Raw genomic sequence first — 144,179 nt, 5'->3', positions numbered from 1 at the left:
TTTAAAGAATATTGTCGTATTTTGAAAAATTTTGTCTTATTTTGTATGTTACGTCAGAGTGCGTATTTAAGAAAAAGTGCGTATTTAAAAAAAAAGTGCGTACTCAAAACTTTCGTATACACGAGGAATATTACTGCATCAGTATGTTATTTTGTTGTGCATTTTATATTTAGGTCCAGTTAAAAACAGAAACGTAGCTTTAAGTTTTCATTTAATGAAATCAAAGCTGCAAAATCAGTAAGTGGTTGAGCGCTTTTTTTATTAGAAAAGATAATAACGTTAAACATTAGGTATAAAACATGCTACCTTTTTAAAAATTCACTTAAATAAAGAGTGTTCTTAATAAATAAGTATTATAAACGGGTAAGTATAATATTGACCAAATTAAAAAAAAAATATTACATATTAAACCAATGTAATACAATGTATTGCTCTTAAGTTTCTGTAAATAAGTTTATAATCAAAAAGTAAAGTTTATTTAAACTATAAAGAATTGTTTTTCAAGTTTAAAAAAAAACAAACTATTAAGTCATTACTTATATTGTGCTTATGTAAAAAAAAAAGTTAAATAAATATAAATAAATATAAAACAAAGAAGTATACGCAAAAAACTGTTAAAAGTGCGTAACAAAGCAGAAAAACCAAAACATTACTGCTTTACAGACTTATTGATGATAATCAGTGTTACACAAAATTTTTCAAAACAAAATTAATATATTTCATTAAGTCTTTTTAGAAAAATAAGTCTTGTTTCATAACTTATTCTTGAAATGTAAATACAAGTTTCATTTAGTTTTAGCATAGTGTCCTAGTGTTTGCTGGAAATTAACAAAAATGTTGGTAACCGCTAATTGTTATATTTAAAAAATGAGGTTTTAAATATCTAAAGTAGTTTGTATTTTTTGTAATAATTACAATATCAGATATTTTAAACTAGTTTTAAAAAAAACTGCTGTTTTAGAGAAAAAAAATAGTTTGCATAAAAAAAAATCAGTACAAGTCACTTTTTTATAAGTTTATGTAAAAATAATATCAGTTGTTACTGGTAAACATAAATTATTAATAATATTTTTGCAAAACATTAAAGCTAACGAATATTTCTTTATATTGTTATTTAATGCATATATTTTAGTCGTATTTATTACGACTTACAAAAATAAAAACTTGTACGATCTATGCAGTATACAAATAACATTATGTTTGTACTTCTAACAAGAAGCAGATCATTTTAGGTTTATTTAAATGACTTAAGTAGCTGTTGTTACTTAAACTTTCCTTAAATTTCATGACTGTCAACTTAATGAATTAAAACTATAAATTTTATAGGTATAGTTTGATATTTTTATTTTTCACTATGAAAAAGTTTTTAAGGTAAATTCTCTTTATTTTCTTTCTAATACTAAGACTCACTTATAACTCTAATTTACTAACAGTTGGTAATAAGAAAATTTTTTAAAATACCATTTAAAGTCTGATTTAAATTAAATAAATTTAAATTTAAATTAATCAGTTATGTCTTTTAGACTATAAATTGATTGTAAAATTCTTTTTTACAAGTTGCTATAAATTTAATCATGATGTGACTAGAGAAATTTCAAAACAACTTGCTAAAAAAGTTGATTATTTTCTAAACTTTATGGCAGATAGAATAAGAAAGTTTGATTTGTTTGTTATCTTAATAAAAAAAGAAACTACTTTTAATAAAAATTTAAATTTTTGATAATCAAAAAAATACTTTTTGTGTAGTGAGATTAAAACTGTAATCACAGTATGAACTGCTTGTTTATTATATAATTTTATTTATTTTTCTGTTTTTTGTTTTTTTTTAATTATTTTGTTAATATTTTTTATTCTTATTATCAATTTATTTTTATTTTATTAGCAGTTGTTTATTGCTATTTTTACAACAATTTGTTTATTCTTGAATCTTTATCACTATAAAACAGGTTTGTTAACAAAATAATAGCATTTGTCCTTTTGAAAAAATCTGTCATAAGTTTATACTACTGCGGTGCACTAACTAGTTGCGTACTGTTTGAGTATAAATTCTTATGAAGTTAATGAAGTTATAAAATTTAACTTTATGGAGTTTTTCATCAACATCGGTGCGCATTTGCAATTACGCATTGAATCAGTATACTGGGTAATTTCCCTAACTTGTCACTAATTGGTATTAGAAATTTTGTTTTACTTTTCGAATACTAGAAAAACATAGTTGTAAAAGGCAAATTAAGCAGAAAAATAAACAATAAAGGATAAAGGTATTGCATTTTTTTTTACTTCTTTTTTTTTGGGTGGCACGCATACGCCAGCGTCCCTCCCCACGCTACGCCCCTGCTACTTAGTGCTATATGTGACGTTAATTAGATCAGCAGAACAAAGTTTATTTATTATACAAACACTCTATGAAGCAATTTTTTTGCTTTTAATGTAGTTTTAGAGTTATTATATAGCTATTATCCAAGAAATTCCTCTATTTTCTGCGTGTAGTAAAAGACTAACAGTTTTTGTAAACCTTGTTCATTGCCAAAGCTAGTAAATAATATAAAGCATTTTAGCTTAAAATGTATTTAATATTTTGAGTGAAACATGATTCGCTAGGTTTTAATAATTTAGATAAAATTATCAAAGAGGGCTTCATAATTCTCAGCTTAAGTAGCTATACTAAATAAATGGAAAAATTAATTTATATTTTTTAATATTCATAACTAAGCAATTTGTATAACTCTTAAAATTATAACATATTTCTTAAAAATTAGTTAAATATAACTATTTGATTTATTTTAAGTAAATGAATTTTTTTCTTTTAATTTTATTTAGTTGTAAGCTTGTATGTAATTAACTTTTTATAACAGATCTTAATCTCCATAAAGTTTAATGAAACTAACATGTATGCCTAGAACTATAATTTAATCAATAAAATTTGAGTTGTTAATCAGTCGCAGTTATTGTGACTTTAAAATTTGTTATAGTAAAGTAGCTTTACATACATTGAAAGCACTAAATTTCAATGTATCTTGTAATTATACGTCAGTATAATAAGTAACAGAACAAAATTTTAGTAACATCTTTAGATTTTATGTAATAAGTTTTATCAATCTTTAAAAATATTGATGTTTTTTTACCTGTGACGTATGTATTCAAAAAAATTAATTTAACAAGTATGTATTGTTAGTTATAAATGTTATTATATGTCTATTGTTTTTATTAAATGTCTTAAAATAACCATAATTTAATAATAAACATTAACATGAAACTTTATTTAAAAAACACATAAAAATAAAAACAAAACGAGCCAGCACATCTGAAGAAATTATAAAAATCAAGCATTAATATATTTTATTCTAACGTCACAGTTAGACTCCTCATTTATTTAACACTTAGAATGACATATTTAAACTATTCCATCGATTTTGTATTATCACTACTTATAGAATACCTTAAGAAATTTTATTTGTCCAATGGAAGCTTGCCATTAGTACATCAAATATGTTATTTTATAGTTTTTCGACTATTATTTACCTTTGTGAAACATGACTTATTAAAGCAATGTCTGATTTTCTTATTCTGGTTTTTCAATTTGTGTTGCAGCAAAAAAATGTTGAGAATGATGGGTAAAACTTAACTTTATAGAGCAGGGATCGGCAGGTAGTTGGTGCTCGGAGGCCAAGTTTAAAGTTTCCAAAGTCTTCGCTAGCAACAGTTTTAGTTTTAGTGACCTTCAAATAATCTTTTGGTTTTAGTTTTAGTCACACTAAAGAAAGTTTTACTTTTATTTAGTTTGTTATTTTAAAAGACTTTTAGCTACAAATAAAACGTCTATTTAAGTTACACATATTTATCGAAAAAGAATTGACATTGACTAATATACTTAAGTCTTAACAAATTATGTACTGTCTTAAAAATAAATAAATAAAACTTAAAAATGTTCTTATTTTACTAACAATCTAGTTATCTATGAATAGCGAGCTTTAAAAAAAAATTTTGAAGCGGCTCTTTTATAAATTTTATAAACAATAAACCGTTTTATTACAATTTTTTAAATACTAATTTTTGAATACAATAACTGTGTTTTCAATAGTTTTCAATCTTTACAAATTCAGTAATTAGTTAAATTAATTAATTTATACCCATTTGTATAGTAAAAACTTTTGATTTTTTTTATTATACTAAAAACTCAACTACTTTAATAAAATAACTTATTATAAATAAATTAGACCCAGTTATATCAAACCACTCTAAATTTATTAAAAGTTGAAAAAAACGAAAAACTTGCTGTCATCAAAATTAATTTCCTAACTAAAACATCATCATTAAAAAAGGTACATAATAAGTAAGTCGGCTAGAATGAAAAAATAATAATTAACTACACTCCAGTCTTCATCATCAATTATCTTTAATCTGTATTTTTTATTTTGTAACAGAAAAAAAATGTTAAGTTCTTCTTGACTCACCACAAACATTCCAATAGTACAAGATCCTCTGTCACTATCACTTTTTTATTCTCTCACATCATTTAAACCAAAACTACGGCTTTTAAATGGAATTTTTTACAATAATTACAATTTTATACGTTTTGGTTTTGTTCTAATTTAATTGTTTAAATGTTATTTTCCATGACTATTTTTAGATTTATTTTAGCACTGACAAGATCTTTGACCAAAACTTAGTTTGTAAAATAAATTTTTGAATGAATAAATTCCTAACTTGCGACAAAAGTTCTAGAGAGTACAGTTAATGTAAAAATTATCTCTCAGGAGTGCAAAACTAAGTATAAACGAATACTAAAAGCTAAGGTAACAAGGTCTGAAAACCGCTGAATGATCGAATCAAAAGAGAGTTTTTTTTTTGCAAAAGTGTTTACGTTTCTATAGATTTGCAGAAACGTACCATGCTACGTGCCTGTTGTGCACTTATATAATTTAAAAATAGTGTGACTCTAAACCAGACTTTATTAATATGTAATTAATATAATTCATATTCTGTAAATAAGCGAATTATTGTGGGTTTTTCTATATTTGATTTTATTTATATTTTTGCATAAAGCGATCTTTAGTTTATTTTTCTAGTTTTTATTAAATTTTGTTAACTTTTTTAAATGTAGTGCGCAACTCAAACGTTCTTTAAAAATCATACAATTCATAAGTAATTTAGAAAACATACAAACTTTTTATTGATATACTAACAATAATGAAATATTTTTTCATCTAAAATGAAAACAAAAAGTAAGTTTTACTATTTTTGTTTAATAACAAATAGTTTATTTAGATATGAGTTAATATTAGCCCTAAATCATTTATTAAAGAAAAACTAATTGAATAACAAAATTTGGTATACTTAATTTTATCGAATTTATGTTAATATTTTTCGTAATTAACTGACATCACACACGTGTAGTTCCAAATTTTGTTAATTTCGAAACTAATTGACTTAAAACTCTTATATAAGATTTTTTGTATTTTGAGAAAATTTAATGTCGCACAACTGTAGCAGACTTATAATTTAAACTTTTACTAAGCGCTAAAAACACATGAGTTATTGATAAAATTTCTTTGCAGGTAAACGTTTGCAGGTTAATGTTTTAAAGTTACGCAAAATGTTCAACAGAAGTTTGTAACTATTAAAAAAAAATTAGGAATATTTAATTTAGCTATATTCTAGTTTGCGTGTTGATATACTAAAAACATGTTTTTGGTATTTAGTTTTCATAATTAAAAAGACTCTCGACATATCACTATTATTCAAAGTTTAAAGCTTTTTTGATTCTTTTTAAAAAGATTCAGCAAATTGACTCAGCAAATATTATAGTAAAAACCTTAATGTTTTCAAAACACTCTTTTGATCCTTGAATTATTTATTAATCAAAATAATTTTCATTTTGCTGATAAGTATCCTTAAAAAAAGTAATAAAGTAGAAATAGTTAAATGCTGTCTAATATTTTTTATACTTTTATACTTATAGAACAACTAAATCGAAAAATAATTTTAAATCTTCTAAAAACAATAATTAACGTGTGATGCAATTAATTTAACAAGCATGAATAGCAAAGTAGTTGGAATATTTTAGAGAAAATCTTACTTATAAACTGTATTAAAAAATAATTTAATTCAAATTTTAGCTTTTTTATTCTTGTTTATTAATACGTTTGATCGAAAGTTAATGTTTTACCAGTCGCAGTAACTACAACTTACAAACTTAATGCATTTTACCTGATCCATTAAGTAACAGTTTAAATAGTTATAACCTTTCACGAAATTCAAGCATTTGTTCTTAATAACAAGTTATTTCAATAAAATTGCAAAACGACCAAACTTTTTAAGGTAAAAATAAAGATGTATAACCTTAAAGTAGATTCAATAATTTAACTAACCTTCCAAAGATGTTTTAATAGTACAGTTACAAAGTAAATTATTTTACTTAGCAATCTTTTTTTTGTTTGACATACATAGTAAAAAAGATTTTTTTTAATAAATTTAATTTTTTTAACTTTCAATGTGATAGTAACAAAGGTGAAAAGTTGTTTTATTTTTTGATAAATTTAATCTAATAAAGAAAATCAATTTAACAAAACCAAAATTCTAGTTAACTTAAACCTACTTAAAGAAAAAACAGTGTTAAATTTTTAACGAGTATATTTTGTTTTCCTATTCACTAACTTCAATACAGTGTCAGTTAGACGCTTAGTATAAAATAAATATTATAAAGGTATAAGGTAATGGTTTTTACCGTGACTGAAAATAATTAGGTATTTTCTAAATAGATATATGTCTAATTATAACAAATTTTAGTTCTTGTATAAAAAAAGTATCATAGATTTAAAGGTATTTAATTTAAACTAACAAATTATATAAAAATAACTATTTAACAACATCTACTTTAGTCATTTTAAAAAACCCCATTACTATTTTTTATAAGTATAAACAAATTTTTAAGATTATCACTGCTTTAGCTGTTCAAGTATAACTTGTTATAAGCTGTAATAATTACGACTAAAAATTTATAACAGTTAAAACGTTTTTTAAAATGAATAGCTTTTTGCAAAAGTTTTGTAAATAATAAAGTTAAAAATTAGCTTTTACCATAACTCAAAAACATTTTTTTTAGCTTCTTTTGCATACAATAGAAGACTTTATAGTATTAGTAATTTTCAATTTTTCATATAAAGCCTACAATAAAGAGTAAATACTATTAAAATCTTCCAAGTTTTAATGTTCTAGTAGTTAAGCATCTTCATTGGAAATTTTATGTATTAAATAAAAGTTACACTTTTAAAATACAAATTTTAAAATTAAAAATGGAAAACAGATAATTATAGTGTATTGATATATGAGATAAAACTAGTGTTTTATTATTTTACAACACTAAAAATTATTAGAGTGACTAAATTTTATTTAACTTTGCCTAACATTCATTGAATCTAAATTTTATTCATTTTTAAAAAATTATATATGTATAATCAAAGTTTATTAAAATATATATTACTGTATGTTTAAGATAATGTAAAAATATTTATTGTAATGTTTTTAATACTTAATTTCGTTTTTATCCTAACTACAAAAAATATGTATATTTTAGTTAGAAAGTAGCAGCCAATTCACTAAAAAATTTGTTGCACAAGCAGTCAGAAATAATTTTAAACACAGTTTTTTATTTGATGTTAAAGCATGATCAAACGTTTGTAGATTTAAGGCTTTAAGTTTTGTGATTGTGAATGACTTATGAGTCCTAATAAGGACAAAACCGGTCTCAGTCTACCGAGGGCTTGTGGTCAGATGACCAAATTGGTATGATCAACCCTTTTGTTAAATTTGAGCTTTGACTTACAATATTCAAAAGTCAAAACTTCTGCTCTTTCAGACTTTCGTCGATGATTTTGTTGGTTGTATTTAATACGAGCGTACGAATTACCTAAATTTATTAAACTTAATTTCGTTTCACAGCAAAAGAAAATGCTGACGTTTATGATCGAGGCCTACAAATGGCTGCTTAAAGTTTAAAAAACATAAACTATTTTTAGATTAAAGTCTGTGAGTTTATCGGTACCGACTTCTGACGAATCGCAATAGGACGAAACCGGTCTCAATATACTGAGGATTGTGGTCTGATGACATATTTGGTGTGATAATCCTTTTGTTAAACAAGTATTCTACCAATTCAAATTTTTAAATCCTTAATGTTCTAAGCAGTATAAAAACAGAAGATATTCAATTTAAATAAGTACAAAATTTTCAATCGTTTTAGTGTTTTAAAAATCAATAAGCATATTTACAAAAGAACTTCTTTTTAGTTATTATTTGACTTAAACCAATACAGTTTAGAATTTGTTGATTTACCAGTTTGTTATAAACTACTAGGTTGTTTGTTTTATCAAACGTTTTTGATTTCAAAGGGTTGTTAATTTCATAATTCGTTGCTTATGCCTTTTTTTTAATTTTAAGTTAAGGTATTAAACAAATCTAAAAGGATTTAAAATGTTATTGCTGGAAATTTTTATGAATAATATAGCTCTATAGATTTACTCTAGGTATGTTTTATATATATTTAGATAATGCAGTTAATCTTATAATTATTTTTTATAGTACGTCTCTTCATTTAAAATATAATCCAATCTTTCATATAAGAATTCAAAAAATTGTTGGTTAAGTTTACATACTTTTTAAATTTTTTTATTTAAGAATAGAAAATTTAAACCGTTATTTGATAACATAGTAATAGATTTTACTGTTAATAATGTAAAAGTAAGCTTTTTTTACAAGTATTTTCAACGTTTTTTGTACAAAAATATTAAAGTTAGGGATTAAATAAGTTCAAACACTTCTTAATTGAAAATTATACACGTCATTTCTAACCGTAATAAAAAGTTAATTTAAATAAGTCAAGCCAATACACAAGCTAAGCCAAATAAGTGCATGTTGGTTCAATTCGTTAGAGCGCCACTATATGACTAAAAGTAAATATTTAAGAGAAAAAATTAAATTCAGTTAATAAAACAATTAAAAAGATAAGTAAAAAATTTAACTAAACCTTAAAACATAAAATAGATAATAAAAAAGATAACAAAAATTGCGGCTTTTTAGGTAAACTATATAAACAACTTGATTTTTTGAAAATCAAACCTTGTGTATAAAAAAAAAAAAAACTTTTAATAATTTTAGAAGTTTTTAAATTAAAGTTAATAACATTTGTAATAGTTAAATAAAGTAATTAAAAAAAAAAGAAATATAGTTGCGGTAAATAGCATTCCGAATAGTTTCCATTCTAATTCTAGTTTCCAGAAGCGATTCATAATTATAAAAAACCATGTTTATATGAAAAATAATAGTAAATTAAACAATTAAAAGTATAGAGACTAGTAAATTAGAAGAATATCTAATAACAGTTAAACAAAATAAATCAAAAAAATAATATACTCAAGTATGTAATTTTAAGAAAAACCTTATAAAAAGTTAAAAGAAGAAAATAAAAAAGTATAAACTTAAAGTTAAAGAATTTTTTTTCTAAATAAGTGTTGTGTTTTGTCTTTTGTACTTTACAAAACATTTTTTTAGATTTTATCATATTAAAAATTTTAACCAAAGTTTTTATGAAAAATAAAATAAAAATAAAAGAATGATAGTACAAGTTTAAAAGCTTAACAGTTTTTTTATCAATTCTAAAGTCTTTTACATAAAAATACTTCGTCTCTACAACTCATTGAAGCTGCTCTTTTATTATGTAAATTGTACAAAAAAGTTAGTAATTAGACTTTAGCTAGAGAAAATTTATACTTAAATTAAGCAGTTGTAAATAATTAAGTTAAGTTTTGTTAGATATTACACTGTACTTTTAAGAAAATACTATAAAAAACTGTTATAATTTCTCCTATTAGTTTTTAAAATGTCTTATTTGTATATATGTTAATTAATTAAAGTATGTACTACAGACAGACTACAGAGTTTAAACTTTTAATATAAATTATTTTCATAATAACTTTGTGCTAGGCTGTATCAACTTAAAAAGATTATTTCATTTATAGGCCAAATCCGGTATTAAAGCTGATGGTTTAAGTAATCTTATATAACTTTATTTTTATTAGTTGACGTTTAAAAATTTATTTCAAAATTTAGTAATTTAAAACCTTTTTTTACATGGGATAAATGTCTTTAACTTAATTTCCGACAATTTAAGTTAAAAAATCTTATTTTCATGTTTTCAATTAGTTAGTTAAAAACGTTTTGTCTTTTTTATAAATATTAAGTTGCATAGAAATTTCGTTTAAATAAGATAAAGTATCATATACTGTTCAATATAACATTGTTCATTAGAGAAAAACTGCTAAAACTACTATCTGTCTTTTTTTCGAAAAAGTCAATTTAAAATATAGTTTAGTTTAGCAGGCCACGTATACATGCTCGCGGGCCGCAGACTCACACTTCGAGGGCCGCAGTTTGCCGACCCCTGGATTAAATGGATTATCTTGTATTAAAAGTGGTAGCTTTCACTTGTAGCACAGAGATTTTTTTTTAAATTTTAACTTTTGACATAATTTTTTGAAAATTACTTTAAAATAATTATAAATTCTAAATGTTTATGAATAAAAAAACAGTAAAATATAATTGATTTTCGTATAATTGTGATTGAGATTGTACAAAATAATTTTTTAATGGACATCCATTAATTACTGAAAAGTTTAACATAATCATATTTGGATAGTAAATTTATATTTTATATAACCGGACGTTGTTTAGATTTGTAATTAAGTTTGTAAATGCAGTTATAATATTTTAGAATTTTCGCTCACGAACTAAAATTTAACTCCCAAATTGATAAAAAATATTAACTAAATGTTAAAATTATAATGAATGTGTATTTATTGTGACAGTAATGCAAAGTAGAAATTTAGTACAAAGTTTAAAGTTATTATTCACACACTTTAAATAATTGAAAAATAATTTTACATCTTTAAATGAAATATTTTTTTTTAAACCCTCAATTTCTCAAATACTAGTAAAATATTGAATTTATATTTATTCACCATTAACTTATAAGTAAAGTTTTTAGAAGGTATTGACTACATCTATAAAATATAATAGTTTTAAATCAATCTAAATAAAGATTAAAACTATAAAAACTACTATAAGAGATATAGTTCCCTATTGACTAATCTTTATCAGGCATGTTATATACAAGTTTTGCCTGTTTTCAGTCGTAATCGTTACAACCTTCAAACTAAAAAAATAGATACAAAAGGAATTAACGAAAACTAGCTCATAAAACAACTTTTAAATTTTTTGTTAACTTGTTTAGCACAAGAGATGACGTTAGTAAAAATTAAAAAAAAAAACTAAGTTTAATGATCATAAAATTTAAAGTTGTTACTTTTATTAGTTATAGTAAAACAAAATATTTAAATTCGATAATTTTCGTTATATTGATATTTTTTGTTAGATAATAAATTAGTTTGCAGGTTTATACCTGTTTAATACAAGAAAAACTGCAAATGTAAACATTGGTATGTTTTATTAGCCACAAACTATAGTATATTTTCAAACTAGTGGTTTTCTTAAAAAGCATGTAAGGAAACTTTATTTCGGTCTAAATGAATCAAATATTATTGATTTATTTTTAAAATAAACGTCTGTAATAAATTAGAAAAACTTGAACTTTTTTTTTCGATTCACTCAACACTCGATATTTTGCAATAAATATAGTAATAATAAGTTATGGATAAATGATTTTTCCTACAAAGTTCAATAAGTTTATTCTATTAAAAGTTGTCTATGATAAAAGTTCATGAATACTAAAAACATTGTCTAAATCTTACGTATATTGATTGTTATTATAAAAATGTCTCTCCAAAAAAATGCTTTAGTTTTTATCACAATACAGTTGTATAATAACTTACCTACTTTATTTTTACCAGAACATTTGTTGCAAATATTTATAAAGTATTGTTAACAATTAAGTTTTAAGTTAGCGTAAGATTTATAGGTTTGCAAGTTTTTTAGTATGAAAAATGATTGGTTTTGCTAAGACTAACTAGCCTTTTAACATTATAACAGCAATACAATTTGATTAAAGTCATTATAAAAATTTAACAATTGATAATATAAAAACAACTCAAACCTTTAATTTAATACAAATTAGAACAAATAAATACAAAAAGTAAATTAACACTTAAAAAAAGTTAAAAAATTATAAAGTTTAAATAAAATTAAGTATTAAGCATTTATTTTTATTTGAAAACAAAACTTAAATACATATAAACAATTAGTCATTAATATGAATTTTATTTAATTTATTTGAAGTTAAGTAAAATGTAACTATTTATGTTAAGTAAAAATTCGGTAAAACTTAAAATTAAAGTTATATGTTGTTTCTTTTGTCTAAATACGTTTTGAAATGATGCTTTTAAAGTTAATAAAAAATAATATATACTTTTTTATGGTAGAGTTAAAAAGTAAACTACCTTGTTAACACAAAATAAAAACTAAGAAGTTATATAGATTTGAGTCAAAACTAGTAGCTCTAACTTATACAATGATAAAAGTTATTTTAATATATATTTAAGCTAAAGCTTACCGAAACCAGGTAATAAACCAGAGCAGTGCATAAACATTTGTTTTATTATATTTAAGTTAAAAACTTATATTATTAATCGTATTGTTTGCATTTTATAAAATATTCTAATGATAAATTACGTTAAGTTTAATAAATTATATTTAGATGTTTCTAAAGCATTCAAACATTTGTTTTAAATTATAAGTAACGTAAGTAAAATATAAATGAGAATTATTATCAAAAGCATTCGTAAAAAATTAAGACTAGTGTAATCTAATTTTATTTATTATTTTAAACTTATCATGACTAACTAAGATTTAAAGTTGTCAACTAAATACCATAACAGTTATGTTAGATGTAACCAAGACAACTTTTACATTTTAAACCTTTAAACTGTAGAACTTGTAATTTTTTTGCTTGTCATTTAAAAATTTGTCCTATATTACTATCTACATCAGAAAAAATCTCAAAGTGTACTATTTAGTTTGAGTAAACCAAAACAACTTTACACTCGTCACAAAGTTGACTAAAGTAAACACGACAAAAAAAAGACTTTAACATTTTTAAAATAACATTTTAGCCTTGATGTTTATTTTTAATCGTACAAGATTTAAAAACCAAAAGTGTAAAACACCTTTATAAAACAAACACTAGAAAGTAATATATAATTTTAGTACACAATAGAACTTTATAACTTAATGATTATTTTATTCCGTTTAGCTTAAAATAAAAAATAGAATAATTCATACTTTTTTCTATACTTGCTAATTGTTAGACTATGAAAATAAAACAAAAATTTTCATATTGTTTTAGTTTTGCATTTATCAGCGAGAACAGTATACACAAAATAGACAAGGACTTATTAATAAAACACGATATCTATAACAATAAATTGTCAAAGTTGTTTTCAAAATCGCAAAAATAATGATAGTAGTTTTGTTATCTAAAAGTCTTAAGTTTATAACTTACTAATAAAAATGCGATAAAAGTTAAACAAACATATACAACTAAATGCTAAAGCTATAATTTAGTTTCATTCTTTTTTATTAGAAAAAAAGTTCTTTTAGAATATAATTTAGAGTATATCTATTAAGTACGTAAATGTTTGAAAGTTTAGTACAGTTCATTTATGAGTTTTTAGTTTAAAGAAAATAAATCTTACTATGTAGATCCTTAATAAAACTACTGATGTAAAAATTAAAACTAGTTTATTTAGTTTGATAAATACGATTACAAATACACCAATAAACTGAGCATTTATACACGAAAAAAAGTTAGTTTTTTATTGCTTCACACAACTAGTTTGCCTAATTAAAACTTAAACGACTTCATCTTTGTAACTCCACAAATACGTAATTTTTTAGTGAGTTTATATTAAGATAATTATTTTACTTTTAACGTTTTATTTCCATTTAGTAGTTTATAAGTTGTACATAGTGCGACTATTAATTTGTTCTAAAAGTCTAGCTTAAATTAAAGCTAACTAAACTTTATTTAAAACTTACAAACATTTTTACATAAACAGCTAACTGTTTACGTTTTTTTGTTCCAACTTAAAGTTATGAACAGTTTTAGAACATTACTGCCATAATAATTTTTTTATCTTGAAAAGCTTGGTTTATTAACTATTATGTGTGTAAAACAACCCGTAAGTGAATATGAATATCACTAATAAAAGTTTTACCTCAAATGTATATATAAGAGTTATATTACAAGTTATTTATTTTAAAATGAACATTTAAAATATCATAAACATTAACACACTATTAAAATATGAGTAGTTTTTAAGTTGTGAAAAGGTTCATATAGTTTAAAATAAAAATTGTAATAAAAGTATGAGTCATTGTAAGATAACTTTATTACTAAGATTGAACGGTAAACTATTGGTTAAATATTAACAACTATAAGTGTAAAATAAGTTTATACATTTGAATATTAGCTTATTGCAAAAAAGTAACTTAAGATTATCAGTATTATTAATAGTGTCTTATTAATCATATCAACTTGAATGGAAATAAAATTATTGAGTATTTACATATGACATCAGTTATAAAAATACTTGGGAAATACTTCAGATATATTGGTTCGTTTTCATTGAATGCTTTAATAGCTTTCTATTTTAATTTATAATAAACTTTAGATATCTAAGCTATTTAGTGGTGTATGGTTACTTATTAATTTTGTTTTTTTTTTTGATTACGAAAACCACAGAAAAATACAAATCACTTTAAAAATAGATGATACGTTGATCAACAGTAAATTGTTGAAATCGACTTTAAGATTTTTAAAGTTGTTGTTACACTTATTACATATATAATGATAAGTTTTTAATGTTTCAAAGTAGTTTTACTGGTTTAGAATATAGTACTAAGGATTAATAAAATTATCCGACTGGTATATATCTGAGTTAAAAGTATGAAATTAGAATGTAGAAACAAACTTTGTCTTCATTTTTAATCAACTTTTTTTCAAAATTTAAATTTAAAAGATTGTTATGTAACACTCAAAGACCACAAAGACAACTTCTTCTCAAAGCCAGAAACAAGACTAATAAATCCATCAAATTCAGACATTGGACAAATCAGCAAAATTATAGTCGAAAAAGTCAACAAATCAATCAGAAAAACAAAAGAATTTAACCAATGGACTAGTACAGAAGAAGAACTGAAGTGGTATAAAATTTGGATAAGAACAAATACAAATTAATGAAGTTTGATATTAAAGATTTCTATCCCAGCATAACCAAAGCACTTCTAAATAAAGCAATTGAATTTGCAAGCATACGAAACAATCACTGAACAAGATAAATCCATAATAGACAATGCTGCAAAATCTGTTTTAGTAGACAAAGAAGAAATTTGGACAAAACAAAGCATAAGTGAGAAAGATAATGAGCTGTTTGACATAACAATGGGGAGCAGACATGGAGCTGAAATAAGTGAACTAGTTGGACTTTATATACTCCAAGGCCTAAAGCAAACACTACCTGATAAAATAATAGGAACTTATAGAGATGATGGACTAATAGCTTTAGACAAATCAACAAGCAATGTTGAAATAGAAAAAATAAAAAAAGAACTACACAAATTTGCTAAATCAATAAAAATAAAAATAATCATCGAAAACCCAGCATTTCAAATAAACTTCCTGGACCTAAACTTAAATCTAAAAAAACACAGCTTCTTCCCATACAGAAAACTAAACAACAGAATCAATTATGTAAATGCAAATTCTAACCATCCACCAGCAATTATCAAACAAATCCCAAAGATGATAGAAAATAGATTAGCCAAAAATTCAAGCAGCAAAAAACTATTTGACAGTATAAAAAAAGAATATAATGAAGCGTTAAAACTAAATGGATACAGTCATGACATAAATTATACAAAAATAACCAATGAAACAACTGTGAAAAAGAAAAAAAGAAAAAGAAAATGTATATGGTTCAACCCACCGTTTTGCTGTTCAGTGAAAACAAATGTGGGAAACAAATTCTTAAAAATAATAAAGAAGCATTTTAGCAAAGAAAGCAAACTAAATAAATATGTCAACAGCAACTGCATTAAGCTAAGTTACAGCTGTATGCCAAATATCGAAATGACAATCAAAAGCCACAGCAAAAAACTGTTGAATAAAGAAAAAATCACAGATGAGACGTGCAATTGTAGGGACAAAAATAAATGCCCCCTGCATGGTGGCAATTGTAGAACTGAAAACGTCATATATGAAGCTTCAGTAAGCGCAAAAAACGAAACCAAAACATATATTGAAATAACAGCAAACCAATTAAAGAAAAGAATTTCAACGCACAATACAACAATCAATTGCAAACATGATAACAGAAACTACAATAAATACGTCAATTCAACAGAACTATCAAAACTAATTCACAAATTAAAAAACGAAGGAGAGGATTACAAATTAAATTAGAAGATCCTAGAAAAAGTAAACAAACAACAACCAGGAAAAACAACATGCAAGCTTTGCTTGAAAGAAGCCCTCAAGATATTACAAGCAAGTAACAACTGTATCAACAAAAAATCCGAACTTATGGGCAGTTGCAGACATAGGAACAAATTTCTGTTGATGAATTGGAAGCAAGCAATTAGCTAGTATAACAAATGTTCAAATTAGGGTTTTGAATTTTGAGTTTTATAAGTTGTTTTTTATTTGTTGTTTTTATTATTTTGTTAAATGTTAAATATTCCGTTTCAACTTAAATTCATGCATTGTGTTTAACCATTACTAGTTAATATGTTGCTTTTTAATGTTTTGTTTTATTTCGAATTATATTAAGAATTAAAGCCAATCCTTTTGCCAAAACCTTTAACTATAGTTCTGATATTATTATTATTATTATAATTACAATACAATATATTTTTCTAATTGCTAACTTAATCTAATCAAAATAATTAACAAAAAGCATTTCTACTTTCTCTCTCTTTTTTTCTCTCTCTTTTTACTTTCATTTACTTTCTTTTTACGCATGAATAGTTATTTTGTATTTATTAATAGTTGCCTTAAACGTGCTTATTCTTATTTTGTTGAAGCCTGAAGAAATTTACTATCTGTCTTTCGAAACAGCTGTTGTTAAACAAAATAAACTATAGCACTCTATTTGTATTCAAAATTTATTAAATATTTTTTTTTTAACTTCATTAGAAAAATTCTTTAGCTTAACATAAGTTGTATTCATTAAAGTTATATAATTTCGTATAAGTGATATGCTTAAAACTTATTTTGAAACTTGTTTGTTTTCAAAGTTAAACAGACTTACTCGTAACTTTTGTTAACATAACCTTAAAACGATTCAATGTAAAAATAAAAACTATTTTTGAATAGTTTGGTTTTAGTACTGGTTTTAACTAAAAAAAAATAAACATAAGTCACTCATATGAAATGTTATAAATTGATGTTATTTCAACGAAATTAATTAATAAACCTTTTTATGAGTGACTTATGTTTAACTTTTTTAATTATAACTATTTTGAAAGTTAACTTCATAACCAATTAAGTGAATCAATATTTTAAATTCATTTGCACTTAAAACAATGATAGTTATAAATGTTTAAATTATTTAGCTAAAATAAAAAACTTATACGAATTACTTTATATTTCTTTAGACTTATATTTTTATATATAATTTCAAAATATATTAGGCTGAAAACTACATTCTTTAGTTGTACTATATCTAACCTATTAATGAATACATTAATTACTTTGTGTCCATTACACTGTAAGTACCAACAAAATTTGGTGTAATTTAACATAGTCTATTTATACTACTATATTTTAAAGTAAAAAAAATTGACAATAATATATAAATTAATTATTTTTTGTTTAAACAAATTTCAAACTCTGACTGTCTATTGTTTTAAATTTGTACAGATATTTGACAGCTTTTTTTTCCAATAAGCTAAGTTTACTTATAAGTTTTTAACAAGTGAATCAAAACTTGTTCAGGGTAGTTTCAATTAGTTATTATTTTTTGTTATTCTTAAAGTTTTATGTTGAAATAAATAAAATAGATTTAATTTTGATCAAGTTATCAAGACATAGTTCAGCAATGATTGTTCTGTATATACTTAAGAATTGAATTATGGATCCATACTATTAACCTTGATTTTATTGAGCCAGTAAATAGAAGGTCATCACCACACATGAATATAAACATTTATAACGTAGATAATGACATAGGGGTTAAAAAACGAAGATTCCAATACTAATTTTATAAACATTTATCGGGTTACTTGTTTGATAAAAAAACTAACACTAAAAAATAATGTACTGTTTTAAATCCCAAGTTTGTATGATAACAAATTTATTGAAATATCATAAAATAAGTGTTTAAAATATCTTAAATAAATTGTAATTCATCAAGAATTAAATTTTTATTTTATTGAGCTGATAATTTTCTACTAACCAAATCAAAACAAAAAAGAGAAAAATTTTGGTAGTTGCGTTTTTAAACAGAAAATAAACTATAGCTGTTTAGGTAAACTCTAAAAAAGTATTAGTTTCTTATGAAACATGGTTAACATAATTTTTAGTTTATACATTGAAAATAGATTAAAAGCAAACTGTGAAGTCCTATTCATTACAACAAACCACCAAACAATCAACAATAAATAACTGTGATTCAAAATATTTAAAACTTTCCACCTACTTATATATAATTTTAGTTAATTAAGCTTACTGTTAAACGATTACAAGTTTAATTAAAAAAGTAAAGGTATAACTCTATTCAAATCATTTGTTTATTATAATGATAATTTCATGAATTACAAAAATTTCTTTCTACTATATAAAACAAAGTTCTATTTTGGTATATTTTGTAACTTTTAGAATTTTGATTCTGCGTTGATTATAAAGTGTGATAAAATAAAGCAAATAGTCAACCTGCAAGAACAAATTCTTTCATATAACACCTTTTTTAGGTTAGACATCTTCGATTTTATGATTCTGCTTATATAAGAATTTCGATAGACGAGTGTAGATTAGTTTTTAAAAACTTAAGTCGTACTGTGTATGACTAAAAATGTACTAGTTGCTAGACTATTTATTTCTTTTTAAAGCATTTAGGGAGTTGTGGTTAATTCCAAGTGACGTCAGTTACAAATGTTTTAACGACATTTTTGTTGAATAAATTGCAACAAAAAAAGCTATAAACTGTAGGTATTTTTTAAACAAAAATAAATTGACTAAACAGTACTTCAAAAACGTGTCTTCAGAAAATCTAAAAGTTAAAAAATAAAGAGTAAAACATTAAATATGGATATAACTTATTGTAGTCATTAAATTAAAAATCTGAAATTTTTAAAGTTTATTGACGTTTGTTTTAAAAGATAATTAATTCTAAAACAACTAATAGATTTTTATTAACATAAGACTATGTTGTCATAGCATCTGGATTCCAATTTTGTTTATAAGTTGTATACATTACGACTGACTAGAAATAAATAATTTTAATTGTGATAACAACAGCGGAGTACTTTCAACATTTTTTAAAATAAATTGTTCATAGTATAAAATTATACAACAGTTTAGGTAGAAAACTGTTATTAAACAATTTGAAACAAACAATGTATAATCATGTTCCCACATAACCATATTTCCACCAAAAGCCACGTTGATTAAGGCATATCAATTTAAGCATTAATACATTAATAATTTTCTGAAATCTCTTCTCTTATACAACTAAACTAGCAATAAAGCGTTCGCCATTGCTACAATAGTTTTTAACATGAACAGGTTTTTTTTATGTTTTTTTATTTTGTATGTTTTGACTAAAAATTGCACTGTTTAAAGGAAGATATAGAAGTAAAAAGTTTTGTAAAATTACAACTAGCTTTAGATACAATTCTTTTAAGTCATATTTTTTACAATTTATCAACTAATAAACTTATTTAGTTTCATACACATGAAATATTCTATCTATTAGTATTCTTACAAAGTATTCGAGCATATGTGTTCATGCACGTTCTTAGTTGTAATGTTTACAACTTAAAAAAATAACAGACTTAAAGCTTACTAATTTATCTGTAACTTATCTTTTTATATTTTTTCTCAATAACTGAACACTTCTTTGCATAAATAAGTGACGTAATTGGAAGTTCAACAATGCAAACATTTTTCTTAAGAAAAGATATCTAATAAATTAATATTCTCTAGCTGTTAAAGATAAAAATTTAAGCAAACTTACTGTGAAATAATAAATTATATCTTTTTAACTGTGTAATTACACATAATTTTTGAAAATACAATTTACTTGTTGAGACTATAACTTTGAGTTATTATTACAAAAAAGACAGAATAATTTTAAAGGACGGACTACAAACCTTTTCTATCAAATAAAACTAAATTTTATAACAAACAAAAGTTTACTATATTAACTGAATGTTGCATAATATTTTTTATTACTAAATATGATATTGAAAAAAACATAAGTTTATCCATGTAGTTATGATTAAAGACCAATAATTTTTAAAATAATAAGCAGAAAATAATACATAAAATAATTCTATAATGATTTAATTTAACTTTAAACTACTTCTATTGTGAAAATATAAAATATTTTAAAATAAAGAAAACATATATCTAATTAAATTTTCAAGGCTTAATGATATCTCAATAATTAAATTTTTAAAGCCGAATGTTTCAATAACAGTTTTTCGAGAGTTTTGATTCGAACAAGATTTCTATTAAAACTTTTTAAATTTACATTATGCAAATGATATTTTGGTCAAACTATGTGAATTACTTATGAGAATTTTGGAAACAATTTTTGATATAAAATTTCTTACAAAATGTATTAGATATTAAATGGTTATTAATGGTTTCATTTCAAATAATTATCGACACAGTATGACCTATGACCTATAACTTTCCAATAAAAGTTGATAAAGTTTTATTATTGCTAAAATTAAATTGTTTTGAATTGAGGAAGCCATACACTAGGAATAATAATTTTTACAATAAAACATATGTTTATAATTTAAGATAAATCCTAAGATAGTATATTCCATAAATAAAAAGTTTGTTATGAATAACAAATAAAAAAAAACTAATACTCACATAAATTATAAAAAATAATCATTTTTTCATTTAAACTTGAACGTTTAATGATTTTTTATAGTATATGTTAGAGTGTTGTGAAAAATTTAAGATGAAATTTTAAAAATTAAACTAAGCTTTTATAAATTGGTTATGTAGACTATTAAAGTATTTACTGTTTAAACAGCATTTAAAATCCAACAATATATTAACTTTTATTTTATATCTTAGTTGAACATTAAAAGAGAAAAACAAATCAACAATAAATTTTACATAAGTCAACAAAAATTACATATTTTGCTCATACTTAGAGGTTAATTTTGGTTTTATTTTCCAGAGTCAAATTAAAAAAAAGTGAGTCATGAGCTAAAAAGAAGTCAAAGGGGTGAGGGGGAGACAATATGGAGGTTTAAAGGCCATAATTTAAAATTGGACAAATGTTCAAATGATTTTCTGTATTCAAGGTAAAATAGACAGCGGCTACTTTTATTATAATAACAGTAGCCGCTGCTAAAGTTATTGAGTTATTCAAAAAGTCTCCAATAGACAGGGGCACAGAGTACCACTGAAATTTGCAGTTGTAGACATAAAAAACAATGAGCGCTTTTGATAATGCCTTTTAGAAGCATTAGTTCAGAATTAACATACAACACATTGTAGATTACCATAAAAAAAAGTACAGGACTATCTGACAAAAGTTTGTAGTTTTAAAAGTCAAAATATTATATTTAAATACGCATTTAAACCATTTTATCGCTAATAAAAAACAATTACTGAATAAATAAAAAAGTAAACTTTGTTACCACTTACTTTGTTTGTAAGTTTAACTAACGTTTACTTTATTTATTGTCTTTTAGTTATAACTTAATATAACTTAATACATTTCTTTCGTGCGATTTTAGTTTTTATTACATGAAAATTTTATTAATGACCAAAACAAGCTTAATGTTCTAACTTTAGCTTTAGATATAAACTTATTTTTGCTTAAAAAAAATATATTTAACCAAGAATTCATCTAAATGCTCAGAGGTGCTATATGTATGTTATCTTATTTAATTTTACTCAAAAAAGTTTATGTGTCTGTTTTTTTATAACTAAACTAAAACAAACTCAAATAAAAACAATACAAGAACAAGGTTATAAAAAGTTAAATAATTAATTAAAATCATTGAGAAAATAAAAATTTAAATATCTTCATTGCAAATACGTAATAAGTGTAAATTTAAATAATTTTATTTGCCTCAAAAACAACCACATCAATAGGCAGTCTATAGTTTCTTCAACCTAACAAAAATAATATAGATGCTAAATACAAACAAGTTCTAAATAAAATATATTCAATGACTTTTCTTCGTCTTTTAACAGTTTATTTGTAAATTTAAACACAAACGATAAAAAAGTTTTGAATCTGAAGATGATAACAAGTATAAAAACTGTCGAAATATACAGCTATAAAATAAATAAATGCATATTAAAACAATCAATAGAAGGTTTTTAAATTTTAAGATGAAAACTAAAGAAGTTAAATTGATTTGTTTAATCGTTTAATCCTAAAGATCATCTGTGCTTAATTTAACCTTAATGTTGAATTAAATCACTCGAATTAAACACTTAAAACTAAATAATTTAATCAGTATGCAAACGATATTAAAAGCTAAAAAAAGTTAAACTTTATATAAAAAGTATTATATTGTCAGATCTAAAGACATACGGAAGTGTTAAAAATGTCTGTTTGATTAAACAAAAAATTTCATGCTTGACTAGTTTTGTGGCAATTAGCTTAAACAATCTGGCAGTTATGTCAATTATCCCTACAAATTATAGAAACATTCATTTTACTAAATTTGCTTTGAAAACTATGGCTAAAAATCTAAAATTAAAAAAGCCAGTTTTGTAAACAATGAAGGTTGAAGGAAATTATTATTTTACTCTTTTAAAGGTTTTAAGGTGTTAAAGTTTTATACAGCCAAACTACACAAGGTAATTAATTTGTTTTAGTTTAAAACATATTGATTTATATACAGATTTTCCATTTACAGAGTGTAAAAATCAAGTAAAAATATACTGAGCTTAAACTATTTTAAATTGTATTTTAGTACTTTAGGTTTAGTTTTATCTTTTATCCAAGTTTTAATATTTATATTGAGATTAACTCCTGATGTTAAGTTTCAAGTTCAAACGAAATAAGTCAAAATAGAGAGCTTTAACCAAAAACATCAACTTAGAATATAACTTTATTGTGTCAGTTCAACATGCTCGTTGGCCATGGTTTTTCTTTGACGTCAGCAGTTGTTCGCGAACCACATGTTGCAGACTTCTCAACTAAAATATACTTTGTATCAAAAAATTAACAAACCAATATGAACTTTTAACTAAATATACAACCATATTTATTTGCTTTTTTATTACGTTTGTTTGAGTTTTCTCAGGTGTGGCACTGAAAACTTGAAAAATCATGACCCTGAAAAAGTGCTTAATCTAAAACATAATTATTTAAATAGTTTATTCTAAAATACAAACAACAATTTTAAAAAATATAATGTTAAATAATGTAGGTAAAGTTAGAGGCAAAGTTAAAAAACATAACTTATAAATTTGAACAGACAAACTTAGAATATATTTAAATTATTAATGTTAGAATATATTGTGCTAAATTTAAAAAAGTAAAAAGACATTCTGTTAATTTTAATATTTGTCCCTTAGCTTTATAAAGAGTTCAGGTTGGTAATTTTTTTTTCTAAATTCTAGGTATTTTGATTTTTTTTCAAAACATTTAGAAAACAGAGTTTTTATAAAAAAATAAACATTAGTAAAGTTTAATTTTTTCAAGTTAAAGGTTGGTCAAAATATAATGTTTTGCTATTTTTAATGCTTATAGTAAAGAAAACTTAAAGTCTACAAAAAAACACTGTACAGTCTTTAACTAAAACATTGTTATTTTTTTTTATATTTGTAATATATTATATATAAAAAATGTATAAAAAATAATTTTCCTAGATTTTTTTTTGATGTCTTATTCTTGGTTTATTCTTGTTTTTGTAATTTAGACTTTTGTTTGTTTTAAAAAAGTAGTAAATAAAGTTGTGCTATATTCAAGTAAGTTCCCAAAAAGAATAAAGTGTTTATTTTTTAGAACCTATTTTTTTCTATTGAGTTTTTGTCGTTTTGTTTTAACAGTTTAAAATAAGTTACCAAGTAATGAAACTTTAACTACTCAATCTTGACATAATGTTATTTACTTTTATTTTAGAATTGTAAAGAAGTTATATTGTATTATGTTAATTTAAGTTATAAAGTTGTTTTAATGTTACTAATGCTTAACTAAAATAAAAAATTTTTAGTTAAAATCAAAAGCTATCAAAAACTAATAATCTTAGTTTTCTAAGTGTATTAAAACTTTATTGTTAAATTTTTTAAAATGACTTAGTACTTTTTAAGTTCTTATTTTAAACTTATAATAAAACTCAATATATTTTAAATATTTGTTATATCATGCATCTTTTATTAGATATTCCATTGTTCAATTTTGAATATTGAGCTTTAGAAAAAGAGCCTAACCAATGAAGCATGAAAGTACTAATGTATTTTCACTAAAAATAGACCAAAGAAAGATTCATTGATGTCATAATATGTTGTGTTAAATTTATAAAAACTAGGAAAACATGCTGTTAATTTTAATATTTGTCTCTTAACTTTATAAAGAGTTCTAGTTGGTAAATGTGTTTTCAGAAATTTTTAGGTAATTTAATTTTTTTCAAAATTTTTTGAATACATAATTTTACTAAAAATAAAAGACATTAGTAAAGTTAAAAGTTTTAAAGTTATAAGGTTGGTGAAAATATAATATGTTGCTATTTTTAAATGTTTATAGTTAAGAAAACTTAATGTCTACAAAAAAAATTTATACAGTCTTCAACTAAAATATTGTAAAATTTTTTTTTATTTTTATTATATATTATTTATAAAAATTATCTAAAAAACAATTTCTAACATTTTTTTATTGTCATATTTTTGGTTTATTCTCGTTTTTGTAATGTATACTTATGTTTGTTTAAAAATGTAGTATATAAAATTAAGTTATGTTCAGAAAATTTCCAAAAAAGTCAAGAATGTTTATTTTCTAAAACATATTTTTTCTTTTCAATTCTTGTTATTATGTTCTAAAAGTTTATAACAACTTACCAAGTAATAAAATTTTAATTACTCAACCTTGCGGTATAATATTGATATTTACTTTTATATTAGAATTTTATTAAAGTGATAATGTATTATGTTAATTTATGTTTTAAGGATTTTCTTAATGTTACTATTGCTAAACTTAACTTAAATTTTTTTTTTACTTAAATCAAAATCAAAAGCTATTAAAAATTAATAAACCTATTTTTCAAAGTGAATTAAAAAGTTATTGTTAAATACTTTAAAATGGCTTATAATTTTTTTAGTTTTTTTTTTCAAACTTTTAATCAAACTCAACATATTTTGAAAATTTTGTTATAAAGTGCATCTTTCATTAGATATTCCATTGTATAATTTTGAATATTGAGCCTTAAAAAATGACCCTAACCAATGAAGCAAGAAAGTACTAATGTATTTTCACTAAAAATATATCAAAGAAAGATTCATTGATGTAGAATATATTGTGTTAAATTTAAAAATGTAGAAAAACATGCCGTAAATTTCAATTTTTGTCCCTTAGCTTTATAAAGAGTTTAAGTTGGTACTTGTTATTTGGAAATTTCTTGATAATTGATTTTTTCAAAAAAAATAGAATAAAGAATTTTAGTAAAAAAACATTAGCAAAGTTTATTGTTTTAAAGTTATAAGGTTGGTGATATAATAACTTCTTTCTATCTTTAAGTGTTTATAGAAAATAAAACTTAAGGTCTATAAAAAAATCTCTGTACAGTCTTTAACTAAAATATTGTAAAGTTTTTTTTATTATTACAATATATTATTTATAAAAATTGTCTAAAATATAATTTTCTATCAGTTTTTCTATTGTTATAATCTCGGTTTTTTCTTGTTTTTGTGTTGTAGACTTTTATAGTCTTAAAAATGTAGTAAATAAAATTGTGTTTTATTTAAGAACATTCCTAATAACAATTAAATGATTTTTTTTAGAACATATTTTTTTTAGTTTATGTGGTTTGGATCTAATAGTTAAAAATAACTTACCAAGTAATGAAATTTCAACTACTCAACCTTGACATTGTATTATTGTTATTAACTTTTATTTTAGAATTGTTTTAAAGTTATAATGATTATGTTAATTTGTATTTCAAAGTTTTTTTTAAGGTTACTAATGCTAAACTAAACTTCAATTTTTTTAGTTAAGTTTTTTTAGTTAATATCAAAATCAAAAGCTATCAAAAATTAGTAAACTTAGTTTTCAAAGAGTATTAAAAATTTATTTTTATTTACTTTGAAATGACTTAGAATTTTTTTTGTTTTTATTTTAACCTTATAATAAAACTCAATATATTTTCAAGATTATGTATATTGTGCATCTTTCATTAGATATTTTATTGTTTAATTTTAAATATTGAACTTTAGAAAATTAGCCTAACCAATGAAGCAAGAAAGTACTAATGTATTTTCACTAAAAATTTACCTAAGAAAGAAACTTGTATTATAGTAAAACAAAATTGATTAGATGCTTTAAAATTTGACTGAGGCATAGGTTGTTTTATAAAGTATTTTAATAAAAGCTTTCAAAGATAACACTCATTAACCTAACAAAAGCAATTTACTACCCCACTAAAAAAAGATTATATACATAACAGGTAGTAAGATAAATTAAAGTATCTCAACTCTTTTTTTTTGAGTGTTATTGTTTACATATTAACTTATCTTAAATATACGAAATTAAGCGTAGCCCTAATGAAATAAAAATTGTTAGCTATAAATATTATTTAACGTTATTTTTATAAGTAAAAAACGTTATTGTACCACATAAAGTTTTATATGTAGTAGAAAACAAGAGTACAACTGTATATAATTATATGTTAAGTTTGTAACTTTAAGAACAACTTTAATTTTTTCCAGCCTTATACAATAAATATGTCAACTTCAAATGAAGTAATACAAATATATAGGTATACTACTTCTGATGGTCAGTATAACCATTTGATACTGAGAACTAAAAAAAATAACAAAACTCATCAATATGATTCCATGAGATCATCAAGTTTAACGGAACAGGAAGCTGTTAGTAAAATAGCGAACGATTTTGTAGAAGTATATAAGTCTGAGTATTACAGAAAAAGTATAGTTCAAGGTTTTGAACAGTTGCGTTTACGATACGTTACAGGTACAAATTTTTACTTTATGTCAATTCCTGTGCTACCAGAACAACCTGAACCCCATTCCTCATGTAAAATGAGAAATGTTTACAATTCTACGACAGATCAAAATGAAAACGGAGTACCTCAGTGTAAATTGAAGCAAAAGTTGACACTAGTTGACAAGGACAGTAAAGTTATGAAGTTTTTTGAAGACAACAAATGTTCTGTTTGTCTCAGTAACTACAAAGAGATACTAGATGAAGACCTTCATATTGTAGTTCCATCCTGTAGACATCCATTGTGTTGTAAGTGTGCTGATAACATTCTGCTTAGTAACAAGAAAGCGTGTCCATGTTGTAGAGGAGATTTTACTGCTCAGTCGTTCGATCTCATAAAGTTCAATGAAGATTTGACGATAAAGCCTGATGACCGAAAATTATTTTTGTAATGTGTTACAATTATAATGTATTAAAAGTTAATTTTTCTATTTAAAAAATTTATTAGTCTAGAAATACTTAAAAATGATAGTTGTTTAAATGTAGTGTATTCCTATTTTGCGTTTCATTGAAATAAAGTAAAAGCTACTGCTACAACTGTTGTTTGTTATGTGATTTAATTAAAACAATATTAATTGCGTTTCTTTTTTTCAACTAAGCCTAATGGTTTACTTAGAAATAAATTGTCTGCTGAAAAAATACTTTTTTAGCCTCAATATTTTAATAAAATATTTAACTTAGGAAATTGTGATTATGTAACGGATTTAGCCCTAAACTTTAACTTATTCATACAGTAACCTTTCGGAGCTTTACGCTTTTGTGACGTTACATACTCTAGTTTAATTAAGCATTCGGAATTCTAAATAAATCATAAATAAACATTTTTTATTTTTTTTAATATTGCTCAAATTAGGTAGGTTTATTGTATATCTTTAATTTGAATTATGTTTTTTAAATGCTATCTCACCTCTCTTTATCTTTAGACTTTGTAAATTTATGTTCCTTAACTACAAACATTTAGTTATACCTCATTATATCAGAAATTTTTTAACAATGATAATTAAATTAAAATTTTGAAAGAAAAATGACTATGTTAAATAATGAAAGTATAATGAAATAATTAGAGTTTAAAACACAAATAAATAATACAGCATTCTTGCCCTATGTAAGAACAAGCATCTAAAAAAGAAAACTAATGAAAATTCTTAGCAAAAAGTAGTAGTGATACTTAAAAAAATAGAGCCCTACACTAAACACAAATCTTAATTGTTTTTTTTAGTAAACATATCACTAATTTAACTTGACGTTTTTTTGTTCTTCTTCTCTAACACTTGCTTTGCACAGCAAGCGTTGAAATTATTCGCACGTTGCCTTCAATTCTTTGTAATGCTCACCAGCACCAGTTACAGCTTTGGAAGAACACAAGTTTAGCTTTTTATCATAAAACTTATTTAGATAAAAATGAACCAATTGATAGTTTGGATAATTTTGGGTAATTTGAAAACATGCAATGTATAACAAAAAAAAATATTGTGTATATTTTTTACTAATAAATTTTTTAAGTTGTCAAATAATATTTATCAATATTGGTAGTTTCTCCGAGAGGTAAAACAAGGTACAAGATTTAAATAAAAGAAGGTGCTGAAAATAGAAAATATAAAAATATTATATTTCAAAAACCGTTTATGAACTTATTTAACTATAAAGTACTAATTTATCATTAGTTAAATAAGTTGTCTATACTTGAAATATTAAAGACGCTACAGATAAAATTATTTTCAATAAATTAAAATAGTTATCTGTTAACGTTATAAACATACTCAATTAGTTTTAGTTTTTAAAGTAATATTTTTTAGAACTAACAAAAAATTTATAGTTACTAAACTTAAAAAACTTTACAACTCTGTATTACACAATTACATGCAGTTTATATACTTATTTACTTTCTGAAAATATTAAAATTTTAATTTGCTTTTTCTCTGCAGTTTTGAAAGTTGTAACTACAAGTACAAAGATAATATGTTATACTAACATATATATAATTTTATTTTAATATTTGACTTTAATATGAATGTTGTATAGTAATTTTTAAAATCCTAAGCCTAAATTTTAAGTCAAGTCATCACACACTTTAGCAAACATATTTTTTAATATTAAGGTTAAAGTTTTTATTAAAAAGCTATATAATTTTATTAGTAGTATGTATCTTATAATTTATTGTCATATAAATGGTACTAATTAATTTTTACACTATAGTATTTAATAAGTATATTTTAACTTGCATAAACTTTAAAAATTAATTAGAAAGAAATATAACAGGTTTAATAATACTCGAAACACTTTTGTTTTTGAATACTAACAATTAAGAGAACTTATAACACAATTAAAATTAAAGTTAATATATATTCTTTTAGACGTAATCATAGAAGAATAGAACATACTTTAACCTTAATTTTTAAAACTAGATACCTGTTTCAGCAACTCACTTATTTTGTACTGCGATTAAGCAATTTTGTAAAAGTAATACAAACTCAAAATAATTGCTAATAACTTTTTATCTAAATTTAAATAATCTGTACTATTTAAAGTTTTTGATAAATATTTTATTGCTAAGTGTTTTGAAATCTTTATACAAACTAAACTTTTTATATACGACTTTTAAAATTTCAACACCAAATCTATAGGCAAAAATATTACCCTTTTATTTTTCATTAAAAAGTTTATTTAATTTACAGTCAATTAAATTAAAACAACTTGCACATACTTAAAGCTACAACATTATATGTTTATAATGTTAATTTGTTATCAATAAAATGTGTAAAATGTAGATATGAAAACTTTAATAGTTCTTACGAGTTGTAAAACTTCTACCGACCTTAAATTTATAAAACATAAAAATCTAAATACTTAATTTAATATCATTTTAATTTAAAACTGCTTATTCAGGTATTTGTTTTGTATGTATTTTGTCAGTCACGAGTATTGCTACTGAACAAAAATTGTTTTCGTACTTACAGCCATGTAACATTTTCCCTTTGACATATTGTTTTTCTAAAAATTCATTAAGGATTTTAATACCATATGTTTAAAAAGAATTTTTAAAGCTAGACTATTGAAAGTTGAACATCATTTTAAACAAACATATTTAAAAAAAAATTATTGAAAACTCTTAATGAATTTCTACCAGAAAAGTTGTGTCAAAAAAATACCAACAAGTTTAAAATCGGTAAGCAATTGTTGCATATTTTTATCTTTTAAGTCAAAACGTTGATATACAAGCTACATAACACACGTTGTATTAAAATAACACTTTTACGATAATTATTAAATAATTTATTACTTTCAATCGCTGTATGTACAACTTTTAGAGTTCAATCAACGGTTATAATAAGCCAATTCTGTTAATTTTAATTATACTGGCGTTTTTTGGTTTTTGCAACTTTATTTTATGCAGCAATACCTAAACTCAAAAATAATAAAATGAAAATAGCACGAAATATTAGCACGGATCAAAAGACAAACTGAAGCGGTTTTCAGCTATATTCAATATCACTAAGCATTTAATAAATTATTTAGTTCTACTTTCTAACCATATATATAATAGTGATTATTATATTATTGTAATATCTTTGTATAAACATCACAAGAACTTAAAATTCACTGACACTAAATTATGTTTTTACTTTAAAATTGGTATTTTAAGTAAAGTTTAGGCAAAAACACGTTATATAGTTAAGTAGCTTTTTGCAAAAAACAACGCATACAAAAACTAATAAAATTGTAAAAGTATGAGGTAAAAGAATTTATTACATATCAGTTAACTTATAACGCTAAACTTGTTTTAAACAGAATAAAAGAGAAAATGTTTTAAAAAAAAACATTCAGATTATAGGAAAACTAACTTTTTTCTGCTGTTTTTACCGACGTCAAACGTAGTATCAAGTAAAATACGTATTGTTCAATTTTATATATTCGAGTTCAATCTTTTAAATAAGACTTTTCACTTCTGAGGAATTTTGAAGTCGCATTAACTGCGGCTGACTGGTTATAATTGGTATTTTTTTTCAATCAGCTTTACACACATTAAATTAAAAAGCTAACTTTTTAAACAGAAAAATCTTAATTATATCTTTTTTAAAGCTCAGCTGAAGCTGACTATGAGCTATAAGTAGACCTTAAGATTTATATTATTACACTAATAAACTATACACCGTGATATAGTTTGACATTGTAAAAAGATTCAAACCTTTAAACTACATAAACTTTAAAAGGTAGTAACATAAAACATTTTTCGGATAATTACAATCTAACTTATATAGAAGTTCAATTTGTAATAATTTAGTTATTAATGATTCAATGTTGTCTTGAGACAATAATAAAAATATATAAATTCTAAAAGCATAATAGTACCTTTTATGTAATTTTTCTGTTAAGTATAGTAATATATAGTAATTTAAAATTTGTAAATTAATGTAGTATTTAAAAAAAAGTAATTCATACGTTTTTATGTAAATTTAATCATTTGTTTCAACATTTTTCAAGAAACTAAAATTCTTTTTAAAATTTAAATTTCCTAGAATAGTTTAAATGTCCTCCACTCCCAAAAGTTATAAATTACAAAGCTTGAGATAATTATGGAAAGATTTGCAACGCAAACTAGGTACCTTCCTTTCGCCCAAGGACTCAAACTGCAAGGTTGCAAGCCAATCATCGATAAAACACAGAAATAGTGTTTTTTCTCGCTTTCATCCTAATAATAAATATGGATTAAAAAAGATATTTTTTTGATGATGGAGTGTCTCCAAAGATTGAACTGCAACGTTCCGGTCGTGTAAGAACCCGGAGAAGGTTTTACGATGCCGAAAGTTGTACCTATAAACCTGTTTTTACTGAAGTTTATATTAATGATTTTATATAGCTTTAAACAATTTTAACTGTAACAACCCAGTGGTTTTTTTTTTTCATTTTGAGTTTCATTTTGTTGATTTTTGGGACTGAAAATTGTATTTAAGTTTACAACTTACTTTTAATGATTTTATTTTACTAGTTAAATGTATCGTTTCAATTTTTTGTAGATAAGGTCGTTGAGAGATATATATGTGTTTAACTAGCTTTCATTATGTTTTGTTGTACTGATTTTATCGTTCTTGTAATTAGTTCGTAAATAAACTCAACAAAAGAGGTATTTATTGAATTCAGTATTTTTCAGATTTCTAAAATGCACATTAGGAAAGACTATATCTAAATCACTGGCTGATAACATAACTTAAATATTGAAAATCTTAAAAAAATTAAAATTTAGTTTTAAACATATTTAAAACCAAACTTAAAGTTGTACTTATTATAACTTTTACAAGAGTTCATATCTAAAATAGTCAATACTTCTAAAATTCTATTTTGAAATATTTCGAACAGTTTCCTAAATCCATTAATTTTTAGTCAATTGATAGGTGCTGATCTCAATTTATTTAACTTTAGTTCCGAGTTATAGCAAATTAAAACGTTAAATATCAAGTGATGTAAATTTTATTTTTTGATATGAAATATAATTTTTAAAATTATATTTTAAAAATATAAAGTATATTGCTGATTTGTATATCGCAATTTATTGTGAAATTAAATTTTATAAAGATTTTTATATAAAATTTTTTTATATATAAGATTAGGCTTGAAGTAGTAAATATTATAAATGTAATATAATATAAAACTTCAATATTTTTTTTGTAATTTAGGAACAACGTAATATAATGGTTTGTAATAAGTTTTCTACAAAAAAAGTGAATCAAACAAAGTTATTTGGAATATCTCTTTAAGTTTTTGTTATTTAATTGTTACGTAATTACTTTAAAACCTGTATTTACGTCAAAAATAAAATACAACAATATTTTTAACAAGAAAAAAATATTTATACTTTATATATTTTAGATAATTACCACTAAATATCACATTTTATAGTTATCTTGATTACAACTGATAATAAATCGTGACAGTACAAATAACTTATTTTTATTCGGTTGACTTAGTTTTTTTGAAGATATTTCAAACTTTTTAATGTTAAATTTTAAGCTTTTAACTAATCAAAATATTACGTATACAGCTTTTCAATTTTTTATAATTTAAAACATCTTTTAAAATTATCATACATAAGCTAAATCAAAACGTCTATTTTTGTATAAATTAATGAAACAAAAGATTAGACAATGTAGTGTACAAAATATAAAAATATAATATAATTTATTTTCCACCTACTATACAAAACCATTTTCAGTTTTTATAGCAATTGTTATGCTAACATCATATGGTAAAGTCAGTAATATTTTACATCTAGTTAATGTTTAAGTATAAAGTGTTTCTGTTTTAACTTACGATTTTTAAGGTTCGAAGTCGTTTATATTACGGCTAACATATCATCAAAACTACCATCAAGTCTACAAATACTAAAATGTTTATTTGATTATATTAAATAACAGAAGTATATCAAAAATATTTAAAAAAATGCAAAATTTTTTCTTTGCTTCTTGGTTTTTAATGACGTTAAAATAGAACTAATTTTTGACCGATAAAATTATTAAATAAGTAACTGTTATGATGAACAAGTTTTTAAACTTTATTTCTAGATTTTATGGCGAGAATAACTAAAGGACTTTTACAAAAATAGTTATAATATTAAGCTTTAAATTATGAAGGAAATAAATATTTAACAAAACTGAATTTTTATTTATTTCTTGTTTGTCGCTTCCAAAAGGAATCTATTCAACTTTCTATCTTTGTTTTTGCACTTTTAGTGTTTTAGCCTTTTTTTCCTTTTTACTACATGGTACAACACCAGATTAATCAATATTTTTTTCCATTTAAATAACAAATCTATTCTTTTTAGCTAATTTGTTTCTTGCCTGTTTTACTACTGCGTTTTTTTTAACAAATTTAACACTTTTCATGTTGTCGTATGTAAAACATGATGAATGACAATTTACAAAGAAAATCATTTATATACTTTATAAATATCAGTCAACTACCATTCTTTTTAAGTACTTATTTCAGAGGTGATTTAGGACAATTAGTAATAAATTGTTAGCAACAGGAGTTTAGCTTTGTCTAAAAATATTAATAGATTTTAAAATCTCTGTTGTAACAATTTAAACATTTGGTTTATTGTATTTTATATTTATTCAGGTTACATAATTGTTAGCTTGTATAAATTAAAAGCAAACAACTAAACATTTACATTTATACAAATGGGCGTCAATAAAAACATTTCAGCTCAATTAGTTATCACAAAATAACTCGTATTGATTTTTTACGATAAAGTTGTGTTATTTTAATTGAATAAGAAAAATATTTAAAACCGTAAATAAATAAATATAAGACGACAAACTTATGCAAAATAAAACTTTAAATCATCAACTACAAAAAAAAAGTAATAGTTAAACTGGAATTTTATATGTTTAAAATTCTATATAAGCCTATGAAAAAGGTTGTGCTTAAAAAATGTTAAAAACGTTATGTTAGCCAATTTAAAAATATATGCTTTTAAACTCTGCAAATATTTGCTTTTAAACGCCTATCATAGTTTTGATAGTTAATCTTGTTTTGTTGTCATAAGTAAGACTTCCACAAAAAAATTATTTTATAATGATATATTTATATAATAGTCAATTAATAAGTTCACCAAGCGAGGAGAACTGACAAATATAAAATTGTTAATAATATGACTAAAATGACTTCTTATTTACTTTTAAGCAACTTAATTTAATTATTCTCTGTAAAGAATGTCAAGTACGGAAATAGCTATTTTATAAGCATAATATCTTATGTTTTTTTAGTAGGGCTATTTATTTTTTGTTAATTGATACTAAGTTATTTATTTTTTCACCCTTTGTTAATTTCCGGAAAAAAATATTTATTCAAGAAATAACAGATATAATTTTTCATCAAAGTCAACAGCTTAAAACTTATTTATTAGTTGTAAAGGGTTCGACTTTTAAATTTGAATTTTATAACCTGAAACGTTCTTATAAGAGTTAAGTTAATAAAATTTACAAAAAAGAACCAAACAACTCCAGTTTTATAATGATGACGTTAGTAGCAAATTATCAGCACATAAATGTGTAAAGTTTAGTTAGTTTTGAAGTTACGAAACATAATTGAATGTTTGCAACGCATACAGCATAAAACTAAAATTTATCTTTTTAAAACAGAGCTTTAATGTAAACTTATTCACTTTGTTCTTAACTGCAAGCATATGTATTTACAAAAGATAGAAAATTTAATTGTTTTCTTTTTTTTACTAACTTTTCTTTAAGAATTAAGTTTAGATTACAAGTTTGAAGCTCAAATAATATTTAAACATGTAGATTCATAAAAACTTACTTAATAATAAAGGTGTAATTTATGATTTTATAGTTAATTTATTAATCGATAGATGACAGTTTTTAGGTTGATATACAAAAAAATTCGAAATAATTATTTACTTAAAATAAGTACGAAACTAAACATTACAAATACCAGAATTTTTTTATTTAAATTGTTTTAGTTATATGATGAATAATGAGATATCAGGTAATTATAGCACAATATATTTTTTGAGATTTCAACTTCTAATATTTCGAAGTATTTTAAATAGAAAATGTTTTACACTTACTTTTAACAATGAATTCACATTTTTCTATTGTTGTTACTTACAGACGTCACATATATTAAGTCCCAAATATTGAACTCACTTAGCTTTTAATAAATTTATATATAGATTTTACTCAAGATTGTTTGTGGTTTGAGAAATTTTGAAGTTGCATCAGCTGCGGCTAACAAATTCTTCAATTTAAGTTTAAAGTGAAACGCTAGCAACAAAATTATTACTGTTCAAAGTTTACGGAAAACCACTATAAAGTTTTTTCAGATGCAGTATAAAAGAGCATAGCTTTAATATAATTTGTTTTTTTTTTGTAAAGTTTAATAAAATATTTTTATTTTTTAAACATTTGTACTAAATACGTGAGTCGTGAATCAAAAATAATATAATATTATTAAATATCAAATACTCGTTATACAAAGTTTGTAAAAGTAGAATTGACAATAAGTAGATAAAAAGATTTGACAGCCGTAATTTCAACAGCTTTAAAACTTGTATTTGATTGTTTTTAATAACTTATTGACTATTTTCTAAATCTAATACTATTAAGAATACAAGTATTTGTTGGATACTTATAGTGACGTCATTAAGAGCTTAAATAGATGTAAAGTCAAACCGTAGCTTGCATAAATCTTCTTTAATAAAAAAATCAACAAATAAAATTAAACAATTTTAAACTTTACTGGCGTCAAAGAAGTACTTTATAATTTGCAAATATTCATTAGTTTAAATATTTAAACCAATATATAAATAGTTATGCGAAGATAACGTTTGTTTAGCGTTTACTGCGCAAAACGTTTTTTTTTACGTGTCGTTTTCAAGGAAACAGTAATGTTAATAAAACTACTTCTAAAATACTTTAAAGAAAAGTAAAAAAAAGATTATTTAATTAATGTAAAAATTAAAGAGTTTTATATTTAAAAAAATTATCTCTAACAGAAGTTAGTCCATAAGTTATTTTAGTAAATTTAAACACAGTGTCTTTTATACGGAATTTGTACTGATGTAACTTTTAATAACCACAAATTTTAAATACTAAATAAAAATATATATAGATGTGCTCTCAATGCTATTACATGATCAATTTTTTTTTAGTTTATAAGTTGTACACAATGCGACTGAAAACATTTGATAATAATAATGTATGTTACTAACGGTAAAGATATAAGTCGTTAAAGTTTAAGTTGGTTTAATTTTTCAATTAACATTTAAATTAATTTTAAGTATTAAAAACTTATCAACTGAGTGGTCTGCTAATTAAAAAATATAACTACAATTATATCATGAATAATAAAGATCCTTAATATTAATAAAAGTCGGTGAACAACATGTTAACAACAGTTTAACCTATAATATTTATAATTTGGTCCTTTTTACAACTTGCATCATACAAATGTTTTTTGTACTTGTTTTTTAAAAGCCGTTTTTAATAATTGTAGTTGATTATTTTTAAAATTCTACGATAAAGCATACAATACTTTAACAAATATATAATAAAATTCACTATATAGATCTATATCTAACATTAAACCTTTATTTGAAAATCTGTTTGTATTTGCTAAAAACATCGGAGCTTTAACCATACTATTGTTTATATTTTTTTCAGGCTGTAAATTCTTTATATAAGTACTTGACTTAAGATAAATGCATGTCAAATAAATTGCGTTAATCAATTTTTCTAAGATTTAGAGTTGTAATATTTTTTCCTTTAAAATTTTATTTTTAAACAATGTTTTTTTTTTAAATCAGTTGTTAATTTAAATTTAAAATAGCTAAATTTAAAATAATTTTATACGTTTAATAAAGTAAACTCAGTGTATACATTAGATGTTGAAGATTCGGTAGTTTTATATTCGGTATCAAGTCCGATAAACCACTTAACAACTTTGTATTTAATGTATTCTCATACTAACAATAACTGTATACTATTTTTAAATGTTATTTGAAATCATGAGTAATTTCTAAACAAGACTGTATACTTATTTGCAGCATCAAAAAATAGTTATAATAAAGTATACTCAAATAAAGTCTGTTAGTTTTGCTCGTTTTATCTGTAAAAACAAAATACCAAAGAAAAACAAAAAAAAAAAGCAAAAACGAATCAAAAAAGCTTACAGGTATAAAATCTATTAAAAGACATTTTGATGAAAATAAAATTTTATGAAGTCTGTAAATTATGTTTTTTTTTTCTGTTAAGGTCATGCATGATTTATCTACAATTATTAAATAATAATTAGATATCTATATAGAAGACAAAAAACAATAAGATGATATGATAAGAAGCAATTTAAATTTCTATATCATTAACTATATAATTTTTTTTTCAAACAAAACTGTTAGTAAGAAAGCATTCCTAAACAAACAGGTTATAATAACTATAATTTTTCATTAAAGTCAGTGTTTTAAATTTAGATGTTTAATAGTCCTAATTAATTTACTATAATCATCAAATTTTCATATTTAACAATCAAACTTAAGTAAATTGAACCTAAAATAAATCAAAAATATTTACGTACAAAAAAATTATATAACACAAAACTGTTTGAAATATTTTTGATATACAATAAATTTTATTTCTTAATAAAAAAGTATTTAAATTTGAGCTTTTTTATTATAAGTAATACTATCATAATTTGCAGGCACAAGAATTAAAAAAAAACATATATAGTTTAGCAATAACATTTTAAAACTTATAAACATCAAGTCATTTACTTGGTAGTTTGCATTAAAATTTAACCTTTAAATATTATATAAATTTAGAATTAATTTAAAAACTCGCAATATGTAAAAAATGTATACAAAAAACCTAATGTGGTTATCATTGTGGAAAAGAACATTGTGGAAAACTTCATAGTATTTAAAGTTTATATATAAAAAAGTTGAAAAAATATTTTTTTTATATATTTTAAAAAGTAATAAACATACAAAAAAAACAGAGTAATATTTTTATTTTTTAAAATAATAAATACTTTATATTGGTTGATAAAGCTAAAACTTGTTGAAAAAAAAATAGTTTAAAAAAATAATTGTAACACTAAACTTACGTTTTTTTTTTGTTGTAACACCCAAGTAGTCATTAAAAACAATTCTTTAGTTCAAGTTAAGAATATTTTTTAATATAATTGATAGCGTTTTGTTAAATTATAAAGTTCTGCGGCCGACTATTATATCAAGCTTTAGGTAAAAATATTGAAACATATAAACTTTATTAATAGATAAATAAAAATCTCTACATTTAAACTTTTAATTAAGTTACGTAAATACAACTTTAAAATAAGATTATATTTATTATATGTAGTTATATTGATTTAACAAACTTTTAAATAACAGTTTATAATGTTTAAAATTTAAATAGTTCAAACGTCAAATTTAGTAGTTTTAAATGTTTTAGAATATGCTTAAGTTAATAATTCAGGTTGTTTACTATGTAAACTTATAAATTATTTTTTAACAAAATTTACTAGTAAGTCCAAAACTTATTTAAAATTTGTTATTACTGAAATTTCAGACATTTGAGCAATATTTAAAATGACGTCAGTAAATATTAACAGTTTGTATGGTTAAGAAATATAAATGTTTACTGCTTAGTTTTATTGAATTATTATTAAAATAATAGATAGTGTTAATATAAAACTTTTAGTTCCTTATTTTAAGAACAAAACCCTGGATTAAAACGTGCATAAATTTCGATATTTCACTTATAAATATAGACGTAAGACATAAAAATATACTAGTTTTTATAAGTCTTATTAGTTGAAATAAATTAAGTTTTGAGGCATTTATATATATATTTAATAATACAAGTTTTTGGTAAAATGACACTTTAACTAAGTATTAACTTTTTACAAATTCGTAAAATGCACAACAAAAGTTATAAAGCTAAATTAAAAAAAAAGTGTGTAAAATTTCAATAAAATATTTATAAGTAAATATATAAAAAAGTATTAAATTATGTTTTAAAAAGTGTCTTTATTAAATTAAAAAGTCTTTATTGTTTTTTATGTCTTACATAAAAACGTTGATAAAATATATGTAACAACCATCAATTAAGAATATGTAAAACATGTCTAATTATTGATTTTTGGATTATCATATTTGCAATATAACTCTTTTACATACATATTTAGTAGAATTTCAAAGCTGACAAAATAAAAACTGTTATCATAATGATATTTTGTAATTAATATTCAGAACCTGGGCATAAAATCTATAATTCCAAATATACTTCAATATAAAAAGACAAGGATAAATTAAATATTAAGTGTTGGTACATATCTAACAGTCAAATAATTTTTAATGTATGTTTAGTTTTATTTTTTTTTTCTTTTTATTTAAAAAACTTAAATTCTAATTTCTATCAGAAAACAATACAAACTTTTAGTTTGTCTTTTAGAAAGATTTAACAAGATTGAAAAAAAGTTTCACATACTAAAAACGAGCAAATTAGATGTTTAAAATATTAATTTTGAATATCGCTGACTTGGTTGCTTAAATTTGTTGTAAGTTTTTTACTGACGTAATATATAAAATACAGCAAAATTTTTATTGTTACTTTTGTATAGAATAAGTTTAAAAAATAGATTATACAAAAACTTTACAAAACTTAAGTTTGTGAGTAACAATTACTGCGACTTAATTTAAACTATTTTTTAAAGCAGTTAATTGTTTTCTCATTTACATATTATTTTACTAAAAACAGCAGCAACATAGTTTAAACCAGTTGTTTTGCGAGAACTTTTAAACTTTATCCTGTTGACATGTTCAATTTAGCTTTAGAAATTAGATGTACAAACAAAATAATGGAAACTTAATCGGACTGTCTATTAAAATACTTTCCAAAACTTTGGTTGGTTTTCATAAGCAACAAATCTTTAAAGATACTTGGATTTAGTAAGTTAGTTATATAATACCAATTTAATAAATAGACTAAAAGTAGTTGTTTTCAATTGTTTACAAAAGTAATGCACAGTAAATAGCTAAAATGTCGTTTCTTTACAGTTTAGGTATTCTTTTTCAACGTTTTTTATAAGTGAGTTTATTTTAGAGACATTTTATTACTAAATATTATATTTGAACGTGCACAAAAACATTTAAAATAACATGATATTAAGAAATAAGGTTTACTTCATTTTGGTTTTGACACATTTGATTTTTTATTAGTTTTTTTTTGCACTTTAAATTAACTCCTTTGCACACCAATGTACAAAGATGCTCAACTTTTAAACCTCTTTTTTAAACTTAAGTTAGATTAAGACAAACTTATGCAAAATTTTCTAACGTTATTTATTCTTCATGTAATATCGCAGTGTGTACAGACTTATTTAAAACAAAATACATGACATAAATTAAAATACTTTTTGTTAGGTATACATTTTAATTTTTTTAACAGTGTTTTTTTGCAAATTAAGTTAATTTTCATGCGTTGAATACTTATATACACAATTGATGTTTTTAAGAACCACCTATTTAATACGAACTAAATTTAGGGATGATACATTTTTTAAGTTTATACAGATGATTTAAGTTTTGAACAAAACAATTAAAATTCAAGCAATTAAACAAATAAACATTGTCACACACTCAAACTAGGCTAGTTTTTTGTCATTCAAGCTGACTTTTTTGCTTCAAAGAGTGGCAAATTAAATTTATGATGTATGTATTGTTCAATTCACAGTGTTGATTTGAATTTTAATATAACGTCACCAGAATATTTATGATATTAAATTAGTAATTATTAATAAAAAAATAAAATAAATAGTTTAGAATTGTATGCGTATTGCTTATAAAATACACGTTAAAAATGTGCGAGCAAAAGTTTAAACTTTTGTCATTTTTTCTCTTGATTTTCAAATAAGCAACTTTGTTTCGATTGTAGAAGTACTAATCAGTTTACCACTAAAAAATAAGAATTTTAGAAATTTTAACATATATCAAAAATAAAAATCGTTTGACAGCTTGTTTTTTTATTTTAACTATTAAAATAAAAGGCAAAAACAACTCCATTTTTGTTTAAGTTTTAGCTGTAAATAAGTTTAAGATAACTTTTATTTTTGTTTTGGTTATGTTATTCATAATTAGCTTAAAGGTGGTATTTTAAAGAAAGCTTACGGTTTTTGAAAATTTTTTGTAGATTATTTTTTTACTAAAATAAACCCAATTATATTTAAAAAAAAACATGAAACAAATACATAAGCTTAATTCTAATCTACAATTAGATTACAAGTTTATGAAACTATCTGATTTAAATATATAAAATTGGAAAACTTATTTGTATATTAAACGTATCCCCTAACATTAAAAAGTTATAATAGTCGTTATACTGACGACTTTTAAAAAAATTTGTACTGATGTTTTTTCACTAGTTGCCACTTAATTTTAATATTCTTTTTGTTGTTATTCATAGTGAGTGTGCGAGTGTTTGCAGGTTTAATCTGTGACGTCACTTGAAGTTTAGATAATAATGCCAAATATTTTGCGATAATTGTAATTTAAAAAAAATATGTAAAATGTATTTTCACTCCTGATAATTATAATTAAACTTATAATCTTAGAATTAATTAAAATGAAGTTTACACATTTTTAATATTTTTTTAACCTATTACTTTTATATAAGTTATTGTCTAATATACTTTTATTAGTAATAGAATATTATTAAGTACTAGAAAAAAGTCTTAAAACATTTTTGTACTACCTCAGATCATTAAAAAAAGAATTAAATAGTTTTGAAATGTTATACAATGTCTTTTTTTTTTACTTAAGTTTAAACTTTATTTTAAAACCTATATTTTAAAAGTTTGTTTGTAATCATATCTAGTTTAGCATTATAACTTATAAAATAAATCGTTAATCATTAACAATATTTGCAATAATAATTTTAAGCTGTACTAACTACAGCTGATTAATATTAAGGCATTTAAAGTTTTCAATTTTAGTAAAAAGCGTCTATTTAACTTTATTTATTAAACAATATTATTGTTCTTTATAACGCTCTTACACAAAATAATTAAAACCAAGTAAGAAGTATCCAGTGAAGGTGATTGTGCAAAATACTTTTATTTTGCAACTACTTTCCAAAAAAGGGGTAAAACTTGGTAATACATTTTCATAAAGTATAAAACATGGAAAAAGGTTAAGAACTGCTGATCTAGAATCAAGTTCAGTTATACTTTCAAACTAGTAGTAAATGTAAAACTATATGGTTTGTAAAAATAATTAATACACATCCACTAACTTAAGTTTAGATTGTTAGTTTAGAAATACTTAAAAATGATAGTCGTTTAAATGTAGTGTGTTCCTATTTTGCGCTTCATTGAAATAAAGTAAATCTACTGCTACAACTGCTGTTTGTTATGTGATCAAAACAATACTTAATTAAGTTTCTTTTTTTTTTCAACTAAGCCTAATGTTTACTTGGAAATAAATTATTTGCTGAAAAAATACTTTTTTTGCCTCAATATTTCAGTAAAATATTTAACTCAGGAAATTGTGATTATGTTACAGATTTAGCCCTGAACTTTAACTTATGCATAGAGTAACCTCTCATATCTTTACACACTTTTGACGTTACGAACTCTCGTTTAATTACGCATCTGGAATTCTGAAAAAATCAAAAGTAAAAGTTTTATATATTTTTGATAATGCTCAAATTAGGTTTATTGTATATTTTTAATTTAAAATATGTTTTTAAATGCTAACTCACCACTAAATATCTTTAGACTTTGTAAACTTATGTTCTTTGACTATAAACATTTAGTTATACCTAATTATATCAGAAATTTTCTAACAATAACAGATTAAATTAAAATTTTAAAAGAAAAATGACTGTGTTAAATAATGAAAGTATAATGAAATAATGAGAGTTTAAAACACAAATAAATAATACAGCACTCTTGCCCTTTGTATGAATAAACAATTAAAAAAGAAAACTAATGAAAATTCTTAGCAAAAAGTAGCAGTGATACTTAATTAATATAAAGCTTACACTAAACACAAACCTTAATTGTTTTTTTTAGTAAACATACCAATAATTTTAATTTGACGTTTGTTTAATTTAAGTTCTTCTTCTCTAACACTTGCTTTGCACAGCAAGCGTTGAAATTTTTCGCACCTTGCCTTCAATTCTTTGTAATGCTCAACAGCACCAGTTACAGCTTTGGAAGAACACAACTGCGCGTTAAAACTGATGATTTTCATTTATAACACTCGAATTGTTAGAATATATGTATAGTTTTATCTTTTGTTTTCATATTTATAAATGAAGTAAACAAACTGCTAAAAGTTGGGAAGTCCTTAGTCTACTTTTAACTAGAAGCATATCACAAAAATAAAAAAGTGCCATTATAGTAAGTATACTTAGTACCTCTCGTATCTTTACGATCTCTCTTATATTTACGCACTTTTTCTGTTGACATTATGTGCGTAAATAAGCGAGAGGTTATTGTATATATATTTTTATTTTATCTTAATAGACTTAATGTTTTTAAATGTAAAATACTTTTCTCACTTTATAAGAAATTGTAAATTATTCGGATCCGGCCAAATACTAAATTTAAAACTATACTCGGGTCCGGCTGGATTCTGATATAAAAAAGAATAGAATTTGGCCGGGTATTAAATTTATCGATCCCATTAATCACTATTTTTAATTCATTTATCTCTCAAAAATTTTCAAAGTATGACATTTTTAGTGTTTTTTAAGTAATCACATTAATGTATCTACCATAATATTGGATCGAATTTACACTAGTTTTATGAATACAACAAATTGTTAAGTAAAAGTTACTCGAGAATAAAAGTTCAAGCTAAAGCATACAACTCTTCAATTAATTATTTGGACTCATCTACTTCTTGCAACCCTGGGCTGGAGTAATAAATTAGCATTATTAAAATTAGTAAAAAAATAATTGTGATATATATCTTGGCGGACCAGATTCCACTTAATTTAAAAATCGTCAAGGAGCCGGTCTTTTTCACTCCGCGCACTGCGTTCGGCCTGCAGGCTGTTCAATTGCCTCAGCTCTTTGCAATACCTTTTCACTCGAACATTTAAAATTTGAAAAGTTACTTGTTGTAAGATTATCAATTTATAATAGTTCAACAGCTTATTAAAAAAAAAAGAAATCATGCTACAAACATAGTTGTGTAAATTAGTTTTAAATTAGTATAAATCTGATAAAGATCATAGATTAAACTTATTTTAGGTTTATAAACTAATAACTTGTATAATTTAATGTTAAATTATTTAAAAAATTGTCTTGAGTAACTTTTTCGTCGTAAAGACTTTGATGTAATAGTAGCTTATTTTATTAAATCTTCTAATTATTATCAATGTATTAGATAATTACTTAAAATACTTTTATTAAAATAGTTTTTACTTTCTCATACATTATTTTAAACAAAAAGTTAAAAACTGGTTTATAAATAACAAAACTAATAACATTAAACTGTAAAATTTAAATTTTTCTTGTTACTTTATTTAATTTGCAAAACAGCTTTTTTGTTTTTCAGTATACCATTTACAATAAATTCTGGAAATGTTTTACTTTATTGAATAAACTAATATAAGACAATTTGAGTATAGGTTTACCTTAAAACAAATATTCTAGAAACATATGTAAATTACTTTTTAGTTTGTGATGTGTTTTTTTTTATAATTCTCATCAAACTATAACGCATAACTATAAATTAAAAAATAAATAACTTTATCGTTTAACTTACTAGGATCAACTGAAGTAGTTGTACAAACTCTATTTCAGCATTATTTTAATTATAAATAAGTATATACTATTTGATATCCGATTTAACTATGAAATGTTAATTATAGTAAATAGAAAGTTTAATCAGCTATAGTATAAAATAAGGAAATTTCATTAGCTTAGTTTAGTTGTTGGTTAGTTTCAAAAGCATATAATTTTTAGTCGTATCTAGTACAACTTAAAAATTGTTATGTTGTAGCATTTTAAAACGAATAAAGCTCATTTATTTAAATTCTTACTAATCATTAAATAGTGGAAAGTAATTATGATATCATTTTGATCTCAATAAAAGTTTCACATAACAAATAGAGTATTGAAAAAAATTGAGAAATTAAAAAAATATAATCAAAAGAACTAGAATATTACAATAAAACATTATCATCTAACAAAAGTTTAAGTATAAAAGTAAATTCTAAACACTACAGTGACCCTATAAAACTTATCAGTATATATCATGTATATATATATCTTATATTTCATTTAGTATTTAAGTATAATTTACTTATGTTAGTTTTAATGTAGCTTCAAATATTAAACCTTGAAAAAATATTTAGATAATCAAAAATTCATTTTAAGTAACTATTTTTAAATAAAAATAACGTCAAATTAAGTAAAACAGTGGTTTTCAGTGTATTGATATTTAAACTAATTTAATTTAATCAAAAATGAAAATGTTTGTAGTGAAATACACTTACACCTCTTTTAATTTTACCAATGAAAAAAAAAACTTGTTTTTTATATTTACAGGTTTAATTTAAAATCATTAGATATAGAAAGAAAACTTTTGCAACTAAAAATTAGAGTTTTTTTCGTGCAAAAAAGATCCTTCGTGCAAAAGTATCTTCGTGCAATTTTGTCACTTGTGTAATTTTGTACGCTTGAGCAATTTAGACAGCTGCCCATATAAAATATCGTCTCAAACAATCGTATTAACTTATTTAACTTTTATTGACGTCGTTGGAAATGGCAAACAAATGCTTAAGTATTTAGTAAGAATCTGTACATTTAAATTTATAAGGTTAGAATAACAACATTTTTTACAAGTTTGTAAGTTGTATTCACGACAACTAAATGTAACTGGTTGAAACCGAGTTAAATTCGTTAAACCTTTTTACTAGTGATCTACCGAGTCCAAAAATTTTGGATTCGGCCGAATCCGAGTCTGAGTCTTAATTTCAAATTGGGGTTCGACCAAATCCAAATCTTATTTTCTAATTAGGCTTCGGCCGAGTCCGGAACCGAATCTCAATTTTTAAATTTGGGTTCGGCTAAGTCCAGATCAGAATCTAAATTTTGAAATTTTTATTTGGCCGTTTGGCATTGGATTGTGGTACACTTAATTTATTAGTACTACCCATCATAATTAAATCCTACCTTATTTAATTACTATCTAATAAATACTATATTCTAATTAAGACTACTTTATATAAATCATACAAGATAGTTTGGAGTAATGAATCTTTTATATCAAGAAGAACCACAAAACAACACAAACAAAACATTAAAAATATAAATTAATATGATAAACACTTTAAAAAACTGGAAGCTGTTTAAATATATTTCAAAAGGCTTAAAACAATAAACTAAAAGTTAAATAATACTTTCAGTAACCAATAAACATTTAAACTATATATCTGGCTTAAATATTTAAGCAGTTAAACACAAATTGAAATATTCACTATAGCACAAAACAATACTTACAATACACTTTCACAAAAAGTTCAAGATATCTGTAGTTGCTTCAAACCGCACACCAAAACTAAACTAACTGCTTACATGAAACTGCCTATCACGACTTGACGCCCCGTTGCATCAGTATTTAGTTTCAACATTACATCAGATGATTCTCATTGGATCGTGCATTGAAGAGTATCTAACTCTAAACGTTCTCTAAAAGAATGAAAATGCAAGGAATTTTGCACTGTCATTACAGCCGAATCCGAGTCCAAATCCGAGTCCGAATTCGAGTCCGATTATTTTTACAATTGTAATCCGAAAGATATAATCTGCATTTTATGTAAATACAATATAAGCTTATAAACAACATTTACATATTATTTTATCACTTAATTCGTAGAAAAATTTAGAACAACATTTATAACGTTTTAATGAATAAATATACTTTTATTTTAGAATTTTTTTTTTTTAAACGAACAAAAAAACGAATATATTGCTGGAAAAATTAAGCTTTATGCAGAAAACTTAGTTTCAATATTTTGATGTCAATGCAAGCAACTAACTTAAGTTATACATTTTTTATACAAAACAATTTAATTATAGACTTTTTTAAATGCTTGAAGTAGAAAACAAATCACAAAAAAGATAAAGCTTTTTTACGTTTAACTTAAGAGTCAGTTTATATTTTGACCATAAACGATCTAGAACATAAACTTTTGCAAGTGTTCATAATTATAAAACTAAGTGCGATCGAAAAAAACATTGATTAGTAATAAATGAAATTTTATACCAATTGCAGTTAAAGCTTTACTTAAAAAAGAATAGGAATTGTAATGCTAATTTGAAGTTTTAAATTCCACTTAATATTACATTTATACCATAACACAAAACAAAAACAAAGATTAACTTACGCAACTGTTTAAAAATTTAAAACGAACTACAATCACCAAAGATGTCTCTGTTTAAGTACAAAAGACTATTCTTGTTTATTTAAGTTGTGTTGGAGAAATAAAAATTTTCGTCGGTCTTTTCAAGCAATCGATTGCGTATTTGCTCGTAAAAATTCCAAGCTTCAGGAAAAAAAAATCGAAAATACAAAAAAGATGATAGTGCAGCAAGATGTATCCTTGCAAAGCTAGCAAGGTGTTGGTATTTTGTCTTGTTCAAGTTCCGCCAGTTTAAAACTTTACTTTATTTGGTTTTTGCTTTAAAATTTTCTGTAGCAAAAAAGGCCTCTTTATTTGTTCTTCAATTTCTTTATCAATAGAATCCTGTTGCTAACCCTCCTTTGTAGTTGTGTTTGATTCTACTTTAAACAAAGAACACCTCTTTAGATCTAGGTTTACAGGGTGTTGTGCTTTTGGTATCTCTGGTGGCAATATAGGAGAATCACTAAATGATTAGCCTCGAAACAGATATGCTTTTTATCACTTAATTTTAGTTTTTGTGAAATTTAAAAATACCCTGCCTTTACTTAATTACTATGAGTGATTGGAAACACTTAGTTGCTATTATTATTAAAAGCTAACAAACAAATTAAAAAAAAGTATATAGTTTTTTAAACTCTACTTACGCACTAAAAACAGTATACTATTAGCCAAATATTTTTTTAAAGCTGTTGTGTTTAAAAAATATAGAACAAATAAAGGTCTCTAGTTATCATTTATTGCTAACGCCAGAATTGCCAAATGTTTTTGCAAATTTTCTCAAGGTTATTAAAAATTCCTCCAGGTTTTAAAAAGTACACGTTTTAGGGTCTATTATTTGTTTAAAGTTTAGTTTATGATTTAAAACTGTGTTAACCTGTATAAAAATATTGAAAAGATGATGCAAATTCATTTTAAAAGTGTATTTTAATAATAAAATTTTATAATGATGCCAAAGAAAAAGTAAACTTATTATTTTAGATCTTTAGATTTTAGATTTTTTGTGTCAAATCAAAATTTTATTACTAAACATGTTTAAAATTCTAGGTTTTTTAGTGATTTATGTTTGAAATTTAAGGTTTTATATATATTTTTTTTATTTTTAAATTCCTAATTTTTCTAGGATTTTTAGTGTAAATTTTCAGGGTTCCAAGTATTTTGGCAACCCTAAAAAGAGAATAGTATAGTTTTAATTAATTTAAGATTTTGTTTCATAACATCCTTCATTCCAACTAGTAGAGCTTCAAATAAAATAGAAATTCTTTAAAAAAATGTGAGCTATGAATGTTGGTGATCCAAAGTCTCAATTTAGTCTGGTTGACTGTCTGTGGATTAATTGTCAACCTGACCTTTAAACCCATACTTTTCTTTAGGAGGGATGACTATCTAACAAGTTTGTGCATAGGACCCTCTGCGGGTAGCTTGGTATTTGTATTTCCTAAATTTGACATAGTAAATACTAGGCAAAGTTTTTTTGATGAAATGTTGCATCATGGATTTTGAGTCTTATTTCTCATAATTGCAGCAAGCTCTAAATATTAACTTATTATTCTAAGTTTAACAAGGAATAATGCAAGGAGTTACAATAGTTGATTTAAAATTAATAAAGGTTTTGTTGCTAACAGATTTTTTTCTTTGTAACATTCTTTTCAAAATATAATACTAAAATCTTGGAAGTTATAACATATACGTCATAAATTAAAGATATCATCTAAAAAAGTAATAAAACATTATCAAAAGTATATAGCTAAAACTATGTAAGCATCTGCTTTAATGTTACATTTTTAAGTTGCATTTTTTTCTTTGTATAAAAAATGCAGCAGTTTACTACAACAAGCAAACAAAAAATTAAATATCTGATGAATAAATAATAACAGTTATCTAAAATGCTTAGATTAAACGTCTTAACTACGTTCTTAGTTTGATTTGAGAGTCTAACAAAAATAGTATTTCATAATTTTCATACTCTGCGCAAAAATTTTAATCAAAAATGATAATACTTTTTTAAGTGTGAAAAATAATCTTAATCCACTAAATCGTGAAATCGTCAACTAGTTTTACATTTCATTTAACTTTTGACGAACAGTTAAGTAAAATTCAAAAGGTTTAAGTGGTCACCAAATTTATAATTTCGGATTCGGCCGAATCCGAATCTTATTTTGAAGTTTAGGATTCGGCCGAATCCAAATCCGAGTCTAATTCTGAAATTAGGATTCGTCCGAGTCCGAATTTTGAATTCGGTAGATCACTACTTTTTACCGATGTTTCTAGCTTCTTTAAAATTTAAACTAAATAGAAGAATTAAAGCTATCCTAATAAACAGTTTTTTAGCAATACTACTTTACGAAAGTTGCAAGAGGTATTTTAACTAAGTTAATATTTAAATTTAAAAAAACTTTTATGTTATATTACGACGAACAAAATTGAAGCTAGAATTTGTTTAAGTTATTACTTTTTGACTTGTGATTGGTCAAATTTATTTTACATTTTTTTAATAGCTTTTTTTATATGTAATGTGTATATCAACTTATTATTATTAAATAGATGAGAAATTGATACCGTTAATGTTTGTAATACATAAATAATTGTTTTACTGTTGTTTGTTGTATTTTTTAGTTGAAATGTTTAATAAACTTCTCATAAAAACTTATAGAACACTGGAAGCCATCATTTAGAACTTATAAAACAATAATGTTTTAATATGTTACTGTTACAATGTTAAGTTGTTTTAAGTTAGTAATACGTAAAGTAAAATACATAACTAATAACTATTTTTTAATATTAATTTACAGATAGCCATGGATCAGAATTATGAAAAAAACATTTGCGATTGTAAATCACAACCGAATCGGTAAAGTAAAATTCGACTGTAGATTAGCTTAATAAAAAGATAATGTTAAAAAAGCTACTTAAGTTTTTCTAAGTTTTTTATAAAAATTTAATGTTTTTTTTGTTCAACTTAGTTATATTAGTATCTTTCAGTCGTATAAATACGACTTTTAAATCAGAAATGGAACACAATACATTAAACTACACAAACTACTAAGTTTCTATATAGCATTAAAATTTGAGTACTCGTTGGATTTTGTATGTGACGTCAGTACAAGTATCTTGTTAGATAAGCACAGTAAACAAATACATTAGAGCTGGAAACTTATACAGTTTAACCTATCTGTAGAAAAATTTTAACAATGCAAAACTAATAAATGTATTTAAGTGGTACTTGTTTCGTAAAGTCTGTGGATGGTAATGTGGCTCCCTATAAAGTCTCGATATAACTGATGTTTACCCAAGCACCTTAGAAAAAGTTCTAGAAAATTCCGCTAATTTGTCACTCATAGTATTTAACAAAGTTTTTTAAAAATAAGAAAATTTTTAAATTAAAAATCTTAACACATATTAGCTGTACTGCGTACAACTTACAAACTAAATGTTAATTGTAAAACAAAACGTCAAAATTGTATCTTAATAAATTTTAATTAAGCATTATTGTGTTTGTGAGATACTTTAAATGACGACAATAAAATTTCACAAACTGTTTGAGTTGAAAGTTTAACGGTAGTTTAACTTTAAAAACTAAATTCTTAGATTATTTTATTACAGAATTTTGGTTGTCGTGTTACGTGTTTGAGCCTTAAAAGTGTTTTAAGCTATTAACTGTATCTAAACTAAACAATTATTATTTAAAAGTAATTTATAAAAATTTTACCGAGATGCAATTAAAATGTACAAAAAATATCGAAAATCCAAAATAGTTATGTATAATTAAACATGATTACTTCGAATTTCTTAAGGAAAACTTTTGCTAGTTTTGTATGTTTATAAATTTATGATATAGCTTTTTATCATTATATCTAAAATTTTTTGTAATTTACTTTTTAGTATGTTAGACTATTATATTTTTTTAACTTCGTCTACAAATCCCACGAACTTCGTTTATTATTTTCTTTTAAATTTATAATCGTGGTACTTGTTGTGTACTAGTTGTACTTATTGCAACTAAATAGATGTCATAGAAACTAAAATCAAAACACGTATGTTAACTTTAAAACTGAGTTTTAGTTCTACTCCAGATATTATATTTTATTTTACTGATAACATGAAAATCTAAAAATAAACTATGTTGAAACTTACAAAGTTAGTAATTAAAACCTTTTTGTCACTAAATATTTATGTTTTCGTTTTACTCTGTAACTGTTAAGCATTATATTTTTTTTTTTAGAGATTGAATAAAAACGATTTTTTAAAAGAAAACATCAGTTTATATAAAACCAATTTAAAATGAAACAAACTGTTTTCAAAATGCTTAAATTAACAACTATAAAAATGCAGCCAATTTAAAGCTGAAAAATAATGCCTAATTATTAAAATACCTTAATATATTTAAACATGCTTGGCAAAAATGTTTTATTTTCTAAAATAAAATATTTAATACAAATACTGTAATGATTTAATCAATAAAAATTAGTTTCTAAAAAATAAATTATTACATAAAAATATCCATAATTAGTTATTAAACATGCATTATTTAGCATTTTAATAAATCGTTAATTCTTTGATTAAATATACTAACTATTTTGTTTGTTTGATTTTTAGTTTAAGTTTACTTATGGGATGCATTTAAACTAGCAAATGCTCAAATATTTAAAATGTTTTTATTAAGATGAATTCTTAAGTCTTTACATTTGTCTAAAAGTTCAAAATTTAAAAGTTGTATGTACTACAACTAATAAACATTCTTTTATTAAAATATAACTAAAGTTTATAAAAAGTAGATACTCATACTTTACAGTTTATTTCTTAGCACTTACAAAAACTTGAAATTGTTTTATCAAATTTTATTAAAATACAGATCACACAACTAATTGAATAGATATAAAGTTTTTGTTTAGATCTGTATTTGTCAAGTTTATAAACGTACATATACTATAACTAAAAATCGATCATTTTTCACTTTAATTATTTTAATTCAAGTAGTTTTTAGAACAACGTAAAACAACAGACTTTTAAAGTTAATGATTTATAAGTTTTTGAATATTTAATTAATGTTTTTGTTTATAGTTGAATTGTTTTTTTATAAATAAATTTATAAATAAATTTATAAATATGACATAACATAGAAAATAAAGATATCTAAGTTAATTTAAAAATATGCAATTTTATAAACAAGTTCTACTGAATTAATTTAAATAATACTGCAAGTATATAATAAATAAAAAATTATACTTTATTCTTTTTAAATCCTAGGAATTCGAGCTATTTTCAGGTCGTTTCTATTTGATATAACTCCTGTCCTAGTTTTATTAAAGCATTTTTACAGCTAGTAATGTGGTATATGATATAGTACGTATAGGAATACATAAAAAAAATTTTAATTTAAAATTAAACTTCATACAGTGCAAATAATAGTTATACAACTAATCAAAAATATTGAGTTAATCAACAACTTTATAATTTTTTTTTCAAAAACGTAAAATTTAAAATATATATACTCATTTTCTGTATCAGATGAGCTTAACTTCACGTAGAACTACGTATAACTTGCAAAAGACTTAACTAGTTTTACTTTAAAACGAACAAAAGTTAACAAGATAGAACAAAAAAAGTTTTTAATATTTTTTAACGAAGTATGAAAAATAATGCTTTTTTAGACCCGTGAAAACAGAATAAAATTTGAATAAGTATTCTGTGTAGACGTCATATAATAAATGATACAATCATTTAACTAACTTTTGTATATAAATGTATAAAATAAATACAAAGTTTACAAATCGGATATCTAGGCAAATTTTAAGTCGTAAATAAAACGACTATTACAATTTATGTCATACTTTAAATTAATTTATATTTTTTTCATTATAAAGCACGTTAAAAGCAAAAAAGGTATTTAATATAAAAAATTTGAAACTCTGCTTTTTCAGCAAGGTAATTTTCACACTTTGTTAATTTTAGGAAACATCTCTAAACTAGTTTAAAAATAATTTTAATAATTTGATCAATAAATTAATTAATTAATAACTAGATTAATAAAGAACAATTTTTATAAAATTTATTGTTTAAAATAATTTTTTTAACCTTAAATATACGTAGAAGTGTAAGTTAATAATATTTACACACAAAAATCAAACAGTTTTATTTTTATGTAAGTTAGCTAAGTAACAGAAATTCAGCACATTCTAAAGTTTAGTCATAAATTGACAACACATAACTGATTGTTTGCAATATTTTTAATGAAATACTAACTAATGATCCCTTCGAATAAGTTTCCAAGTTTTAATAAGGCATATTGTATACATAAAATTTAGCCACCGGTATTTATAAAAAACTAAGTTAACTAAAAAAAAATTATAATTATTAGGTCAGATTTTGGTAGTTATTATTTGAAAATATTTTTTTCTTAATGCATTAAGTTAAACTTTTAGTTAAAAACAAAAAATAACTTTCTTACTGAAAACGATTATCATCTAAAATTTCATAAGTAATTTAATTATCATGCATATACTTTTTTTAATTTAGTACAAAAAGAACTAAAAAAAAAAGTTTCACAAGTATTTTAATAATCACATATACACTTTTTGTAGATGAATATACAAAAAAACAAAAATATTTTTTTTATTCGAAATAAAAGAAAAATTAAACATTTCAAACAATAAAAAATTATTTATATTTTAAAAAATGTAAATGTAAATTCTTGAATATCGGTTAAGATAACGATAATTTTTTTTCAAACCATAACTAATCTAAAAACTTGGTTATCCATACAATTTAATTAATAAGTCTGTTTTTTTTTTGTTTTAACATCACATACATACAGTTATAAATATTAAAACTCTTAAATTAGGAACTAATTAAGTTAAAAATTAATTTCATATGTAGAAATTTAACTTTTCACAAACTGCATCTTGCTAGTGTTTCTTGCTTTTAGTAAACCTTGGATAAACTTTTATATAAAAACCAAATAAAAATATCTACAGTTTAAACTTGTAATTTAGTTACGTAAGTATAATCTTAAACTTTATAAAATACTCTCTAATCAAATAGTTAGATTCTTTAATTTAAATTAAAATTAAACGCAGATGATATACAAAGCTAAACTAGCACAAATTTTAAGTTCTAGCTGTTTTGATTAATAAATTAAAACTAACTAAAAACATGATGGTTTGTAGTCGTACAACTTATAAGTTATTTTATAAAATCATGTTAATTTAAAATCTCATCTATATTTATTCTAACTAAAATTTTATGCAATTGTGGCATAAATATGATAAGTTTTTTTTAAACATTGTGATATATCTAAACGATGAGTATAAAATTTTCAAAAGTTTCTAAATTAGTATAAAATAGTTGTTCAACTTTTTTTAAATCAATACTTATTAGTTTTCTACTCTTGCATATGTTAAATAACGTCAATGAAGCTAAATGAAGACTAGGTGTCTGCTTTAGTATATTACTAACTGTGTATACACTACGTTTTTTAAAACAAAAAATCTAATATTAATAGGAAATTTTGTTAAAAAATTTTGATATTACTTTAAATAAAAAAAAGGCATTAAAAAAATCTATATTTTAAAGACGAGTTTAATGTATTTTTTAAATCTGTGTATGAATTAAAATTTTGCTTATATCTTAAAATACGTGTATTTCTTACCATCACACTAAAACTTATTTACCAATTGTCTGAATATCTGGTCATCTAATGTTAAAATTAAGTTAAAATTTTAACTTTTCTTTTGCTTAAAGTTATTCGATTTGAAAAATATATCAGCACAAATTTATTAATAATATCTAAAATAAACTAAGTTTTATATATTAAAGTATAATACTATTTTCTAAAACATATTTACTTATTAAAAAAATAAACAAAAAGAATACTTAACTACATTAGCCCAGTATTTTTGAATCACTTTGATACTTTTGCTTGCATAACAGACTATATTATTTTTTTAATATTTTTGATTTCAAACTTTGATCTAGTTAATTAACTAATGTAAACAGCAAAGATTTATCATAAATTTTTAAAGTGATATACAAATAAAATTAAATTTAAGACAAATTAATTTTGCTAAAAAGCTAAAAAAAATTAATATGTAAGTAGTACTTAGATATTTTACTTAACATTTATATAACTCGACACTTTATACTTATTTATAACAAGTAGTAGAGCAATGTTTAGTAAAATAACTTGATTAGCTGTTGTTAATTAGAAACATTTTTTATTTTATCAATATTATTTCAATAAACTTAAAATAATTTTTTACACATACCCATTTAAGAAGTATTCTTTTTTTTCTTTCTTTGCCTTACGAGTTAAAGCATTTAACGGTATAACAGCTACTTTAAACTAAACCTTTACTAATTTGCCAAGGAAAAGTTTTAGTTGATCGTTTCAATACTAAATTTACAACTTTCCGTTTTAAAGTAATTTAGTTTTATAAAAACTTTAAATGAATGCTTCAACAACATGTATTGTGCTAATTAACTTTATCAAATAACAAAACAATTATTAAATTTTTCTACTATCGCAACTAAAAATTAATATTTATTAACACTACAGAAAAAAACTTGTTTTGAATTATTATATACGTTGATAAAAAAAGATTGCGAAATTAATTAAATAATCTTAAAACAATTAAAAAAAAAATTTTGGAAAGTTATTCAACTTACTAAATCAATGTAATTTTTTTTATCTAGAACTTTAATTGACATCACTTGTATTGGAAATCAAGAGATTTAAATTCTTGTAAGTTTTAAAATATGGTGAAAATTTGTAAAATTAGTTTGTAAGGTGACTAGAAATATATTTTTATGCAAACCCAACAGTTTTTAGTTTACTTTATAGTCGAATTAATTATCAAGAATAAGTTTGTTTTACTTTTGTTTTAAACAGTATGGTCTATAAAGTAAAAAACCTTACTTAAAGTTTTTAAATAATAATTTTTTTGTAAATATTTTAAACACTTTTTTACCCATTTAGATTTTAAAATTCTTACACTTTCTGGTTGAAAATTGTAGTGATAAGTTTAAAGACATCAGACAAAAAAAACAAACTATATTACATTTAAATTTTTCTTCTACATTAAAAGCTTAAAAACTTATCATCGAAAAGCTCGTGCTGAGTACTTCATGTTAAACTAAATTGTTTTGTGAAATTATACATGTTTTACTATAATGAAAAAAACTTAAGCACAACTTAAAAAACATAAACATTACGATTTAATAGTTTTAATTAAATTAAAACTTTTACCTACAAAAATTTTGTTAAAATGTAATAAAGTAGAAATATACCAAAAGACTTGCCATGTAGCCTAAAGTTAAAGCATTAAAAGATAGCTGAATCAACTTTTTTTTTAATTTTCATGCGGCCCGGTAATCAAATGTAGTTTTAGTAATTTGTTTTAGGTTCTGCATCATATTCTATTTGCTTTAAATAGATGTAGGCCAAGTGCGCCCCGCAAGTTTTTTTTTTGTTGTTAAAGAAAGAAAAAAAAAACTGGGATATCAAAGGTTTTAATATTGTAACTAGGTAATGTAGTGCTATAAAACAAAATTCAAATTAGTTTTAAGCATAATTTACAAGAATTTTAAAACTTAAATTATGTTTTTCTGAGTTTTTTATGAACAATAGAAACTAAAATAACGGACTTTCGATAAAACTGATTTAGAATTAGTTAGAAAATCCTTACCCTAATCCATCTATATATTTTCAAATGCAGACAACTTAATCATTTTACAAAAATACATTAAAATAGCATCTGCTTGATAAGTAAATAACATTTTTCTCAACCTTTGCTGAAGTTAGCTGAAAAAAAAACCTACAGACAAGTTAAGACATAAAAAAATGCTGATTTATGATAAGTTCCTTATTAAAGCACCCACGTTTTTATTAGATGACGTTTAATTTATACCATAACATATATAAGCTAAAAAAAGTTACTGAAATTTAAAACAAATTTAAGATAAATATAAATATTAAACATAGAAGAAAAAATCCTTAGTAATGAGAACTGTTGTTAAAAAATTAATTAAATTGCTTTTGAAATTTTTTTGGTAGAAAGAGCTTTGAAATTGTATTGACACATAATTTAGAGACTTTTTATTTTATAAAAACATACTCATGCTATTATTGACTTTAAAAACCAGAGGAGATCATACCAATATATATTTTAAAAAAATTAGCCTACTCTAAAACGTAAAAAAATAATATCATTTTGTTAGAAAGGAAACTTAGAAATACTGTACACCCTTTAATTACAAAATGATAGGAAGCGTATAGTCTGTTCATTTTTTGTTATAAAAAGGAAGCTAATAATTATATTTTTCAAAACTGTTATAAAACTTTTACAGCATTAGTAATAAACTGTGATAGAATAAAACGATGAATAAACTTAATCGGAAATGGTTTAATTACTTGTGTAAGGGTTTAAACAGCTTTAATTTTTTAACATGCTACACAACACTTTTTATTTCAAAATGGTTATAGTTGCACAACGTACAACTTATTAATTACTTTAGTTTGAAACACTTGGTAGTACTTAGTTTTTGTAAATCTATACTTTATAAAACTTTAATGCAACTGTTGTGTTTTCCTAGTTATGTAAGTGACAACTTTTACTTTTTTATATTATTTTCATACACAGACATATGAGACTGAGCTGGAATTTTATTTTTAATAAACTTTACTCAAATTTTAACGAAAAGATAATTATGTATAAAATTAATGTATAAAAGTATCGAAAAAATGTATTGGTAAAACGTATTTTCATAATAAAAAAGACTTAAATCTCAGTCATAGCTTACTTATTTTAATCGTAACATAAATTTATCATTTATTAAGTTATTTTAATATATGTATAAAAAAACGTTTTATTCTAGTAACTTTAATGAATAAAAAAACTACAATCTAACAGCTGGTTTTTTTGAAAGTTTTACAAATAAAAAAATAATACTCACATAAACTATAAAAAACAAACATTTTGCTATTTAAACTTGAACGTTAAATGATTTTTTACAATATGTGTTAGAGTGTTGTGAAAAATTTAAGATGAAATCTTAAAGATTAAACAAAGCTTTTAAAAATTGGTTATGTAGACTATTCAAGTAGTTACTGTTTAAACAGCATTTAAATTCCAACAATAGAATAACTTTTCTTTTTTATATCTTAGTTGAACATTAAAATGGAAAAATAAATCTTACTACCCCTATTGAATATCTTAATAAATATATTTTTTAATAAAAGTATAAGTCTAAAACATGATTATTTAAGTTTAAAATGTTTTAGTAATATTTTTAGTCATATTTAGTAATAAAAAAGTTTATGCAATATTCAGTTATTATAATAAACTTTTCTTTGTTATAAAATTTAGTTTTATTTAATAGAATAGATTTGTAGTCCGTCCTTTGAAATTTTGCTGTCTTTTTTGTAATGATAACTTAAAGTTATAGACTCAACAAGTAAATTCTATTTTCAAAAAATATGTGTAATTACACAGTTAAATAGTTATAATTTATTATTTCACAATAAGTTTGCTTAAATTTTTATGTTTGACAGCTAGGGAACATTAATTTATTAATAATCTTTTCTAAAGAAAAATGTTTGCTATCTTGAACTTCAAATTACGTCACTTATTAATGCAAAGAAGTGTTCAGTTATTGAGAAAAAATATAAAAATATAAGTTACAGACAAATTAGTAAGCTTTAAGTCTGTAATTTTTTTAAGTTGTAAATATTACAACTAAGAACGTGCATAAACGCATATGCTCGAATACTTAGTATGAATACTGATAGATAGATTATAACTTGTGTATAAAACTAAATAAGTGTATTAGTTGATAAGCTGTAAAAAGTATGACTTAAAAGAAATATATGTAAAGCTAGTTGTAATTGTACAAAACGTTTTACTTTTATTTTAGCTATCTTCCTTTGAACAGTGCAATTTTTTTTTCATAACTAACAATTTTTACAGATTGAGTTGCAAAAGAGAACTCAATCGATTACAAAACATTTTCTTTTAATTCTATAAAATTAAGACTTTAAAGCTTACTGATTTCTAAAATTAAAATGTTAGATATTCTAAAAATTTATACCGACCAATTTGTTATATTGACTTGTTCTAAGAAATTTAAGATTATCTTTACACCTTAAAAACAGAATCATTTTACAGGTTTGTTTGAATAAACTGGTAATTAAGCAAAACTACTTTAAAACTTAAGAAAGTGTACTATCTACTGACGTCTTATGTGAAATCCAACAACATTAATAGTTTTTTAATAAAATTTTTAAATTAATAAATAATAGCAACTGTTCAGATTTTTAACCTATGTTTTTATTTTCAGTTTTTGAATATATATAAACGTTATAATATCTATTTTTACCAGTTAAGCCTAAAAAAGAAGTTCATTGTACATCCATTTTTTAATTTTATTATAACGATTATTACAACATACACAATGATTTATTTTAATATAAATTTATACAGCCCAACTTGTTATAAAATCTGTTTTGATAAATTACTTTTTAGGTAATCGCTTTAAAAAACTAAAATCTGTTTTATGAGTAAAATCTTTTATAAAATACACCTTAAAATTAATTAAAAAAAATAGCAAAAGAATCAAATATAATTAAAAAAAATGTTTCAGTAAACCTTAATTATTCTCTTTAGTTTTGTACTTTAAATGTTTATAAACGCTAATCACATATACTTAACAATTTAAAGTAAATTTTACTCTTTTGATTTATAGGGTTTTACAATTGTGATCAAACTACTATAAAAAGCATTTAATTAGTACGTAGAACTTAAGTAAATCAATTCTATTTAAAGTTTTTCTGAATTTCTTACTCACATTATAATGTCAACACACTCAAAATAAATAGTTAGTATTTAAAATTACCAAGTTTGATTTTTTTTGTTTGTATTACCTTATTTGTTTTTTTTTTAAACCGAAAATGACTCTTGCTAATTGCTAGCTTAAACTTGTTTTGTATGACTTATAAAAAGGTTCCGTCAATAAATAATTTGATACCTAAATTGATGTTTCTTGAAAAAAAAGATTTTATTGTTTATTTAGAAAAAATAAAATAAATTATTCACTTTTTTCATAAATTTGTGATGTGTAACTCAAGTTTCTGTCATTAAAATCATGTTATAATTACTTAAATTCGAAATAAAATCAAAACTTAATTTATCTATGATCTTTTTTTATTAAAACAGTTTAGTAAATAATCAATTTTATTTTAACGTTAATAGAAGGAATTTTTCGTTTGAGATTTTACAATTCAAAATTTCTTTTTAATTTTTAATTGTTTATTGTTACAAATTAGCAAGTAGTTTTAAAAATACTTTTTAAACACACCTTTTAGTCTATGCTTCCCTATTAAATTAACACACTTTTTTATTTAAAGTAATAATCTTAAAGTAAAAGCTCACAATGCATAAATTTATACTAATAACATTTGACCGATGTGGTTATTTCCGAAACGGGTAATACGGAATATAATTTAAGCAGTTAGTTGCATAAAACTTTAATAATAAATTCTACAAATCAACAGAATGAAAAAAAACATAGTAATTTACATACATAGTAAATACATAATAGTATTAGTTTTATTCATGCCGTATTATCAAAAAAGCATATTAAACAAACAAAATAGGTTTATTATATTGTAAAACTTGTTTATTTTAACATTATTTCAAAATCATTTTTTATATAAAATATTTTATTTAAACACTCTTATTATAGCTTAACTTTTGTAAATTTTGATTTCATATATACAGCACTCTAATTACTTAGTGCAGGGTTTCCCAAAGTGGGCGATATCGCCCCCCTGGGGGCGATTTTAGTAAGTTGGGGGGCGATAATTAGTAAGGGGGCGAAAGGGTGGGCGATAACTAGTAAGGGGGCGAAAAGGGGGCGATTTTAAAATTTTGGGCTGTCATAAGATTTTTACTTTTTATATTGCTATTTTACTAAATTAATTTTGCTATTAAATATTTGACCCTGAGGTAAAACTTAAACAAAAAAAAAGTTTTTGTTTATGTAAAATATAAAGAAAAAATCAAGTACTTATGACTCCTACTTTCAAGTAAATTACATATTTTCATTCATATATTTTCTTTTTTAACAATTACATGGATCATAGACGATCGGAATCCCTTTAACCATTTTATAACCTGACATATATGTTATTTGGGATCATAAATGGTTTGTAAAAATCTATGTTGTATGTTATTAAATTTCTAGGTAAACTGGCAACCCTGTATACTTTTATTTTTATTGGAAATATCATGAGCTGATAGCTATATCACCTCATGATATTTCCAATTGATTTTTGAAAAGTCACTAAGTTAGACTAAGAAATGAAACTATACAGGGTTGCCAATTTACCTAGAAACCTGAAAAAATATGGAATTTGACACTTAGACAAAAAAAAACTAAAAATCTGGAATTTTTAACAATTTCAACATGTTAAGTAGTAAAATTTCTATTTTCCACAAAAAAGCTATCATATAGATAAAAATATGGATCCTTTCGAGGCAGATCTTTTTGAAGTAAACGACTAACAGGAAACCTTTTTAGACTTACAAACTGACCTTGAACTTAAAGTAAATTTTTTCAAAGAACGATATGAAAGCTTTTGGACTCAACAAAAATTAAGGCAAAAGTATCCGATCATATGAGAGGAATTTAGATTGTTGTTTATAGTTTTTTCTTCTAGTTATGTTGTTGAGAAAGCTTTCAGTTCAGTTATCAACATCTTGAGCAAAAGATCTAATCTAGTTATTTGTAAAGGAGCCTTTATTTTACTGATTAAGAATCAGATTAGAATAACTTGCAAGCAGTCATGAACCTCATCCTTTACATTGTATTAGACTTCAGTAGGAGACATTATTTTATGAAAGTTTTTTTATTTTATTTGATCTTTTAAAATACTTCTTATTTAACCTGGTTTGTATTGTATTTAAGTAGTATTTTTATAATAAAAACTTTATTAAGTTATTTATTCTACAACAGGTTTGCATCTAAAAAATATTAACTACGGTAGACTTTCTCTTGAGTTCGCACATTTTACCCAAAAAAAAAGTGCAAATTTATATTTTCTAAAATTTAACTCAAATAAAGTCTATTACTAACTAAGTATTAATACAACAAAAAATAAATAATATTTAATAGCTTATATAGATCTTTTTTTAATGAATGTTTGTTTTATGTTTTAGTTGATTTCATGTTTATACATAAAACATATTAAAATTTATCATTTTGTAAAAAAATGGCAATAGTTTTTGAGTTTTCATTTTTTTATTTTGTTCAAAAAGCGAACTCAAGCGGAAGTCTACTGTATTTATTAAACGGTTTATGTTTTAAATCTGATAATAGTTTTATATTGACCTGGTTTATTTTGTAGTATATATTTGTCGTTTTACATTACACTAAAAGTTTTTATAGCATAGTCATTAAAGTATTTGTTTGATAGAAATTTATTTGACATACTTCTGTTATTACTTGTTTAGTCTGTATAAATAAAAAAATCTTGAAAACCATTAAAGTTTTTATTTCAAAAGTGTTTTTTAGGTTTTAAAAGAATATAGATTTGAGGTCTCTGTTTAAAATGACTTTAAATTTCTCATTTGAAAGATTCTTAAACTCAATTTTATTTTCTAACTTGATTTATTATTGTTAAAAAATCTATATATTAAGGTATTTTAAACTATAAATAAAACTTTTTTTTTGTTTTGTCTTAATTTTTAATATATTTGCAATTAGATTGTGTTGTTTATTTTAATAATTTAACACTAGCTTTTAGTTTTCACTATTTTATTCTGGTAAATTATTATAGGCTAATAAATAGAGATAAATTAAATTTAAACAGTATTATATAATCCATCAAAAAGACTACGACCGTTACAAAACAAAATTTTAATCTAATTAAATAAATTGTTTAATTGGTTACTTTCTGTTTACAGAATTAACTGTAAAAATTTGATTTTATTATTTTGAATTTAAATTAAGAAAAAAGAAATTGTTAAAATTAAGGTTTAGTTTCCTAAAGGTTATTCCAAGTCAAATACTATTTAATGGTATTGTAATAAAAAACATATAGTTAAAAAAGTTTAAAATTAAGTTTTTAATTTTACAACTAACTGCTTTTTATATATCTTAGTATTGAAATTAATAATTTTACTGCATTAACTGAAGCTGTTTTTGAAACCACTTTTTCATGTGAGATAATCAACCAGTCGGTCAAACTTCCTCAAACTAGATCAGAAATTGTGTTTTAATATTTTTTTTATTATATGTAAAATAAACTGTTCATTCTTTTATAGTTTTTTAATCTCTGGTATAGTAATTTTAGAATATGCCTATCTATAAAATAATTCAAGTATTTTTTGCGGCTTAATTAAGTTACTTAGTATTAACTTCTAAATGTCCGAAATTCGTTATTTAAGAGATTATTTTAATGTCAGGTTTAAGTTAAGATTTCAGATGGGTAACGTACGGTTAAGATCCAGTCAAATTTCGACCCGCTAAGTAACTTGAAAACTACTTGTGCAAAATAAACTAAACTTAGTCTTTTGATACTTGATATTTTGAAATACACTTTCAATTTGGTTTTCAGTTCACAATAGTATTTCCTAGATAACAATAATACTAAATAATTTTATTACGATTTTGCTCGAGTTTTTTAATTTTCATATACGTTACTTCTTTAAAATATGCAGCCCACAATTACATTTTTTAACGAGTTGAAACTAGAAAAGATTTTTTAGTAAATATATATTGCTGACTACAAAAGTTGTCCAACACTACCCTAAAAGTTATATTAGTTTCAAAATAATTCATATCTAAACAGGATTGATTACAGATTACACAAGGCTTTTTAATAATTAAGTATTTTAATACACTTTACTGGGCTTATAAGAAAATAAATGTAACTTATGTTCTCAAGCCCTGTTAACTACTTTGAACACAGCCCGAAAGTGCGTGCATAAGAAGTACCAGACTAAATTACATTTCGAACACAACTTCTTCTGCTCAAAAGTTTGTACTCAAGGAAAAACTACTTTGTAAAATCGTGGGGGCGACGATTGTTTTTTAAATTTCTGAAAAGGGGGCGATTTAGAAAATGAGTTTGGGAAACCCTGATTTAGTGTGTGATATACTCGTTCGATGATTTTTATTTGCATTAAAAGATATCATGTTATTTGATATCTAGGAAGTACCAGTCACAGAATTTATTTTTAAGTTAGAAATTTTAAAGTTGAATAACCTAAAATGATACTTTAGTTTTTATGTTTAAATAAATAAGTTCAAATCATACAAAATATCGTGAATAGTTTTTTTTAAGTAATGGTATTTTTACTATTGGCTTGAATTTTAATTCGTTCAATACTTTTAATGTCGTATTATTCGCGAAATCCCATTAGTAGATCTTTAATTTCACTTCTTTTCGATAAAGGATCTAATTTTGTTGGAAAGCATTTTAAAACTATTGAATTAAAAAAAGAGATATTTTTTATCTAATCAGAGGGTAAGAATTCCTCTTGATAACTTTGCAATAAATAAAATCTAGGAAGCATTACTTTAAAAAACAAAAAAATCCTAAAATGTTAAGCACATTTCAAAACATTTTTCCTTAGGTTTTGATTTTAACAAATTTAAATATACACCAAAGCCATAAAACTTGTTTAGCGGGCCAGATTAGGCTTTTTGGGATTAGTTTACTAACCGTAATTTGAGTAATAGTTAACTAAAGATAACTTACATGATATTAAAAAGGAAATAAAATTTTACATAATAAAACCTATTAGCTACACTTTTAATAAATGTTTTTTTAACAGCACCTTTTGAAGTTATAAAAAAAAACTTACACATGTTGTACTCTTTCATATCAATTAGGTTTTTAAAAGCTTTTTATTAAGAAATTTATCAGTATGCAACATTTTTACAGCTCAGCTAAGCTTTTAGAAAGCTAGGTTTTTCTTATAAATCTGACATATATTCAAATTAAACCACTAATTATTATTTATAAACTTATTCTATCCAATGAACGCATAATTGTTGTTTTTAATTATTTGATAAAAGTTTTACGATGTGACTGTTTATAACAAGTTTTAGTAAAGTAAATTTTTATTGTTAAAATAGCACATTACAGTTATATATACATCTAATTTTAAACTAGATGAGGTAATTTAATAAAGTTTTAAAAACCATTAGTCTTTACACTTGTTTTAATTGAGCAAAAAAAAACTTTATTATAATAATGTTGTATTAAAACATTAAGTTATAGACTTAAAAAATATTATTATTTGTTAGCTTTATTTTTTTTTAATTTGTAAGGTTTAACACAATTTTTGTTTACATTGTGAAGTTGAGACTAATATATGACATTTTTTTTCATTTATAAAGACATTAGATTTTTAACCCTGATTGGTACTACTGAAATACTCTTTTAAAAATGCTAAGTACAAGAATAAAATCCAGTTAAGCCTTATTTTTGAATACATTAACACAATATAAAACAATGAAATTGTATTTCTGTAAATTGAATTCATTAAAATAGTTTAGTTAGAGAAACAGCAGAGATATTTTATTTCTATTTTTTAACAGTGTTTTAAAAAAATATGTAAACGTTAAAAACGTTAAAAAAAACTTTCAATTGTTCTTAGAAAGTCAGTGGCAGTAAATAAACTTTAAAGTTTCTTTCGAATTTTTAAAATATGATTTAAAAAAGTATTTTAATTAAATAAAAAGTTTAAAATTACTTTTACTGTAGTCTACAACTTCTTACGACTAAACATTGTTTTTAGAAATTAGTTATTTTTTGTAATTTTTTTATTAATTTAGGTCTAGTTGGCAAGTTAATTTTTTCAAAATTTTTGTTTACATAAACTTTTTTATCAGATGAAAGTAGTATTAACATATCAAAAATCTTTGATATGTTATTAATAATAAATTAAGATATAAAACAAAAATTCTTTTACAAAAACTTCTACAAGGTTTAGCTCAAGGATTTGTTGTTTTTATCCAATAGGTTTTAGTTTTTAAACCTATGAAATTTCATATTTATTTATTTAGAATAAGGTATAATTTAGTCATACTGTGTACAACTTTTAAATTCTAAAATTAAATTTATTAGTTTAATAAAAACTTTCATAGATATAATCTTAATAAAGACTCAATCATTTGCAGTATAATAGTTGTGACGTCAACAACATAAAGTTTAATAAATGAAACTGATTAAATTGAGCATTTTTATAAAAATAAAAATAAAAATAACTTTGAAATAAACTATCCTCGGTTGTTCACTGGAACATACGTTTTTCATTGTTAATAAAAACTTATAACGTTTAGCTTCAATTTAAAAGTTGAAAAAAATTTTTATTAGTTGTGTTTATTTGTAAGTATATTAGATTGAACTTATACTTTTGTTGTTATGACGCATAATTCTGCTCAAGACTTTATAAACAACTTTTTACTATAGTTATATACCGTTTTTAACTACAAAGTAGGAATACGAACAATAATTTTTATAATTTAACGTTATTAAATCAAAATATATACTATTGTAATAAGCTGCTGCAAAATTCTTTTTATTTTTAAATAGTTTAAATTTGAAATTTAAACATAAATTTAAAAACAAGAAATAACATATCAAAACACCAATAGATACTGATTAAATATATTTTATTGTTGCAAGAGATTGTAAATACAAACAATAACTACGTCACAATAGTACGCTCATGTTTATAACATTAAAGCATCTTAAATAAGATAACTTATTCAAAATGATAACAGTAAAACAATAAACATTAATTACCCCACTTATAAATTAATTAGTATTTAAGGCAATTAAAGTCGTAGAAACTTTGGTTAATTTATATTTATAAGATACTCATAATACGTAAACCTAAATTGTATATACTTTTGTAGCGATTTGTTTTTTTTAAATTAGTTTATTATACAGTTTGATTTTTTTGTTTCATGATTTTGACCTTTCAAATCTGATCAAAACATTTTAACTATTTCTATGTTGAGATGATTAAAAAGTAGATACTTTTAGTGAGTTTTTTTTGATTTAAGTACAAAATGTAAGTAAAATGTAAATATTTTAAGTTAGAAAAATATTAAAATAAACTTTAGGATCTTCTAAAAACTATATAAATATAACTACAATTATAACTTTTCAATAAACAAAAAAAAGTCGCTTTAAGTATTAAGTCTTTGAACAAGAAGTAGGACAAACCTTCCGATTAGATTAGATTGTTTTATTTGGCCTTACGAACACTATAAATATGTTTAGAGTTGTTAAAATAATAACTATTTTTTTGGGTTAAATAAACTAAAAGAAAAGAAAAATGTTAGTTAAAGTTTTTTGTTTTTTAAAGCTGTTTAAAATTCGTTTTACTTTAAATGTTAAAATAATAACAGTTTGCATTTAACTTATATATTTTTAATCGTACTGTAAACATTTAAACTATTACAAAATAAAGTTTAAAGATTAATAGTTTTTTTTTTAATTTATTGTTTAAAAAAATACTTAGGGTTTGTAGACAACACTTAATTCACTATAGTTTGTTTTTTAAAACTAACAATGACGCCAATAGTTGAACCAAATAAATGCTAAAATGTTTTGTAAGAATATATTTATCATCCTACAGCTTTCATTTAGTTTAAGTTTTTAACATTTTTAAAGTTGAATGTTCTACAACTATTAAAAATCAGCAAATTTAACCTTAATCTTAAATATAAACTAAAAAAAAAAGTTTGTTTATGAATGTAAAACTATCTATTAGCTTTAGAAATGCATGAGGCATTTAATGTCGTTTTAAATCAGAAAAATTTATGAAGTTTTTACATATTTTTATTTCAATTTTATTTAAATCTTTTTACCTATAAAACAGTACTTCAAATATTTACTTCTATAAGTTCTCAACTAATAATAATTATTTTTACTAAGTAAATTATAAGTTTTTATACCTTAACACTGCTTATAATAAAAAAATATGTTTTAACCTTTGCTTCATTTTTAGTTTAATATTATAAATTTATAAATTCTTTGAATACCTTACTGTAGGTAATTAATGCAATCATTTAGTTTTTAATAAGTTTTCATGAAATTCATTATTTAGTTCAATTGCATTACAGTTAAATTGAAAGCTTCTATTACCGTCGTTTTAGAATTAGACTAAATTTTTAAATGCTAGTAAGAACATAATATTATCGCAAAAACAAATACCATATAAAATTAAGGAAGATGTATATGCAAGGAATAACTAGAAAGTCGAATTTAACCTTGTCTATTCCCATAACAAAAATAATTACATAGAAAAAACTCTTTTAGATAATATGCAGCCTGCGGATTTTAAACGACTAGCTAACAACAAAAAAATTGTTAAATTAGTTTTCTAATAAAAACGAACCGGTTTATCTAAAGAATGTAAGCTGTATTTTTGTACTGATATTACATGTTGAATACTGGAAGTACTCGATAATTAATTGTCAATTTAAGTTGATAAGTAAGGCTCTTTTATAATATTGACAATCTTAAGTCTTTTTTTTTCAACAAACTAAAAATAAAGTATTTAAACTTATATTTATAAATAATAAATTAATAGTTTATAGTTTACGTTTAGTAAGAAAGTTTTCAAATCAATGACTCGGATTTTTATCCTAAAGTATATTGCACTTTTTACAACTAAAAATCCATACTAATTTTTATTATGTGTAATATGATTCTATTTTCATGAAAAGTATTTTTAGAAATGATTTTTATAACAACAAATATTGTCAAAAGTTAACAATGATTATTACATATATTAAAATAAACAAGAGAATTAAAGTTTGAAGGAAATTCTAACAAGACGGTTTAGTAAAACTAAATTTATTTAATATTTTAATAAGTTTTATGTACCATTTACAACAAAAAGCTAACGATCGGTTTTTTATTCTTATTCCTAAAGCTTTTATTGGTTTACAATAAGTTGTTTTTTTAATTCGTAATAAAGCTTGCACAATCAAAAATATCATTCATGACATATGATTTACATAAAGAAGTACATGTATTAATTAGAATTCTAAATTTTTTTAATTTTCAGTAAATAAAAATGAAAATCTTGCATTAACTTAAGATAAGATTAAATTATTCCGCAAAAGTCCAAACACTTATATGATTTTTAACAAAAAAAAACACCCAAAACATTCTCAAGTTAAAAAAGTTTTAACTGATATATAAAACGTGATAAAATAAAGATTATAAGAAATTATTTTACTAATACTAACATTTTTTCAAAACGTTATTGCAGCTTTTAATCCGGGCTTTTAAAGAAACTAGTCTAATTAATCAAATTAGAAAATGTTAAATATTGTAGTCGTACTGCGTACAACATAGAAGTTAAAATAAATTCAGTCTTTATATGTAATTGTCAGATTTAAAATCGCTTTAAACTTATTTGTAATTCAAGCATTTGTGGGATATTAAGAGTGACGTCAAGAATAAATTAACAAAATAAAATAACTCATAATGCTTAAAATTTTTTTTTTATAATAAAATTATCATTGTACAAAAAAAAAAAATTCAAGTACACGTGTTAAATCAGCTTCAATAGTTTTAATAGCGTGAACATTTTACATTTAGAACGCTAAACATTCCAACACGTGTTAAATTAAACCAAAACTTTTTATTAAAAACTTGATAAACATAAAAAAAAAGTGCAATTAAAAGTTGTTTTTTGTGCTAATTATTAAACTTACATTAAGTTTAGTCAGTTATATTTCATATAGTTTTTTTTAAAACTAATCTTGTTAAGTTCAAAACTTATACAATAACAGCACACTATTAAATTAAGAAGTTTAAAAAATATAATATACACCTAAAGTCCTAATATGAGCTAAATTGAATTATAATAGTAGCAAAGATATTCTAATTAAAAGCTTTTTAACAAACCTACTCAAAATAAAATATATATAAATCAAAAGTTTTGATTGTTACTTGACATTAAATGTGGCTTCAAAAGCGACAACAAAGAAAAAAAAATTAAATATTAATTAATAGCACAAAACGTTTACAACAAACTTTCAGCTTTTTATCTTAACTAATTGACTTTGTTTAAAAAGTTTTAAGTATGTTTATTTTAAATTTGATGTTCACCTGTTTTTAAATATTCTATAAAGTTAATTATAGAACAAAATACTTTTGATTTTAAAGCTTATAGAAAATATACCTTCATCCCAACATACAACAATAAACCAAATAAAAAATGTGTGTTAAACGAACACAATGCTTAACTAAAAGTAAAATACATGAACATTATCTAATCATAGTTAAAGAGCTCCTCCATTAGACTTCATTAAAGGGGCAAACAAAAAGGTAAATATAGAATGTTTAACTAATATCCATACTCTACTTAAAGTTTTGAGGGAATTTTCCAATTTTTTTAAGTCTAATCTAAAATAAATGTTTATAGCAAGTATTTAAAAAAAATATCACTACATATGAAGAATTTGGTAAAATTAAGCAAGTTTAGTTTGCTGACTTCATATGTTAATACTCGCAATAATTCGATTATTTAAACTTATAATAGTAATTTAGTTTGATTATCAATCAACACATTTTTATTCAAAAAACGGATGTTTTCCAAACTTTTAAATAAAAACATAATAATCCACAGTGTTGAGATCTAATAATAAATAAATTATAAAAACTTAGTAAAAAAATAATAATAAAACATTTAAAACTTGTTTTTGAAACAAAGTACAAGATGTAAACCGAAAATAACTAAGCTTTTTAGTTAGAGTTAATTAAGTTGACGTTCGTCTAATTTTTGTTTAACGAACAGTTACAATTGTATTATTATTAATATAAATTTTAGAAATTCTTAAACTTGAAATATTAACATTTTAGTTACAATTAGAACTAAAGTCAAAAAAACTCACAAAAAATATTTACTTATTAATCATAATAATAATAATATAATAAGGCCCGCTATCAGCCGAGATCGGCTATGCGTGTTGTGAACAGAGAAGAAAGAAAAAAAAATAAAAAAATTACATGTTTAAAAAAAAAAACAATTAAATTCATTCTGGTTCTTATTTCTTCATCTTCTTCTCCGTTTTTCTAAAATATTCCTTTTCTTTTTCTTGCAGTCTTTTGTGTATAGTTGATCTCCATTTGGCACGGTCATTTGCAAGCAACTCCCAATCATCAGTTCCAATGTTCAAGCTTTTTAGGTCGCGCTTGCATACATCCTTAAAACGTAATTTTGGACGTCCTCTGCCAACGACCAACTCGCCATACAATAGAAACTTTGGGATCCGCTCAGTATTCATTCTCAGGATATGACCGAGCCAGCGAAGCCTGCGCTGACTGAGGGTAAAGTACATAGTGGTAAGACCAGTACATCTCAATACTTCCTCATTGGTGATTTTTTGCTGCCATGTAATTCCAAGGATGCGACGAAGGCATCGTAGGTGGAAGGTATTGATTTTCTTCTCCTGTACGCTAGGTAACGTCCATGTCTCGCTACCGTAAAGCAGAGTACTGCAGACACAGGAACGGTAAACGTTAGCCTTTGTTCGAATGCTTAGCTTTTGGTTATCCCAAACTCTTGCAGTCAAGCGAGCGAAAGTGCCTGATGCTTTGCCAATGCGACTATTTATTTCTTTGTCCAATGATGCGTTTGACGCAACATTTGAGCCAAGGTATACAAAGTTATCTACATTCTCGGTATCCTTACAATTGATGTTAATTGATGGTAAAATATTTGTTCCTTGCCTTAGAATTTTAGTCTTCTTAAGGCTTATAGTAAGGCCGAAATCCGAGCATGCCGAAGAAAACTGATTCTGCAGTGTCTGCAGGTCTTGGGCAGTCATGGTACTAACGTTCCAGCTTCCCAGTTTAAGAGTGGGTCTCTTTTTACGTTTATGTTTGTCAGGTGACATAGTTTCAGTTTACTTTTCACTTAAAGCTATCCCAATTCACCCAATGAGGAAGGTAAACTGTGGCGGAACAACACCTTATTGGCTGAGGGCTGCTTAGCTTAAGGCAGGCGGTGGTTGTTCAGTGGAACTAAAAAATTCCTCCTACCGACGAATACGACCCCTGGCGCCCATCCTTTCGCTAAACAGGATTAGGCTTATCAGCGGTAACTGCCGTATACCGTTTTGTGTCTTCGCGAAAAACCTGCGAAGCTGGAGTAAACCTCTCCAAGCACAAAGCCAGGGCATAACATTGAGATTCCAGCTGTTGCACATGCAGCAGGATCTCACTCTCTACAGTGAGAAGAGCTCAGCGAAACAGCAAAGCTGATACAGCCAAGATTCATCATTGTCGCAGGAGTTGCCGGAATGACATTGAATACAAAGTCAGACCGCCTACGTGGCTCCGACTACGGCTTTTTGATCAGAGTTTTGCATCTCCTAGAGTAATAGAAGTAAAGTTTTTCCGAGTTTCCTCTACCCCCGTGTTTAATACTTTACCATGTCTGATTTTTCCTCCGGGTTTACTCCCGAAGCCTTTGCTTAGCCAAAAGCAACCACAAGAACTAATCGTAAAAACATAGAAAAATAAAAGCGTTTTGGTCAGGTTGAAAGATCATAATAATGAAACAAGAAACAAGAACAAATTTAAACAGTATAATAAACTTTTAAAAAACAAACAAATTACTACGAAAACTTAGAAAATTTAGATCTAACTATTATATACAAATATTTTTTAAAGTTTCTATGACTTTAACTGCCTTAAATATTGATTAATCTTTTAATCCAGTAACTAATGTTTATTGTTTTACTCTTTTCATTTTGAATTGGTTATTTAGTTAAACTTGTTTTAATGTTATAAACATAAGCGTAATATTGTGACGTAGTTAATGTATGGACTTCCAATCTTTAGCAACGATTAAATATAGATAAACAGTATTTCTTTATCTTTAACAATTCGTAAAAAAAAAAAAATGAAATTCTTAGTATTTTTAAATTTTGAAAACTAGCCACCTTATCATATCAACTGTAAAACATAAATTTAGTTCTAATCCTTTAACAATTAAAGTATTTATCTAAATTAATTCTCAAGGTTTTGCTGTGCTTCTTTTTTCTGTAAACACTCCAATATAATTTGGTTAAACTTACATTCATTAATCGAAAAGGAAAAAAAAAATCATTTAGCAAAAGCAAATGCTTATAAAGTCTTCAAAATATACCGTCAAATGTAATAAAAAAGCTTTATTTTAGAGTTTCCATGTTTAAAATTTATTTATAATGAAATTCCTTGGTTATACATGTGTTATAATAAAGAAACAAACCTAAAATAATTTATAGTAGTAAGATATAAAAACGTTTAAATTTCTTTTTACTTAACTATTCATAGTTATAAAACGTAAATATTTAGCTCAAACTAAGTGTAGTACACATATCATACTTAAAAACAATTGTTGCAGTAATTGTGTGTATGCTTAGTCAGCTATTATATCAAATAAAACTATGAACTCTTTTTTTTTTTTGAAAAAAGTTAAATACTGATCAGTTTATTTTTTAAAACCCTACTGACACTAAGACGGGTAAAATTACTAAACAATATAACAATAATGCTTATGTATAAAGTTACATTACTTGCAATCTTTTTTATAATAACTTCAAATCACATAGGTTAGATAAAAGAAAATTACCTGTTAAAGTTATATAATTTGAAAGTAAAAAATGTAAACAAGGCTGGTAATATAACTGTAAACAAGTGAACCAAATAAAATTTTTTTATAACAAAGCTAAAATAAACAAAATATTAATTTTTGAAAATTATTTTTTAGTATTCAGCTTAATTAAATCTCAAGGTTTTGATGTGCTTTTTTCCTGTAAATTTAAAATCATTAATATACGACTGTCAAAATTTAATACTAATTTTAAAAAGTTTAATTTTTTTTATAAAGGAAGTCTAGTACAAAAGTAGTAATTAAATTAACAATGTTAAAACTGTGTTATTTTTATTTTAATTAGGGTTACAGCGTTAAAGAACCATTCATATTTTGTTATTAAAAAAAAACACTAGGAATATTTTTTTTGTATCTAAGTCAATCGTTTAGTATAAATTCTTTAGTCGTAAAGGTTATGACTTTTAAATTTTTGATTTTAGTTAAAATACGTTCCTAGAAGAGTTATGTGAATAATATTTACACACAAAAAAGTATTTTGCAATGTTTGCAACGGCTCAATTTTACATTTATTTAGTAACTTATTTCTTTTCTTAAACGATTTTTAACTCAAAATATATTACCTAGTCTCAATTATTTCATAATGATATTTTTAATGTTTAGTTTTAAATATTTAATTTGGCAACATTCTATAAGTGACGTTGGTAAGATTTCATAATGTAAAGTGAGTAAAGCACTATAAACCAAATATTTTTTATACTGATTTAAGTTCAACTATTTAAAAACTTATTTTAACGAACACAATATTAGATTTAATTTTTTGTCCGATCAATCAACATACTGTTGTTAGGTTTTACAGTAACATATATTTATTCAAAACTAGTAAACGTTTGTTTTAATTCTCGCAACATTTTATGTTAGGATAAAACCGTAGTTTTATCAAAATTTTAAAATTTGCAAAATATCTTAATCTTAATTTTTATAAAAGATGAAATCAATAACAAACAACAAGTTTTTAAAGCTAAATTTTGCTTTTTAAGATTTGTATTTGTTTTACAAGTTAGAAAACAGCCAGGTTTAAAAACAGCCGTATAAATTTTAAAACAAACTAAAATTTAGACTTTTATATGCAGATAAAAAACTACTAAGGTTACAATATAACACTGAAACTGTTTAAATTTTGTGTGCGAATATTTCTTTAGATTAACAAAAATACAATTTAAAAAGTTTGTTTTTAAAAGTCGTATTGTTTAAAACAAAAAAAACATCTACAAAACAAATATGGGTTTAAGGTTTTTTTTTTTTGTTATTATACAATTAATAAAGTTATTATTGCAAAATATATCAAATTAAGTGTTTTTTTTTATTAGTTTTACCAACTACTTATTTTAGGCGCTTTAACTTTAAAGTGTCAATTAACAGTTCAAAAAAACATTTTAGAGCAATTTTTAAGTTTAGTAATACTTAAAAAATTTAAACTTTTTAGTAAATATAATTATATACAAATCAAAAGAGTAAATCTAGTTATTAGAATTTACTTTAAGGCTGTAGATAAATGTGATCGGCGTTTTAAAAACTTGTTGAAACATTAAAGTAGTAAAAAAAAATTAAGACTGTTGAAATATAGTTATTTAGTTATTTTTTATTTATTTTGCAATTATTGATTTTTTGTACTACTATATAACAATCAATATAAGTTTGAATACAAAACAAAAAGTTTTTAATGAAGTTCATGCAGCAAGTTAACTAAGCTTGTTCCAAAAATTAGCTTTCAAATTATCTATACAAGTCTAAAATAGTAGGCAATTAACAAATTTAAAACTTGTTTCAACACATTGTAAAACTGACTTCACTTTTATGTGAATTTGCTTAATTAGCTCACAAGTCTTAACGAAATTTTAATTAACAATATATAATTTAGCTATTTAACCAACCAGCAAATTCGCTAGCAATAAATATTAACAAATTGTAAAGCTTCTCATTGCTTTAGTTGTATAAGTATAAATGTTTATAAGTTGTAATAACTACGACTAAAAATATACATCAATCAAAACTTCTTTTCCATTAAAATCTTTTTGTTTCAACTTCTTTTCTAAAAATGTATGAATAAAAGTGTTTTAGACTTGCTTTTAACATGACTCAAAGCGTTTTTTGTACAAGTTTCGTTTTCATTTAATCGAAGACTTCATAATATTACTGATTTTCCAATTTTCATGTAAAACCTACAACAGCGAGTTAACGATATAAAAAACTTTAAATTATTATATTTTATTAAGTGTACATTTACTTAGGAGATTTATTTTATAGAATAAAATTTAAACTTTTAAAATACAATATTTCAGATTAAAAATGGAAAACAGATAGATATAGTGTATTAATGGATGAATCAAAACAAGTAGTTTGCTATTTTACACCATAAAAAATTAATAGACTAACTAAATGTTGTTTTAGATTTGCCTAAAATTCATCAAATGTAAATTTTACTCAATTATTTTTTAATTTTATGTTTAGAAACAAAGTCTAAAAAAATGTACATTATTGTATGTTTTTAAAAAGTGTAAAAATATTTATATTACTGTATTGTAATGCTTTGTTTAGTTTTTTACTCGAATAAAAAAAGTATCTTAAGCTTTTTAATACATTATCTTTGAAAAGGTCTAAAAACCATTATTAAAATTTTTGTAACATGCTTCATGATGTCTTATTCAGTAAGTAGGTTTTTATTTGCGTGGATTTTGAAATATTGTAGTTAACTCGATTTTAAAAATACTGTATTATGAAAGATTAATTTTTTAACTAAAAATACCAAATACCAGACCTAATATTTATTAGTATTATTTTTTCTTATTTAAGATTTTTATATCATACAATCTATGATAACAGTTTGCGCAACAAATAAGTTTTATTTCAAATACTTATTAAAAATAGAGATATATTTAACCTTTTTATAGGTATTGCAAGCAGCCAGTTATGTATTGTAAATAATTTTATGACTTTGTTGGTCTGATATTTTTTATTAGTTTCAGATGATGACGTATCTTAAGTATTTCTCAACAAAACAATATTTTATAAATATTTAAATTAAAAGCCAACTGCAGTAAAATCTCACTATTCTCATTATAATTATTTTTTTTACCTTATGCATTTTATAGCAGCAAGTTAAAACTCATTTTTGATATAAGAAAAGTCAATAAAATAAAGAAACTAAATACATAGTAATTTGCCTCACTAACAGTAAAAAATTTACAAATTTTAAACATATTTCAGATATACAGTAACCTATCGCTTATTTGCGCACACTGTGTTCACATAAAAAATGCGTAAAGATATGAGAGATCGTAAAGATACGAGAGGTTCCAAGTATACTTACTATAATTGAAAGTATTTTAAAGGAAGTTGAAGCGGCAAACAGTGAAGTTGATTCCACAAAAATGACTTGAACTTCAAAGGATCATCTTAAAAACTTATGAAGAAAGTATTTTTCAGAGAAAGAAGAGGAATTTGAATTCGAGGGTTTTAAACCAATAGTAATGAAGAACATCAGTTTTAACGCGTAGTTGTGTTCTTCAAAAGCTGTAACTGGTGCTGGTGAGCATTACTAAGAATTAAAGGCAACAAGCGAAAAAAATCAACGCTTGCTGCGCAAAGCAAGTGTTACAGAAGAAGAAATTAAACTAAACCAAAACGTGAAGTTAAAATTAGTAATATGTTTAGTAAAAAAACCATTGAGGTTTGTGTTAAGTGTAAGCTCTATATTTATTAAGTACCACTGCTATTTTTTCTCGGAAGTTTCATTAAATTTCCTTTTTAGATGATTAACAATATGTAGGGCAAGAGTGCTGTATTATTTATTTGTGTTTTAAACTCTCATTATTTTATTATACTTCAATTATTTAACACAGTCATGTTTTTTTCAGAGTTTTAATTTTATATTTTGTTGTTAACAAAATATCTGATATGCTGATGTATAACTAAATCTTTATCAAATAGTCAAGGAAAATAAATTTACAAAGTTTAAAGATATAGAGAGGTGAGTTAGCGTTTAAAAACATATTTTTAATAAAAAATTTTACAATAAAACTACTATGCCCAATATTAAAGTAAACAGTTTAAAAATTTCTCTTAAAGTTCAAAAATGGAAGAGTGACACTAAAACGCGATACTTGATTGTTAGCCAGTCGAAGTAACTCAGACTTCAAAATACTATTTTCAATAGTTGTTGCTCACTATAACTAAAACTTATATATATTTAGATCGAATATTTGAGTTTTTGTGGGAAGTCACACGTTATGATAGTGTAATATCTAGAGCTATTTAACATTCAAGCTTTATCATTAAAACATTTAAAGTAGTTTATCGAATATCAATTTGTAAAAATTAATCAGTTTGTTACAGTTTAGCGTTAATATTAGGAATTAAGTTAAAAATATTTTTAAAATCTTAAACACTCAATTTAGAACATTGTTAATTATTTTTTCTAACTAATTACAAACTTGTTCTGAACTTTTTTCGTTAAACTTTACTTCAAAATATTTAAAAAATAATTAGTATGTTTCTAGTGTTTTACTTGCGGCTTATCTGCAGTAGCAATTGAGGCAAATTTGAAACTTCTGAATTTGCAAACAGTCTCATACATAAATATTTACTTAAGTTAATACGATCTAAACAGCTTTAATATTAAGGACTATATGTTCGTTACGTCAGTAAGTTACAAAAAAAACAAACGTAAGTAGTTAAATAAAATTAAGTGAAATAAAACTTTTGATTTTACATTACTTGTATAAAACTGCAACTTTTTGACATTTATGTGTGAGTAATATAAACTTTTTCTATTAAATACAATTTAGGTATTAAAGTAAATAATAATTTTTTTTAACACTTTCAAAAACAAAGGTATTCAAAAAAAAAAGAACTCTAATTAATCCTAATAATGATATATTTTCTATATTTATCATATAAAATAATGTTGAAAGTTAAAATTTTGTACATTTCAACAAAAGCGAACAAGTTTTGTAAATGAATTAACTTGATATTATTTTTGTATAAAATACTGCTGACTTTTTTTAATTTATAGCTTAACTAACTTAAGTTGTTTTAGTCGTTTTATTTACAACTTACAAAATAATGCCCAAAAAATTCTCACGTAGTATTATTAAATTATCTAAATTTATTCTTATTTTACATTCAAGTGTTTGTGGGAAATGCTAATTTTTATCAGTTTGTTTTTTGAAACACATTCTAAGGTTACATGGCTTACAAAATAATTTTGTAAAATATTCAGTGAGAATAAGTTTGCGTGATACTTTACAATTTTAATAAATGTATCATTTTTTTATTTTAAAGGTTGTATCTACTACAACTGACAAAAATAATTAACTTGTTAGCTGAATATTTTTTAGACTATCAATTTTAAAGATATTACAAAATTTAAATATTTTTAGTCATGCATTATAAAACATACCTGTAAATTAAAATGCGGAATTAGAGTTATATAAGTGCAAAATTACAACAAAAATATCTATACTATATAGATTCTTGATCAGCGGCTAATGCAGCTTTAAAATTATTCTACAAAAATATACTTTTTATGTGGAATTTAATTTTAGTATGTATATAGTAGACAATTTTGTTATTGGCTGACATTACATGTGAAGTCAGTAAAATTACAAGAAATAATAACGAAATTAATTAATAACAATTAGTCTGACAACAACTTTGAAGCTTTCTATTTTAATTTATCAAAGTCTTAACTAGCTGAAAAAGTTTAAAGAATATTTATTGTAATTCTTATTTATATAGAATTCATGTATTCTATTGAACTAGTTTTAAAAATAAATACTTTTAATCACAATGTAATGAATACTTGCGTTATTCATTGTTAAAAGTTGAGCTCAGAGAATATTTTGATATGCTTCATTGCACGAGCCAACGAGAATCATCTGACGTGTTTCAAACTTGTGGGCTACCGATGTTGGTGACCCAACATCTAAAGCCTCAGTTTGGTCAGAGTGACTTACTGTGGGCAGATAGTCAACCTGACCTTTTTGTTCAGACTTTTCCTGCAAGCGGGGTGACCTTCTAACAGGCTTATTTTCAGGACCCGCTGCAGGCAACTTATCATTAATATTCTCTAAGTGGAACATAGTACTATAACTTATTTATAAGTGCTAATTTGTAATTATCAGTGGAAAATATATATAAAACACTTAAAGCTACTCTAGACTATTTTATATAAATCAGACAGACAGTTTTAAGTGATGACTCTTTATATAAAACAAAACAAGAAATAATAGCATATACAAAACTATAAATTACTATGACAAACTTTTTAGAAACTACAATCTATTTAAATCTCTTTAAAAGACTTTAAACAATAAACTAAAAATTTAATAAAACTTTTAGTAAAGAAGAAACTGTAAAAGAATAAACTATTAACTATAAACCTGGCTTAAATATTAAAACAATTAAATACCAGTTAAAATATTTACTTTTAACACAAAACAATACTTACAATACACAATCACAAATCAATACAAGGTAGTTCCAGCTGCACCCCAACTCACCAACTGCTTACAAATACCTGACTGTCATTTTCTGATATTTAGTTGCATCAGAATTAGTTTGAAACACGTCAGATGATTCTCATTGGCTAGTGCAATGAAGCGTGTCAAACTCAAAATATTCTCTGAGCTCAACTTTGAATAATGAATAATGCACGTATTCATTACACTATCTTCTGTAGTCCTTTTTTCTGCTGAAGTCCTTTTTTTTGCCTTTTTAATGCTGAAGCAACTAAACATCAGAACATGACAGGCAGTTTATATGTAAGCAGTTAGTCAGAGTTTTGTGTGCAGCTGGAAGCAACAACTATCTTGAACTGATTTGTGAATGTTTATTGATAGTATTGTTAAAAAGTTAATATTTGAACTGGTGTTTAATTGTTTGATCATTTAAGCCAGGTTTATATTTTAATAGTTTATTAAACCTTTTATAGTTTATTGTTTACTAAAATTTTTATTTAATTTTTAGTTTATTGTTTTATGTCTTTTGATATAGATTCAAATAGCTTCCAGTTTTTAAAGTGTTATAATAGTAATTTTTAATTTAGTGTATGCTTGTATTTCTTGTTGTGTTTTATATAAAAGATTCATCACTCAAAACTGTCTGTCTATTTTATATAAAGTAGTCTACATTAGAAGTTGGTATTTTTTGATAGAAATTAAATAAGGTAGGATTTAGTTATGCTGGGTAGTAACTAATAACTTAAGTGTACCAAAATCCGGAGCCCACAATGGCGTCCTTTAAGTAGTGAGAACTACCAATCTTTTGACCAACAGTTAAATATGTCAGAATTTGAGAAAAATAAGATACATAGCACCTGTAATAAAAGTGGGCCTTATAGCATTGACAATGAAAGTAGAGTAAACACCAATAGACAGAAGCAGTCTTTAGATTATGAAAGTGCACTAGAAGTGGAAGACTTGGAAATAGAGAAACTTACAAAACTAGTAGCACAAGCTAGAATTTTAGAAAAGAAGGCCATCTTAAAAAAGGAATTAAATTCTATTTATAATAGATTAGATGAAGGTCAAAGCAAATCCCAAAGTAAGATAAGTTATAGTGGAACAGTCCTGTATATAATTCTTCCCACACTGTAGGGGCTACATATAACAGAAGTTTGAAACAGTAACTATTTAGTAATATTAAATCTAAGTAATAAACAAACAAACAACAGAGTAACGAATTTAGTTCTTAAAATAATAAATACTTACCATCGGTCGATTACGCTAAAACTTGTTGAAACAAAAACTAGTTTAAAAAATAATAATAACACTAAACTTAAAACAAATAATATAAAAATAAATAATATAAATTTTAATTCAAATCATATCAGCTGCATGACTAAAAATTTAATGTATATTAAAATTCAAATTAACGCTGTGAATTAAACAAAACATACATTATAAGTTTAATTTGCCACTCTTTTAAGCAAAAAAGCCAGCCTGAATGACACAAAACTAGCCTAGTTTGAATGTGTGGCAATGTTTAGTTGTTTATTTGCTTGAATTTGAACTATTTTGATTAAATATGTACAAACTTAAAACATTTATCATCCTTAAACTTAGCTCGTATTAAACAGGTGTTAAAAAAAAAACATCAATTGTGTGTACAGTTATTCAACGCATGAAAATTAACTTAATTTGCCAAAAAAAACACTATTTAAAGCATGAATATGTTTACCTAACAAATAGTATTTTAATTTATGTCATATATATTGTTTTAAATGTGTCTGTACACACTTAGATATTACATGTAGAAACAACAGCGTTTAAAAATTTTGCATAAACTAATTGTAATCTAACTTAAGTTTAAAAAAAGTGTTTTAAAATATGAGTATCTTTGTACATTGTTGTGCAAAGGAGTTAATTTAAAAAGTAAAAGAAAACTTCTAAAAAATCAAATGTGTCAAAACCAAAATCTAATAAGCCTTATTTCTTATTATCATCTTAAATAAATGTATTTGTGCACACTAAAATATAATATTTAATAACAAAACGTCTCTAAAAGAAACTTAGATATAAAAAACATTAAAAAAGAATACCCGAATTGTGAAGAAACTACATTTTAATTATTTACTGTGCATTACCTTTGCAACCAATGGAAAACATTTAAATTTAGACTATTTATTAAATTGGTATTATAAAACTAACTTACTGAATGCAAGTCGTCTTTACACTTTTTTTTTATAATATTTACTTACTGTTGTAAAAAGAAAATTGTTCTAAAATTGATAAAAAACCTGTCAGAATGATAATCTGTCATTTCCACATTTTTAATCTAAGCAATAAAGTCTTTAATTTATAAAAAAATTATACTGGGACAATGTGCTCGCGGGCCGCAGTTTTACGCTTTGCAGACCGCATTTTTCTTACCCCTGGACTATCCAGTAAATTAAAGTTGCAGAAATTTTTAAAGTCCGAATATTAATATATAACATATATATTTAGTTTTTAAAGTTGTAGACTAAATAATGTCGAGTTGATACCATAAAGCTTTAAATTTTTTTTCAACTTGTTATACTGCTTTTTAATATCTGTCAAAATAATAATTCATACGCAAGGTAAGTAATTGCTGTTTACGCAAGGTAAATAACAAGACTGAATTGAATTAAAAAAAAAAACAAGATTGATTGTAGTACAGATGAAGAAGTATGAGTTGTATGGCGCATAGTAACCCTTTAAGATAGCTTTGTATAAACGTTTTTTTCTAGAAATACTTATTGTCCCAGCGAACAATAACATCTTAAAATTAGTTAATACTTTTTGAATTTTATTACTGTACTTTAATTTAGGTGAATTTTTGTAAGTTTCGATAAAATTAATGACTATGTTTATAATCTTGAAAGATAGCAAATGTATCATTTACATGCATTTCTAACATATAAAATTGGTATCTTTAAAGAGTTGCTGCTTATGATAACCAACCAAAGTTTTGGAAAGAAGTTGTCAAAAGACAGTCCCAATTTAGTTTCCATTATTTTGTTTGTTTATCTAATTGTTAAAGCTAAATTGAACATCTCAACCGGCTAAAGTTTAAAAGTTCTAGCAAAAAACCTAGTTTAAACTATGTTGGTGCTGTTTTTAGAAAAATAATATTTAAATGAGAAAAGACTTAACTGCTTTAAAAAATAGTTTAATTTAAGTCGCAGTAATTGTGACATAAAAACTTAAGTTTTGTAAAGTGTTAGTAAATTCTATTTTTAAAACTTATTTAATACAAAAGTAACAATAACAATTTTGCTGTAAATAATATTTTACGTTAGTAAAAAACTTAAAACAGATTTAAACAATCAAATCAGCATTATTAAAAATTAACATTTTGAATATCTAATTTTCTCGTTTTATGTATGTGAATTTTTTTTTAAATCTTGTTAAACCTTTTCGAAAGACATACTAAAAACTTATTTTGTTTTCTGATAGAATTTAGAATTTAAGTTTTTTAAATAAAAAACAGTTAAGAAAAAAAAACTGTACACACATTAAAAACTATTTGACTGTTTTATATGTACCAACATACAATATTTAATTTATGCTTGTCTTTTTTATACTGAAGTATATTTTGAATTATAGATTTTAAGCCCATCTTCTGAATGGTAATTACAAAATATCATTATAATTATAGTTTTTATTTTATCAGCTTTGAAATTCCACTAAAGATGTATGTAAAATGTTATATTTGAAATTTGATAATCCTAAAATCAATAATTAGACATGTTTTACATATTCTTAATTGATGGTTGTTACATATATTTTATCAACGTTTTTATGTAAGACATTAAAAACAATAAAGACTTTTTAATAAAATAAAGATACTTTTTTATATCTTTACTTTATAATATTTTATTGAAATTTTACACACTTTTTTTTAATTTTAGCTATAAATTATATTTAATATTTTATTCTATTTTTATTTTTAAATATTTTATTGAAACTTTACACACTTTTTTTTTATTTTTAGCTCAATAACTTTTATTGTGCATATCACGAATTTGTGAAAGGTTAATACTTTGTTAAAATTTTTTTTTACCAAAAACTTATATAATGAAAATATATATAAATGCCTCAAAACTCAATTAATTTTCAGTGAAAAAGACTTATAAAAACTAGCATATTTTTATGTCTTACGTCTAGATTTATAAGTGAAATATCGAAATTTATGCTTTTTTTAATCCAGAGTTTTGTTCTTAAAATAAGGAACTTAAAGTTTCATATTAAAACTATCTATTATTTTAATAATAATTGATTAAAACTAAGCAGTAAATATTCATTTTCCTTAACCATACAAACTGTTAATTTTTACTGACGTCATTTTAAATATGGCACAAATGCCTGAATTTTCAGTAATAAAAATTTTCAAATAAGTTTTAAACTTTCTAGTAAATTTGGTAAAAAATAATTTATATGTTGTACATAAAACGACTAAAAACAACCTGAATTATTAACTTAAGCATATTCTAAAACATTTAAGAGTACAAAAATGTGACGTTATTTATTTACATATTAATTACTATTAACTGTTATTAAAAAGTTTTTTTAATCAATATAACTATATAATATTTTCATAATCATATTTTAAAATTGTATTTACGTAACTTTATTAAAAGTTTAGATAAAGACATTTTTATTTATTTCTTAAGTTTATCTGTTTCAATAATTTTACCTAAAGCTGAATATAATAGTCGGCCGCAGAACTTTATAATTGCATCAAACGCTATCAATTATATTAAAAAATATTCTTAATCTGAACTAAAGAATTGTTTTTAATAACTACTTGGGTGTTACAACAAAAAAAAAACGTAAGTTTGTGTTTTTATTATTTTCTTAAACTAGTTTTTTACCACAAATTTTAGCGTAATCGACCGATAATAAATGTTCATTTTTTTAAAAAGTAATTATTTTACTCTGCTGTTTGTATGTTAATTTCTTTTTAAAATTTAATAAATGTATACATTTTCAACTTTTTTATATATAAACTTTAAATACTATAAAGTTTTCTACAATGTTCTTTTTAACAATCAAGTTTTTTTTTATTTACATTTTTTATAATTTGCGAGTTTTCAAATATATTCTAAATTATTGAATATTTAAAGGTTAAATGTTAATGCAAATTACAAAAGTAAATGACTTTATGTTTATAAGTTTTAAAATTTTATTGCTAAATTATACATGTTTTTTTTTATTCTTGTGCCTGCAAATTACGATAGTATTACTTATAATGAAAATCCTGAAATTAAAATACTTTTTTATTAAGAAATGAAATTTATTTTATATCAAAAATATTTCAAACAGTTTTGTGTTATCATAATTTGTTGTCCGTAAATATTTTTAATTTATATTAGGTTTAAATGACTTAAGTTTGAAAGTTAAATATGAAAATTTGAAGAATATAGTAAATTGAATAACACTATTAAACATCTAACTTTAAAAAGCTGACTTTGATGAAAAATTATAGGTATTATAACCTGTTTGTTAAGGAATGCTTTCTTACTAACAGTTTTGTTTGAAAAAAAAAACTTAAAAAATAGTTATATTGTAAACTATATATAATTTTAAATTGCTTCTTATCATATTATCTAATTGTTTTTGTTCTTTATATAGATATCTAAACTTAATTCAATATTTGTCGGTAAATCATATATGAACTTAGCAAAAAAAAATATACATAATTTACAGAATTCATAAAATTTCATTTTCATCAAAATGTCTTCTAAAACTTTGCACATTAAATGCCTGTAAACTCTTTTGTTTCGTTTTTTTTTTGGTGTTTTGTTTTTACAGATAAAACGAGCAAAACTAACACATTTTACTTAAATTTACTTTTTATTAACCATTTTTTTGATAATGCAAATAAGTATATAGTCTTGTTTAAAAATTACTCATTATTTCAAATAACATTTAAACCAAAGTATAAACTTATTGTTAGTTTCAGATTAAATTAAATATAAAGTTAATAAGTGGTTTATTTGGCTTGATACCGAATATAAAACTACCGAACTTTCATCATCTAATATATACACTGAGTTTACTTTATTAAACTATTTTACATCTATCTGATGTAAATTTAAATTAACCACTGTTTATGAGGAAAAAAAAACTTTGTTTAGAAAATAACTTTAAAAAAAAAAATATTAGTAGTTTTTATGTTTCATAAAAATTGATTAACGCAATTTGTTTGACATGCACTTAGCTAAAGTTCAGTATTTATATAATGAAATTACAGTCTGAAAAGATTATAAACAATAGTATAGTTAAAACTCAGAAGTTTTTAGCAGCTTGAAACAGTTTTTAAAATAAAGATTTAATGTTAGATGTTGGTTTATATAGTGAGTTTTACTACATATTAGTTGAAGTATTGTTTGCTTTATTGTAAAAGTTTTAACATATCAACTAGAATTATTAAAAAAGGCTTTTGACCAACAAGTACTAAAAAACATTCGTATGATGCAAATTGTAAAAATGACCAAATCATAGAAATTGTAGGTTAAACTGTTGTTTACTGACTTTTATTTATATTAGGGGTATATATTATTCATGATATAATTGTAGTTATAGTTTTTAAATAGCAGACCACGCAGTTGATAAGTTATTAATACTTAAAATAAATTTTAATGTTAATTGAAACATTAAATCAATTTTAACTTTAACGATTATAGCTTTACCGTTAGTAACACACATTATTATTCAAAAATCTTACATTTTCAGTCGCATTGTGTACGACTTATAAACTAAAAAAAGTGGATCATGTAGCTGTATTGAAAGCACATCTATATATATTCTTATTTAATATCAATATTTTGTGGTTATTATAAGTTACATCAGTATAAATTACTATAACAGACAATGTATTCAAAATCACGAAACTAACTAATGGATTAACTTCTTTTAATAATAACTTTTTAAGTATAAAAGTCTTTAATATATATTTTTATTAGATAACCTTTTTTTAATTTTTCTTTAAGTGCAATAAAACTAGTTTTATTTACATTATTGTTTACTTGAACACGAAACGTAAAAAAACGTTTTTCGCAGTAAACACTGAACAAACGTTATCTTCGTATAATGATAATAGTTTAAATATTTAAAATAATGAGTAGTTGCAATTTATAAAGTACTACTTTTACGCCAGTAAAATTTATTATTTTTTTACTTTAATTGTTTATTTTTTGATAAAGAAGATTTACGGTTTAGTTACGGTTTGACTTGTCATCTATTTAAAATCTTAATGACGTCACTATAATTAGCCAACAAATACTTGTTTTCTTAATAGTATTATATATGGACAATAACTAGTAAAATACCAAAACATTGTCAATTCTACTTTTACAAACTTTATAAAACGAGTATTTGAATTAAATATCATATTATTTTTGATCCGCGACTCACGTACTTAATACAAATTTTTTTAAACTAAGTATATTTTATTAAACTTTATAAAAAAACAAACAAATACGTTTAAAACAATTCGTGAAAATTATATTAAAGCTATGCTCTTTTCTAATGCATCTAAAAAAACCTTATAATGATTTTCCGTAAACTTTGCACAATAATAACTATGTTTCTAGCGTTTCATTTCTAGCTTAAGTTGAAGAATTTGTTAGCCGCAGCTGATGCAACTTTAAAATTTCTCTAGCCACAAACAAAAATGAGTAAAATCTATTAATAAATTTATTCATAACTAAGCGAGTTCAATATTTTGGGCTAAATTTATGTGACGTCAGTAAGTAACAACAAAAGAAAAATGTCAATTAATTATAAAAATAAAGTGTAAAAAGTTTTCTAATTAAAATACTTCAAAATATTAGAAATTGAAATATCAGAAAATATTTAGTGCTTTAATAACTTGATATCTAATTATTCATTCTATAACTAAAATAATTTAAACAAAATCTGATATTTTTAATGTTTAGTTTCCTATTTATTTTAAGTAAAGAACTATTTTGTCTTTTTTTATATATCAACTTAAAAAAGTTCTTTTATCGATTAGTAAATTAACTATAAATGTTTTCCATATCAATTAAGTCCTTATTATTAAATTAATAAGTAAGTTTTTGTAAAAGTACATGTTTTAATATTATTTGAGTTTCCAACTTTTAATCTAAACTTAATCCATGAACAAAGTTTAGTAAAAAAAATGAAACAATCAAAATCTGACATAAAATATATCTTCTGACTTTTGTAAATACATATGCTTGCAGTTAACAACAAAGTTAAGTAACTAATAATTTTACATTAAAACTATGACTTGAAAAATATTATTTTAAATCATGGTAATATGGCTTTGAAAATGTAATTATTGAGACTTAGTTTAACAGACATAAAATAATTAGTTTTTTAAAGCTACACACGAATTTGAGTAATAACGATTTTCAAACATTGACGTCATTAAGAGATATAAGTACTTAAAAAAAAGCTTTAAAAAAACTAGTGACTTATTCAAAGTGATTTGTGTAAAATACAATCAATTCTTTTTGGGATAATTATAACTTTACGTTAACTTGTGTTTTTCTACATCTACTGTACGTTTTAATTATTTCGTAACCTTTACATGAGACTTTATTGTGCACTTTATTTTAAATTAAAGAATACCAAGTTAAACTTTTTAAGTTTTTTGGCAAGACTAGCGTGCTCGTGAGCCACATTTTCTTTTGTTGAGGACCGAATTTCTAAACACTGGCGGGCCGGTCGTTTTAAAATTGCAAGCCTCATTTTAAGTAAAATAGTTTTTATCATATATGATTTTATTTGTTTAGAAAATAAGTTAAGATTAATTTCGGTTTAGTAGTTAGTGGTATCAGATACGACTTCAAAACACTTTCAATTTTACGGGCCGGTCATTTATCCGGAGCATAAAAGTGTATTTATAAATTTATTTAATAGTTACGGAACAACTAAAGACAAATATCGATTTTCTACGTATTAGTATCATATACAGTTTCCAAACTTTGATATGATGCTTGTTTAAGTGAGTCAACAAACTGCCTTAAGTATAATTTTACGAACTATCAAAGCATTTGTAACTTTATAATAACTATGTTACTAGAATTTAAAAAAAACTTGCTTAGTGTGTTTAAAAACTTTAAATCACCTTTAATTACAACTTTGTCTAGGTTAATTCAATACGTAATTTTTGCATTAGTTATCTTTAACTTAAAAAAAAATAATAACATGTTAAATAAGCAATTCATCTCATTGTTATTTGTATTTACTATAACTCAACTTAAAAAGACTTATTTAAGCTAGCATCTGCTAGTTATTGCAAAAATACCAAAAATTTTAAATGAAAGTTTTATTTGATTGTTGCACAAAAATAAATTTGAGGTTTTTAACTAATAGTTACAAGTAAGTAAAAGCTCTAAAAGCAAATCTTTTGCTAAGAGCTTTAAAAGATTTAGAATATAGTTAACAATTTTTTATTCTCTACCTCTACGTTATAAAATAAATGCTTAGTTTTGCAATTACACAAAAATATTAATATTCATTTTGATTTACATTATAAACTGACAAATAACAATTTTTAAACTGAAAACAGAGTTTAACATGTTCTCATTTTTCTCCTCAAGTCTTACTACTGGTTACTTTTAATATTAGTTTATACATCGAGATACAATAGTAAGATGTTGTTAGTCGTACTGTGTACAAACTACAGACTAAATTTTATCAAAATCGTCTAACTTAAAAATTATATCATGATATTCAATTTATTACATATTTAAGCTTTGGTAAAATATTAAAACAGATGTCATCATTATAAAAAACAAGATGCTTTTGTTAAAGCAATTTGAAACTAATGAGTACCATTTAACTACAAGACAAACAAATTTTTTCATTATAAACTTTTTTAAAAACTTAAGCGCTTTCGAAATGTCCAAATTCCCTTATCAAAATGCTAAACACTCCCTAGTTAAACTAACACAAAATAAATTGAATGAAATTATATCATTTGTAAAAAACACAACTAATTAAAACGACAAGTAATTAACAAATTAAATTTTTTACAAATGATATAATTTCACTCAATTTATTTTGTGTTAGTTTAACTAGGGAGTGTTTAGCATTTTGATAAGGGATTTTGGACATTCCGAAAGCGCTTAAGTTTTTAATAAAGTTTTTAATGAAAAAAATTGTTTGTCTTGTAGTTAAATGGTACTTAATTGCATTAAAAGGTCTAAATATATCTGAAACTAATAAATTGTGTCATTACGTATTACGTAATTACTTATTTATGTTTTTTTTTAATTTATTTATTTTAAAGTAATACGAATAACGATCAACTTAAGTTTGTAATGTAAAAAAAAAACAGATAGACTGCTTCAGTACATTAATTTCTTAAGTTAATAGTTGTATTAATTAGTTTTTGGAGTCGTATACTTAATTAAAAAATAAAAATGAATTATTTGTTAGTGTTTTTATCTATTAAAAAAAAAATAACAAGCTAAGGTTAAGATCAAACAAAAGTAATTTAATTTTAGTAACATTTCTTTTTTTAATTTTTTAACAATGAAATTTATTTAACTGCTCAAAAGTAGTTATTCTTCCTTAAATTTTTCCTCAAACAAATGTCTTGAATAAATTATTTTTATACAGATTTGTATTTTATGCTAATCTAGGACTAAACGATTTAAAAGTTATCTTCAGTCTTCAAGTCGAACTTGCCAGCAATTAAAATGTTAAATTTTTGTCTAATAACTTAAACCATAACCTTTAGCAATTGTAAAATAGTTTATACTAGTTTATAAAAAAAACAGAATGTTTAATCTTCACCTTAAAAAGCGATTATGAAATTATTTTCAACTGTAAAAAATCTAATGTTAAAATAACTGTATTTACTATCTTTTGATCAAAAACTTCACAGATAAGAATAAAAATTCTATATTCTATTAGTTTTTGTAGTAAATTAAAACTCTATGTGATCTGTTTTCTACTATGTCTAGTGTAAGTTTCAAACGTCCTCAAAATTCTACCGGGAACATTTTCTCTGCAGTTTGTTTGTAATCCTTCAACTCTAATTTAATCCTCAAAATTGGTAAGCACGCCTGACTTTTGCTCATTAGTCTTATTTTTTGCGGGCCGGATACAACATAAAATTTGTGAACATTAGCGACCAATTGATTGTTAATCCAAAAGCTGCATATTAACTAAAAAAGTTTTCTTACTTTTCTTATTTTTGTTAAGGGAATAAATAAGATTAAATTCGATATTCCAGTTAGTCGTATCATATACAACTTTTAAACTCTTTATGTTCCTCCTTTGGTTAACCAAAACTGCCCTAAACATATTTTTACTAACTATATGATTTTTTTTAGACTTTATTGATGACGTTAATAAAAGTTTTAAATAAAATTCCGCTTACTATGAGGAATAAAAGATAAATTGATTTTAGCTTAACTTGTTATCAACTTTATTAAAACTAACTGAAAACTTAATTTTGCGCTAATTAATAAAAAGTACTATCTAAATAGTAATTTGTTGTCTTAAAAACATTCTTATAAACATTTAGAATTAAAAATTTACTATCTATTACTATCTATTAGCAGTATTAAAAAATCCTAGTAAAATCATTTTAGTAGAAAATTACTTTTAATTTTATTTTCTAAAAATCAATAACTTGCTATTTAAAGTTTTGGTTTTTTCAAAATAAATAATTTGCTACTAAACTTTGTTTTTAGAGTAGTATGACTTTTAAATTATTTACAGAATAGCTTTAATTTTTCTATGTAGAAAATAATTTTAAAAGCTAGAAAAATCGGTAAAAAGGTTTAACAGCTCCAAGTAGATTTCAACCAATTAATTTTAGTTTTCGTGAATACAAATTAGAAACTTGTAAAAAAGGCTCAGAATACAAATTTAATTGCTTATATTCTTTACAAATACTCAAGCATTTGTTTTCAATTTCCAATGACGTCAAACGTTAAATAAGTTTTTAAGATTTTTTAGACGATATTTTATTTTACTTGTTTATCTAAATAAACTAGCTATTACTGCTCAGCCGAGAAGTGAAAATATAAGTTTTTCAAGTAAGCAAACTTTTAATACATTTCAATCCGTTATATATATATATCAATTTGCACAAAATAAGTTAAATTAAAAGTTCTAAAACAAATGTTTAAATACTTAGCATTATTACATTCTTAATTGTTACTAAATCATAACAAAACATGTAAACTTAGCGAAACTCATATACTACTATGGTTTTAATACCTGTTGGTTCCTTTTGAAGTAAAACCTTTTTAATTTTTGACTCTTTTAAAGTTATACAGATTTTTTTTTTTACATAAAAATGTACAATCGTAAATGTGATTTTATAGATTTTCATTCCTTACTTTCTGATAAATTATAAAATTTAAATTAAATTTTAAGAAAAAGTTTCTTATGTATTTAACTTTACCTGTTATTAACTTGAAACCTCATAGCATGATACTGATTAACAATTTAAAATAAAGAATTCCGGTTTTAAAGTAATATCTAACAAAAAAATATTTATACAAAAAAGTAGTTTTTATAACGAAAAATTAAAAAATAGAGAGTTTCAAATAAAATAAATTTATAGTTTATTCTTAAACTCATTTAAAAACTAACATAGATAATCTTTTTCAACTTCAATATTTAAAGTTAATTTAATTTAAATACTCAAGGTAACTGTCGTAAGATAGTATGGATTCTAAGCTATTTATTAAAACAGCCTTAAAGCCTTTGTTAAAATTTCCATCTTCCCAAGTTTTAAAGTAACTTGAAACATTGTTATAAACGTTTTACGACTCCTTCTAGGTTAAAACAAAAATTTTTAGTTGTAGGAATACAACTTAGAAACTATTAAGAAAATTTGATGAAGCAAAATTAAAAATTTATCTATTTATATCCTTACTAATTATTTAAGCATTTGTTAGCTAACACAAATGACGTCAATAAAAGTTCAATTAATTAAAGGTTTAATGAAAAACCAAAATCGTTGTTTTCTAGCTTTTAAATATACATAATGAACTAAAGAGTTTTGCTACTATCTTATCATTACCAATTTTTTCTTGTGTCTAAATCAATACCAGAATTATTTGGTTATACTTATAACTATTTTATGAGTAGAAACAAAAAAAAAATTGTTAAAGTCTATTAACAAAATACTTTTTTAATTTTAGTTATAAAAAGTTAATAATTATACAATTGTTTATTAATAGTTGGTTAATATAGTATTTTATATTTAAAATTTGTTTACATGTATGTACTTTAAAAGAAAATGTTACAAAAAATAAGTTTCAAAGAAGAATAAGAACAATTTGGTTTAAAACTAAGTATAAAATGTTAAGTAAACTTTAACATTTATATTGTAATATTTTATAATAGTAAGGCAACGTAAAGTTAAATCTGTATTTAAACATTTTTAAAACAATTAAAAATAGGTCATATAATAACATTTCTATGTTTATAAAACTGAAATTATATAAAACACTTATTTTTAGTGTAAATTTCACTATAAACCGACAAAACAATGAAATTATGAGGTACAACTACATTAATCACATTCATAAAACTAAAAACCAAAATAAAATTTAATTATATCATTCGAAATCCCAAAAAACGCACTTACAAAGATAAAAAATAAAATTAAAAATTTAAGTTTAGTAAAACTGAACTACTAAAAGCTTTCTAAACTGCGATAACGATGACCTTCTAAATTGTTAATAATTAATTTTTTTTTTGCTCTTAAATCATAAGATTAAAATCTAAAAAAAAAAACGACTTTGTTCTTGATTATTTGTATGAGTTCCAAAATAGTCTAAACGCTTTTAAATATTATAGTTCTAGATGTAATGTATACAACTAACAAAAAAAAGATAATACCGCTGTTTCAAAAAAAAGTTATTTTATACATTTATAGTCTTATTATAAATTTAGGCATTTGTTTTTTATTAAAAGTGACGTGAATAGAAGTTCAACAAGAAGTATGGAAAGCTCAAGAATTTTTATGTTGTTTTAAGTAGCTAGTTAACTTTAATAACATCTTTTTTATAAAAAAAGGTTGAAATTAATTATCTATATCTAGTCTGTTTTCGTTTAACAAATAAAGAAAATTAAATAAAGCTTATTTAATTGAACATTTATTTTTCGACGTTATAAAAAGAAAAGCAAACAAATGTTTTTGATATTATATAAAATTTATTTAAGCATATATTTAAATTTGTAGTTAAAATAGTTACACTTACAGAAAGAATACTCCAAAATAATGTTGAAACAAATAACGAGAATTTTAATTTGCTATTTAGTCACTTCTATATCACCTATACAAGTATAACTTAATTTTTCTAAATGGGTATGTTAAATTACTATAATAAATATGAATAATAGTAAATATTAATAATATAAAGCTAAAGAAAATGGTCAAATTGTTGACAATTTACCTTAAAAACTATTTCATGTCAAAAAATAAAAATACTAAACTTTAATTATAAAGTTATTAGTTCTAAATTTTTAAGTTGACGATCATAAAATTTAAGGAAAATTTAAGTAACAACAGCTACTTAAGTATTTTGAATAAACTTATAATGATCTATTACTTGATAGAATTATAAACAGAGTGTTATTTGTATACTGCATAAACTGTACAAGTATTTATTTTTGTAAGTCGTAAAAAATACGTCAAAAATATATACATTGAACAAAAAAATAAAGAAAAAGTTTTCAGATTTATTTATTTTCAAAAATTCTATAAATAGTTTATGTTTACCAGTAAAAACTGATGTTATTTTTACATTAACTTATATAAAAATGACTTGTACTGATTTTTTTTATTAAACTTTCTTTTTTTCTCTAAAACAGCAATTTTTTTAAAAACTAGTTTAAAATATCTGATATTGTTATTATTACAAAAAGTATAAACCTACTTTATATATTAGAAACTTCATTTTTTAAATGTAACAATAAGCGGTTATTAACATTGTTGTTAACTTCAAGCAAAGGACACTTTGTAGAACATATTTTGCTATACCTAAATGAAACTTGTATTTACAGTTCAATAAGAAGTTCTGAAAGAAGATTAATTTTTCTGTAAACATTTGATGAAATATGTAAATTCTATTTTGAAAGATTTTGTGTAACACTGAATATCAATTTGTTTTATAATTACTTATTTAGAACTATTTTTTTTTAATACATAAGTACACTGTCAGTATTGACCTAAAAGTTTGTTTTTTGAAGCCTGAAAAACAATCCTATTTAGAATAAGTAAAGATTACTTACTACTTATAAACTTATTTAAAGAAACTTAAGTGCATTACAATGTATTACGTTGGTATATTTTTTAGTAACAATTATTTAATTTGCACAATACTATACTTACCCGTTTATAATACTTATTTAATCAAGAACACTGTTTAATATATTTAAAAAAACTTTTAATTAATTAGCATGTTTTATATCTTTTGTTGTAACGTTATTGTCTTATATGACAAAAAAAGTACTTAACCACTTATTGATTTTGCAGATTTAATAAGGATTTGATTAAATGAAAACTTAAAGCTACGTTTCTGGTTTTAACTGGGCCTGAATATAAAATGCACAATAAAAATAACATACTGATGCAGTAATATTCCTCTTGTATTCGAAACTTTTGGCACTTTTTATTTAAATACACACTTTTTTTAAATACGCAATATTTTTAAAAACGCACTTGACGTCACATGCAAATACGACAATATTTTACTTATTATAAACAAATCATTAAGTATTCAGGCTGTAATATCGAATTATAACTACAATGTACAAGTCATTAGTCATGGTAGAAATAAATCCATTATTCGATCATTAATGTATGTTAACAAATTTTAAAGCATATTTGTAAAAAAGAAAGCTTTACAGCAGGGGTCGGCAAACTGCGGCAAGAGAAAATCTGCGCCCTATGCCACGTTTTAATTCTGAATAGAATTTTTGAAGTCGAGTTTTTTTTTTTCGGTTAAATGACGTAAATAATCATTTTATATTTGAAAGACACTGGAAAACGTTTTAGACCTAATAAAAAATTAAACTGCTTAGACTTAAAAATATAAAAAAAAGGAAAATAATGATAAATAAATATAAGATTTTTGCTATAAAATTTAGTTCATTATGTCTATTTTAAAACTAGATATCATAATTTTGTTTTTTCATTGAAGTTTTATCTAATTGAACTTTTATTGACGTCGTTGGAGCTGGTAAACAAATGATAGAGTTTTTAGTAAGAAAATATATAGTTGAATACTTAAGTTAGCCTACTAAACGTTTAAAATGGTTCATAAGTTGTTTTATTTTATAAGTATTTAGTGAGCTATTGAATCTGCAAAATCAGTAGTGGTTGAGTACTTTGTTTTATCATATAAGACAATAACGTTACAACGAAAGGTATAAATCATGCTAACTAATAAAAAATTCTGTTAAATATATTAAAGAGTGTTCTTTAATAAATAAGTATTATAGACGGGTAAGTATAGTATTGTGCAAATTAAAATAATTGTTACTAAAAAGTATACCAATGTTATACATTGTATTGCACTTAAGTTTCTGTAAATAAGTTTATGATTAATAAATAATGTTTACTTATTCTAAATAGGATTGCTTTTCAGGTTTCAAAAAACAAACTCTTAAGTGAACACTGACAGTGTACTCATGTATTAAAAAATAGTTCTTAATATGTAAATATGTAAATAAAAAAGAAAGTAGTAAACGAAAAAAAAAACTACTAAAAGTGCGTAACAAAGCAAAAAAACCTAAACATTATTGCTTTACAGACTTTTTGATGATATTCAGTGTTACACAAAATCTTTTACAATAGAATTTACAAATTTCATTAAATGTTTTCAGAAAAATAAGTTTTCTTTCAGAACTTCTTATTCAAATGTAAATACAAATTTCATTTAGGTGTAGCAAAATATGTTCTACATAGTGTCCTAGCGTTTGCTGGAAATTAACAAAAATGTTGGTAACTGCTAGTTGTTACATTTAAAAAATGAAGTTTCTAATATATAAAATAGGTTTATACTTTTTGTAATAATAACAATATCAGATATTTAAACTAATTAAAAAAAAAATTGCTGTTTTAGAAAAAGAAAGAAAGTTTTAATAAAAATAAATCAGTTCTAGTAATTTTATATAAGTTAATGTAAAAATAACATCAGTTTTTACTGGTGAACATAAATTATTTATAGTATTTTTGCAAAAAAATAAAGCTAAATACTATTTCTTCACTTTTTTCTTTAATGTATATATTTTTGACGTATTTATTACGACTTAAAATAATAAATACTTGTACAGCTTATGCAGTATACAAATAACACTCTGTTTATACTTCTAACAAGTAGAAGATTATTTTAGGTTTTTTTAAATAACTTAAGTAGCTGTTGTTATTTAAACTTTCCTTAAATTTTATGAGTGTCAACTTAATGATTTAAAACTATAAATTTTATAATTATAGTTTAATATTTTTACTTTTCACCATGAAATAGTTTTTAAGGTAAATTGTCTACAATTTGACCATTTTCTCTAGCTTTATATTATTAATATTTACTATTATTCTTATTTATTATAGAAATTAAAGATATCCATTTAGAAAAAATTAAGTTTTACTTGTATAGGTGATATAGAAGTGACTAAAAAGCAAATTAAAATTCTCGTTATTTGTTTCAACATTATTTTGGGTTATTCTTTCTATAAGTGTATATTTTTACTTCGACAAAACTTGAAAGTTAATTTAATTTTGTACTGTAATACAATTAAGGTATTAAATAATTACAATCAATTGTAGCTTCAATTTTAAACATACTATTTATTTAAAAAAACTTGTTATTGTGCAAAATTCAAATAATCACAGCTAGTTATAATTGTCAATTCAATGACTTTTTATTATTTTCTTTCAAATAAATTTAATAATAACTCTAAATTTGTTTATAGTTAAAAATATATGTTAAATATGCATTCATTAATAGTTTATACATGCACCAATCAATTGTAAATACCATTAGTTGACCACTGTAATATTTTACAACCAATGTTTAATATTTCTTTACTAAATATATTTAGCTAATTTAGGTTGAGTTACTTTAAAACTAGTTAAATAAAAAATCATAACATTGTTTCGTTTTTGAAAAGAAGTAATAAAAAACTGTTGATGCTGTATTATGACTTTTTTTCATCTAAATTAAAATATGCCTATTTTTTTTTTTCATAATTTAATTTACTTAAGTCAACTAAAGCTTAAATAATGACAAAAAGTTTGCTTAACTATCATATGTCTATTATTAGATGTAATAAATACAACTTAAAGTTATTTTAAACCACAAGACCTGCTACATACCTAACAATTTGTCTAAATTTATTATTCACAATGTTTAAGCGAAAGTTTGACTTCCCAAATGACGTCATTGAAAGTTTAAAACAGATTATTTTTTAATTAGTTATAAGCAACACAAAAACTTTATTTAATTTTTTTAAATATTATTATGGATATGCACTGTTATGGTAATCCAGTCTAATTGCCTTACACTTAACTTATACTTAATGATAGTTAAATCTACTATATACTTATTTAAACTAGGAATGGCAATAATTGCTTAAATTTTAAACTAAGAACATAAAAATATACACATAAAAACAACATAAAGGATCATGCACAATAAAAAAAAATATTTAAAATGTACTCTAAATATAATCAGGGCTTATAAATACGAATTAAATATATTAGAAGTGTACTTTGCGAATGTATGTAAAGTAAAATGATGATTAAATACTTGCAATACAACTTAAAAGAAACATTGGCTTGATTATTGCTGATCTACTTTTACAGGTGGCAAATTCAACTTAACAGTATTTTCATTTCACAATTTGCTCAATATTTTGTGTTTGATCAAAATATATTCTTTGTTATTTCTTAAGCGTTTATGTGGTTTCTCAAATGACGTCATTGAAAAATTAAAAATGTAAAATTTCAAAATTTTAATATATTACTTTTATCTTTTTTAATAAAAGAAAATAAAAGCAAATAAAAGAATTATTTTAACTAATATAATAGTCATTTTTATTCCCACACTTATAGCCATAACTGAATATAAATTAACTAATACTAAATGATACTTAAAATTACTATATATGATATTTATATAAACTAGGCATGACAATAAATGGTTATATTTTATATTGATAACATAAAGATTTACACATAAAAACAACATAAATGACTTTGCAAAATATATTATTCAGGCGCACTGATGACTTTCTATTGCCTTGCTAAGTAATATCAAGGATAGGTGGTGGTACATAGGAAAGACTTATAATTCAAGGTTTAAATATCTATATATATATATATATATATAATAAGCAATGCAAAAGTTTATTTATTAATTCTAATATAACTAAAATGGTTACAACTTTTTAACTTTTAAACTATAAACTTTCAAAATAAAACGGTAATTAATCTATTACATCAAAAAGCTTTATAAATTTCAGTCAACAAAAACAACCGGAAATAATACTAAACGAGTTTAAGTTAGTTGCCATTGTGTAGCAAGTAAAATCATCTCGTTGCAAAAAGGCTGTCTAATTATCTGTACATATCAAAATCAATATATACTTCACATATTTTAAAATAGCTTAAACCCGAAGCGAAACTCATTTAATTTAAATAAACCTTAAACTAAACTAATACTAAATAATACTTAAAGCTATATATATGATATTTATATAAACTAGGCATAACAATAAGTGGTTACATTTTATAGTTATAACATAAAGTTGTGCACATAAAAACAACATAAAGGACTATGCAAAATGTTTTATTCAGGCGCACTGATGACCTTCTATTAACTTGCTAACTATTATCAAGAATAAGTGGTAGTACATAAGATAGACTTACAACTCAAGGCTTAAAGAAATAAATATGTTTATATATATATATAACTAGCAATGCAAAAGTTTACTTGTTAATTCTAACATAACTAAAATGGTAACAACTTAATACTTTTTGAAGTATAGACTTTCAAAATAAAATGGTGATTTATTTGTCACATTAGAAAAGCTTCAAAAATTTCAGTCAATAAAATACGATTGGAAATAAGACTAAACGAGTTTAAGTTAGTTGCCATTGTGTAGCAAGTAAAATCAGCTTGTTGCAAAAAGGCTGTCTAATTATCTGTACATATTAAAAGCAATAGATTAAAACCCGAAGCAAAACTTATTTAATTTAAATAAACATGTGATTTGTAAAACTCACCTAACTATTATGCAAATTTTCACAATTAGTTTAACATCTTCTTATATACAATGTTATTTAGTAACAAAGATGATTTATTCTGAATGGTGCTTAATTATTTTTTTTAATTTTTAACATTAACCTTTTCTCATAATTAAAGTCAGGGAAGGACATTTTACGGTTGGTCCTTATGATCAAAAGTTTAGTTAGTTCTAACTATGAAGACTGGCTTTTATATATTTTCAGTAAAATATGTATTGGTTAATAACAATTAGATTGAACTTCATTAATTAAACTCCTTATCTATATATATTATTATTAAACCTAACAACTTGTGGGTGTTTTTACAATTGATTATTTTTACGAAGCAATTTATAAGTCTCGTAAAACTTACCTACTGATGAGAACTTGCATATTTAGCTTATCAGCTTCTTATATTCAACTTCATAAAGTAACAAAGATGAATTATTTTCAAAAATTGCAATTCATATTTTTTTTATATTTTCAACGTTGCACTTTTCTCGTAACTAAAGATAAGGATATTTTACGGTTTGTCCTTATGATCAAAAGTTTAGTTCGATCTTACTATGAAGATTGGCTTTTTTTTATGTTTTGTAAAATATGTATTGGTGAATAACAATTAGATATAATTTAAGTCGTAGTTTTTAGGATTTTTAATTAAAATAACATGGCTAATGTAATCATTAAAAAAACTCCTTATCTAAATATATCATTATTAAACCTAACAATTTGTGGGTAATTTTAGAAATGATTATTTTCACGTCCAATCTATAAGTTGTGGACAATAAAACTGAAAGTATAGATTAAAATTTTATTAGCCTAAACAAGTTTTAATTTATGTATAAATTTTTAGCAAAGAAAATAACTATGTTTTCAATGAAAAGCTGTAAAAGTTTTTGTACAAATCCTAAAAAGTTAAAAATTAATAAACTTAAATTTTGTATTGAATATTTTTTTCAATACAAAGCAAATTTGACTTACTAAAATAAACTTGTGATTTATAATAGGTTTTTTAGAATGGAACTAACCCAAAAAATTAATAAATTTACTCAATTCAAACAACAATTAGCTCCTTAAATGTGTTGTTACACTTTCGTAATAATAATAAACTTAAAAAAGTTCAATCTACTATTTGTTGTTTTTGTTTTACATTTGAATTTTCTTTTATACTAGAGAACTCTTACACACAGTTTATCCTAATAGTATGATCAATGAATAAGTTTTATTATCTCTTACTATACAGACTAGCTATTTTACAGCTAAGTTATTTTAAATTTTTAAAAGTTTAACTTAGTTATTGCCCTATTTTAAAATTATTTATTAAGTAAAAATAAAAGTTTAAAATTAAAATTGTGATACCGTTATACAGTATAGTTTTTGCTCTAAAGCTATGTTTCATGAAAATAAACTTTGCTTCTATTAATTAGTTCTGGTATCGTTCAGTATAACTGAAAAAAATTACTTTTTTATATAACGTTTTCTAAATTTTGTATTATATATTTTTTAACAAATTTTATTTAAATGTCAATTTTTAATCGTTTGTTAGTTATCTAACTTGTAAGAATAAAAAGTAACTTTTATTGTTTCCAAGGTGTAACTTTTGTTACTTATACAATTTTTTCAACTTGCTTAAACTTATTAAAATGTTATTATTAAGATATCAGCATTAAAATTAAAATTTTAAAAAGCTTATGACTAAAAAAGATTTATGAAAAATAACAACTTAAACTCCGTTAACAACATGATTCTTATTTTTTTGCTATATTCGGTTTTTATATTAGATAAGAGAACATTTTTTTTTCATAGCGCTGTCAAATTTATTTATCAATTATAAAATTAACTTGTTTATGTATGATTTTTTACACTTAATCGTTGTGGTGGTTATATAATAACCTAGATAGTTAAATGTTAACCTAGGTTTTGTAATTTTTTTTTTTAAACAAACCGAAATTTGGTTTAAAATATTAAAAAATCATTTTAGAATAACCTTTGATTCTAAATTTTCAGTGTATTTATTACTGACAATAATAGAGTTTTGCAAGAATCAAATGTAACGTGTTCTAATTATTACATTGTGTGTTTATAACCACAAACTGATTTCCTGAAATTAAAGAATAAAAATTGCCCTCTAAGGGCTTTCAAATTATTACTTTTACGTTTTATTTGATGGTTAAGTATATGCCATTTGATGGGATTGTTTTGGTCTTACAACTTTCACATTATCAGTCAGTTGTGTAGAATCTAAGCCACTACGTTGCGCGTTTGTTTACATACATTTTGCTTTTAATTGTTTTTTCTTTGTTTTAATAACTATCATTAAACATATTAGTTGAAATAAAATTAGTACCGTTTTAAAAAATATTTCAACTACTTTATATTAAATAACGTATGTTGTAAAAATAAACATTTAATACTTAATTTTTTCAGTTTTAGTTAATTAAAAAAAAACAAAAAAAATTTCTAAGTTCCAACATAAAAATTTTAAGTTAATTACAAATAAGGAATTAAAAAATAACTGTATGTAATAAAACTAAACAAACATTTCAAATAGCACAATCTTAAAGGTATGTTCAATGGAATTAAGCTAAATTAAATTAAGTATGTTTAATTAGCTTTATAACTTTATTTTTAGCTACATAAATTAATCATTAATGCTTATTTTCGCTAAAAAAATGTGAAAATATTATCAATATATCTATAAATTTTTGTTTATTTTAAATGTCTAGAAGTTATTGATATCAAAGTTTAAATTTATTCAATCTGAATTAAAAAAAAAAATTAAATCAGTCAATACAAGGTTAGAGGTTTTCTGCAAAAATTAAATGCAAAGTATTTATAATTTCAACACTGCGTGTTAACAATCCAAAACTGATTTAATGAGTAATTAAAGACTAAAAAATAGCTCTTTTAAGGGCGTTCAAATTATCAAACAAATCAAGCAATTTAAAAGTAAATGCTACTTGACGGATTTATTTTGATCTTACAACCTTCTGATTATCAGTCAGTTGTTAAGACCACGCTGCGCGTTAGATTACATATATTTTGTTTTATAAATTAATCGTAAATTTTGTTTTAACAAATTAATATTTCACAATGTTAATATGTAAAAAACTAAGCAGAAGTTTTTTTTATACTCTCGTAAATCTTATTCTTTTTTCTACTTACAAGCTGTGGTAGCAATCATTATAACTGAAGTTAGATATTTTTTGTATAACGCTATAAATTTTTTATTAATTAGTTATTTAATAGTTTTGAATGAAAAGTTTATTTTAAATATAACGTATTCAACTTACTTGTAAAAATAAAAAGTATTTTTTCTTGTTTTCGTAGTTGTAATTTTTTTTTGACTTATGCAGTTTTTTAACCACCCGTAATTTTATTTAAATCTTATTTAATAAGCTGAGTTTAATAAATATGAGAGTTAAATTTTATTTATAAATTTTAAACCAGTTTTTAATAACATCTTTAAACTTTCTAAAAATCTAATGCCTAACAAATGTTTATAAAAAGTAACGAACTTTAACTCTGTTATCAATATGATTCTTAATATTGCGTACTTTATAATTTAAAGGTGACAATCAAAGTTCTCAACTTAAAAAAAAGAAAATGATCAATAGCAAACTTAAAATATTATTAACAATTGAAAATTTACAATTTATTATTGATTCTTAATATCATTGATTAATTTAATTAATTTTTTAAAGTAAGAAGAAAAATATATTTTATAGCGCTTATAAATTATTTTTTATGTTTAATTTAGGAGGTCTAAGTAGGTTTTTTTTAAATCGTTAAGATGGCTTATTAACAACATATGTGTTTTGATAGTAATATTTTTATTAAATAAACTAAAATATAGTTTAACATAAAGAAATAAAATTTTTAGTTTAAATATTTTTTATAAAAAAAAAAAAAATTAACTGCGTATGTTTTGTTGTAAGTAAGTTTGTTTCTTTTTAGTTTTTTATTTTCTTATATTAAAGTTTTTTTTATAAAATAACTTTTGAAACTGTTGTTATAAATACTTACAAAAAAAGTAGCCTGCCAGTATTTATTGGTTTAATTATAAACCAATTAATTAATTACTATTATAGGAAGGTTTTTGAACGTATTTACATTTCATTTGTAACTTTATATCAATAAAATTTTCATTTTTTTTAATATTTTATTTACAAAGCATTTTAAGATTATACGAGTTTCATTCTCAAGTAATAAATTTTAAATAAAATTGTTAAACTTTACCAAAACACTAAAATTTGTTGCTAGGAAACATTAGTTAGTCGTAAATAATAAAACTTTCTTACCACTTTAATTTTCCCGCAATTTTTTTAATTATTAGTCGCTAATAATACGACATGAACTTTTAATCTGTAAGGAGCTGTAGACTATAATAACTTATAATAATTTATCACTAAACACTTTTATAAACGTGCACTGTTTTTTTTTTGAAAGTGCCTTTACAATAGATTTTCATCATAACTGTTTACAGTCTTATGCAAATTGGAAAAATTATTTAATACTTCTTATAATTACAATATTTTTTTTAGTGGTTAATTAATTTTTTCTGCAATGCAATATCACTACATAGTTTATTGTTATTATAGTAGTAACATTAATATTATAACATCTTATTGTAGCAAATAATACTAAATCATCAGATTTAATCTTCTCTTCAATGAAAAATGTTATAAGTTAAAACATTGCTAAAATATAGTTTTAAGTTATAGTTTTATCTATAGCTAATTAAAGCTTAATAAGATAATAATTTTATTTTATTTAACAAAAAAAGTAAGAATAATGCTACAATAGGTAATTTATTGATGTATTAAAAAATGTAAATATTTTAAAAGTGTAAGATTTTAATTACAGTTTTTAGTATAAATCAAATCAGTTAAACATGTTTTACAGCATTTACAAAAATCTTTCTTTTTACAATTACTTACGAAATCGAAATCTTTTTCAATTTATAATGCAGTTTCAAACAATTTTTATTTTAAATGGTTACTTATTTAAATAAACACTCTAAAAACTATAAAGCTACTAAAATATTTAACATACTACTATTTAGTTGATAGATTTTTGTTAATCTTGATAATCACGACTCAAAACAATTAACATGATGTTTATGTATTTACATCATGAACATATACTTGCCTTACTGTTTTTTTATCTAAATAAATAAGTAACAGTATTGTATATACATGATTAACTAATAATATATAGTTAATTATTATATAAAATAAATATTACATTTAAGAAATATTTTTGTTGCATTACAGATTTTAATGTAAATAACTTCTATATGAAATTTTTATTGGCGACACAACTTTACTATCTATTGTAAAAACAAAATCGAATTTAAATATAAATGTTCTAGTGACGTCATTTATGACATTCGCAAACGCTCGATTACAAGCTGTATACTTATTCACAGGTCAAATTTAATGATTATCGGTTTTTAAGTAATAACAAACTATCTTAATTTCTCAAGTTTTAAAAATCGTTTAATTAGCGATTAACAAGCTCATCAGATTAAACATAAAACTTTATATTAAGTTTATACTTGTTCTTTAGATATTAAAAAAAATGTAAAAGTTTATTATTTTTTTTAATTTTTAGGATATATATGTTGTTTGATTTCAAGCAAAAATTTACGGTTTTGTAAACAAAATTTTATTCAGCATTATAAAATTAAAGTTTAAAAATTGCCATAAATAACAATATAGGGACAGTTTGTCAACAAAAAAAATTGTAAAGTTTATTTTATCAATTTTAATTTACTGATGTTGTTAAAATTAATTAGATTTTTTTTAAATCGGGTTAAATATGCACGAAGAAACTTTTGCACGAACTTATTTGCACGAAGTGTCTCTTTTTTTTTTGCACTAGAATAAAAAATTTAAAAAAAGAAAAAATAATAATAATATAAATAAAAAAAAAGTTAACGATCAACGGCAAGAGTTAGGGGTAACAATTATAGTAAAATAAAGTAAAATAATAAATCGTGCCAAATTTAACTTTCGTGCAGAATTGAAGCCGTGCAAAAGTGTTTTATTAAAAAACGGATATTCTTGCAAAAGTAACTCTTTGTGTAATAGTGTCCTTTTGTGTATATTAAACTCATAAGCAAAATTATTAGTATAAAACTAAAATAATTAATTTTTGTAATTTTCAAACAAAATTTAACCATATGACCGAGACCAAGTTTGTAATTGTTTTTAACATTTTTTAAAATTATTTTAATTAAGGGTATATTAACATTACTACAAGATCTAGCAAATACTAAAATATATAAATTTAATAAATCTGATTCAAATAGATTGTTATACAAAAAATAACTCATCTAAAAGATTATTGTCGTAAAAATATTATTAGACAAAAATATAATAACAACTATTATAAAATATAATTATATTTTTAAAGCTATTTTTTATTAATATTTTAGACCTAATAATATCTTATGGGGTCTGATAATTTTTTCAACAGTAGTAGGCATATTGTGAGCTATACCCTTCTTTTTTGGTATGCTTAATGATGCTGTTGGTTTCATTTAACTTAAATTTTGATTAATAGACAACTGATTTGACCTATGGTAGGTCTTAATAAAATTGGACTTGCTTTTTTGCTGCTGTTGCAAAACATCTATTCTTTGTTGGTTGCATTTTTTTGAGAATTGGTTTATTTTATTACTTTTTAATATTTTTGTTTTATGATAGTTTTGTTAGACTTAGGCTGTCATTGCTCATAACTGACCTGTTTAACAAGCAGTTTACCATTTCTTTGGAAGATTTTGATTTTTAAAACTCTTGCCAAAGAAGATTTAGAATGCCTTTGTTCATAATTGACCTGTTGAATTATCGTTTTATTTCTTACTTGATGTGAAAACCGCTGACTTTGTTTGTTGAAAAATCTGTTAAACGAGTTTTAGAATGTCATTATCCATAAAAAACTTTTCGGTCTGGTAGTTTTCTCCCTTTTTGATAAATGAACTGCTGGTTTAGTTTTTTTATTTTTCTTGAAACAAATGCCTTGTCGTGTCCTATATTTTGTTATAATCAGGTTATCATCACATATCTTCTAAATTCTTTAAAACCTAGTATATATTTTAGAATAAAAATATTCAAGTTATAAGTTAGAGATTTTGAAAATAACATTCTAATATGATTTAGATATTAATTAAAATAATAAACAAAACTAGTATTTAGTTGTATATTAAATAGGTTTTTATGTTTTCTTTTTTAGATAAATCAGAAGCTGATGTTTGCCCTTTAATTAGCTTTAACTTATTGACTTTCATTAATTACGTTTAAATGGCTTTTTATTGGTGTATAATTTTAAGTATTGGCAGTTTAAAAATAAATTATATATACAATTGACATAAACAAAAAGTTAAGTTTTTGTAAGTTATTTCGTGCATAATTTTTTAACGGAGGTAAATTTTTAACGTAACCAGTATAATATGACTATTACAATTAATACTATGTGTTTTGGCGAAAATTAATCTGTTATCATTAATTTTTTAACATTTATAATTTTTATTTAGCTAGTTCCTTTTGTATAAAAGAAAAAAAAAATCTTTTTATTGTTAAATGAATCAAAACAATTAAAACTAAATCACCTTGATTTTGCAGAATATTTTCAGATTCAATTAGATAAAAACTCGATGTTTGATACTTATACTTATATATATTAAAAAAACTGTTTATCTTTAGTAACAGTCTAAAATAACACTAGTTTAATTCTTTTTAAACGTTAAAATTTAAAAAGTTTCTAATTGTGTTTTTACTTTTTAATTTTAATGACTGACTTTTTTGAAAAGTTTTTGAAAACTTTTTGACTTAAAACTTAGAAAAGTTTCAATTGTAGTGGCTTTAACTTTAAATCAAAGTATAATAAAATAGACAATGTCAACAACTTATACAAAAATAAACTTTTACTTAAAATTCATGCAATTGTTTAAGTATTATTTATATGATTATTAAGAATATAAATTTATACTTAGTTTACAAATGTAACGCTAGTTGTAGTTATAAGGCGTACAACTTAATTTTATACCAACATAAAAGACAAAAATGTATAATTTATAACTAAACTTTATTTTTTTTGTAAATACTAGATAAAATATAAGCTTGACTAGAAATACGATATTTATATTTTTTTTATCATTCTGGATAGGTTACTTAACAGTATTTCAATTGTTTCGATTTAATTTATATTAAAAAAAAAGTTTTTGTTTTACCTCAAATCTATTATATAAAACTATGCCTAATAAAAAAATTAGAAATAATCTAAAACTTTATGCATACTTTATTTTATAATTCTGGTAAAACAAATAAACATAAAATTATACAGTAAAAATACGTAATGTATTCATAAACTCTTCATAACAGCTTTAATTTAAAACACTAACTATTTTGTAAATTTTTATGGTGTTTAATTTAAATACTATGATAATTTTTAGTCGTACTATGTACAAATTACAAACTCAAGAAATTTCTACACACCAGTTTAACTATAAACTCCTCTTAATATATTTTTTTTGAAACATACACACATTTGTTGGATAGGTATAATAACATCAACAGAAATTTTACTTACTACTTGGCTTTAAAATGTGATACCAGTATCTTTATTTATATTCGTTTTTTTATTAATTATTATTTTTAAAAGTATTTTCAATGCTTGCTAATATAGTAACAAATACAAATATCTTAAGATATAAATAAGATTCTAAAGATAAGAATTCTAAAAGCTTTAAAATTTAAATTTTTACTTTTTTCATTTTAGTAGAAGCATTTATAAACTATAAAAAATAATCAAAATAAATTTTAGCAGTTATTCTGCTTGAAGTCTAAGCAAAAATTTAAACAAATTTAGTGTTAAAATAACTAAAAATTTTCAATATTTTCTATTGTTTGTATGCAAAAACATGTTAGTGTAGCCTTAATTATAAAAAAAGCTTCAAGAAACATTAATCAAAGTAAATCATGAATTGCTCTAAAACTTTTGAAGTTGGAAATATTATCATATAATTTATTGTTGTAATACAACACTTTTACGATTCGAGTCAAAGCGTGTACAAAAAGTTTTCAGTTAAGTAACTTTTTTAGGGTGATTAAAAAAATATATAACAATAAATAAAAAGTAAAATAAATTATAACTTTAAAATAGATTATAAATTTAAAACATGGAAATTTAAATCAATAGAAATAAAAACTAATAAAAAAAAAACAATACATTTTTTTATCTTTTTTTTTCTATATTTATGTTGCGTTAGTCAAGCTTTTATAGGTTTTTAAAAAAATTGGATAAAAATTTTTTTAAACTGTACTTTTAATGTCAACAGTTAAGTTTAATTTATAATAATACATACAAGACTTTGTTATTACAAAAACGTGCTAAACAGCATTAAAATTACTTTGATTTTCTAATTTATACTATATTATAAAGCTTGTTTAAGAACTGAGGCTAATTGTTGTCTTATAATCTATATTTTCACTACAAAATTATACTAAGCAGGTTGTTAATTTTTTACTGACGTTATTTTCAATATTCCACTATCGCGGAACGGTAATTGTAAGTATTATTAACCATTATGTTATTATGTATCAATCGCAAATAGAAACTTTAACTAATTACTAATCTAATATTTTAATATTAAACCATGAGTGGCAAATATGATACTTTTTAAAAGTAAACTTAATTGCTTTTAATGTTACTAAATGCTTTTGTCTTTTAATTATCTTTTCATTACTTAATGATTACTTAGTCCCTTTATAAATTAGTAAAATCATATCTCTTGTTAGCTTTGTACACAACCTCAACTGATGAGAAATGCTTGAAATATATATCTAATTTCGCTGAAATTGCGTGTCTTGTGTATCTTATTGTACAACTACTGGTCACTTATGTTCAAAATTAGGTTAAAACACTACAAACACGATATAAAGATAACAATTTTTCTATTTGATTAAGGCTTATAAACTAGATTTTTATAATTTTGATATACTGTTTCAGTATTTAGTTCGTTGTTACTAAAGTTTTTAGGAATTAATGCAAAAATAAATATTTCTTTAAGTTTTATTTTTGAAATTTAAAAGAAAATTGTCTGTTGTATAGTTTTTTTTGACGTCAATTTAATATTACTGCATAAATTTTATACTCTGATCTCTATAAAATCAAATATAAATGGCTTTTCAAATAAATATAGCAACACAAGAAACTTAAAAACGTGTCTAATACGACTAAACAACACTTTTTTATTTAAACGATTTTTATGCTACTAGTGCATCGTTAAAGTATTTTTAACGTACGTTTAAAACTTTTTTCAAAACTTTGACTACAAAATAAAGTATATTTTCAATACTGAAACTAAAAACCTTTTTTTCAAGTTTTACAGAGAGATAAAGTTTTTTTTTGACTGACAAACACAGAAAAATAATATTTATAAGTGCTGCAAAAAAAAACACAGAGTAGTTTTTAAGTAATCTTTTAATTCATTATGTTACGTTACTTTAACCTTACTTTTAATAATTATTCATTATTATTATAATTACTGAATCCTTATTTATTTACTATCTTAAAAATTGAGAAGATACTTTATATTTACCAGATATATGAGTATGAACATTTTATATATTATTAAAAAGAACCACAATCCCTTTATAAAAACATACTTCAAAAATATAAGTTACTTTTATAAAATATTAGATGAAAAAAACTTAAGTTTAAGTAAAAATACTTTAAAGAATATATCTAATGTGACAGCTATAATATACTTAAGGACTCAAAATTTCTTAAATATTGTTTAGATAATACTTTTTATTATTTGAACCATAAAAATGCACTAGTAAATTTGCATACAGTTTTTACTAAATAATATAGGTCTGATTTTCAGTTTCTGAGTCTTATCAACACTAATTTCTTATAATAATGTATTATTTTCTTAGAATATTTACTTTCTGAATGAATGCTTTTGTGACCCTTTACTTTACTTAACATTAAACGGTAAAAAATATCATATAAAAGATACATTTAATCACACGTTACCAGTGTTACCATCACAACATTAATCACCGCCGCGCAACGCCGTCAATATAGATTTATTTACACAGGGTGAATTGGCAATTGAGAAAATCAAACTTGTGTCATTTTACTTAAAAGCGAGCTGATCTAACCCATTGAGCTAATAACCTGTCACTTATTATAGATAGCTTTAAATATTTATTTAACTTAATTTGTTTAACTAGTTTTATTAAAGCAGCAGAAAAAGATAGTTGGCAATTTCGCAACAGGCAATGTTAAAAGATAAATTAATGTTATTGTCGTGTATGACCAATAATGCACACAACTAATTACTAGCTTTACAGGTTTAATAAAGAAATTTTTAGGTAAATAAAATCATGATGCATCGTCATAATAAAAGTAAAAGCATTTGAATGAGTTAATAACAAAAGTACATATTTCTGAACCTAAAAAGAACTTATGGCACTTTTTGTTGATAACACACTTTCAGGCTGTGTTAAAAAATTTTGTATGCCTCCAAGTTATAATCAAAAAAGAGTCAATTTAAAGATAATTCGAAATCTTGCTTCTGAATGGGACATTTAGGTACTATAATATATTTAATTCCTGGTAAAGCCCCACTCATAGGCAATATACAAAGTGAATTTACAATTGAATGACTACTGTGACATTGGCTTGACCAGCGAGGCGCTCTAGATAATTAAGCTAACCTAGTTGAGATTAATTTGATACTTTGTATTATTTGGTTTGTTTAGTCTAACTAGTTATTACGGTTTAAGCAGAGCAATGATTTGATAAAGTTTTTAATTCAACAAGTTTAAAAATGTTTTTTAGTCCATAAAATTAATATGTTGGTACAAAGTAAGCTAAATTAAATATTTAAAATTTTGCTTTTTATTTATATATAAGTTGTAATAGTTATTTTAAACTATATAACCTATATCACTATAACTTAAATATAAAATTGTTCTAGATTTTAAAAATTGTTCTATACAGATTTTGTTTAGGTTTTTTTTTCCTTTCTAAAAATTAATTCTATATTGTTAATAAAAAAAAATTTTTACAAAATAAATACAAGCTTAAATCAATTCTCTAAACCAGAGGTCGTCTACATTGTTCAGTTTAGTAATAAGTTAACTTATTATAAAAGAATATTTTTACGCTTGGCCAATTCACACGGCTCTAAATTCTATGGAAGTCAAAGAAACAATTTTTGTTTTAAACGTTTTATTTAATTTTGGTATCAAGAAAATATTGCGAACACGTTGAGAAGTCTAAAAATATTTTAAAAGTATGTTTAAAATTTCAACTGTAGAAAAGATTTAAAGAATATTTTTTTTTAAATTTCACTTAACTTTTGCTCATTTAATATTTATTGTGATAATAAAGTCTTAAGGTTTTTATACAAACCAACATGCATTGTAAAGCTTTAATGGCGTAAAATGGAAAACATTACAAACACTCCAAAAATTACTATAATATGACATTCTATTTCTTGAAGAAGGTCAGCATTACAAAAATTTGAAAGTCGTAACTTAACGACAAATTATAAGAATATTAAGCTCTTATAAAAAACATATTTATCACGAATATGTTCATTATATTAAGATAATGTCAATTTTACAAAAATTACAAGTCGTTATTCCACGATAATTTTTCAGATTACTAAACTATAATAAAAATCATATTAATCACCAGTATAAAAAAAAAAACTTTACTAGGTAATCGTTGAAATATTTTCTTTTTTTCTTCATTTAAAAACTTCTTTTACTGTAAAATATTAATTTTATCGACGTGAAACTTAAAATCCCTCAAATTTTTTAAAGTGTTTATTAGATAAATTGTTAGTAAGACAATAAAAAAAAGCTAAACAAAATTTTTCTAGTTTAAAATCTTTACTCTTTACAGCTACTTTCAAAACCGTTATTGTATAAATATATTTTTTACAATGATTTTACCTAAAAAGCTTTATTAGCTTTTACGAGCTACTTTAAATTTATGTATAAAATAATAAGGAGTCGTTATCCTTTACTATAGCTTATTGATACAATTCAATTACAAATATATATTTGATCTACATTAAAATATATATCCGTTACGTTTTTCTACTTTATTCAACTTGATAATCAAGCCCTATTAGATATTTTAAACAATTAACGTTTTACGCTAAGAGTTTGTTTTTAAAAATCATTAACCCCTTGTTGCAAAAATTAAACATTGTGTAAATGGCCAATTTATCACCAACACATTTAATCTGTTCACCTGAATTCTTTGAAGAAGAAATTAGTTAAATTAAGAACTTATTTTATATGAATGGATAACTTTCTGAGTTAGTAAGTAAAACTATTAAATCTAACTTAAATCGATAAAATAGAGATAAGGATGTTGAACTAGAAAGTTGTGTAATTACTTTGCTAATTCCAAACACAAATGAAAAATTTTCTACTTTTAGAAGAGTATTAAGCAACTAAAAGTTCTACTTTTTCATTTACAATACCAAAAATATTTTTTACTTCAAGTCCTATGTTGGCGTTTGAAGGCAAAGACAAGATACCCACATTTATTAAAAGCATGATCATATACCAATCCAAATTTTGTTGCGACAGGAGATATATCGGCTTACTACTAGAAAGCTGAAGAAAAGAGTCTAAGAACACATATAACTTGCATTGATAAGATTTTTAATTAAGCTGAAAAATAAAAACATAAAATAAAAAAATTCTAATAAAAAAATAAATGCGATAAAAAGAACTGCTATTGAGCAACATTTGGTGAACAATCAGAGTTTTGCTGAAAATATTAATTTAGAGAGATTTAAGATAATTTAAAGTTTTTTAACGTGTTTGACTTGGTAAAAATGGCGGCTACATTTCTTTAAAAAAAACTACCTTTTGTAGGCAAAAATCAGTTAAAAATCCGTTATAAAAAGCAGGTGTTGAAATTATGAATGCAATATTAATAAATGAACACTGACTTATATTGGCCTGACTTTATTTTGATACTTATAAAAATTAAAAATTTGCTTTTTTTTAACCATTTCAACATGTTTCTATCTCTGTACTAATAATTTCCTTAAGTATTTTTGCCGTATTATTATCGACTCGAAATTTGTATTGGTTTTTGTCATGAAAATATGTCTTGTTCTCTGTATATAGAAAAACAAAAGTTGATTAAATATTTGTGATTTGTTACATATTATTAGAAAAAGATTAATTTCGCAATTATTTTTGGCGTTCGCGGGGTAAAAAGCACATTTTGCAGATATCATAGGAACTAATGTAAATATTGTTGTTTAAAACTTAGTACACTGAATTACTTTTTTTTTGTATATTAAATTCTTTTATCTGTTAAAAAAAATATATATTATATAACAAACAACATATATGTGTAGTTTTTCATATAATCAGTACTATAAGTTGTTAAGAGTTACACTAATTTTTACTAATCCAATATAAAGTTTGAATTAAAATCGAATTAATTTTTACTGCGACTTAAAAACAATGATTTATATAAAAAGAAAAGTAACTATGAATTCGGTAATTATATAATGTGACATGATTTTAGCTATAATGTAAGCCAAAAATTGCCAAAAGTTTAGAAAACAGATGCTAAGTAATCGTTAGGTGTATTTGTAGTTCAGTTTTCACTCTTCGTAATAGACCTGAAAAACCTTATGCATGTACTTAAAGCCTTATTTTACGTTTTATTTCAAAATTTAGAGTATCTGGAACAAGATTCAAAAATATATTTTGCGGGTTGCGTACCATTTATAACAAAACCATACTCGCAGGCCCCAATTTCAATAACCCTAACTTAGGTTTAATCAAACTGCAGCCCACAAGTATTGAAAACTAATAAAAAGACGAGACCCTATTTCGTAGCCTTATGAATTAAGACAGATGCCCTAAAATTATGCCATAAAACTTATCTACTGTATGTGTTTTTAAAATAACAAAAGTTTAGCTAATAATAAATTTTATAGTTATAGCCATTGTCTGTGTAAAAATTTATTTTATTTATAGATTGTATTTTTAAACGTACATTAATTGTACAAAAGAATAGTAGTAAGATTGATAATCGAACTCTCAAACACTTGATGTTAAAACGTCATATATAAACTTTGCAAATCCTAATTTATTTAATCTTATAGTATTATACTATATATTGAAGACAAGAGCTAACTAACTAATCATGATTTCATTAAACTATTAAGATACTACGATGAAAAACACATAAAAGTCTTAGTTTTTTAATAAATGTTTAGATTTACTTTAGACGTCTTTTTTACAAGTCATTTTCTTCTAGATAATTTATAATGCTCATACCCACAACTGTTTCAAAAAGTATTGATAACAAAATTGTTCTGACTAAATAAAAGTTTGTTAAAGGGTTTCTGACCTAATTGTAAAATATAAAACGAAATATTACAATGCATTAATCTTCCTCTTAAATACGCAAATTCAGGTACGCATCTCTTGTCGAGTAAGTAACTTTGACTGTGTTCAAACACTTTATAGCCTTAAAGTTAATAAATTAAAAAGTAGTCATATTAAAGATATTTACTACTTTGTTCTGTAACAAGATATCACCAGGTGTTATAATTTATTAAACACCAGGGTACTGTGACGCTCTAATTATTGAGCTTGTTTATCACTTTTTGAGTTTATTTTGATGATGTACTAAATTATTTGAATTATTATAATATATGTAAGCAATGTATGGGATCTAAACCATAATTTAAATATGTGCTCAGTAAGTATGTGTCTGTGTAAGGTAAGCACCCACATAAGGTACGCACCTTAAGGAATTTGTGTCCGTGTAAGATACGCACCAACTTAAAGCACCCATTTTAAGAAGTATGTAAGTTTCCATTGTACTGTGGTTGTAACTATTTGATTTGTTGTGAAAAGTTGTTTAGCTAATTCAAAATAACTTTTTTCAACAGTCATACAGTTACAAACACACAATCAACAGTATTTTATAACCAAAAGTAAGTCAGTATGATTGTGAAAAAAGCAATTCTGATTAAAAAAAAAAATAGTTTTTTTTTTGTTGATACTAAGTACCAAAATTTAACCATTCAAAAAACAATTATTTGTGCTCTTTTTATTTGTTGTTATTCTCATTATATCACAACTTTTGTTTGTTGTAGATAAAAAAACATATATTTTTTGTTTTTAATTTGCAGATGTAGAAACTTTATGTTGAATGACTTTATGACCATTGTTTTTCAAACTGCTTACATGTGACCTAAATATGATTAGTTGACAACATAGTTTTTTAACTAAAAGTTTGTACAGCATATTTTAGTTTAATGTATTTATGTTAAAAACAATCAATTAAAAATGTTAAAATTAAAAACAAATATCTGTTTTTGTTTTAAGTTCGATTGAAAGATCCTGTAGCCTGTAGAAAAATAGTTATAGGCACAAATGGGTGCCCATATTACTCAACAGAATTCATAGGAACATTTTCGATTTTATTTAAATTTGGAAATATTTTTTGGTGTAAGAAATACTTTTTGTATAAAAAAAAAAATAAATAATATATATAAAATATAGTTGATTGTGTCGTTGTAACTGTATGATGTTGAAAAAAGTTTTTTTGAATTAGCTAAATAACTTTTTACAATAAATCAATTAGTTACAACCACAGTACAATAGAAACTAAAATAGTTAGGAAAATCATCAAGAACAACCATGTTAGCTCTGTTGACAACTTAAAATAAAACACTAGTTCAAGAATTAACAAGGGTAAAGGTTACTTTTTTTACAAAAGATGAGACATAGGGTGGGTCCACTTTGATATTTATTAACTTATATATTTTTGTGGAGTTGTTGTAATGTTGTATGAATTTTTAAAATATAGTAGTTTGAGCAAAAAGTTTTCTGTAGAAACATGTGGACTGCAATTTTTTATTTATGTTAATTATAAATCAATATCTTAATTTGCTAAGACTTTTTTTGGCTAAAATTTAAAAAAGTTCAGAAAACGTTCTGCTCGAATAACTTCGCGGCTACTTCAAAGACTAAGTAGCTTGAAATAAAAAAAAAAAGGGAAATTTCAATGCTTAATATTTCAAAAAGTAATTCGTTAAAATAAAAACTGTGCATGGTAACAATGCAGAATAATTAGTACTGTGTGAATCTTTTATTCATTTTACTTTTAGTTGAATATTTATTGAGATAAACCATAATATAATGAAAACAATAACTCACCTATTTTCTTAAAAAATAATTTGTTTAATAAAAAATTGTACATAGAGAATGAGCAGAATATTATTTTATATGCATAAAAAAAATATCAAGTCAAAACTATTTGTTTATCGTTAGATTTTCCAAAAAAACTGAAAAAAAGCCATAATGTACCACTTTTTCTATGGGCTACAGCACCATTTATACCAACCCAATATAAAAATAAAATAATAGTTCACAAACTAGATACTCTAAGCTAAAAGATGATGTATAAAACATTATTGTGGAAGTAAAGATAAGGATGTGGATGAGCGTCAAAGCTAAAGAACTTTAGTAAAAACCGTAAAAGTTGTACCGTAAATGGAATGACGCTCGTAAAATTTTTCTACAAGTATTATTACTTTATATAAATTGAATTTTTTATTGATATTTGTATAGTTTTGTCTTTTGTTTTCATATTTATAGATAAAGTAAACAATTGTTAAATATTAGAAAGTCCCCAGTCTGCTTTTAACTAGAAGCAATATCAAAAAACAGCCATTATAGTAAGTATATTTGGTACCTCTCGTATCTTTACGATCTCTCATATCTTTACGAACTTTTTCTGTGGACACAATGTTCGTAAATAAGTGAGAGGTTACTGTACATGAAAATTTTAATTTTTTCCGAAAATATCCGAATTATTTTATAAAAAAGTCTAATGCATTATAATTTTAAACTAAAACTATAAAAAAATATTGTAAAAAGTTTTGATTAAAAAGACTACTTATTTATAGTTATAGATGTAGTATTTTTGTGTCTAAAATTTTACTTATATTATTTTTCAACACATACCTTTCAGTTTACTTAATATCTTAACTCACTTGTTGAAAAAACTTTTTTTTAAATAAAGGAAAATTTTCTATTTGTTAAATATACACTAAATAATTAGAAAATATATTCTCGATGTTTTTCTAAAATTTCTTTTATTTTTCGTTACTTGCACTAATATAGCTGGTTAAATTGAATCAATCAATAAACTATTTTAAACCGAACTAAATTAAACCAAATGACGGGTTAGCTAAATTAATTTAAGCATCTCGCCAGGCAAGCGAAACATGCGGGTAAAAATTCCGTTTCTGTCACATTGTAAACTCTTTTATATCGTGCACTTTATTTAAATCTTGTTTGCAGTTCACTAATTAATAACTTCTCGATGTGAAGCAAGGTGAAAAATATCTTTAAACTGAAAATTTTGTATGTTTTTGCTTAACAGAAAGAAAAAAATTGCAATTGCTAATAAATTACTTTTTTTTTATTATAGTGATGTATTCAAAACAGACAAACAATTAAATAAATCAACAAAGTTAAAGAACCGTGTGTCTCAAATAAAAAATTACCATTTCGTATTTTAAGAACCGGTTCTTTCGACAATGGTTAGTACTTAGATTTTAATTCCTAGTATCTTTTAATCGTCTTTGTACAACTTAAATTAACAACATTGAGCAAATAACAGTTATTATACAAACTTATAATATTTTTTTTTAGCTTTTTGTGGGTTTTTTAAAGTGACGTTAATTAAAGTTTTCCGAATTTATAAATTGAAAATCTTCATCTGTATAAATGTCATTTCGGGGAATCAGTATGTAAATCTCAACAAACATTATTAAATTCTTAACAAATTGATGTTATAATTTAAGTTTGTTAGTGAATATATCAAATTCTAAAAGTTGTTTATGTTTTAATATACGTATTTACTATCAAACTATAAGTCATTATTTCAGTCTTTTATACTTTAATTTATACAAGTTAAATAAACATTAAAAAGTACAAAATTTTGTTGTTTAAAACAAATCAAATTTTACTTAATGTATGAAAAGCAAAAAATCTTAAAACTTTAAACATTTTACTTTAGATACAAGAACACAAGTTCTTATAGTTTTTTAAATATTAAATAATTTATGTAAAAATTAGAAACACGTTTTTTATAAACATCAAAAACTTATACTAAACAGGGAGTATAAATTTCATTTTTTTTTTTTTGAAGGATCAACTTTTAACATTCAAGTTATTTAACATTTTATAAATACGATTTACAAAAGTACCTTACTTAGCTTTAATTTGATCTATTTATTATAATGAAAAGTATTAGAGCTTTTGCGATTATTTCTAACGGCTTCTATGAAATTATAAAATTAAAACCTAATAATAGTCTGACTCATGTCACTAAAAGAAAGTGCAGCTCATATTCTGTTGGTATCTTTAGTTTTCATTTTTTCATAAACAAACACTCATGTTGAAGTTAACATTTATAAACTGTGTTTTTAATTAAAGTAACCTGTGCTCAAATTTTTATTGTTGACAGTATAAATTTAACTTCTACAAGTACAATGTTACAACGATGTGTTTCAAACTAAATAACTAAGTTTCAATTTCTGCAGTACAAAGTTTTTACTTAGAATGTTAATGATTTGAAAAATAGAATATTCCTTAGAATATTCTTGATACAAATTTGACCTTTGTAATAATAAGCTTTTAAATAGACGTCATACATAACATACCTTATAAAATTAATTTAAATTAAATTTTTGAAAAGTTCTACAGAACAATATTTATTTTAATAAATAAAACTTATATAAATTTTAAGTCAGTTTAAATTTACTTTTTTCTGAAGTCATAGACCTTTAACTTTATTTTAAGTTACGACAAATGTTAGCTGCTTCTTTAGACTTCGTTACATAAAAAAACGTTTTTTTATTAAAACAGAAATTGTTTTAAAATTGACATGACTATAAGCTTTAATTTAATCAAACAGCCTCAAAATTTTATAATACAATTCATACTAAAACTTTTCTGAAACAATATTTAGAATTCAGTTAGTCTTAAGAAATTCCAGTACTTATATGGCAGTCATTTTTAACAAAAACATAAACGATATAACTGTAATATGCGTTTTATAATTTTCTTAATCCTATTTCTCATTTATATTCTTAATTCTATAATCTTTTAATAAAAAAGACTATAAAATTAATAAATATTTAAAGAATCTTACTGAAATTAACTGATCATTAATATAATAACTAAGCTTAGTAGTATCATAACTTAAAAGTTTTACTTTTATCTTTGCTATACTTCAAAGGTCTTTTCTAATTATAAATAAAATATTAAAGTTATGTAACACTTTTTTTTTTGTTTTTAAATTATAATACTGTTTACTGCAACTTTACTTTGCTATAATATAATAAAAAAAATAGTTTGCAAATAAATATTCAACTTAATTTCTTGGTTTTAAAAATAATCATCGTATAAGTTTAATATAAGTTGTTAGTTGTTCTTGTAAGTTTGTATTTGAATTTACTTTTATAAACAAGCTTTGATTAACGACATATGTTTAAAATTACAAACTCTTCAACAATTTGTAAAAATAAATTTTATACTTTTCTTCATTTGAGCAACTTTTCTTTGGTTGATGTACTTTATACTTCTAGTAAAAATATTTAAAATTATAATACAACTGTAGTATATTTAATTTCTTTTTGAATAAGATTTAATTAAGCACTGACCCATAAAACTATAGTATATACTTTTAGTCTTTATTTAGCATATAAACAATGTAGTGATATAACTACTTAAAACTTAAAAGTTTGTAAAACTATTAACCTAAAAAATATAAATAGTTAAACTTAAATATTTTGAAAAGTTTAATTTATAATTCAGTAGAAATAAAGTTATTTAAGAAAAGTAAAAAAAATTTGTGCTAATAATAGTAATTAATTAAATAATAATTAAAGTTATCAAAGATTTTTTTTAGACTATAACTTTAAAAAATATTCAAATTTGTATATAATTAACCTAAAAATCTAAAATAAAATAAAGTAGTTTTTATTTGTATTACAAACTAGTATTTTTTAAACTAAGATACTAACTTCATAGTGCGCTGTTGCAAAAATAAATAAAAATGAATAATTTATTTTAATTTTTCTAAACATGTTGATCACAATACTAATTGTGAGTCTGGTATAAATAAACGTTTTTTTAACAGCTTTACTTAAGTTTAAAACTAAAAAGTATAGAAATACAAATATGATGGTTGAATTTATTTTTATAAATACTTTGATAAGTTTACAAAAACTTTTCAAATCAAGCCATCTCTAATCATTAAAAACTTAAAACATTTAAATATGTAATTGCTTTTAAACCACACTAATATAAAGCCTCTGCTGACGTTACATGTAAAGTATAGCAAATTGTTATTATGTTTTTTGTTTTTATTAAACTCGAAGCAAGTCTGGATTATGTTTAATAAATTCAATCCATTTACTTAAAAATAAAGACCCAAAACAATGAGCTTTTAACTGCATGTACTGCATATGTTTTAGTAAATGTTTTTAATTTATTTAGTCACAAACGTTTCCGTAAATTGTTTCCAATATCAGAATTCAAACAAAATAAAAACGTATTTAAAAATAACAAACAGCATAAATTTTATTTTCTATGATAAAATAAACACTTAGATGTCGACTAATATTAAATTATTTTTAAACACGAAATAGTTTAAAGATAAAAGTTTTGTATTATTTAATTTTTTAAATCAATGTTTTTCTTAGTTGAAACTGACGTCACATAAGTCTATAAATAACAATGGAGCTGTTTTCTTTGCATTTGTATGGGTTAAACATTTATTATAAGACTTTTTTGTTAAGGAAATTTTAAACCCGCATCAACTCCGGTTGACTCTTTGCTTAAATTAAAACGTTAGAAATATATTAGTTATTCTTCAAAATATTATGCTGGTATATTCTTAAAAGGCTTGCGGCTAAAAACTAAGGAGTAGTTTATAGTTACTTCAAAAAAAAGTATTTAGTTTTGCAATGTTATGACTTACGTATTGATTTATTAAAAAAAAAAATATGTAATTATTTTTTGTAATTGAAAGGAAATTTCAAAATATGATTAGTGTCAAATATCTAAGCTATTTTAATTATTTTTAAAATTAAACATTAATCTTTTAAAACTATTACACATTTAGAAAAATCGAACAAATATCAGATAAATGACCATAACAGTTTGAAAAATATTAAAAAAAAAATGATAGAAAAAAAAACATCAACGTTTTAGGTTTTATAAACTTTTGTTTTTTAAAATTTTTCCAATTTTAAAACCTTAAGGGAGTTTTAATAACTTATTTTTATCAATTTAACATTTTTAAAAACGCTATAATGTGTTTTTAAAACTAAAATATACTAGGTTTTATTAAGTTTTGAACAACTAGACAAAAGTTAACAGCTAATAACTATTAGAATACCACAAAACCAACGAAAAATTTGGAAGAGTAATAACGATCCATTGAGTTTACATACATTTCTTTTTACGTCTGATCGCTTTGTTTCCGCAACAGGCTGTCTCCAAAATTTTTCGATTTATTTTTCAATTAGCTATTACTGCTAGTTAGAAAAACAATATGTCAAAGAAAAATCAATCTTCAACTTAAAGTAAATAAGTTAATTTTAGTCGTGAAATAGTAAGAGTATTATGTTTCCAGAGGTATTTTAAGTTAAATTGATACAAAAATAAGAGTTAATGTTTTGTTGAAATTTTAAATTAAAGTCAGTAGAGACTTTTAACTCAAAAGTAAATTTCAAGTTTATTTTTAAAACATTTAATGTCAAAGTGATAAGTATGTTAACATTGTTAAACCTTTGAAAAAAAAACTAAACTGTCCTTTTATTTTTGTTAAACTTTAGTTTTCATCTATTGAAAACTGTTTGTAAATTTTTTTAATTACAGATAAACTACTACAGTAACTTCTCGCTTATTTATGCACATTGTGTCCACAGAAAAGGTGCGTAAAGATATGAGAGATCGTAAAGAAACGAGAGGTACCAAATATACTCACTATAATGGCTGTTTTTTAATATTGCTTCTACTTAAAAGCAGACTGGGCACTTTCCCACTTTTAAATATTTGTTTAGTTTGTTTATAAATATGAAAACAACAGATAAAACTATACATATATTAAAAAAAGGATTTGAATTTTACAAAATAATAATACAAGTAGAAATAATTTTACTATTCAATATTTAGTATTTTATATGTGACATTTATATTTTATTCTATTTAGCAAATTCAATTTATAATTAAGCATTTCTTTACAATTATAAAATGATATTTATTAATATATAGGGCAAAACTGCTTTATTATTTCTTTGTGTTTTAAACTCTCATTATTTCATTATACTTTCATTATTAAACACATTCATGTTTATTTCAGAATTTTGATTTCATCTCTTATTGTTGACAAAATTTCTGATATACTGAGGTATAACTAAATGTTTATCAATTAGTCAAGGAACATAAATTTACAAAGTCTAAAGATATAGAGAGGTGTGTTAGCATTCAAAAACATATTTTAATTTAAAAATATACATTGAACCTAATTTGTGCAATATTAAAAAAAAATATATATTCTGAATTTTATAGAATTCTGAAATGCGTAACTAAACGAGAGTGCGTAACGTCACGAGTGCGTAAAGATCCGAGAGGTTACTGTACTTAACAGTTAAACTTTTATCAAAATACTTTATTAAATTTGCACTTTTTATCGTTTGAACTCATATTCTAATTTTGCAAAACTTTTTTTTTTTATAAGTATTATATAAATATTGAAGCATAGTATAAAAATAGTTAGTTACAGAGATGGTAAATAGTCTATAAAAAACAGTAACAACTAAAGATTTTTTTGTTTTTTTAACTATAAGCACTTCTTTTTTTAAGTTATGTAATTTTAATTTAATAAAAGATAAAAGCTATAGAACAAATGTGTTTTTAGTATACTAAACTAGTCATTTTTTATATTTAATTAGTAGTTAAACCTTATTAATTTCGCTACAACATAATTTAAATCTAGCAAATAAATAAAAATTGTATATAAAAAAATAAAGTACTAATTTTATTAGCTTTTAAATAAAGAATTAATCGGTAAAATTGGACGAAAAAAATTGCTCAAGTGTTGAAATCTTCATCTTATAAAAAAATTAGAGATTTTTGAATTATTCTAAAACTCTAAAGCTTTTACTAAAAATTTACATATTTTATTTATTAATTTGCTATGCCATTTATATATTAAAGTTTATATAAATAAAACAACCTTGACGTTTTTTAATTATATTGAATATAAAAATTTTAGGTGTTGACAAAATTTTTAAAATAAAGAATAATGATGATTTCAACATAATGTCCATTTATAAAATCTAAACTATATGTACAAACTGCAATTGTGAGATGTTATTTATAACTTCAGAAGGTAATAAAAACTAATAATTTGAACTAATTCAAAATTATTTAATATGTTTGAATAAAAAATACGTTTGAAATTGATAACTTTTATTTACTATATGCTAGTAACCAAAATGTATTTACTTAAATATATTTGTTAAATCAAAATTAATATGCTCTAAGTTATTTGTTGTCATAAAATTTTATATGTTACGAACTTAGATATTTAATGTATTGTTTTAGATTCATTTAAATTATAAACAGACTAATTAACCCGATAGTTTAAAGTTTAATTTTATATCTATTGACATGTAAAAAACCTACTATTTATAGTATTCATAATTCTAATTAGCTTTTTTTTACCAAATCAATGGTGAAGTGTTTAGAACTATCTAAAACAAAAAACCTAATTGATTTATAACTAGTTTTTCTTATTTTTATTTCACTAATAAAACTTAAATATTTTAAACTATCATTTTCACTACAATTGAAAGAATGTTTAAAAAGTTTATGCACCTTTGAATTTCTTATTTCTTTGAGCTATAATTGTTTTTTACTTTTATAATAAAACATGTAAACATGTATTGACAAGTAATTAATATTAAAAGTATTAAGAGTTTGAGGCAAAATTGAATTATAAATTTCAAAAGTACTTAAACAAAAATAATTTTAATACAAAACATAATTGTAAAATAACTAATTAAGTATGTTTTAAATATATCCTTAGAAGTCTAGTTTGGTTTTATTTTGATGATAATCTGTTTCAAACTAGTAAATTCTAGTTTGTATTAATGAACAAAAACAATATAGTTGTACTACGTACAACTTATAAATAGTTTTCTCAATTCTACTCATGTTTTATTATAAGCCAATCTATGTATTATTAGTTATCATTCGAACATTTGTTAGAGAAAAATATTGACGTCAGTAGAATTTACTTAAACAAACGAATTGATTTAAAAGGAGAAATCCTATTTTGTTGTTTTTTATGAATAAAAGCTATTGCTTTATTGTGTTTTAACTATTTTAAAATAAAAACAATAAACTACCTATAGATTTCATAAGTTATATTTTTACTTTTGAATATAATAGCAAGTTTTGATTTTTTTATATTTCGAAACTTAGCTCAAAAAACTAAAATTCATAGTTTGTAAAGCACTGATACTAATATATTAACTGTAACAAAATTAAAATAAAATTAGCAGTTTAAAAAGTTCAAAAAAAAAAAACGTGTCTTCTGAGAAAAATATTTATTATTAAAATTAAGCTTTGTAAGTAATTGTTATCGCGTTGTTCGTTAAAACAAAATAAAAAAACATTTTAACCAAGAGATATTTGCGACAATATTTCTACTAGCTATTTAAATACTTTAAAAAAGTTATAAATTAAAAAATAAGACATATCACACAATCTAAAGGGTATCTAAAAATTAATTAAAATCTTATTTTGCAGTTAGTTGTAAAATATCAATATCCAACCTAAACAAGTTCATATGTCGGTTTCTAATAATTTCTCGAAGTAGAAAAATCTTGAAGGTAGTAAGTACAATATTTTTTTAAAACTAGCTCAAGCATTAAAAATTAAATGGGTTATACACATTTTTAAATTAATAGAAATAAATAGATGTCTTGATTGAAAAAGCTTTATTACAAATAATTGAACAAAGCACTTAATGTAAAAGAATTACAACTTCAGCTTTTAAAATTTAAGTGGATTGCGAATTTGTTGTATATTGCGATATAAAACTATTTCACTTTCAAGTAACATCGAATACTAACCGTACTTAAACACAAATTAAATTCTCGATAAAATGCAGGGTTTAAATGTGTTGGAAGTATAAACTCTACACTTGCTAAACTTTATTGCATTCATTAGATTTAATTACTCATTTTCCCCACAATATTTGATTTTTAATTTTTGTTAAATTTTTACTTTGGTTTCTAAACCAAGCTTTAAATCAATAAGTTATTTTTACCGATGTAATAATCAATATTTATTTTGTTAATCTTTAGTAATAAAATAAGTACACTTTAATTTTCCATACACTTATACCAGGGTGTTTCTAGATATTTTTCAAAAGGGGTTCACAGCTTTTTTTTTTGCTAATGCTTAAGTACGCATTTCTTAGGAATACACTGCCAGTTAAGTACGCATTGTGCGTACTACGCAATATTCAGCAAATTATTTAAAAATTTTTCTTTCAAATTTTAAACTCTTTACATTTATATATCTATTAATAATAAAAATAATTTTCAAGTAATTTAATCTATAAAAATTGAATTGTATAAATGTTGTGGCCAACAGATATAGAAAAATAAAACAACTTGAAAAAAATTTGAAATTTCACTAAAAAAATTGTAGACTTATACAATTAAATTCAAATATCTTTATATTTTAATTAAATGTTTGCCTGATGGTGCAGGGATTCTAATGATATTATGAAATCTCTCTGAGTTGAAAGAATCAACTTTGTGACCAACAGATATACGAAAATAAGATAACTTAAATAAAAATATTAAAATGCCATAAAATAATAAGAGAATAAATTGCTAGGTGGTGTAGTGATCTAAATATGATTTTGAAAACTCTCTGAATTGAACTTTTCAATGTTTAAAAGCTTTACACAACATTATTAGGTTATGCTTAACTTTAGGTGAGCACCAATATCAAGCTAAAATTATGATAAATTCGATATTTTTTTTAACCAAAATTTTTAGGTAAAAATCTGGTCCTTTGTTTTAAACAAGCAATATAAAAACATAAAGAAAACTAAATTTAAATATTATGAAATAAAAAATTTAACCAATTTTATTTTACAATATCATAATCAATATAAACATTTGTATTGATATAATCACTTTATATTGTAAAATAGAAGCGATTAAATATTAAAGTTTTGTTAACTTATGATAAAAAAGTTTAATTTTCTTTATGTACTTATAAAAAAAAAATGTTTAGCTTAAAATTATAATTAAATAAGACATCAAATATATTATAATTTCAGCTTGATATTAGTACTCACCTATAGTTAAGCATAATCAATTATTATATACAATCAACTGAGTAAAATGAAACTTTAGTGATGATATCGGACTTTTTTTAAATACAGTTGTACTTACTAGTTGAAAACAATACTTAATCAAAAATTGTTTACACTAAGTAAAAATTTATAATTGAAACTAAGTGCATCATAGTAAAAAGTTTCCTAGAAAAAATTCTACTTTGAAACTTTTACCTATTATGACGTCACACTAAAAAAATTATCTAAAATATATTTTAGCTGGGCAAAAACGAGCATTTTCTGTTCTAGAAACTTTTTAATCTTTCAGTGTTATAAATTTAATATTCATTATTCAAAGTTTACCTAATAACCACAACAAAGTCAATAGCAACTTTTTAGTGATATTCTAAGAATCTTTTTTTTTCTTTTTTTTCAGGTGGTTCACAGGAAACAGGAAACCAGTCAAAACACGCCCCTGACTCTTTAAGGAACTTTTTTAATACTTTTTTTTAATTTTTAAAATAATTAGTTTTTAATGAGATTTTTTTGTAAAATAAGAAATATAAACCAGTTGTAACTATTATTACTATAGTTTTTAAGTAGTTATAAACACTTAGTCATCAGTTTGTTACAATAAGGTTAGCTAGTTTTATCACTTTTATATAAATTCTATTATTAGGTGTATCAAAGTAAATAAAAGTACACTATAAACTTTGATGAAAGTTCATTATTTTACATGTGATTATTTTGGTAAATATTTAAAAGTTGCTTAGTTGTATGATTTTCTTTTATACCTCAGATCGTTTTTTTTTAAAGGTTTTGGTTTAGAGTTTAGTTACTTTATTGTTAATTTCATCACAATCTTTATTTTTAAATCTTTATTTTTAACTGATATCATGATGTGTAGATAATTTTGTTGTATATCACAAATAATCGGTTTATTTGTTAAATTAGTTCTTAAATATTAAAACTAAAAAAAAATCTTTAAAAAGTGTTAAAGTATTTTATACGTTTTTTTATCGAGAGTTAACTCAAATTGTTTAAAGCTAAAAAATATTTTTTTCTAAATAGAATTTTTTATGTTTTCAATTGTATATTTACTGACGTCACTTATAAAGCCAACTTACAAATGGAATGTAGCTGTGTATATATTTTAGGTTTAACTTAAAATTGAGTATACAAAGAAAGCAGAAAATTTTAAAGCTGTATTATCACGGCTGCTTAATATATTTCAGAAAGAAACTAACATTCCATTTCTACGTTAACTATTTTTTTTTGTTTACCCAGTATTTCTTATCTATTAATAACTGGTACTAAACGTCTAGCTAATTGTAATCATTAATATTAGCTTTTGATTTATTTTATGAAAGTCAACATATTAAAAAACTATTTACAAATTTAGTTATTTTTGAGGTTAAATTTGTTTTTTCGTAAATTTTATTTTATAACCCTAGAATTTTTTAACATAAAAATCAGATTATGTTATTTCTTTGAGACTAAAGCTACATAATTATACAAGAATTTTAGTAATTTTAAACATCAACTCTACTTTAGAACTATCAAAGTAATACGTTTTAGAATATTTAACTAATAATATACTGAGTAGTACAACAACTACTTATCTTTTTTTAATTTTTACATTTCAAATACTTAATTTTAAACATATTACGCTAAAAATTACTTCAGTTTTAGTAAAATAGCATATCATTTTAAAATCGAAATTAAATGCGAGCAGTTCAAAAAAATCTGTAAGGTTAAAGCTGTTTTAATTAGTTTAAAGAGCTAGTATTTTACTAAATCTTTTTATTATTTTAATTTAAAAAATTTTTAAATCTATTTGTGTACTCGAACCTAACAATAGAGCTAATGTATAAAAATGAACTATACTGTACCAATTAATCTATTATTTTTTGCCTAGATAACTATAAAATGTGTTAAAGTAAAACCAAAGATGATTTTTTTTTTAATTTTCAAAATTTATATTTGAAATACTTATTTAAACCATTTCAAACTCAAAACTACTTCAGCTAGATTTTTATTGTTTATCATTTAACATACATAAGGTATCCATTGTAAACAAGGTTTTATTTTTACTGTATCTAATATATAAAATAATACTTAAAAACATTTAGTAACAAATTTTTATTTTGTATAAATTTCTATAATTTATAAATACTTATGATTTTTCGAGAAAATTAAAAATACGTCAATAATAATTTCAAAATCTGCTCGGTCTAAAATTGTTACGTCAGAGGTTTTTGCAGAATTTATAAGTTATATTCACGACAATTAAAACAGTCGGAATTGTTAAATCATTTTATTAATGTTACAAGTTACGTGAATGTTTAAGCTTAAAAGACCTTTTTAGAAACATTTGAAGTTATTTTATTAAACACTATAAAAGCAAAATATTCTACGACAGCCACAGGAAGTATTTAAGTCAAGTTAATATTAACTTTAAAATATGGCAATGAAAATCGAAGTCTGATGTTTGCATTAATTTAACATATACTATAACTTAGTTTATTTAAAACTGGATATTTTTAAATTTTAGTAAGGATAAAATACCTGTTATCTTGGTGGAAAAAATTTATATTAGTGCACTTAGTTTTAATTTTTCTTTCAATATCTGTTAATTTACTTTATTCAACAAATACTCAAAAAGGCTAATATTTTAAGTAAAACGTAAAGTTTTTAGCTGTTTTTAGACATTAGAGTGCGTTTCTAAAAACTAAATAAAATATATTAAGCCAAGGTATTTTTTTACAAGACTATTTAAATACAAGATATCAAATGATATAACCATTTTATATAAATACTTTGTTAAATGGTTTTTGTTAGAATTACAATAAAAACGTAGTAGTCGTAATTAAAACGGTCTTTGAATTTTTATCTTCTATTGTATACACATTAAAATTCAAATAAATTTATATAAAAGATTTATAATAAAGTTTTAGTTTGGTTTTTTAATGAAACTCTACTACTGCTTACGATTTGTACGTTTTTTATAGTTTTAAGTTCTTTTATAAACATAATTTTTGTTTAATAAATTATTTAACAACTAAATAATTAATTGGCAGTTAATTTAAAATAAATATAAAACTAAAAATTATAAGTTTTAAAACTACAACTTACAATAGCGAACGCATTATCATATCCCTTTACTATGTATTTTTAGTTTTAAGATAATTTAAGTTTTATGATAGTTTACTACTTCTGCCTTAAAATTAAACAAGTATTTGTTAAACACAAAAGTTATGTGAAAATTGAAAAAAAAAATCATTTGTAATTTCAAAAGTGCCGACTTTGGAATATTAAGATTATGGTTGTTTCTCAAAATATTTTAATATTTAAACAATTAAAAGTTATCCTTAAAAATTAATGTTACACAGTAACCTATAAAACTTTAAATAAACTTAGTAATTATCTTGACATATTTAAGAAAAAAAGTTGAGTTAGTTAAAACTATCCAAAAATTATGTGCCAATAAAGTTATTTAGTACAAAAAATAACGATTTTTTTTCTAATTGTCATTAACAAATGTTTATTGCTTTTTTAAATCACTTAGTACTGACGTCACACGAAAAATACGACAAATAGTTTTAAATGTATTATGAACATATTCAGATTTATATATTGAATTATATTTTTGTTATAATATAAATAATTTAAAAGTCGTATTTAATACGGTTATAATCAACTTAATAGCTTTTAAGTAAAATAGAACATGTAAACTGTTTCAGGGAATAGATATCTATTCAAAAGTCTTATTTCTTTACTACAGCTTTTTTTTCCAAAGTAACCTCCTTTTAAATAATAAACTATAGTTATTTAGGATAGTATAATTTTTTAATTATTAATTTATTTATTAAATAAACACGTCAACTGTAAAGCAACGGTTTAAACATTTGTAACTTAGATTTAATAATTTTAAAAATTTAAGGTTGTAAATACAATACAGTTTTATTTCAATTTCAATTCAAATTAATCTAGTAAGATACATTTTTTAAAATAATCACTTGATTCAAAAAATTTAAGTATTCAAATAATTTAAGAAAAATCAAATGTGTTTTGTTATAGTTTTTAAAATATATGTTATAACATCATAAAGTGTAACATGGAAACACTTGAATTGACCACAAAATTTCACACAATCATTGCAGATAGGTTTTTGTTCACAAAAAAAACTTTGGTGGTCCTTTGTTCTTTTCCGTAGAAAATAAAAGTCAAGAAAAATATATCGAAGCAACAAACATATTTAGGCATTATATTATAATTGCAGATTAATATAAACTAGTTTAATTCATGAGTTCAATGCAATACGCTTATAAGGAAATCAAAAACAATAAAATGCAGTTTGCATTTAAAATAAATGTCCCTAAAACTTAAACATATAAAAAAAAAAAGTAATTTTAATAATTTATTCACATTTATAACTTTTTAACACTGCTTAGAGTAAAGAATAAAAGTTTTATTTGATATTTTCTATACAAATAATCTTAATATAAAATATAACTAATTAATAACATGTGCAAATGTTTAGTTTTTATTTAGTTTTAAGTTGCTGTTAATGTTAGTTACAGTTAATTAGAAACTTTTTTTACTCATTTATTCATTTAGTGTTTATTGTTTTTTACTTAACCCTTAATTAAAATTAAGAAATTTGATTAAAAGTTATTATTAAGGTCATTTAAATAATCTGACAAAGTTTTTTATATAAAAATATATTTAGCATGGTTAAATAACTTTCTCCGACAACCACAAGAAACGATTTGTAAATCGTATCTGATACGACTAATTTAAAACCCGATATTTACCCTATCATTATAATAGATAAAATTGTATGAAACAAATTTTTTTAAGGAAAAATGCGGTCTGCGTATTAGAAGTTACTGGTTATATGTGTCTTATTAAGTAACTTGAGTTAAAATCTGTTGTAAAAATATATAAAACAGTTTGTTTAACTCATTAAAGTTTTTCCATTTAATTATCTCAGAAAATTTTTGTAGTTAAGTTTGCAATAACCGTTATCTACATATTAAAATAGTTAGGTAATGGTCGAAAATTGTAAGTAGCTATTAAGAAAACATTTAATTCTAACGTGAATGCTTGTTTACATTAAAAGTAATAAATAACCAGCAAAGATGTACTTTCGAACTTAAACTCATGTGTACTGCATTCCTTGGAGAAAAATTTAGTTAAAAACTCATATTATAAAAATTAATATGTTGTCTCAGAAATTTTCGTCACAACAAATGACCAAAAGTGTACTAAATTACAAAAAATGAAGTAAGCAAGTTTTCAAATAAAACTTTTCGTATCGCTGTTTATTTTTTGTACCACAAATGCTTAAGTTCTATAGATTGCCATTTAAAAACTTTAATTATTATTTTCAAAAAAGCATTCGGCTTACTGCAAACTATATATTTTTAATTCACAAATGTTAAATTGTAAAACGAAATGGCATGGTATTATATGTTTATTTTTACAATTTTAAAGAGTTATTCAAACATTTGAAAATATACACAAATAATAAAAAAATCCTTTTCATTACTAGAATAAACTCATTAAAAGATAAAAATATAGCAATATTGGATGTTTAAATAATAATTAGTAGTGTTACTAAAGCAAATTTAAAAAAATAAAAAAATAAAAAAATGATTGTAAGATTAACAAGGCTTGTTTATATTGGTTTATTTTCTAACCAGTAACTATTGCCACTGTACTTTGACGTCAAATATAGAAATTCACGATATTTTAATCAATTGCTTTGTATATATTTAAGGCAAATAATAAGGGTAAGAGTTATAAATGCAAAACCAGTTTCAAGGTTGTAGCTATTACGACTAATTTAAATATAACAAAAACAGTCAAACAGTTTTGGAATAATGAAATATGAATCATTTTTTTGTACTTGTATTTAAAAAGGAAAAACATTGTTCAACCTAAAATTTTAGAAATGACAACAGTTAGTCTTCAATGTTAAAATACTAATTGATACTCTCGTGGTTCACGTTTTAAGGTATTAATCAACCAAACTTAATTACTTGTTTTATTTCAAATCTATGAAGTTAAAACACACTAAAATTTATGTGATATGATTAGCTTCATAAATATAAAATTCAAGGAGTATAAAAAGTATTTTGTTTATTAAAAACTTTTTTGTAAAAAAAAAACTTAGTGTTCAATTTTTAAATATATGTTTATGTTACAAAGTTATAAATAGCTTGTAAATAATTAAATAATAACTTGTAATACTCGTTTTACAATGATAGAAAATTTATTATATGAATTATTTTACGATAATATAGAGTTAATGCAGTGGCTTTTACTATAAATCACTATAAAGAGATAATATTTAAACTTTTTTACAAACTTGAAAAAAGTTAAAACTTTGGTTTGTCGGAGCTTTTTCGACAAAATAATTTTAATTTAAAGTTTTATTATTTAAAAACTAACTGGCTCTGCTTAAACTAGCTAGCCTTTTAAAATTGTAACAATAACTGTATTTAATCAAAAACTTTGCATAAGCTTAACCATTGATAAGATAAAAACTACTTCAGCGTTAAATTAGTTTCATATAAATACAAAATTTTAATTTCTAAATTAGTACTTTAAAGAAAATTAACAGAATTATAAACTTTAAATAAAATTAAATCTTCGAACGCTAATTTACGGTTAAAACTAAAACCTAAATTCATATACTTTTGCCTTTAAAAAGAATCGTCAAAACTAATAAATAGGCTGTCAAACAATTTTTATTACTAATTTATAAAATTTTACAATTATAAACTTATTACAACTACTCAATTCGAAACAAAATAAAAACATTTAGTTCAAATTAATACAAAAAACTTTATAAATTCAAAATTTTAACTGCCTAATTTTTTATGCATTTATAATAAAAACTGTTTCATAACAGTTAATTATAACAACTTTAAAGTTAACATCATAAATATTAACACATTCAATTTTTAACAAAAAATCATAATAAAAAAATTTTAAGTGTCAAATTTTAGAGCGCACAATTTTTAACGCAAAATCAAATGAAAAACTTTTCAAGTTAAAAGTTTTTGAGCGCACAATATTTAACGCATGTATCATAAAAAATTTTAATGACGTCATTTTTCGCACCACAAACCTTCGATTACTTATTATATGTAAATCATAAGTGAACTTTACTCAGATACTATGAATTTTCATGTATATTTTCGTATTTTAAAAGCTGTAATGTTACGGCTGGAAATATTTTAATTTAGCGGAAATATCTTTAATTGGAAATCAGTGTTTTGTATAATCAAAACTCAAAAACTAAAAATATTTACACATAGTTACGGAATAAATGTAAGTTCGAAGAAAATTTCACAGAGGATTTGTTCTCAATCTGCAGTACTTATATATATTTTGTTAACTTTAAACTTTTTTAAAGTCCGCTTCAGTGAAACTTTCATCAAATCGTCTTAAACGCTGCACAATGTGTTTTTGCGATAGTATATATCAGTGCCCTCTACTAGGGTATTGTAAGGTAATATTAAATTATAACACCTAGTGTCTTAATAAAAAACTAAAGAGAAAAGTTTCTTTATGTTCACCTCTCTTACTTTTGCTAAACAGAAGGCATTAAAAACATTAGAAGTTTTCTGAAAATGTTTAAAATATTCTATTTTACAATATTTTTGGTGTGCCTATTTTAAACACAGTACAAACATTCGTAAATGTGATCGTAAAAATTGTAAAAGCGTATTTAAGAAGTAACACAAACCTTAAACAATAAATTACTTTTTGTAAACCATACTTTTTGTTTAAAGTGAAAAGTGTCAACTTTAGGATAAATTAACTGTAAAAGAACAATTTTAATGAAAAAGCAGACTAGGGTCATTTATAAGAAGATATTTCTTTTGGTTGCTGAGCACAATTATTTCATTTGAAGTCACGTGTTAGCAGCTATTTAATTTTTAAAATGGATATAAACAGAATGGTCTCTATAATTTAAAAATTTAAGTTTATATCAATTACGCCGTATAACATTTTTTTACAAAGCATCATTTATTTAAATGGCATGATTAAATTGTTTTAAATGTTTAAATTTAGATAATTGGTACTATAATTGGTAGATAATTGGTAGTATTATTTTGACATAAATATTACGTAATATTTTAAAACTATACTTATACTCTATTAAGTTTTTAGATAAAATAAGTTAATGTCATAAATGTCAAAAATTTATTTATTTATTTTCTTATAATCAAAAAAAGTTAAAAAAAGAGTTTTCAAAGCATATGATTGCATTGGGTTGAACTCCCACTAATGACTCAACTGTCATTAAAATTTGTATCATACCTATGAATGCAGCACTACCAGGTTTAAATATTGTTTACATATTTTATTATAATCATATGTGAAATTATATATAATAAATTTTTGTTCCACTCAGGAGCAAGTTAACAAAACATCTTCAAATTGGCAACCAATTAATTTTTATGATATTGCATATATTTTAAAATTATTTAAAGTCTTAAATGTAAATTAAAATACAGGATAAGTGTGTTAGTGTTTTTTGTGTTACGTAAGTTTCTAATCAATCGAAAATTTTTAGCAAGTTAAATCCGTTTGTTTCAACTAGAAAGCTTTTGACATATCTGCATGAACTTAAAACAGTAAAAAATTGACAAAAGTCAAATATTTTTAAATCTAAAGCAAAGCTGACTTAACTCAGATAAACCTGTGACCTTAGCAGGAATATTTTAAAAACAAAGCTTACCTTAGTTTCATGTGAAGTTGAGCAGTCGAAACGACTAAATAAACAGTTTCTTGTAAGTGTTATAACTAAGTGATATTAATAACTTGAAAGGTACAATTTCTATTTGTGACATTGTGTAGTTTTGGTAAAACAGAGACATCTAATAGTTGGTTCTTTTGTGAACAATGATTAAGTTTAATTAGTTCTTACTACAAAAACTTGATATTTTATAAAGTTAATAAGATAAATATTTGTTATTTAACAACTAGAAATTTTATAGTCGTACTATATACGAATTTTAAACTAAATTGTAATATGTGTAGGAAATTATTGTATAAATTCAACAAAAGATAATTTTAAGAAATAATAAGCATTTGTGGTTATTCAAATTGACATTATTAAATAAAAAACTGCTTTGGGTTGTAAAAGTATAGTTTCTTGTGAAATAAGTTTGTGCAAAAAGTACTAATAAATTTTAAAATTCAAAGAGAAATGAGGTGTACACATATTTAAAAAAAAATACATTATTGCTAGATATACTAAACAACTTTAGTAGTTTTTAGTTTTAAAACTAAATATTACAAAATATTTGTGTTTAAACTTTATAAGGTAAAAACAAAGTTAAGTTTGTCATGTATTTAATAAAAAAAAAACTTAAATGTTTTAAAAATCGAGAAAAAACCAATATTCAACAAAATTATAATTAAGTTTAATTTTAAATATTTACAAAAAAAATAACGATGTATATGCTTGGCTTATTTTTTTAAAATTCGTAATTAATGTTTAGTATAAAGATTTTTTGAATCATTTAGTACTTACAAACTATAAATTTGTTACACAACTAAGTTGTAAAAACTAATTTAAATATACTTTAGCATAAGTTTATTTTTATTGTGTTAAAATCACTTGATTCGAAGTTAATTGACCAGAATGCCTACTGTGAGTCAGTTAATAGTTTAACTATATTTTGATAACTCTTCCAACCACATAATAATTCAAAGATAATAAAATACAGTACAATGTTAAATTAAACATAATTTAGACAAATCTTAAAGCTTAAAATGACATTAAAATCCATTTTTATTTTAAATTTGTTATAGTTTCTTTAATATAAAAAACTATAAAATTTTTAATATTTATATAATAAATTTTTTAGAAAATCTATATTATTCTTCAAAAATTACTTTAGCAAGCTGCAAAATAAAATTTTGAAAAAATTCCATTACAGCCGATCATATTATTGTAAAGCAAAATTTAAACTTATGTTACTTAAAAACTATCGATTTTCTTCGTAAAAAAAAGGTTGTTATTTAAATAGGTTTTTACGTGTTTACAAACATTTAGTTTTAATTTAAAAGGACAATTTTACAATGAGTATATTAAAATCAACCATAATTTAGTTTTTATATGTAACTAAAAAGCAAAATTTTAAACTATAGTTTAAAAGTGTAAAGTCTTTAAAAGCTTTAACAAACTATGTACGTATTATATTAATATTTACATAATCAGTGCAAAATTTACATAATATAACATAGTTCATAAATTTTTAATTGTATAAGAAAAACATCAAAAGAGATCTTATATGAAAATCAAGCATAATTTAGTTTTTAAATGTAGCTAACAAGCAGAAAAATTAGAGTTTAAAAGTGTAAAGTCTTTAAAATCTTTAACACACTATGTACGTAAAATTATTTATTTAGTTAGTGCACAATTTAAATTATATAACTTAATTCATAAATTTTTAATAAGACAAGAAAAACATCAAAAGCGATCTTATTTGTTTTTACTTAAAATTATTTGCATAAAAATGAAAAACTTATACTGACGTCACATCAAGAAATCACAAGTGCTTAATCATGAGCAAAGTATTTATTTCAATATTTTATCCATGCATACGTCTATGAAGATCTTTTTAGTTTTAAAAGTTGTCCTCGCGACAACTAACAAGTAACTAATTTCTTTTACAAGCTCACATTGTAAGTACTTATTAAGTGTAATTGATGCTTAAAAATAAGTTTTTGTTTTTTACCTGATTAAAAAAATTATAAAAAAAGTAATCAACAACTTTTAAGTAAGTAAGAATATTCTTTATTGTTTTATATTAAAAAAATATATAGTTTAATAGCTTTTTCAAATTTCAACTTTTATAATAATAAAATAATTTAATATACTGAATAAGTACAATATTAATGGTAAATTTGAGTTTTGAAAAAAAAAAAAATACAAAACATTTGAAATGGTCAATTCCTAAAAATTAAGCTGTTTAATTTATATAGATAACAATATAAACTTATATTGTATAATTTTGTATTTTATTGAAGATCATCATTTAAAACATCTACTATATATACAAATTATAGGTAAGTGTCTAAGCCAGGCATGGTAAAATTTTAAAGTCACTAATTATAGCTGTTTTATCTGTTTACACGTGTTTAAAGTTTTATAGTAAATTGAGAGAAACCTAGAGAAATAAAAGAAACTAAAGTGAAAAATAAGTGGTATGCGTGAGCGCGCTCGAGTTATTCTCTTTATTTTAAAACTTTTCAAAATGACACACGCTTAAAGCGGAAGAGAGAGAGAGAGAACTAAAAAAAGAAATTAGTGGTTAAAACAAATGATACGCTTAAACTATTCTCATATTTCTTCATAATAGTTTGTAAATTTTTCAAGTTATAGCTAACTTTCACCTCTTGTTTTACATTTTCTTAAATTTCATAGTTTCTTAATTATTTTTGTTGCTGTAACAACTTTATTAAAATATTAACTAATGATAATTTGAATTACCATGCTTATGTAAACAAACATTATTTAACACTAAATTTAAAAAATTATTCTGCTTATACAATTTATTACAAACTTATGTTACTAAAGTTTATGACATTAAAAGAATTCGCAAGTAAAAGTTTTAAATTAGTTAATATACTTTTTCTTTGAACATTAGTGGCTATAATATAAAGCAAAGATTCAAATTTAAAAGGAACTTTACTTTATTTCAAACAACTTTAATGTGTTTAATGAGTAAAACTAACTTGAAGAGAAAAAATTAATTTTAGAGATAATTATCTATAACTTACTTTACTTAGCTTTAAGTTTAAAATCTTTTTTAATGGTTTTTTTGTACGTATAATAAGCCATTTAATAAACATTATTTTTAATTACTTATGTGCTTTAAGATTTATTTATTCAATTAAAGCTTCAAAGTTTGTAAAAAAAAGGCAAACTGGGAGATATTGTAAATAAAAATATTTTACAAACCTTCAACACAACAGTAAGTTATATTATTAACAGCTAAATACTCTAAATACTTTTCTGTTGTATAGATAACGAGCTTATTAAATATGTTTATTAATGAACAAGTGCACAACATAAAAACATTTTACAAAACTATAACTTAAACTTTTTTTATTGTTATAATTGGGAGTTGTAGCAATTTTACAAAAACATTTTTAATTTGTATAATTTAATTTCTTGTTTAAGTTTAAATTTCAGATATAAAACAAAAAAGCTGTTAAAAATTCACAAAAAAATGGATTTGAGCTAAAACTAGTTTGTTAAAATTTTCTTTAAGGAACACAAAGGATTTATTTGAAATTTCAAAATATAATACAAAATTTTTAAAAATACATGATAAAAACTACAAAAATAAGAATTTTCAAAGTTTAATAGACAAAAAAACCTTTAAGTCAAAACTTCTATTTTACAAAAACATATTTTAGTGAAATTTAACAGTTCAATCATCATTGCACTACAAAAATGTTACTACATTACTAGTTACTACGAAAATGCAAAAAATAAACTCTTGTTTTAAGAAATTTGTGCATTTTACATATAAAATTTTGTAAATATATATATTAAAGAATTTCGAATAAAAACATGATCAGCATAACTGAAAACAGTAGAAAGCCTAGACAATAACTCAAGTAAAAATATTTCAAACTTAAGTGAAGTTTCTCAATTTTTTCAAAGATTTATATGAGAAGTATTTTGTCTTTTTAAGAAAAGCATGACAAATTTTTTTATATATATGACAAATTTCTTAAGTCAAGTCTAAATTTTGCTATTGAGCATGTGAAAGTTGTTAAAATTCCAGGTTTTTCAGGTTATTTTTAGTGATTTTTGTTCAAAATTCCAGGTTTTTCAAGTTTTTTTTCAAAATTTCCCAAGTTCTAGGATTTTCATGAATTCCAGGTAAAGTAGCAAGTTGGCAAAAAACATAAATGTATAACATTTATTTTTTCCAAATTTACTATTCCATCATTATTTACAACTAACAGTGAACAAATTAGTTATGATTAATTTATTCATTAGATGACTAAAATTAACCTTATTTCAATAAAAAATATGAACTAACATTAAAGGCATTCATACTTAAAAAAATAATTTGGTATTTTATTGTTAATTTAAATAATGTTTAAAAAAGTTCTTTTTTCTTAAAGACTTGTTTTAACAACATTTTCATTCATACAAAGTTTAAAATCCTACTGCCGGGGATTTCCAATATTTTAGTTTTAGTTTTAACTAAAAGGCGGCGCTTGTTACCATGTCTGGTCTAAGCTGCACGAATGTAAAAATTACACGAGGGCACAAATATTGAACAAAAACATTTATGCACATAAGTTCAATTTTGCGAAAAGACATTTTTGCACGGACTGAAATTTTTCAAATTTTATTTATTGTTTTTTTTAATACCTTTAAGTTTTAATTTTGATATTCTTTTTATTTTTTCAAATATTACTGTTACAACTATCCCTTACCCTCGGTCAGTAACTTAATTTATTCATTTCATTTTTATACTAATTTATTTTATAAGATGAAAACACTAATACTTCACCTTTACTTATTTGAAGTTTTAAGTTTTCTAAACTTACAATCTTGCAAAACGTTCAAGTCGGTTTCTGAAACTGGTTATCTCACTTTTGACTTAAACGTTACAAGTTTTTACTTCGTAAAGTTTTGTTCAGGTGGTTGAAATATAAGTCTGCAAATACGCATAGTCTATTTTTCTTTTAACAAGATTGTCTGTCAATACCTTATTCTTTTCACAAAAAATAAATAACTGAATTAAAAACAGCCAAAATCCTTTCTTGAAAGTTTTTTTTTTTGATAATCATTTCACTTCTGTATGGATTATAAACTTTAAATAAAAAATATGTGAGTAAATGATATTTAAAAGGAATTTTTACTTATTTAGTAGTGCAAGCTAAAAAACAATATATTGATTTCAAAACAAAACTTACACAATATATATTAAATGATTACAACAACCTTTTCAAACTTTTGAAAAATTGACTTCTTTAATTTAGCTTTATGTTTTAGTCTAACTAAGTGACTTTTCAAAAAACTATTTAAAATACCATGAGGTGATAGTTTAAAATAAATAACATAGATTTTTATATTGTGCATTTATTTTTATCTATAAAGCACTTCAAGTACCAAAATAGATACATAATTAAAAATGGAAAATTAATGGTATACTTTTTATGTTTTAGAATATATAAAAAAGTTTAAGTTTATCTGCTTAAATTTTGAAAAAATTAAAAGTTGAATTTTTTTTTAAATATACAAGCAAAACTAAAACACGGAAGTTTATAAAAGTTTACATTAAATTTTAGTCGTAATATATACAACTTATAAATTAGAGTTATAATATCCCTGTAGATAGTTGAAATTGTAATTAAATGTATATTTAATGAATATTTAAGCGTTCATCGGTTATTAAATGTGATATAAAAATACAAAAATATAACTTGTGTTAACAATAAGGCATCCCACTCTTGGAATATTACAATTAACAAAATTCAATTGATATCAATTACTTTAAAAATAGAATCGGTTAATTTTATAAAATAGAGCTAGCTATTTTATATAGTATAGTTAACTATTTTTTCTGTATATGTTTTGTAATTTTGAAAGTATTCAATTTACAAATTAAAAACATTTTGATATTTAATATACGTTTTAAGGTCTTAAATTCAAAACATTACTTAAGTAATTGATAAATTATAAATGTATCATTTTAAATAATATAAGTTCGTATAAGTTGTAAATCGAAATTAAAGGAAACAATACAAATTAAAAACTTATATTTACCCATAGTTATTTTTTATCTTAGATTTTGTAGAGTATAAAATTTTGTAAAGCAAACCGTATAGTGGTAAGTAATATATGTCTAACTTGTACTATATAATTA

The sequence above is a fragment of the Thalia democratica genome, chromosome 3 (assembly GCF_965202585.1).
Source record: "Thalia democratica chromosome 3, ktThaDemo2.hap1.1, whole genome shotgun sequence".
Lineage (NCBI taxonomy): Eukaryota > Metazoa > Chordata > Thaliacea > Salpida > Salpidae > Thalia > Thalia democratica.
Note: the sequence above shows the minus strand (reverse complement) of the source record.